Source organism: Mus musculus, chromosome 13, assembly GCF_000001635.26.
Source record: "Mus musculus strain C57BL/6J chromosome 13, GRCm38.p6 C57BL/6J".
Lineage (NCBI taxonomy): Eukaryota > Metazoa > Chordata > Mammalia > Rodentia > Muridae > Mus > Mus musculus.
In genome coordinates this window covers 33,466,383-33,610,561 of record NC_000079.6, presented here as the reverse complement: position 1 = coordinate 33,610,561, position 144,179 = coordinate 33,466,383, and the positions used below count along the sequence as shown (strand labels likewise).

Below are 144,179 nucleotides of genomic sequence, written 5' to 3'. Positions count from 1 at the left end.
CAGATGATATGATAGTATATATAAGTGACCCTAAAAATTCCACCAGAGAACTCCTAAGCCTGATAATCAGCTTCGGTGAAGAAGCTGGATATAAAATTAACTCAAACCAGTCAATGGCCTTTCTCTACACAAAGAATAAACGGGCTGAGAAAGAAATTAGGGAAACGACACCCTTCTCAAAAGTCACAAATAATATAAAATACCTTGGTGTAACTCTAACTAAGGAAGTAAAATATCTGTATGATAAGAACTTCAAGTCTCTGAAGAAAGAAATTAAAGAAGATCTCAGAAGATCGAAAGACCTCCCATGCTTTTGGATTGTCAGGATCAATATTTTAAAAATTACTATCTTGCCAAAAGCAATCCAAAGACTCAATGCAATCCTCATCAAAATTCCAACTCAATTCTTCAACAAATTAGATAGAGCAATCTGCAAATTCATCTGGAATATCAAAAAACCAAGGAGAGCAAAAACTCTTTTCAAAGATAAAAGAAGCCCTGGTGGAATCACCATACCTGACCTAAAGAATTACTACAGAGCAATTGTGATAAAACGGCAAGGTACTGGTATAGCCATAGAAAAGTAGACCAATGGAATAGAATTTAACACCCGGAAATGAATCCACACACCTATGGTCACTTGATCTTTGACAAGGGAGTTAAAACCATTCAGTGGAAAAAAGACAGCATTTTCTTTTTTTTAAATTTTATTTTATTTATTTATTTATTTATTTGTTTTCCATTTTTTATTAGGTATTTAGCTCATTTACATTTCCAATGCTATACCAAAAGTCCCCATACCCCCCCCCACTCCCCTACCCACCCACTCCCCCTTTTTGGCCCTGGCATTCCCCTGTACTGGGGCATAAAAAGTTTGCAAGTCCAATGTGCCTCTCTTTGCAGTGATGGCCGACTAGGCCATCTTTTGATAAATATGCAGCTAGAGACAAGAGCTCCGGGGTACTGCTTAGTTCATATTGTTGTTCCACCTATAGGGTTGCAGTTCCCTTTAGTTCCATGGGTGCTTTCTCTAGTTCCTCCATTGGGGACCCTGTGGTCCATTCAAGAGCTGACTGTGAGCATCCACTTATGTGTTTGCTAGGCCCTGGCATAGTCTCACAAGAGACAGCTATATCTGGGTCCTTTTAGCAAAATCTTGCTAGTGTATGCAATGGTGTCAGCGTTTGGAAGCTGATCATGGGATGGATCTCTGGATATGGCAATCACTAGATAGTCCATCTTTTCGTCACACTTCCAAATTTTGTCTCTGTAACTCCTTCCATGGGTGTTTTGTTTCCTATTTAAGAAGGGGCAAAGTGTCCACACTTTGGTCTTCGTTCTCTTGAGTTTAATGTTTTTAGCAAATTATATCTTATATCTTGGGTATCCTAAGTTTCTGGGCTAACATCCACTTATCAGTGAGTACATATTGTGAGAGTTCCTTTGTGATTGGGTTACCTCACTCAGGATGATGCCCTCCAGGTCCTTCCATTTGGCTAGGAATTTCATAAATTCATTCTTTTTAATAGCTGAGTAGTACTCCATTTTGTAAATGTACCACATTTTTTGTATCCATTCCTCTGTTGAGGGGCATCTGGGTTCTTTCCAGCTTCTGGCTATTATAAATAAGGCTGCTATGAACATAGTGGAGCATGTGTCCTTCTTATCGGTTGGGGCATCTTCTGGATATATGCCCAGAAGAGGTATTGCTGGATCTTCCGGTAGTACTATGTCCAATTTTCTGAGAAACCGCCAGACTGATTTCCAGAGTGGTTGTACAAGCTTGCAATCCCACCAACAATGGAGGAGTGTTCCTCTTTCTCCACATCCTTGTCACCATCTGCTGTCACCTGAATTTTTCATCTTAGCCATTCTGACTGGTGTGAGGTGGAATCTCAGGCTTGTTTTGATTTGCATTTCCCTGATGATTAAAGATGTTGAACATTTTTTCAGGTGCTTCTCTGCCATTCGGTATTCCTCGGGTGAGAAATCTTTGTTCAGTTCTGAGTCCCATTTTTTAATCTGGTTATTTGATTTTATGGAGTCTACCTTCTTCAGTTCTTTATATATATTGGATATTAGTCCCCTGTCCGATTTGGGATAGGTAAAGATCCTTTCCCAATCTGTTGGTGGCCTTTTTGTCTTATTGACGGTGTGTTTTGCCTTGCAGAAGCTTTGCAATTTTATGAGGTACCATTTATCGATTCTCGATCTTACAGCACAAGCCATTGCTGTTCTATTCAGGAATTTTTCCCCTGTACCCATATCTTTGACGCTTTTCCCTACTTTCTCCTCTATAAGTTTCAGTGTCTCTGGTTTTATGTGGAGATCCTTAATCCACTTAGATTTGACCTTAGTACAAGGAGATAGGAGTGGATCAATTCAAAATCTTCTACATGATAACAGCCAGTTGTGCCAGCACAATTTGTTGAAAATGCTGTCTTTTTTCCACTGCATGGTTTTAGCTCCCTTGTCAAAGATCAAGTTACCATAGGTGTGTGGGTTCATCTCTGGGTCTTCAATTCTGTTCCATTGGTCTACTTGTCTGTCACTATACCAGTACCATGCAGTTTTTATCACAATTGCTCTGTAGTACATCTTTAGGTCGGGCATGGTGATTCCACCAGAGGTTCTTTTATCCTTGAGAAGAGTTTTTGCTATCCTAGGTTTTTTGTTATTCCAGATGAATCTGCCAATTGCCCTTTCTAATTCGTTGAAGAATTGAGTTGGAATTTTGATGGGGATTGCATTGAATCTGTAGATTGCTTTTGGCAAGATAGCCATTTTTACTATATTGATCCTGCTGATCCATGAGCATGGGAGATCTTTCCATCTTCTGAGATCTTCTTTAATTTCTTTCTTCAGAGACTTGAAGTTCTTGTCATAGAGATCTTTCACTTCCTTAGTTAGAGTCACGCCTAGGTATTTTATATTATTTGTGGCTATTGAGAAGGGTGTTGTTTCCCTAATTTCTTTCTCAGCCTGTTTGTCCTTTGTGTAGAGAAAGGCCATTGACTTGTTTGAGATAATTTTATATCCAGCTACTTCACTGAAGCTGTTTATCAGGCTTAGGAGTTCTCTGGTGGAATTTTTAGGGTCACTTATATATACTATCATATCATCTGCAAAAAGTGATATTTTGACTTCTTCTTTTCCAATTTGTATCCCCTTGATCTCCTTTTGTTGTCTAATTGCTCTGGCTAGGACGTCAAGTACAATGTTGAATATGTAGGGAGAGAGTGGACAGCCTTGTCTAGTCCCTGATTTTAGTCGGATTGCTTTAAGCTTCTCACCATTTACTTTGATGCTGGCTACTGGTTTGCTGTGGATTGCTTTTATCATGTTTAGGTATGGGCCTTGAATTCCTGATCTTTCCAAGACTTTTATCATGCATGGGTGTTGGATTTTGTCAAATGCTTTCTCGGCATCTAACGAGATGATCATGTGGTTTTTGTCTTTGAGTTTGTTTATATACTGGATTACGTTGATGGATTTCCATATATTGAACCATCCCTGCATCCCTGGGATGAAACCTACTTGGTCAGGGTGGATGATTGTTTTGATGTGTTCTTGGATTCGGTTAACAAGAACTTTATTGAGGATTTTTTGCATCAATATTCATAAGGGAAATTGGTCTGAAGTTCTCTATCTTTGTTGGGTCTTTTTGTGGTTTAGGTATCAGAGTAAATGTGGCTTCATAGAATGAGTTGGGTAGAGTACCTTCTGTTTCTATTTTGTGGAATAGTTTGTGAAAAACTGGGATTAGATCTTCTTTGAAGGTCTGATAGAACTCTGCACTAAACCCATCTGGTCCTGGGCTTTTTTTGCTTGGGAGACTATTAATGACTGCTTCTATTTCTTTGGGGGATATCAGGTTGTTTAGATCATTAACCTGATCTTGATTCAACTTTGGTACCTGGTATCTGTCTAGAAACTTCTCCATTTCATCCAGGTTCTCCAGTTTTGTTGAGTATAGCTTTTTGTAGAAGGATCTGATGGTGTTTTGGATTTCTTCAGGATCTGTTGTTATGTCTCCTTTTCATTTCTGATTTTGTTAATTAGAATGCTTTCCCTGTGCCCTCTAGTGAGTCTGGCTAATGGTTTGTCTATCTTGTTGATTTTCTCAAAGAACCAGCTCCTCGATTGGTTGATTCTCTGAATAGTTCTTCTTGTTTCCACTTGGTTGATTTTGCCCCTGAGTTTGATTATTTCCTGCCTTCTACTCCTCTTGGGTGAATTTGCTTCCTTTTGTTCTAGAGCTTTAGGTGTGCTGTCAAGCTGCTAATGTATGCTCTCTCTAGTTTCTTTTTGGAGGCACTCTGAACTATGAGTTTTCGTCTTAGAAATGCTTTCGTTATATCCCATAAGTTTGGGTATGAAATGGCTTCATTTTCATTGAACTCTAAGAAGTCCTTAATTTCTTTCTTTATTCCTTCCTTGACCAAGTTATCATTGAAAAGAGTGTTGTTCAGTTTCCACGTGAATGTTGCCTTTCTATTATTTATTTTGTTATTGAAAATCAGCCTTAGTGCTTGGTGATCTGATAGGATGCATTGGACAATTTCAATATTTTTGAATATGTTGAGGCCTGTTTTGTGACCTATTATGTGGTCAATTTTGGAGAAGGTACCATGAGGTGCTGAGAAGAAGGTATATACTTTTGTTTTAGGATAAAATCTTCTGTAGATATCTGTCAGATACATTTGTTTCATAACTTTGTTAGTTTCACTGTGTCCCTGTTTAGTTTCTGTTTCCATGATCTGTCCATTGGTGAAAGTGGTGTGTTGAAGTCTCCCACTATTATTGTGTGAGGTGCAATGTGTGCTTTGAGCTTTACTAAAGTTTCTTTAATGAATGTGGCTGCCCTTGTATTTCGAGCATAGATATTCAGAATTGATAGTTCCTTTTGGAGAATTTTACCTTTGATGAGTATGAAGTGCCCCTCCTTGTCTTTTTTGATTATTTTGGGTTGGAAGTCAATCTTATCAGATATTAGGATGGCTACTCCAGCTTGTTTCTTCATACCATTTGCTTGGAAAATTGTTTTCCAGCCTTTCATTCTGAGGTAGTGTCTATCTTTTTCTCTGAGATGAGTTTCCTGTAAGCAGCAAAATGTTGGGTCTTGTTTGTGTAGCCAGTTTGCTAGTCTATGTCTTTTTATTTGGGAGTTGAGTCCATTGATATTAAGAGATATTAAGGAAAAGTAATTGTTGCTTCCTGTTATTTTTGTTGTTAAAGTTGGCATTCTGTTCTTGTGGCTGTCTTCTTTTAGGTTTGTTGAGGGATTACCTTCTTGTTTTTTCTAGGGCATTGTTCCTGTTCTTGTATTGGTTTTTTTCTGTTATTATCCTTTGAAGGGCTGGATTCGTGGAGAGATAATGTGTGAATTTGGTTTTGTTGTGGAATACTTTGGTTTCTCCATCTATGGTAATTGAGAGTTTGGCTGGGTATAGTAGCCTGGGCTGGAATTTGTGTTCTCTTAGTGTCTGTATAACATCTGTCCAGGATCTTCCTGCTTTCCTACTCTCTGGTGAAAAATCTGGTGTAATTCTGATAGGCTTGCCTTTATATGTTACTTGACCTTTTTCCCTTACTGCTTTTAATATTCTATCTTTATTTAGTGCAGTTGTTGTTCTGATTATTATGTGTCAGGAGGAATTTTTTTCTGGTCCAGTCTATTTGGAGTTCTGTAGGCTTCTTGTATGTTCATGGGCATGTCTTTCTTTAGGTTTGGGAAGTTTTATTCTATAATTTTGTTGAAGATATTTGCCAGTCATTTGAGTTGAAAATTCTTCATTCTCATCAACTTCTATTATCCGTAGGTTTGGTTTTCTCATTGTGTCCTGGATTTCCTGGATGTTTTGAGTTAGGATCTTTTTGCTTTTTCTATTTTCTTTGATTGTTGTGCTGATGTTCTCTATGGAGTCTTCTGCACCTGAGATTCTCTTTTCCATCTCTTGTATTCTGTTGCTGATACTTGCATCTATGGTTCTAGATTTCTTTCCTAGGTTTCTATCTTCAGCGTTGCCTCACTTTGGGTTTTCTTTCTTGTCTCTACTTCCCTTTTTAGGTCTAGTATGGTTTTATTCAATTCCATCACCTGTATTGTCGTGTTTTCCTGCAATTCTTTAAGGGATTTTTGTGCTTTCTCTTTAACATCTTCTACCTGTTTAGCAATATTCTCCTTTATTTCCTTAAGTGAGTTTAAAGTCCTTCTTGATGTCCTCTACCATCATTATGAGAGATGATTTTAAATCCGGGTCTAGCTTTTCGGGTGTGTTGGGTTGCCCTGGACCTGGCATAGAGGGTGTGCTGTGTTCTGATGATGGTCAGTGTTCTTGGTTTCTGTTAGTAAGATTCTTACCTTTATCTTTTGCCATCTGGTAATCTCTGGAGTTAGTTGTTATAGTTGTCTCTTTTTAGAGATTTTTCCTCTGGTGATTCTGTTACCCTCTATCAGCAGACCTGGGAGACTAGCTCTCTCCTCTGAGTTTCAGTGGTCAGAGCACTCTCTGCAGTGAAGCTCTCTTCCTACAGGGAAGGTGCACTGATATCTGGCGTTTGGACCTCCCTCCTGGTCGAAGATGAAGGCCCAAAACAGAACCTTTCCCAGAGGCTGTGTTGCTTTGGCCTGTCACAGAAGCTGTCAGCTTCTGTAGTCCACACTCTCACCTGTGCAGACTACTTTCGGTGGACTCTCGGAACCAAGACGTCTTCCGCTAATGCTGAGGCAAAACCTCCAGGACTTTGCGGACACCTATCCTCTCCCCGGGAAGGTGGCCATATATCTGGAGCCCGAAAAAGGGGCTGCCTCAGAAGCTCTGTGGCTCCCACCTGTCCCAGAAGCTGTTAGCTTCTGTAGTGCACACTCTCACCTGTGCATACTACTTTCGACGGAGTCCCAGATCCAAGATGGCTCCCGCCGATGCTGAGGCAAAGGCCTTTCGGGCTGGGCAGACTCCTGTCCTCTGGCCGGGAGGGTGGCCGGATGTCTCCAATTTCCTTTTTCAGGGATTTGAAATCCTTGTTTTACAATTTTTCATTTGTTTGGTAAGAGATACACCATGATACTTTATACTATTTGTGGCTATTGTGAAATATGTTGGTTCCCTAATCTCTTTCTCAGCTTGTTTATAATTTGTTTAAAGGATAACTACTGATTTGTTTGAGTTAATTTTATAACCAGCCACTTCCCTGAAGTTGTTTATCAGCTGCAGAAGTTATCTGTTAAGATTTTGGAGGTAAGTTTATATATACAATAATATCATTCACAAATAGTTATACCTTATCTTCTTCTTTTCCACTTTGTATAACCTTGATCTCCTATTCCTGTCTTATTGTTCTAATGAGTAGGTATACAGAGAGTAGGCAGCCTTGTCTTGTCCATGATTTTAGTGGAATTGCTTTAAGCTTCTCTCCATTTAATTTGGTGTTGGCTGATGGTTTTCTGTATATTGCTTTTATTATGCTTAGGTAAGGACCTTGAATTCCTGATCTCTCCAATACTTTTAACATGAAGAAGTGCAGTATTTTGGCAAATGCTTTTTCAGAACCTAATGAGATGATCATGTGATTTTTTTTTCTTAAGTGTGTTTATATAGTGGGTTAATGGGTTTTCATATATTGAACCATGTTTGCATCCCTGGGATGAAAACTACTTGATCATGGTGAATGATGGTTTTCATATAGTAAAATTATTAAAGTTACTGATCAAGTATCCAACTATTCAAAGAACAAGATTGTAATTGTTCTGAAAGTTTCTGCCTATGAAGTTACATAATTATCGCACAGTCTGGGAAGTACTTTTGGCCTTGTAAAGATCTTAATTGTTTTGAAACATGCTGATGGTCCTGGAAAACAAGAAGAAAAACAATGTGTATTTGAAGCAAAAGTTTGCTGCAGTGATAATTAGACAACAGAATCCTGTTATGCCCAATTGCTATCTTTTTGAGTAAAGCAATTAGATGCCTTCTAACTAGTGTTCTTGGGTTCTCTGGTTCAGGATAGGGTGGTGCTGTACTTTGAGTGTCCTTAGCAAATTCATGCTGAGTCCAATCTTTAATGTCACATATTAGGAGGTGGGGATCTGAATGAAGTGATTAGGCAATGAGTGCTTTTTTATAAGTGAAATAAGCATTTTGGACTAATAGATTGAATAGCAATGAACTCTCTTGAATGGGTCTTCTATGGAACCCAATTGCCTTTGTCACTTTTATGTACTCCTCTCATAGTGTCAAGACCTGCACCTCAAAGGAGTCTCCAGGCAATATCTACCAGCAAAAAGATTCTCATTAAAATGCAGCCCATCAGCCTTGGTCCTTTCAGTCTCTAAAATCACAAGTTAAATAAACTTCTGCTCTATATAAAATGTGGTCTGAAGTATTCAGTGATAGCCAAAGAAAATGAGCTAAGACAGAAAGGCATTGAGAAGGGAAGTTTTGCACCTTCATTGAAATACCCTGGCATATATTTCACACATGAACAGTGACATATTCATCTAATATCACCCCACTTCCAGTCTAAACTACCTAGGGTGACATTTTTAAATTTATTCCCTTTGTGTGGAATTCTAATAGGTCTTGGAGAAGATTCTTTCCAGATGACCATGAAGTATGGCCTGGGGGGAGGGGGGCTGTCTTCTAGGTTTCCAGAATTATTTTACTACAGTAGAAGCTCAAATTAACAAGTCTCCCAGAACAACCCCCAGACTCAGGGGCAGGAGAGTCTGGATGAGCATGTTGTTCTTAGGTACCAATCAAAGTCTGCCTGACATTAGTCTCATACCCCTTAAGCCCTGCACTCTAGGTGTCTCCATGGAGCACTGTCTTAGGACTCCTCATGCAGACTGCATAGCCTTTTCCAGCAGTGATCTGTGATTTCAGCATCAGGTTACTGGTCAGCTGCCCCATGTCCTAGCAAGATAGATAACTGTTCTCCTGCCTCCTCATTTGCACTCTGAAATAGAATATATATCCATGCTGGAGTAGATAAGAAGATGAGCTTCTTTTGCCAAGATAAAAAGACAGGCCAGCATGCCAAGTAACAAGGCTATTCAGGAAGTGGTTGCTGAGAAGAAGTTTGCAGTGCCAGTTTATTGCCAAGGTGGTTGAGTATGGATAGGGATTCGTACATCTGAATAGTGTCTCTTGAAGGATTGTAGTTTGGGATAACTTGGGGATCAAGAGGTAAATTGGCTTAAGTCAAAGGAAAATTAATGATGGAGAAAGTGACAGTTATCTGCTTCAGTCACTCAATGAAGGTGACTCCTCATGGAATAATGTTCAAAAAATAGTGATGTTCACGATTTACAGCACAGTTGTCAGCCTTCTGAGGCCAATTGTCACCCATCCAACACCAGAATAGTATCAAGCTTGGTGTCAGTGCTTTCAACAATAGGGTGGTGAATCCGGCTTATAATCCCAGTGCCTCAGGAGACAAGAATATACAAAGTTTAGGGCTATCTGAAACAAAGAAGGAGCCATGGGTCTGCTCGGGCATAGACAATCCCAGACTAAAGGGAGAAAGTAAAAAGCACTGTGAGTACAGTTTAGTGGTCCAGCACTTTGCCTGGCATGCTTAAGACTTCAGGTGCAATGCAAGTACAAAGTAGGGTTATGGGGGAAAAAGAAAAAGAAGGAAACAAATTTGGCCTTCAATTCCAGGAAAGTAATTTAGACAACTGTTATCGTGACACAAAATGTCACATTGTTGATTTCATTCTGGGATGGATGGTGTGTGTGCACTGAGCTGTCTGAGTTTCAGAACCAGGATACTTTTGTCTCATGGCATGTTTGTCTCACGGTAAGACTGCTGGTGCCTCTGGACAGGAAGGGAAAGGGTTAACTTTAGCTACTGACTTCAACCCCTTTTAAGCATTTCAAGAACACTCAAGAGTAGAGCCTCAGAAGATGAATACAAGTGACTCATGTAACCCTTCTTTTCTCTCACATTTCCTTTGAAAGTAAACCCTGGACTCAAAAGTGGTGGTGGTGGTGGTGGTGGTGGTGGTGGTGTGTGTGTGTGTGTGTGTGTGTGTGTGTGTGTGTTGGCATTACATTACAGACTGACCTGAAGTGGTCTGAAAATCTTACATACACAATATTAGTTTAAAACTTATGAGAATTCTCCTGCTCATGCATTGCTGGCATTATTGCATCTGTCACCATTTTAGATTTTCTTCCTTCTTTACAATTTAGGAGAATACCTTTGTTTTCTGTCTGTAGTCTTTATGACTGAACCTTAATCTACATATTTCAGGTTAGGGAAAAGTCTATATTCAAATTTAGTTGTATACAGTAGAGGCAATATTGACTTTGACAGAATTTATATATACAGACTTTCAATTCCACCCATATGTAGTCACACCTTAAATTCAGTTTTCTTATGACCCAGTACCATAAAGTTTGAGATTAGATACTTGGAAACACATTGCAGAATTGATTTTTTTCAACCCTAATGAGCTATTCTGAACTACTTGCCTGGTCCTGAGGCAAGGTTAGGTAAATGGTTTTTAGATAACCATGCACTTTCTAACACATTGGATTGGAGTTAAATAAACCCTGATCACTCTGTCTCTAAACTGTTTGGTTGTATAAAACATAGTAGAATCAAACCTTCATAATTATAGTCCATGTCTGCTATGAGCAAGATTTTTTTTTTAAATGGCCTAATAATTGACTTTCACTAGAGTAAAGAAAACATTTTGTACATGTTTATGGTCTTGTAATATTTTCTGCTCTATACCTGATCTATGTCTTTTAGAAGTAATGTATAATCCAGCCATGCTTCATAGATGAGTTTCTAGGAGTCACTGTTACTGGTAGTTCATTCTAAAACATGTTAGATCACTTGACAGGAAGAACTAGAAGGTGATGTGATATGGTGATGAAGGTTTGCCAGATGCCATTGGAACAACATTGTTCTGGGAAATATAATTGTACATATTGAAAACTACACAGGTATGATTTGAAGTATATGTGCAGGGAGTCTACCTCTGGACCAGTCTTTGTTTGCTTCTATAGTTATGTGGCCATTACATATTTAATCAAATTGGGTTATTGAAGAAGTTGACTATCATGGGTGGCTTAGTTCATTGGTGGGTTTCTAGTCTTCTAAAGTTCCATTTGTGAAGTTACTTAGTTTTCTATGGTTCCAAACACTTTGCTCTGGTTTTTAGAAAGTATTGCTAAATCAATACAAATTTGCTTCTACCACTGACCTCCAGGTGTAAGTGTTGTTCACATTCCATCAGTTAGCTAATCCATGAAACCCTGAATATTTCACAGGATCATTACCTATTGTTACAAAACATGTGTGTGTGTGTGTGGGGGGGGGGCAGAAGGACTGGAGAAATGTCTCAGAGGTTAAGAGCACTGACTGCTCTTTTAGAGGTCCTGAGTTCAATTCCCAGCAATCACGTGGTAGCTCACAACCATCTGTAATGGGATCTGATGACCTTTTCTGGTATGCCTGATGACAGCTACAGTGTACACATATAAATAAATAAACCTTTAAAATCTCATTTATTTTTTAACTATGTATCAGGGTGAAGCATGCAGAACTGCTAATAGGATGTTTGTCTTCTTTACTGAGGCTGCAGGAGGGGACATGTGCGTGCAGAATGTTTTCTTAGTTGCTGTTCTGGGATGTGTTCAGTGACCTGTACATATGTAACAGTATTCATTTTGCACATTTTTGTGTCAGTTTGTTTTATACAACACCTTAAAAGGAGTGTGTTTTTATAAGTAGATCACAGTACATGTTGAGGATACAGCTAAGTGACAAAGTGCATACTTAGCATGTGCAGAGCCAAGCCTATTGGTTCTACATTATAAGACAGTGAAAGACAGCCTGGTTTCTCGTTGAGCTAGGTTTAAAACCCCAGAGACCCTGCAAGGGATAATCCTTGAAGGGATGGTAGGTATTTTGACACTCTCCTGGACATCAAACCCCTGACACAGGGCCACAGCTCTCCATAGGTTTGTGGCTATCAGTCACATAAGGGTCACACCCCAAGCCCCTCCACAGGTAGAAAACATGACCACAGATCAGGTAGCCTCAAGACAGATCTCCATTTTAATGAGGAACCTAAAGGTCAGGAGGCTTAGCCAATAAACTTCCCTTCCCAGACACTCCTCCCTACAAAAGTTACTTAACCTCAGGCCCTCCCTGAGAAAGTAGGGGTACTGCTTGTTTTACTCATCACCACTCTCTGACATAACAATAAATTCCTTATAATCATGGATTGCCTCTTTTCATCAGGATCCTCTGTGAGGAGCAATAGATCAGGTCTTTGTCTAAAGAGTCCCATCTAATCTCCCGCAGGAGGCTTCTCAGTGCTCCCAGCCATGACCTCCACCAAACCAAGCTGCCCACTGAGCAAGCCAAGGACTCTCTCTTCCTCGAGGGACCCAGACAGAGCACTGCCTTCTTTTTCTCCTTGGCCCAGGCTAGATCCAACCCACGAGCACCTATTCTGTTCTCAGCTCTTCCAAGGCTTCCAGACATGCCTGAGTGACCTAAGACTGTGCTCCCCCTAACCCTACCACAGCAGGATCCAGCCAGTTCACATAGCCTGATGCCTACCCAGAGCTGGCATGGAGTAAACGTAATCAAAATTCCCATGTCCTGCCTCCACGAGTGGCCCGAGTCCCGAGCTGACACGGGGCAACCCATAGCCCCACACTCCATGTGGGTCCCAAGTATCTAAGTGTAGTCCTAGACAGCTGGAATAAAGACTTGCAATAGAGAAAAAACTGTGTCAAGTGTTTCTCTCAGGTGGGTTAACCTAAGGTTCACATCAGGTTTTTGAACACATATTTTCACTTACTGGAAATGTAGTCCCAGCACTCAGCAGCTTGCTTTTCTGTTGTGGGCTGTGTGAGAGGAACAGCAAACCAGCTTTAAAACTTATGGAGTGCAGCCCACAGATTAGCCTATGATGATCGTTGTGCCTATAAGACTATGTGTCCTGAAGACCTCATGCTGTTGAATAGTTTTACTCTTTGATGCCCTCATGATCATCAAAATGAAACCATCCCTTATAGCCTATGGGTTGTAATAAAACTCTAAGGGAGATTCCAGCCTCTCATTGGATAATCTCATTGACACTTACAGTAACAGTGATTGATCTTTCAAGCATTGCTCTTGAAGCACATTAATGATTCAACCACTAATCTCAGAAATAACCTAGAGATAAAAAATTTTAGTAAAGTTAGTTTAAGATATTTTTGTTAGTGGCTTTGATGTAGAAAAACTTAGAGAAAAATTTAAAGTTCAGAAATGCACACTTGATCATAGGAAGAGAGATTTTTTTGAGGTCAGGAAAAAAGAACAATGGCAACCCAATTAGTAGTAACTGACATGACTCTCTTGCTATAACTGGCCTGGTGATTAAGGTGATGACTTATTTCTTTCACTCACTGTTGCCCTCAGCTTCCTGATTTGATTTAAAAAAAAAAAACGTTAAGGAGTACGTGTGCATCTTGAGGATTTAAAATAGATTTAAAAATAGATTTAAAATAGAAACGACTCATTGCTTTTTACAGAAGAGTTTAGGTTTGTGATTGTTTTAAGATTTTATGAGATTATTTTTTAAGATATATAATAGGGCCGAGGGTAGGGGTAGGGAGATGGCAGCTGAAAGCTGGAGGCTGTGTGGGAGGTGAGCAGTTCTCACGGGGACCAATCTCTGCATCCCAGGTGGTAACCCTGCTCAAGCAGCACCCGGAGGAGAGGCTAGTTGGATGGACCACTGAGCAGGGACCATGTAGAGCTGTGATCAGGATGTTCTGCTTCATGAGAGACGTAGAGCCGGAGGATTCCATTTTCCTGATGGACCCCTTCGCAATTCACCATCAGTATTGAGCTGCATGCTGTCAGGTGGCTTTGGATATAGCCCCTTCCTGAACAGCACAGATGGTAACATGCCAACAATCAGGCCTGCCAGCTGCAGAATTCAGGCTGGGGCTGTCTCTCCTTTGGAATGTTGGTGATGTCCAGAGGCTTTGTGGATATGTTTGGGATGATGAACGACATGATTGGAAACATGGAGCACATGGCTGACAGAGGCAACTGCCAGACCTTCTCCTCCTCCACTGTCATCTCCTACCCCAACACTGGGGATGGTGCCCTCAAGGTTTACCAGGAGATATCTGAGAGGTGCTCAGCCCCAGGCGGGATCCGGGAGACACAGAGGACTGTCCGTGACTCAGACAGTGGTCTAAAGCAGAAGTCCACTGGACATTACATTTGAGATAGGGCTTACATCTTCCAGCACTCCGGAAACCACTGCACAGGGGACCTGGAAGAGCAGCAGAACTACATCAACCTGGATGAAACTAAAGCAGCAGCGTTTGATGATGAATGGAGAAGGGAGACATCCCGATTCAGACAGCAACATCCTCTGGAATTTCGATGGCATAAGGCATCTGTGGGTGGGTGGTGTAAGGCTGAAGGGCCTCCCTGCCTGGCTATCCAGGGACAGGAGGACTCCCATTCCTGAAAGTCAAGTCACTATGACTGGTGAAGGCCCCAGACTCTCAGCTTCTCATGTGCAGGCTGAGAGGCTGAGAAATCATCATTGAAATGAATACCCATTCCAACCTCCATCCCAAATTATATTAAATTAACAGGCAAGCTGGCCCTGCCTCTCCCTGGGGTCTCAAGGAGGAGCCTTCTACTGACCCCTTACCTACTACTTATGTTTTCATCTTCACCCCTCACCACATGCCCCACCCATCTTGTATCAACTAACTTGAGTTCTCATGTTGTTGCTCCATCTCCAAGCAACCTCATCTTCCCGAGCCCCTGCCACACATTGAGGGGGTTTGTGGTAATCTCTGGGTTTAGGTATCTCTTATCCTTCAGCTTCCCTGACCCTTGCAAACTTCTTCCTCTGAGCCCCACTGCAGATGCCATAGTCCTATCTATAATGGCTGTGGAGAAAGTGGACTAGTTCCCAATTCTTTGTTCCTTCCCCTACTCATCCAAAACACTTTCTAAAACCGTTCTCTGCCTTTATAAAAATAAATGATTTGTGCAACTTGTAAGTAAGTGATTCTGGAATAAAGGAGAACAGAAAAAAGAAGATAATTAATAATATGATTGGTCACTTCTCTGTAACTGCAAACTGTAACCTGTCAGTAAGAGAACCTGACTGAGAAAATTATGTTGCTTCTTTACAATTTGCTAATCTATTACAACTTTCTTAGACATGAATGTATGTGAGATTTTGAAACTAATTTTGTTTTTTTAACATGTAATATGTAAAAGATGTATTCATGTAAGATTATTAGGAATCTCATTGTAATCAATCTCTTAAAGTTAAAAAAAGAAATAACCGCCAGGTGGTGGTGGTGCATGCCTTTAATCCCAGCACTTGGGAGGCAGAGGCAGGTGAATTTCTGAGTTGGAGACCAGCCTTGTGTACAGAGTGAGTTCCAGGACAGCCAGGGCTATACAGAGAAACCCTGTCTTGAAAAAACCAAAAATACATACATACATACATACATACATACATACGTACATACATACATAATATAACCACATCAAAATTTTAGATTGCTTGAAAATTTTTGCTGGGATATATTAGCTGTGGGTGAAAAAATAAAATTGTGGAGTCTTAGTAAGCTTATAAAGGAAAAATATAAAATATATGGTTCAAGTATTAAAGCAGCACCAGTAAGATAAGTGGAACTGAATTCTATGTTCTAGGAGATAAGAGATTGAGGAATTTTAGAGCAATATCCCATTCAGAAAAGCTTAAATCCAAGCATGGTTGTACACACATTTAATCTCATTATTACAGGAGATAAAGCAATGCAGATCTCTGAGTTCAAGGTCAATCTACAGAGTAAGTTCCAGGAAAGTGAAACTTAGGCACCGGGAGAGATGGAAAACAGAAAGCTGGTGATAATGTCATAAAACAAAGGGACCATCTCCCAGCCCCAACAAGCAGTAGAACTCAGCAGTTTTGGCCAGGTGCCTTTGACTTTAGAGTCAAGAGTAGAAGAAATATTGGGATATGGGTTAAATGGTGGGGTCCCAAATTTGCTCGGGATTTGGGCTACTGGGATAGGCAGGATGCAAGCGTTTTGACTGTGCATTCTCCATGCTGTTGCCAGGTGGGCATTGGGCTGTGTGAAGCCACAGGACCCCACTATGGTATGTGAGGGAGGTGCAGTCTGAGGTCCATGGGGATTGCCAGAGCCATCAGGTTCTCTGACATTTGGGCACCACAGAGCTGCTGGATGCCACAGAAGAGCTGAAAACAGAGGGGGACTTGCAGGCTGGATCTAGCCTGGGAGCATAAGGGAAAAAGGGAGGAGGAGAGCTATGGCTGCATTCCTTGGAAATGAGAGTCTTTGGCTTACTTGGCGGGGTGCTTGGCTTGGTGGAGTCCAGGGTTGGGAACACAGAGAGGCCTCCTGTAGGAGATTAGACAAATCTCTTTAGAGGAAGACCTGCTCCATTGTTCGCCATGGTGGACCCCAATGAAGAGGCAGTCCATGATTTTAAAGAATTTATTGTCATGGCAGAGAGTTGTGATAAGTGAAACTGTACCATACCCCAATTTCTCAGGGTGGGCCTGAAGGTAAATACTATTTGCAGGAAGGAGAGCTTAATTGGCTAAGCCCTTCAGACCTTTATGTGCCTGGTTAAAATGGAGATCTGTCTTGAGGCTATGTGATCTGTGGTCACATCATCTGCCTGTGGAGGGGATTGGGGTGTTGCCCTTACATGACTGATGGTCACAGACCTACAGAGTGGAGAGCTGTGGCTCCATGTCAGGAACCTGTTGTCTAGGAGGGTGGTGAAATGCCTACTGTCCCTTGCTGGCTACAGTCACCTGCGGGGTCACTGGGGTTTTAAACCTAGCTCAACCAGAAACCAGGCTGCCTCTCACCATCTGTAGTGGCTATTCCTTGTTGTGAACTTGACTATATTTGGAATGAACTACAATCCAGAATTGGAAGGCTCACCAGTGACCATAATCTGGAAGCTGGGAGATAAAAGTTTCTGATTTGGATCCTGGTATGGAGATCTTGAGGCATAGTGGCTATGGATTCCAGAAGATTAAGACAGGGAGATCTCTGAGTTCAAGGTCATCTGGGATTAAAGGTGTGGTGGAATACACCTTTAATCTGGGCTACACTTTCTGCTGGAGACCATATAAGGGCATTGGAAGAAGGGAGTCTCGCTCTTGCTCCTTTGCCTGCTTGCTGTGTGGGACTGAGTTACTGCTAGATTCTTGGACTTCCATTCACAGCTACTACTGAACCATTGTTGGGAATTGGACTGCAGGCTGCAAGTCATTAATAAATTCCTTTACTATATAGACACTCTCCGTAAGTTCTGTGACTTTAGAGAAGCCCGACTAATACAGGAGTTGGTACCAGGAGTGGTTCTAGAGGAGCATAAGTATAAGGATGAATCTTTAAAAAAAAAAAAAAACTGGAATTGGCTTGTTGATCCACCAGCACTTTCAACTACTGAAACCACTCCAGATTCTCTCCATCCTGGGAGCTCAGAGAATTTTGAAGACCCATGGTTGAAACTATATTTCAAACTCAAAGTGTCTTCCATATACAAAGCTTTCTATGAGATGGGGGAAATAATCGAAAAATGATTTTACTGGCTGGCTGCTCTTAGCATCTTAGGGAAAAAAATGAATGAAAGGAAGGAGTTGTGTGATAAAATCGAAACACAAATGAACTAAAAGTTTCTAAGTGTGTCCTTGAAGAGAATCTTCTCTCCTGCAGCCATAGAGCTCAAGTTGCAGAAAATCAAACTGAAACCCTCATTGTAAGGTTGGCTGAACTACAGTGAAAATTCTGAAAGACTCCGAGAGGAGCCCCTCGCTCAGGCCTCAGGACAATAGTGGACACCCAATAACTCACGACAGACCGAGCTTGTTGCAAACCACATGAGGCTTTATTTGGGAAAAGCCAGAGCTCTGGGGATGACTCATATCCTACGCAGGGGTAGAGGAGTCGACCTCGAGGGGAAAGAGTTCCCAGTTTTTATAGGCCCTCAGGGGGGAAAGGAGAAGGGGGAGATTAGGGGATTTCCAGATCTAAACAATGTCTATTCTCAAGAAATGGGTATGGGAGGGGTACAAGGAAAGAGTCTAATGAAGGTGCAGCAATGGGCACACACCTGGTCAGAACATTGGCAGACACACAGGTTCAAGGAGTGGCCAGAGCATTGTGCACCTCTATTTTTCTAAATCAGTGAAGCTAGTTCTGCTAACACTGACTTCTATCTTGCCAATTTCAGGGCTTCTGTGACCTTTTACATTCTGTCAGGATCTTTCAATTCAAGTCTCAGCCTCAGAGTGTGTAGATAGTTAAAGTAAGGGCACAAATTGGCAAAGAATGGGATCCTATAACTTGGGATGGGGATGTGTGGGAAGACCATGTTGAAGCTGAGAATTTTGAATCTTCAGATTCTCAAGGGTTGGCCCCACCTGAGGAAATTAATTCTGCAGAGTCTGATAAACCAGCAGTGACTTTCACTGAAGAAAATGCCAGACAAAACAATACTGATGTTTCTCAAGGCCCACCAATAGTTTTTTCTAGACCTGTAACCAGACTCAAAGCAAAACAGGCTCCTAGAGGGGAGGTAGAAAGTGTTGTCCATGAGGAAATTCACTACACTACTAAGGAGCTTAATGAATTTGCTAATTCATTCAAGCAGAAATCTGGCGAATATGTGTGGGAATGGATTTTAAGGGTGTGGGATAAGGGTGGAAGGAACATAAAACTAGAGCAGGCTGAGTTTATTGACATGGGCCCTCTGAGTGGAGATTCTCGGTTTAATATAGAAGCTCTCACAGCTAAAAAAAAGGTGTCAAAAGTTTGTTTGAATGGATGGCTGAAGTGTTTATCAAAAGATGGCCTACTGGAAATTACTTGGAGATGCCTGATATTCTGTGGCTTAGTGTTGATGAAGGGATTTTAAGACTTAGGGAAATTGCAATGCTAGAATGGATACATTGTGTAAAACCTAATCTTCCACAATGGGAAGGTCCAGAAGATATGCCCTTTACCAGCTCTATAAGACACAAACTGGTGAGAGGGGCACCAGCACATTTGAAGGGTTTTGTTCTTGCCCTTTTACTTGTGCCAGACCTTAGCATTGGAGATGCTGCGGCTCAATTAGATGAATTAAATTCAATGGGTTTAATTGGATTCTGAGGTAACAGGGGTCAGATGGCAGCATTGAATTGCCAGAGACAAGGTGATCCTAGTTATTATAATGGACAGGGTAGACATAACAATGTTTATATTAACATAGCCAGTAATGGTCAGCACAGGAGAGGTGCCATTTATAATGGCATGACTCGCTTGGACCTTTGGTACTGGCTAATCAATCATGGTGTTTTCAGAAACAAAATACATAGGGAGCCTACTACATATCTGTTTGATCTCTATAAGCAGAAAAATTCTCAAATAAATGAAAGAAAGGCTACATCAGATCGTGGTAAACAACAATCTCGGCCAGTGAAACAATTTCCAGATTTGAGCCATTTTTCAGATCCCAGAACCCCTTGAATGAAGGGGTGGCCAGGTTCCCCTGAGGAAGGATCTTGATAAGACCCTAAAAGTTTTGCTGTTACCCTTTCTCCAGTTCTTCCCTCAGAGGGACCTACTGCCTTTTACAAGGGTAACAGTGCTCTGGGGGAAAGGAAGTAATCAGACTTTCCGGGGTCTATTGAATACTGGTTCTGAGTTGACACTGATCCCAGAAGATCCCAAGAAACATTGCAGCTCTCCAGTTAAAGTAAGGACTTATGGAGGACAGGTGAGTTTTGACTGATGTCTGACTCACAGTAGGTTCAGTAGATCCCTGAACACATCCTGTGGTCATTTCCCCAGTTCCAGAATGTATAATTGGGATAGATATACCCAGAAATTGGCAGAATTCTCATATTGCTTCCTTGAACTCTAGAATGAGGGCAATTATGGTTGGAAAGGCTAAATGGAAGCCTTTAGAGTTGCCTCTGCCAAAGAAAATAGTGAATCAAAAACAGTATTGTATTCCTGTAGGAACTGCAGAAATTACTGCCACTAACAAGGGCTTGAAAGATGCAGGGGTGGTGGTTCCCACCACATCTCCGTTTAACTCTCCTATCTGGCCAGTGCAGAGAACAGATGGATCATGGAGAATGACAGTTGATTATCGAAAAAACTAAATCAGGTAGTAACTCCAATTGCGGCAGCTGTACCAGATGTAGTTTTGTTACTTGAGCAAATTAACACATCTCCTGGCACCTGATATGCAGCTATTGATCTGGAAAATGCCTTCTTCTCAGTACCTGTCCATAAGGACCACGAGAAGCAATTTGCTTTCAGTTGGCAAGGCCAACAGTATACCTTCACAGTTTTGCCTCAAGGATATATTAACTCTCCTGCCCTGTGTAATAATTTAGTTATAAGGGATTTTGATCATTTGGCTCTTCCACAAAATATCACATTGGTGCACTATATTGATGACTTTATGCTGATTGGACCAAGTGAACAGGAAGTAGCAACCACTTTGAACTCATTGGTAACATATATGCGTATCAGAGGATGGGAAATAAACCCAACCAAAATTCAAGGACCATCTACCTGAGTGAAATTCTTAGGAGTTCAGTGGTGTGGGGTATGTAGAGATATTCCTTCTAAGGTGAAAGTTAAGTTATTGCACCTGGCCCCTCCTACAACCAAGAAAAAAGCACAACATTTAGTGTGTCTATTTGGATTCTGGAGTCAGCACATCCCTCACTTGGGTGTGTTACTTAGGCCTATTTACCAAGTGACTCAGAAAGCTGCTAGCTTTGTGTGGGGCCTGGAACAGGAGAAGGCTCTTCAACAGGTCCAGGATGCTGTGCAGGCTGCTCTACCACTTGGACCATATGACCCAGCAGACCCGATGGTACTTGAGGTGTCTGTGGCTGATAGACATGCTGTTTGGAGTCTCTGACAGGACCCTGTAGGTGAATCACAGAAGAGACCTTTGGGATTTTGGAGCAAAGCTCTACCATCATCTGCAAACAACTATTCACCCTTTGAAAAACAGCTGTTGGCCTGCTATTGGGCCTTAGTGGAAACTGAACGTTTGACAATAGGATACCAAGTTAGTATGCGACTTGAACTACGCATCATGAGCTGGGTACTATCAGACCCTGTAAGTCATGAAGTGGGACACATACAGCAGCAGTCTATTATCAAATGGAAGTGGTATATACATGATCTGTCCAGAGCAGGTCCTGAAAGCACAAGCAAGTTACATGAAGAAGTTTCTCATATGCCTATGACTTCTACTCCTGTTACAATGCCATCTGCTGCCAAGCATGCACCTATAGACTCATGGGGTATTCCCTATGATTGGCTGATCGAAGAGGAGAAGACTAATGATTTACTGATGGCTCTGCACGTTATTCAGGCACCACCCAGAAGTGGACAGCTGCAGCATTACAACCCCTTTCTGGGACAACCCTGAAAGACACAGGTGAAGGGAAATCTTCACAGTGGGCAGAAATTTGGGCAGTACACATGGTGTTACAGTTTGTTTGTAAGAAGAAATGGCCAGATGTACAATTATTCACTGACTGATGGGCCATAGCCAATGGGACTTGGAAAGATCACAATTGGAAATTTGGTGAGAAAGACATCTGGGGAAGAAATACATGGATAGATCTCTCCAAATGGGCAAAGGATTCGAAGATATTTGTGTCCCATGTAAATGCTCACCAAAAGGTGACTTCAGCCGAGGAGGCGTTCAATAATCAAGTGGATAAGATGATCCATTTTGTGGACAGTCAGCCTCTTTCCCCAGCCATCTCTGTCATTGCTCAATGGGCACATCAACAAAGTGGAGGTTATGCTTGGGCTCAGAAACATGGACTTCCACTCACCAAGGCTGACCTGGCTACAGCTGCTGCTGAATGCCAGATCTGCCAACAGCAGAAACCAACACTGAGCCTCAGATATGCCACCATTCCTCAAGGTGACCAGCCAGCAACCTGGTGGCAGGTTGACTACATTGGACCACTTCCTTCATGGAAAGGACAGCATTTTGTTCTTACTGAAGTAGATACTTAACTCTGATTATGGATTTGCCTTTCCTGCATGTAATGCCTCTCCTAAAACCACCATCCATGAACTGACAGAATGCCTTATCTATCGTCATGGTATTCCACACATTATTGCTTCTGACCAACTCATTTCACAGCCAGAGAAGTGTGACAGTAGACCCATGATCATGAAATTTAATGGTCTTACCATGTTCTCCATCATCCTGAAGCAGCTGGTCTGATATAAAGATGGAATGGCCTTTTGAAGATGCAGTTACAGTGTCAATTAGGTGGTAACAGCATGGAAGACTGGGGCAGAGTTCTTCAGAAGGCAGTATATGCTTTGAATCAGCGTTCAATATATGGTACAGTTTTCCCCATAGCCAGGATCCATGGGTCCAGGAATCAAGGAGTGGAAAAGGAATAGTTCCACTATCACTCCTAGTGACCCTCTAGGAAAATTTTTGTTTCCTGTCCCCATAACTCTAGGTTCTGCTGGCCCAGAAGTTTTGGCTCCAGAGGGGGGAGTGCTCCTACCAGGAGCCACAAACATTCCATTGAACTGGAAGCTCAGACTTCCCCCTGGTTATTTTGGGCTTCTAATGCCCATTAAACCAACAGGCTTAAAAAGGAATAACAGTGTTAGGAGTGGTGATAGATCCAGATTACCATGGGGAAATTGGATTACCTCTTCACAATTGTGGTAAGCAAGATTATGTCTGGAACATAGGAGATTCCTTAGGGCATCTCTTAGTACTACCATGTGCTGTGATTAAAGTCAATGGGAAACTACAACAGCCTAATCCAAGCAGGATGACAAAGGATGCAGACCCATCAGGAATGAAGGTATGGATCAATCCTCCAGGAAAAGAGCCAAGACATGCTGAGGTGCTTGCCGAAGGTAAAGGAATGGGTAGTAGCAGAAATTAGTTATAACTTTGTCCAGTTGGTTTCCCTTCTTGCTTTGAGGATTACAGTTAAGTGATTGGATGAATCTCAGAAGAGACCTTGAAGTTGGACTTCTCACATTGTTGATACTGCATTGTTGATACAACATCGTTGAGGCATTTCAGGCTTTGGGAATTGGACTAAATGTGTATTTTATGATGTTTTGTGTTGGTATGATCCCCATAGACTCATGTATTTTAACAAACCTATGGGATACAGTGAGAGGAATGTGAAGGTTTGTAAATACTTAGCCCACGGATTGGCAATATTGGAAGTTGTGGCCTTGTTGGAGTAGCTGTATCACTGTGGGTGTGGGATTTAAGACCCTCATCATAGCTGCCTGGAAGCCAGTATTCTGCTAGCAGCCTTCAGAGGAAGATGTAGAACTCTCAGCTTCCTATATCACGACTGCTTGGATGCTGCCATGTTTCTGCCTTGCTGATAATGGACTGAACCTTTGTACCTGTAAGTCAGCTCCAAGTAAATGTTGGCCTTATAAGAGTAAAAGAAAATTATGGAGCCTCATTTCATCCACCAATTGTGTGTGTGTGTGTGTGTGTGTGTGTACATAAGTGTGTGTGGGTGTATGTTTGTATATGTGTGTGTTTGTCTGTATGTGCATATGTGTGTGTATGTGTGTGCATGTGTATATTTGTATATGTATGTGTCTGTTTGTCTGTCTGTCTGTATATATGTGCGTGTAAGTGTGTATGTGTGTGTGTGTTCACCCAAAATTAAGAGAGAACCTGCTTGACCTAAATAGATTTCTGTGTCTGTGTGTTCTGACAATGTCATGCCTCCTAATTAAGATCCTAATATGTCAAAACTGGAGTTTGACACTGTTTCAATAACCATGTGCTGTATCATGGACTCTAACCCCCTGGAGCTATAAAACTAAATAAACTCTTCCTTCTATGTTGTATGGCTATGGTGTTTTATCACAGGAACTGAAAAAAGTAATGAAGGCATTCCTACTTAACTTACTCAAACAACCAATTCCTTTCAAACCCAATTGTAGGAATCTCTCAAACTAAGAGAGCTGCTTAGGTGATGATACTCCATCTAAATGAGCCAAGAATTATGGCAGGAGTGGATACAGGAGTTAAGTAAACTTTTGTTGGCTTTTAATGGCTGAATTTATCCTGGAACTAGACCATATCTCAGTGTTCCTTGACACAGTTCAGGAAATATTGCCTTAGTAGTACTCTCCAATCTCTGTGCCTTGTGTGTGTGTTGGGGTTCTTTTCTCACTCTGGGAGTAGAATGAGTCATCTGTGAATCAGGAACAGTACATGATGCAACTACATGACTAAAAGAACAAACATGACTTCATAGAGTCTGTTTCAGGGACCTGACTCCTAATGCCACAGGGACCAGATGTCCTAATTACTGTTTCTCTTGTGTCTGCTCATTGTCATAATTCATTCCAGATATTGCTTTTTAAACCATCAATTACAAAAGTGTCTCAAATACTACAGAACATTAAGCTTAATATGTGGTCCCAAGAATATCAGTTACTACCACTAACATCAATGTCTACCTTACATCTGTAACACTTCTAGTGGTCTTAGAGTGTAGTCTTTGATAGCCATTACAACCCTGTGACAGACCAACAATGCCACCCAGTTCCTTTTCTGCACTCATCTTAAATCTCCTCTTAGCTTAGAACAGAAGAAAGACTTTAATCTCTTGTCAGTGATTTCCTTCATGGTTCTGCCAGAGTAAATGCCAAAACAAAACAAAACAAAACAAAAAAACCCAAGAATAGATGTAAATTACCCAACATTTAACAATTACAACCCAACTCACATGGAGTCTGACTTAGTAACTTAGCATAATTTATACAAATATTTAGTGCACAAATCCTAATGATCATTTGGACCTCAAGTAGACGGGCTCTGAAAGGACAAACACAGTTGTCAATGTTTTACTTATCAGGATAATGAGATGTCCACTTCCTGTCTATCTAGATATGACAACATACAAATGGCCCATGAGATATGATCAAGTTTCCTTCACAACTGATATAAAAGGATCCCTTTCCATCTTGGGGGAATAGTAATCTCTGAGAATTTGTTTTCTTTCTTGTCACTCAGTCATACATGTTCTTTAAAACATTTTCATCTGGTCTGCTAGTACTTTTACATGAAAACATAATTTTATTATCCATCTGATTGTCATGAAGAATCTCACATCATAAAAGGCACCCAACTGGAATATTAAGAGACTCAGCTGTCAGACATCTTTCTCGGGATATCTCATCTTGGAAGTGAACTAGCATCAAACAGGGTGTTGACAGTATTGTTATCACCTGGTCCTGCTCCCTACCCTTCTCTTCCTTTCTGCTTGAGGATCAGAGGGCACTTGTTGGTATTTCTTCAGATACGCTGTTGATGAGTGTTTATCAGTACTCTGGACCTCCTTTGGTTTGGTCACTTGTCCCTTTATTTATTCTGCATTGGTTAGTTCAGAACCTTAATTTCTTCTTTTTTTCCACTGTTTTTTTAAAATATTTTTTATTATTACGTATTTTCCTCAATTACATTTAGAATGCTATCCCAAAAGTCCCCCATACCCTCCCCCCCCACTCCCCTACCCACCCACTCAAATTTTTTGGCCCTGGCATTCCCCACTGGGGTATATAAAGTTTGCGTGTCCAATGGGCCTCTCTTTCCAGTGATGACCGACTAGGCCATCTTTTGATACATATGTAGCAAGAGTCAAGAGCTCCAGGGTACTAGTTAGTTCATAATATTGTTGCACCTACAGGGTTGCAGATCTCTTTAGCTCCTTGGATACTTTCTCTAGCTCCTCTATTGGGGGCCCTGTGCTCCATCCAATAGCTGACTGTGAGCATCTACTTATGTGTTTGCTAGGCCCGGCCTAGTCTCACAAGAGACAGCTATATCAGGGTCCTTTCAGCCAACGCTTGCTAGTGTATGCAATGGTGTCATCGTTTGGAGGCTAATTATGGGATGAATCCCTGGATATGGCAGTCTCTAGATGGTCCATTCTTTTCTCTCAGATCCAAACTTTGTCTCTGTAACTCCTTCCATGGGTGATTGTTTCCAATTCTAAGAAGGGGCAAAGTGTCCACACTTTGGTCTTCATTCTTCTTCAGTTTCATGTGTTTTGCAAATTGTATTTTATATCTCGGGTATACTAAGTTTCTGGGCTAATATCCACTTATCAGTGAGTACATATCATTTAAGTTCTTTTGTGATTGTGTTACCTCACTCAGGATGATGCCCTCCAGGTCCATCCATTTGCCTAGGAATTTCATAAATTCATTCTTTTTAATAGCTGAGTAGTACTCCATTGTGTAAATGTACCACATTTTCTGTATCCATTCCTCTGTTGAGGGGCATCTGGGTTCTTTCCAGCTTCTGGCTATTATAAATAAGGCTGCTATGAACATAGTGGAGCATGTGTCCTTCTTATCGGTTGGGACAAATTCTGGATATATGCACAGAAGAGGTATTTCGGGATCCTCTGGTAGTACTATGTCCAATTTTCTGAGGAACTGCCAGGCTGATTTCCAGAGTGTTTGTACAAGCTTGAAATCCCACCAACAATGGAGGGGTGTTCCTCTTTCTCCACATCCTTGCTAGCATCTGCTGTCACCTGAATTTTTGATCTTAGCCATTCTGACTGGTGTGAGAAGGAATCTCAGGTTTGTTTTGATTTGCATTTCTCTGATGATTAAGGATGCTGAGCATTTTTTCAGGTGCTTCTCAGCCATTCGGTATTCCTCAGGTGAGAATTCTTTGTTTAGCTCTGAGCCCCATTTTTTAATGGGGCTATTTAATTTTCTGGAGTCCACCTTCTTGAGTTCTTTATATATATTAGATATTATTCCCCTATCGGATTTAGGATAGGTAAAGATCATTTCCCAATCTGTTGGTGTCCTTATTGTCTTATTGACAGTGTCTTTTGCCTTACAGAAGCTTTGCAGTTTCATGAGGTCCCATTTGTCAATTCTCGATCTTACAGCACAAGCCATTGCTGTTCTATTCAGGAATTTTTCCCCTGTGCCCATATTTTAGAGGCTTTTCCCCACTTTCTCCTCTATAAGTTTCAGTGTCTCTGGTTTTATGTGAAGTTCCTTGATCCACTTAGATTTGACCTTAGTACAAGGAGATAAGAATGGATCAATTCGCGTTCTTCTACATGTTAACAACCAGTTGTGCCAGCACAATTTGTTGAAAATGCTGTTTTTCTTCCACTTGATGGTTTTAGCTCCCTTGTCGAAGACCAAGTGACCATAGGTGTGTGGGTTCATTTCTGGGTCTTCAATTCTATTCCATTGGTCTACTTGTCTGTCACTCTACCAGTACCATGCAGTTTTTCTCATAATTGCTCTGCAGTACAGCTTTAGGTCAGGCATGGTGATTCCACCAGAGGTTCTTTTATCCTTGAGGAGAGTTTTTGCTATCCTAGGATTTTTTTTATTCCAGATGAATTTGCAGATTGCTCTTTCTAATTCGTTGAAGGATTGAGTTGGAATTTTGATGGGGATTGCATTGAATCTGTAGATTGCTTTTGGCAAGATAGCCATTTTTACAATGTTGATGCTGCCAATCCATGAGCATGGGAGATCTTTCCATCTTCTGAGATATTTTTTAATTTCTTTCTTAGGAGACTTGAAGTTCTTATCATACAGATCTTTCATTTCCTTAGTTAGAGTCACGCCAAGATATTTTATATTTTTTGTGACTATTGAGAAGGGTGTTGTTTCAATAATTTCTTTCTCAGCCTGTTTATTCTTTGTGTAGAGAAAGGCCTTTGACTTGTATGAGTTAATATTATATCTTGCTACTACACCGAAGCTGTTTATCAGGTTTAGGAGTTCTCTGCTGGAATTTTTAGGGTCACTTATATATACTATCATATCATCTGCAAAGAGTGATATTTTGACTTCACCTTTTCCACTTTGTATCCCCTTGATCTCCTTTTGTTCTCGAATTGCTCTGGATAGGACTTCAAGTACTATGTTGAATATGTAGGGAGAAAGTGGGCAGCCTTGTCTAGTTCCTGATTTTAGTGGGATTGCTTCCAGCTTCTCACCATTTACTTTGATGGTGGCTACTGGTTTGCTGTAGATTGCTTTTATCATGTTTAGGTATGGGCCTTGAATTCCTGATCTTTCTATGACTTTTATCATGAATGGGTGTTGGATCTTGTCAAATGCTTTTTCCGCTTCTAATGAGATGATCATGTGGGCTTTATCTTTGAGTTTGTTTATATAATGGATTACGTTGATGGATTTCCGTATATTGAACCAACCCTGCATCCCTGGAATAAAACCTACTTGGTCAGGATGGACGATTACTTTAATGTGTTCTTAGAATCGGTTAGCAAGAATTTTTTTGAGTATTTTTGCATCGATATTCCTAAGGGAAATTGGTCTGAAGTTCTCTATCTTTGTTGGATATTCCTGTGGTTTAAGTATCAGAGTAATTGTGGCTTCATAGAATGAGTTGGGTAGAGTACATTCTACTTCTATTTTGTGGAGTAGTTTGTGCAGAACTGGAATTAGATCTTCTTTGAAGGTCTGATAGAACTCTGCACTAAACCCATCTGGTCCTGGGCTTTTTTTGACTGGGAGACTGTTAATGACTGCTTCTATTTGTTTAGGGGATATGGGACTGTTTAGATCGTTAACTTCATCCTGATTTAACTTTGGTACCTGGTATCTGTCTAGAAATTTGTCCATTTCGTCCAGGTTTTCCAGTTTTGTTGAGTATAGCCTTTTGTAGAAGGATCTGATGGTGTTTTGGATTTCTTCAGGATCTGTTGTTATGTCTTTCTTTTCATTTCTGATTTTGTTAATTAGGATTCTGTCCCTGTGCCCTCTAGTGAGTCTAGCTAAGGGTTTATCTATCTTGCTGATTTTCTCAAAGAACCAACTCCATGTTTGATTAATTCTTTGAATAGTTCTTCTTTTTTCCACTTGGTTGATTTTGCCTTTGAGTATGATTTATTCCTGCTGTCCACTCCTCTTGGGTGAATTTGCTTCCTTTTTTTCTAGAGCATTTAGATGTGTTGTCAAGCTGCTAGTGTATGCTCTGTCTAGTTTCTTTTTGTAGGCACTCAGAGCTATGAGTTTCCCTCTTAAAAATGCTTTCATTGTGTCCCAAAGGTTTGGGTATGTTGTGCCTTCATTTTCATTATACTGTAAAAAGTCTTTAATTTCTTTCTTTATTCCTTCCTTGACCAAGGTATCATTGAGAAGAGTGTTGTTCATTTTCCACTTGAATGTTGGCTTTCCATTATTTATGTTGTTATTGAAGATCAGCCTTAGTCCATGGTGGTCTGATAGGATGCATGGGATAATTTCGATATTTTTGTATCTGTTGAGGCCTGTTTTGTGACCAATTATAAGGTCAATTTTGGAAAAGGTCCCGTGAGGTGCTGAGAAGAAGGTATATACTTTTGTTTTAGGATAAAATGTTCTGTAGATATCTGTTAGATCCATTTGTTTCATAACTTCTGTTAGTTTCACTGTGTCCCTGTTTAGTTTCTGTTTCCACGATTTCCATTGATGAAAGTGGTGTGTTGAAGTCTCCCACTATTATTGTGTGAGGGGCAATGTGTGCTTTGAGGTTTACTAAATTGTCTTTAATGAATGTGGCTGCCCTTGCATTTGGAGCGTAGATATTCAGAATTGACAGTTCCTCTTGGAGGATTTTACCTTTGATGCGTATGAAGTGTCCCTCCTTGTCTTTTTTGAAAACTTTGGGTTGGAAGTCGATTTTTTTCTGATATTAGAATGGTTACTCCAGCTTGTTTCTTCAGATCATTTGCTTGGAAAATTGTTTTCCAGCCTTTTACTCTGAGGTAGTGTCTGTCTTTTTCCCTGAGAATGGTTTTCTGTAAGCAGCAGAATGTTGGGTCCTGTTTGTGTAGTCAGTCTGTTAGTCTATGTCTTTTTATTGGGGAATTGAGTCCATTGATATTAAGAGATATTAAGGAAAAGTAATTGTTGCTTCCTTTAATTTTGTTGTTAGAGTTGGTATTCTGTTCTTGTGACTGTCTTCTTTTTGGTTTGTTGAGTATTACTTTCTTGCTTTTTCTAGGGTGTGATTTCAGTCCTTGTATTGGTTTTTTTCTGTTATTATCCTTTGAAGAGCTGGATTCGTGGAAAGATAATGTGTGAATTTGGTTTTGTCGTGGAAAACTTTGGTTTCTCCAGCTATCGTAATTGAGAGTTTTGCTGGCTATAGTAGCCTGGATTGGCATTTGTGTTCTCTTAGGGTCTGCATAACATCTGTCCAGGATCTTCTGGCTTTCATAGTCTCTGGTGAAAAATCTGGTGTAACTCTGATGGGCTTGCCTTTGTATGTTACTTGACCTTTTTCCCTTACTGCTTTTAATATTCTCTCTTTATTTAGTGCATTTGTTGTTCTGATTATTATGTGTTGGGAGGAATTTCTTTTCTAGTCCAGTCTCTTTGGAGTTCTGTCGGCTTCTTGTATGTTCATGGGCATGTCTTTCTTTAGGTTTGGGAAGTTTTCTTCTATAATTTTTTTGAAGATATTTGCTGGCCCTTTAAGTTGAAAATCTTCATTCTCATCAACTCCTATTATCCGTAGGTTTGGTCTTCTCATTGTGTCCTGTATTTCCTGGATGTTTTGAGTTAGGATCCTTTTGCATTTTGTATTTTCTTTGTTTGTTTTGCTGATGTTCTCTATAGAATCTTCTGCACCTGAGATTCTCTCTTCCATCTCTTGTATTCTGTTGCTAATGCTAGCATCTATGGTTCCAGATTTCTTTCCTAGGGTTTCTATCTCCAGCGTTGCCTCACTTTGGGTTTTCTTTATTGTGTCTACTTCCCTTTTTAGGTCTAGTATGGTTTTGTTCATTTCCATCACCTGTTTGGATGTGTTTTCTTGTTTTTCTTTAAGGACTTCTTCCTGTTTCGTTGTGTTTTCCTGTTTTTCTTTAAGGACTTGTAACTCTTTGGCAGTGTTCTCCTGTATTTCTTTAAGTGAGTTAATAAAGTCCTTCTTGATGTCCTCTACCATCATCATGAGATATGCTTTTAAATCCGGGTCTAGCTTTTCGGTTGTGTTGGGGTTCCCAGGACTAGGTGGGGTGGGAGTGTTGCATTCTGTTGATGGTGGGTGGTCTTGATTTCTGTCAGTAGGATTCTTACTTTTGCCTTTTGCCATCTGGTATTCTCAGGAGCTAGTTTTTATAGTTGTCTCTGGTTAGAGCTTGTTCCTCTTAGCCTCTATCAGCAGACCTGGGAGACTGGATCTATCCTTCTTTTCAGTGGTCAGCGTACTCTCTGTAGGCAAGCTCTTCTCTTGCAGGGAAGGTGCCCAGATATCTGGTGTTTGAATCTGCCTCCTGGCAGAAGTTGTGTTCTACTCACCAGAGGTCTTAAGATCCCATGGAGTGTCCTGTGAAGACCTTGGGGGTGTCCAGAAACTCCATGCACAAGGAACTCTGCTGCTGGATTGAACAGAAAGGGACTTGTGCCCCTGATCAGTCCAGGTTATCTGCTTCCTTAATTAATGCAGTCTCAGGTCCCGGGCAATTGGATTGGAGTAGACACCGTGTTCTACTCACCAGAGGTCTTAGGATCCCATGGGGAATCCTGTGTGGTTCCTTGAGGTTGTCCGGAGACTCCGCGGGCAAGGCACCCTGGTGCTGGAGTGGACCAGAAGGGACTTGTGCCCCTGCTCAGGCCAGGTTATCTGCTTCCCTAGTTAATGCAGTCTCAGGTCCCTCGAGATTCTATTGCAGCAGAGGCTCTGTTCCACTCACCAGAGGTCTTAGCATCCCTTGGGGAATCCTGTGTGGTTCCTTGCGGGTGTCCGGAGACTCTGCGGGCAAGGCACCCAGGTGCTGGAGTGGACCGAAAGGGGTGGGGGACCTTAATTTCATATATACCTTTTTTTGGTCTATTTCTGAAGTATCTTGTTTAAGGTATCTGGTTCATTTATTCACTTTGAAACCAGTTTAGTCCCGACATTCTAATTCCCTAGACATAATTTACTTGCTCTTGCATCTCTAAAGGCGTTTTGAGTCTTGGATTTTGTTCACTTTTGGAACTTCAATGGAATTTTAGTTTCAGGTTTTTCATCTTTGAAATACTTTGATTTATTATCATTGAGTTTTTATCTCCTAACATTCCTCCTCAAATTTCTACTTTTTTTTTTTTTTTTTTGGTTTTTCCAGACAGGGTTTCTCTCTATAGCTCTGGCTGTCCTTTGTAGACCTGGCTGGCCTCAAACTCAGAAATCCACCTGCCTCTGCCTCCCAAGTGCTGGAATTAAAGGCATGTGCCACCATGCCCAGCTCTCAAATTTCTAACTCTGCATTTTTCTGGTGCTTCTCCTGTGACCTAAGGTTTTCATGAGCACCTGATGATAAAGATGACAAAGATAAGAGGAACATGTTCCCTCCCACCCAAAAGAGAGGAGGTGTCATAGGGAATAACCCCTGGCATGTGTCAGTCTCATAGGGAAACCCAAGAAATATACTATGGTTTTGAGTCAGAAAGATGTCTGGTGACTTGTCCAGGAAGACACATTAGAAGAGATTAGTTTCAACAAAGAGGCCCTTCATGCTTGTGTAAACATGCTACATAACCCCATGACATCGTGAGAGAAAACAGTCCAGGGGTAAAAACTGAGAAAGTTATTCCCAAAGGCAGCACAAAGTGTTGGGGCTAAAAGCTCCTTGGCATCTCAATCTCCATCTTGTCCCTGGGCCATTACTTATTTTACAATTAATATGATGTCTTTAACCTGAAAGGTCCCATTAATGGCATTTTCTTTTTGGAATCTTATTAAAGAAGTTCTTTCTTTTAAACTATCTGACCCCTCAATTGCAGAAATTGTTGAAGACAGAAAAATGTCTTGCTTCTAAAAAGAATTCTATTACCATCACACCTAAAAAAGGCAACAATATGCTCAGTTCTCAATCAGTGGAACAGGTGGAGGAGGACCTAATGTGCTTTGATAGTGATGTTGAGGAAAAAGTCAGAGTTGCAAAACCTTAGACAAAGAATTCAAAAGCTGACTTTGGAAAAGATTTCAAACACTGACTCTATTCTCCTAAACAAAAATCTAAGGACCATAAAACTCAAGAGAAAAAAATCTGTGGGCGCTCATTCTAAAATTAAAAGAATTTATCCACTTTTAGAGAAATATAAGAAGAAGATGGCTCAGGCAAATGATCTCAGTGACACTGATTGGGAAGATTTGGACAAGACAACCATTCAATATCACAATCCTGATTGGCCTCCTTTCCAAAGACCACTACTACCTTATGCCCCTATTTTGTCAGCCCCACTGCCATCACAAGATTCAGTTTCCCTTCAAAAGGGGAACCAAAACCTTAGAGACCAAATTCATCTTGAAAGCAAGCATCAGGAGTTTCTTAAGCAACTCCAACAGCTCAGCTCACTATTCCTGGCCATCACTTCCCCACAGGCACCTCTATCACACCCTATGTTCCCAATTATTGAGACCCCTGGAGATGCAGAGGTAGGTCCTGTCTGCCATCATGTTGCTCTTGAGATGACCATGCTTAAGGAATTAAAAACAGCAGTTTCTCAATATGGGGCCACAGCTCAATATACTTTGGCTATTGTCAAGGTTGTTGCTGAAAGATGGCTTACACCCCAAGACTGGTGTACTCTTGCCAAATCTTCCCTTCGGTGAAATAAATGTTGCCATGATTGGTGCAGATGCTTCTCTGTGGACAGGTTGGCCACCTCAAAAGCAACTGTCCCAAAAAAACAAGATAGTGTTGCGTCTTCTCACCCTCCTGTTCCTAGCCTGTGCCCTCATTGCAGGCAGGACCACCACTGGGCTAATGAGTGTCAATCTAAGACAGACCACCAGGAACAGACACTCTTGCCTATTAAGGTGTTAGGAAATGGGTGGCAGGGCCAACCCCAGGCCCCAAAAAAGGACAATCCATTTGGGGCAGTGAGCTTTGTCCCAGCAAGCCACAATTCATTTCATAACTCTACTGAGCCACACCTGGCAGCCCAGGATTAGGCCTCTGTGCCTCCTCCTGTGTAACCTTGACTCCAGAAATGGGGGTTCACATCATTAATACTTGGATTTATGGTCCACTGCCCCTGGGTATGTTTAGCATTATTTTGGGCCAGTGCAACTCATTTTTGAAAGGCTTACGTGTTTTTCCAGGAGTTATTGATAATGACTTTCAAGGAGAGATTCTTATTCTTGCATCTTTTTCCAAGATGCCCTGTTTATTATTGACACTGGTCAAAGTCTTGCCCAATTGCTTCTTTTACCCTTTCAATCAGATTCATATAAGTCCCTAAAAAGAGTGAAACCCAAAGATGACCCTGGTTCTTCTGACACCTCTTGGATTCAGGCCATATCCAAAGATAAGCCCACTTTAATTTTAACATTAAATGGAAAAACATTCTCTGGCCTTGTAGACACAGGAGCTGATGTTACAATAATTAGAGCGGCTGAATGGCCAACAATTTGGCCAATTGAGGCCACCCTAACTCACCTTCAAGACCTGAGCCAAAGCCCCAATCCCATGAGAAACACGGTTCTGCTCGTTTGGAAAGATGACAAGGGACACTCTGGGATTATCCAACCATATATTATACCTGGCTTCCCTGTAAATCTTTTGGGTCAAGTTCTTCTTTCTCAGTTGGGAATGATAATGTGCAGCCCTAATAATATAGTTACTCTCCAGATGGAAAAAAAAAAAAGAAGAAGAAGATGTGCCTGGTAAGGGCTTAGGAAAAAATAAAAATTGTATCACTGAAACAAAAAATGAATGCCTAGGTCTTGAACATTTTTCCTAGGGGCTTTTGACTCTCCTGTGGCCAATGCTTATAAGATCACTTGGTTGTCAGATGATCCAATCTGCGTCTCTCAATTGTCTTTCCTTAAGAAAACCTTGATGCTGCCCAACAGCTGGTACAGAAGCTTGAGGCAAGCCATCTAATATCCAGCAGTTCTCCATGGAATACTCCTATATTTGAGTATTGATCTCTGAGAAGTTAATAAATCCATGATGATGATGGGGGGGGCCCTACAGCCTAGACTTCCCTCACCTTCAGCCATACTTTAAGGATATTATAAGATTGTAATTGATTTAAAAGTTTGTTTCTTTACAATTCCTTTACATCCTGATGATCAAAACCACTTTGCCTTTAGCCTCCTCTCATTTAGTTTTTGTGAGCCAATGCAACACTTTCAATCGTGGGTGCTTTCCCAGGCGATGGCCAATAGCCCTACTCTTTGTCAGTCCTTTGTTGCTTCTGCCATAAAAGAAGTTAGGCTTTCTTGGCTTGACATGTATATGATTCTTTATATGGATGATATATTTTTGGCAGGAAATTCAGATACAGAAGTTCTCTCTTGCTATAAAGAGCTTCAGAAGGCCCTTTTAAATAGTGGATTACAAATAGCTCCTGATAAAATTCAACTCCACGACCCTTATACTTATTTGGGTTTTAAATTACTGGGTGATAACATGTGGTCACAAGAAATTGCCAAAATACATGTGTCTTAGATTTACTTACTGCAGATAAGGAAGACATTTGCTTAGACTTACGTGAAAAATGCTGTTTCTGTGCCAATATGTCTGGGATTGTGTACAACAGAATTCAAAAGCATCAACAAGAATTAGAGAAGAGGCATCAAGAACTCTTCAACAACCCATGTGGAGTGCCTGGGATGGAATTCTGCCCTACCTTCTCCCCTTTCTTGGCCCAGTGCTTGGCTTATTAATTTTACTATCGCTAGACCTGTTCTCTTTAATAAATTTATGGCCTTTATTAAGGAACATATAGATGCAAATAAAGCTCAACCCTTACAAATTCACTACCACTAGCTAGAGATTGCAGATATGAAAGATGGTTATGTTGACATCTTGCCTAATGACACTTAAGTTGGCCACTTCCAGCTTGGCTGCACCTTCTCCAGTATAATGGACTGGCAGCTAGTGACAAGCAATGGAGAGAGGATGCCATCCTTATATAAATGACAACCTAAGACAGGGGGACCCTGAAAGGTGGTGGGATCTCTTATATTATGGGTAAGACCATTCTTGCATGGCTGTTCTTACAACCTAAGGCAGGCACAGGCCAGTTGGAATCTCAAGGATCTGGCTGATTTAGACATTGCCATCTCACATATGCCTTGTTTCTATAAACTAATAAAGGGGGTTCTGTTGGGGCCAAAAAGCCTTTGGCATCTAAATCTCCATCTTGTCCCTGGGCCATTACTTACTTTACAATTACCATTTCTAACTTCTCCCTTAAGAGATTTGTTTTTCTGTTCCCTGAGAATAGTTAACACATCTTGTAGTTGGAATCTTCCAGCCTTAAGACCTTGTGGTTAGAACCTTCCTTAAGACATCTTGTGGTTAGAACTTTCCTTTTACTCAACTGGTTGTTTAGCACTTTCTATTTACCCAGTCATGTACTTTAGCAATTGATTCCACTTTGTAATTGTGGTTTGCAGCTTTATAAGTTGAGTGTTTTTTTGGAAATAAATGAGGCTTAAACAGATCTCTGTTTTGTCTCCTTCCTTTGTGTCTCTTGTTCCATCCGTTCTCACTCCCTCTCTCAAGACACTTGTTGTTTACTCATGCAGGTTGGGACAACTAAGAAATGACCCAACAAACATTCCATAGTGTGGGACATTGGGCTATTCAAAGACAGGCTGGTCTCTAGTCGAGCTGAGTTGTGGAACCCTGGGTCCCGGTGGTAATAATTCACCTATATGGGATGGTAGGAGTTCCCTCATGTCTCCTGGAACTCTGGCTCCTGTCAAAGTTACCCACCCTCCACAGCCCCACAGGAGATGCATTGCTAGTAGTCATGTAGACAATGTCCCAAGCTTCTGACCTTCAAGCTAAACTCCTCCCCAGTTACCTAGCAACAGTAAAGATAACAGCACACCATAAGAGGTGTTGCTTGGCCCCACCTGGCTTTCTTACTCTCCTCTCCTCTCCTCTCCTCTCCTCTCCTCTCCTCTCCTCTCCTCTCCTCTCCTCCCCTCCCCTCCCCTGCCCTACCCCTCCTCTCCTCTGCCCTACCCCTCCCTTCCCCTCCCTTCCCCTCCCCTCCTCTCCTCATCCTCTTACTCTCTTACATTTCCTCCCTCTTACTCTCTCTTTCTTACTTTCTAACATTTCTTCTCTCTCTCCTTTTCCCCTTTCTCCTTTTGGCCATGGCTTGTCTCTCTCTTTTAGCTTTTCTCTTCTCCCCCAGTCTTTCTACAATAAAGCTCTAAAACCATAGACTGTCTCTGTTCATCAAAGCCCACTGTGCTTGGATGATTGGATAGGCTTTCCTCTAATGAGCCATTTCTAATCTCTTGATGGAAGGCCTTCCTGTGCTCCAGTCAAGGCCCTAACTAAGGACTCTTGCCTTCATGGGAACCTCTCTCCTTCTGCCCTCTCTTCCATAACCCCGGGACTACAGGGTGTCAACCCAGGGCCCCAGGTTGGGAGCTGCCCCTTGTCCAACCCCCCGTCAAGTGGGGTCAGTGGCTTAGGTTCCCACCTGCGGCTGAGTGGGAAGTGTCTGGCAGCCCTCCCTCATCTGCCTGCCCACAGCACAGGAGGAACTCTGGATGCACAGGGGCTATCCTCCCTCCCCTATCTTTCCCCTGCCCCACTTAGTGCTCACATTATAGCTAGCATAGACAGGCAATTCTTCCTTCCTTCCTTCCTTCCTTCCTTCCTTCCTTCCTCTTTCTTTCTTTCTTTCTTTCTTTCTTTCTTTCTTTCTTTCTTTCTTTCTTTCTTTCTCTCCTTTCTCTTTCTTTCTTTGCCTGCCTTTCTCTCTTTCTTTTTCTCTTCCTTCATTCCTCTCTCTCTCTCTCTCTCTCTCTCTCTCTCTCTCTCTCTTTCTGCCTCTGTCTGTCTCTTTCTTTTTTTCTTCCTTTCTCTAAAATGCAGGGAGTATTTGGTGATAATTACCATCAGGTATTCCAGGTAGCATTACATGTGTGATGAATACTACCTTATAAACATTTGGAAAAACGGGAGCTCTAACAAAAGATAACAACTAATTCTCTGACTTGTCAGAAAAATCAACTCCAATATTTTGGGCCAAATACAAAGAAAACCTTATTAAATAGTCAATACTGAGTAAAAGACAGACTTTGTTCAGAAAAGTTTTCCAGACTTTCCCACCTGAGAATGACCACCAGCCATGTGTTGCATGAGCTAAAAAGAACAAACATACAGGCCAATGTACTTTCCCCTGAGGTGTTGTCATTTCCCAAGAACTACAATTCCCATCATCCCATGAAGTTTCCTGGTTCCTTCACTGGTGGACTTACCAGTTAATTCCATTCTGTTGTTCAAGTTTATTGTGTTTTGGCTCCATGTTTAGGTGTCAAAAGCTGACCCCAAAATATCCTCTCTTATAGGGACAATGAGATAACCCACATTTCATGTCCCCAGGTTTATTTTTCTATTAGGAACATAATAAGCAGGACAGTGGTTGTGCATGCATTTAATCCCAACATTCATTAGGTAGGAAGACAGGGAAACATCTGATTTCAAGGCTAGCCTGGTCTACAAGTGGAGCTCCAGAATAGCCAAAGATGTACAGAAAAGTCCTGTCTCCAAAACCTAAAAAACAAACAAACAAAAAAGTATAAATCAAAGTATATTTTAAATATATTGATGGAAATATTAGGCTGTAGGTTAAAACAACCAGTAAAAGTTCTGTTATAGGATTCAGTTTCTATTTGGGATATTCTTTGTTTGGGGTTAAAAAATATCAAGTGAATTGTGGTAATAAATTTCCTGTGATAGACAGGTGACCAACCTCTCAGTAGTAGATCATTCATAATGTCAGGGTAAGGACTGGAGTCCCAATATTTGAGAATGTCTCTTATCATAAAGGCCTGAGTATAGCATATTCCATCTTCTACAGAAGGATTTAGCTGAATATTAATATTCCTGATGAGGTTGCCTCTTGGGAACTATCTCTTTTTAGGATCTTTTACTTATTTGTATTTGATGATTTCATACTTAGAAGTCACAACTTTTGACAAATCAGGTCTGGTCATCCTTCTTCAATAGATCAATTAAAAGAGCCAAATTAAAAGTGGAAAGCAAAACACGGAGATTTTTCAGTGTGGTCACATTGAGAAGAGGGACAAAGGGATCTGCCAATCCCTCCAATACATGTTTGGTGGTCCTGACAGGAGATAAAAGTCTGGGTCAAGGTGGGATCATGCACACCAGAGATGTTGTAAGAATCCAGGGAACCTTAGCTTACCAGGGACACCCTAAGTGAACTATGTGGAGCCAGAAACAATGCAAAAAGCAAGAGGAATTTATTGTTCCAGTGCACTGAGGTCATCTCAGCCCTGAAGGAGAGGCTGCGAACACCAGCACCAGTTCAGCAAGTTTTTTTTTGTATGGTTTCCAGGGGACAAACAGAGCATCAACAACTAGGCACAATATGATTGGCAGAACACTGCACCCTTTAAAATGATTGGTCTTTAGGGAATGAGGTGACAAGGACTTCCCTTGTCCGAAGGTAACAGTCAGTCCTGTGGAATGTTTCCCCACCCACAGGTTGGTTCCCACCCTGTGGTCTGAGAAATGCTAATGAGCCTCTCACTTCTGGAGGAGCAGGTGTTTTGTGAACTTCACAAAGTTCCTGAATTGACCTTTTCATTGTCACTGTTTTCTGGTCTTTAGTCTCTTCCTATAAGGTGGTCTGACAAGTTGTTAAGATTATGTGAAATCTTTCTCAGGGAGAAAATTTCCCCTTCTGGCTAGTGCTCTCTCATTCTATTATAGGTTTCTGGAGAAAATTCCCACACTGTTAGTGTCCCTTGTTTTAATTCTCTGATAGCCATATAGGTCAGACACATGGGACGTACTTGGTTCTATAATAATAGACACTCCCCGCTCATAAAATTATGTGTTTCTACATACAACTCACGAATCGAATGTAAGTTTGATATCACTAGTTTCTAATCTTCTCAAGGCAGTATTCAAAAAATAATTATTGTGTATGGTGGCACTCACCTTTAATCCCAGGTAGAGTCAGGAGACTCTCTGTGAGTTCAAGGCCAGCCTGGTATACACAGTGAGTTCCAGGTTAGCCATGGCTACACAGAGAAACCATGTATCTGGCAGGGGAAAAGGAAGGGGATTGGGGAGTGGAAGACTAGTGAAGCTAAGGGCACAGAGCTCAGGTTTAATTGAACTGATAATCCAAATGACAGACAGGGAGACTCATCAGCAATGCTTCATTCATTATATGCAGCTTTGTTGTTTGTTTTTAACATTCTGAGGACTTACCCCAAGCTGAGGAGGCCTTGATGCAGGTTAAGCTGAAATTTCTGGTTCAAAGACTAAAAAGGAATTTTCAGGCTGGGTTCTATAATAAACACATCTTAATGTAGGCATGACAGTTAAAAGAGAAAAGGCTACTCAAGGAAAATTCTAAGATAAAGAAAAAGATGCCAGATCAGAGGACAAGATGTGGAGAGAACTATTTTAGAATTCATCTTTACTTCTGTCCTAAACTCTAAAAATTGTAAATGTTTTAGCATTTAACTTAATTCAAATGTTGTTACAAAAACAAGCTTTTTATTATTCCTAGTTATCACTTTTACCAGGTTTTACAGAGTTTTTTACATTTTAACTAAAACAGGATACCTGTTTGTGAGTCTAAACCTTTTTATTGACTAGAACTTTATTTAGTGTGTAAGACAGGCAGGTATGGAGGGAGTAATTGTTTTGATGGCAGGTAACATCTGTATCCATATCTCCACTTTTCAGTCTTGCTTACCCAAGTGGATACTGGTGTTGTAGAATCCAAAACAAATTCAAGACAACCTACCACTTCCCCCTCTGAAGAAAATTTCAGAAATGTAGTAGTCAAAATGACTATGCAGCTGCCATAACAAGATAGCAGTTCCCAGAAAAATTCTCCTACCCTGTCCAACACTGAATTCTGAGAAAAACCACAAACATCCTGATCTTGCTAGAAATCCCTCTGATGTTAATAGCTGTGATGTTATAGCTGACCCATAAGTACAAAATGTACTGCTGCTTTGCTGATAACCCACCGTAAGGGTAGGCAGAGTGAGTCACCAGGCCAAAGATAGTCACTATGCAAACCAACCAATGCCTGAAAGGGTTACTTGCTATACAAATGAGAATAATCCAGCTAGCCCTGTTGCCTAAGTCTGCCCCCCCAAGGTATAAAATGTGTGTTCTTTCTGTTCAGGGTCTCTCCTCTTGCCTGTATGCTGAGAGGGTTCACCAAAGCATTGGATCAATAAAAATCCTCTTGCAGATTGAAGCAATGGCGTTCTCTGTGGTCTTTGTGAGTGAAGGTTTTTGATGGACTCCAACATTTGGTGCATTGGCCGGGAAGACCTTTCTCAAGGGGTCGCAGACACTGTATCAGAGGGATGCTCAAGCAAGGTAAAGTGGGATCTCTGTCTGTCTATCTTGTCAGTGTCTGCTGACTGTGTCTGTTAGGTCCTAGAAGGGGATGACTGCTTTCAGGTTCTGGTTTCAGGTCTGGTTTTGATTCCCAGGGTTGTGTGTGTATGTAGGGGGGGGGGCAACTGGTCTCAAGTTCCGGAGTTCTCATGAGAGACCCCATCTGGATGGGCATTGTGACACGCAGATGTGCCGAGATGTCACAGGCCATGAGGAACTGGAGGATGCTCCAGAATCCCACTGGGGGGTTGAATCAGAGGTGTTCTTTCTCAACTCAGCAGTAGCTGAGAGGCAGCTACTGCCTGGTTCAGGCTTCTGTGGGAATCAAGTCTAGGACGCCCTGTATTGGTTTTTGTTTGTCTTGTTTTCTGTGGTATTATTGTGAATGTCAGGCTGTGGTCCTGAATGTTGTCGATGCTGAAGGGGAGATGGGGGAGGCTGAAGTGGTGGCCCTGGCCCTGGGACCAGCTTTAGGGTTGGCTTTCAGGGGCTGCTGAGCTATGTTCTGCTCCTGGGAGTGTGACCAGCAGGTTGAGGTGGCGCAGGAGACCCTGGTGGAGGTGCTGGGCCCTTAGGAGCCTCTTTTGAGCTTGGTGTAGGCAGCCATGGTTGGAGTGGCTGGCCATGAGCACTCTGGTATCTGGGGCTGAATTCGGCGTTCTGGTGAGAGACCTGGATCCTCACTGACCCTACTAGGCAAGAATTAGTCAGGTTGATCTGGGAGTCTATCTCTCACCTTCTCTGACCTTCCCTGTCTTCTTTCGTCACCATGGCTGCTTTGCATACTTACCTAATGATGCTTCATGTTCCCCTGCATCCCACCTGCCTGCCTCCAGTCTTTGGCATGCCGGGTGGTCACAGGTCCTTTCTGGTCTTCCATGCTTTCCCCTATGCCCCCAAGACTCAACAGAAATTCTGGTACCATCCCATGTCGCTTGCAGTAAGCCAGAGTGCCTCTTGTTAGTGAGAGAAAGTGATTTCACTTTGAGACATCAGTGGCCCAGCATAGCCAGCTGTGAGTGCTGTGCTCACTCCCCTGCCCCATGTATGTTTTCGGGTGGCCCTGCCCCCATTCCTTTCCCCCTTGTGCTGCTGGCCATGAATCTGTTCCAAGCTCTGGTGAGGAAGGAATGCGCCCTCTCAGGGCTTCTCCTGCCCAATCAGCCCACTGGTAGAGCCCTGCTCTCTGGGAACTCACCTCCTGCCCATCACGGAAGGCTGCAAGCACTGCTGGTGCAGAGCCCCAGGCGGCAGTCTCCAAGTTCCTTATGCCAAGGGCAGAGCAGTCCTCACTGGAGATTACTGGCACATGGACTTGACTCCAAGGTACACCGTGCCCCTTAGAAAGGCAGCCCACGGGACAATTGTCAGCAATTGTTGCAAGTTCTCTTCATCACACAGGAAGAATGTCCTGGAAGCAGATGGGAGGCCCTCTCAGCTGCTTTGGTGACATAGACACTAGGTTCATGGAAGGTAAGGAGCATCTGAAAATCTTTTGCCAGGCTCTGATGGAAGTGCCCGACCAATATGACCAGGTACAGAAGTTAGAGAGAAAGCAGAGTAAGTCGGTAAGAAAGTTAGCACAAGTTGATAAAAAAAAAAAAAAAGTACAGAGGAGGAGACATAAAGAAAGGAAGGAAAGTGCTGCTAAGAAGTGAGCTAATAAAAGAAAAAGATTTAACCCATAGAGAATCTAGGCAAGATCACGAAGGTAAAAAAGAGCAAAGCTTCAGCAGATGCAGGAGAGATAATGACAGTGGCAAATAGAGAGATTAACAGTGAAGAAAGAAGGAAATAGAGGTGAAGGGGATTAGAGAGAGGTCTGAGATAGGAGAGACAGGCAAAAGGAAGGGTTGTTATATAGAAATAGAAAGCAAGATAGGCAGAAGGATAAAGCACAAGTGATGAGGCGCATGGACAAGCCGACAAAGACAGAGACATGAGTCAGAATCAGAGATGTGCAGTAAGAAAGAAAGATAAACCAGGGCAGAGGCAAACTATGAGGGAGGATAGGTGACAAGATGGAGACATGATAATTGGATAACATCCAAAATAGACAAGAGAAAAACTTGCATAAAATAATGACCACAGTTGTCAGGGAAGCTAGCAAGCCTTGAGAATATAGTAAGATAGTACCTGGCAACAAAAGAGAGCCTTTGGCTAAAGATCAATGAGTTTACTGTAAAGAAAAAGGACACTGGGGGAAAGACTGCCCCAAGAAGAAGAAGAGGGGCAATGGTGGCTCTCTAAAGCTATTAAAGAGACTGTGTTTTATATTCCCACACCAACCAATTCAAGACAAGTTAGAGTTTTCCTGGGCACTGCAGGCTTTTGCAGACTGTAGATTCTAGTTTTTGCTGAATTAACAGCCCTGTTTTATCCCCTCGTGAGAGATAAACAGCCCTTCATATGGAGGAACAAAGAACAACAAGCCTTTGATGCCATTAAGACTGCCCTAATGTCAGCTCCAGCTTTGAGCCTCCTGGATGTGACGAAGCCCTTCTACCTGTTCATGGCTGAGAGCAAAGATATTGCCAAAGGGGCTCTTACTCGGAGATTGGGGCCCTGCAAAAGACCTGTGGCATACTTGTGAGGCTGGTCTACAGTCGAGCTGATGTCAGAACCCCAAAGGGTGATAATTCACCTACATGAAACAGTAGGCGTTCCCTCATGCTCCTGGAACTCTGGCTCTTGCCTAAGTTACCCCCCCCCCCCCCAGTCTTCACAATAGAAGCATGCCTAAAAGTCTCATAGGCAATGGTCCAAGCTTCTGACCTTAAGGATACACTCCTCCCAGTTACCTAGCAACAGTAAAGACCATAAAAGGGCTGTTCAGCCCCACCTCGCTCTCTTTTCTCTCTCTGTTACTTCTTACCTGCGCTCTCATCCTCCTTTCTCCTCTCTCTTTGTCTTCTCTCCTCTCTCCTCTCTCTTTATCCTCTCCTCTCTCCCTCTTACTCTCTTTCTCTCTAGACTTCTCTCTCTCTCCACTCTCTCTCTCACTCTCTCTATCACTCTCTCTCCTCTTTCTCCTCTCTCTCTCTCTCTTCCTCTCTCTTCTACCTTCTCTCTTTCTTCCTGCATTTCTACAATAAAGCTCTAAAACCATAGAATGTCTCTGCTCATCAAGGCCCACTGAGCTTGGAGGATGAGATAGGCTTTCTCCTAATGAGCCATTTCTAATCTCTCAATAGAAGGCCTTCCTGTGCTCCAGTCAAGATCCACTGCACTCACTCTCGCTGGTGTTGGGAACCTTCTTCCCTCATTCCTCTCTCCCATAACCCCGGTGGCTTTAGCAAGGTAGCTCCAGGTCTCCCAGGTAGGGCTGCCCCTTTGCCACCCCCCCCAAGAGTGGGTCAGAGGCTTAAATGCCTACCCGGGGATAAGTGGAAAGTGTATGGCACCCCTTCCATACCTGACTGACAAGAGAATAGGTAAAATTCTGGCGGGGTGTGGGACTTCCCTTCCCCCTCTTCCCCAGGGCACACTTTTTGAGTTCCCAACAAGTGGTAGCAGAGGATAGTTACCCCATACACAGGAGACAGAACCAACTGAAGAACACGTCATACAGAGATACACATCGGATCTCCAAGTTTCCCAAGAGACCATGACTAATCTAGTTCAAAAACTAGGCTTTTTACTTTCTCTCTCTCTCTCCAGAGTGTTCCTGGCAAGCTTCCTCTCTCTCTCTCTCTCTCTCTCTCTCTCTCTCTCTCTCTCTTAGGTTTCAGCTATAAGAAGCTGGTTTTTCCCAGCTCTGTAGCCCCTCACCCCTAGCCATGGCAGTAATTGATCTGAGCTCTGTTTTTCTCAGCAGGCTGGCGTGAGGTTCCCTTCCAGGCATCTGTTACAGGTTTCAGCTGCAAGTAAGTTGGTTTTCCAACTCTATAGCCCCTCCCCACTTACTCTCGGCTTTGGTGTGTATGTACAGCCCAGCTAAACTCTATCTCCTCTGAACTCTGCTCCTCTGAATTCTGCCGCACCCTCCCCACCACAGCCCCACATGAGAGTGCGGCCCACGCTGAAATTTGGGCCCTTCCCTGCGCAGTGGAGTCCCAAAATGGGCCGTGGGCCTGCGGACAAAGGAACAAAGATTGGGTGGGCTTTGGGCTATGGACAGAAGTGGGCAATGGGTGAGTGGGGCAAAAGAGCCAAGGCAAGCCCTGTGTGGGATGGCAAAGGGATGAGCTGCCACTGCGGTGGCCAGACAGCAACTTTGGCTAAAAAGGCTTTCACTTAACCCTTTACTTTCTGCTTTCCTAGAAATAAAAAACTTAGGGGGATGTACCCCTCCCTCCATACAGATAAGCCCATGAAAACTGCATTGAAGCTGAGCCTCCAACACACAGCAATACCTGAATCATGCTTTTCAACCCCAATTTTTTTTTGCTTCTTTTTCTAAATGCTTTTTTTTTCTCTAGTATTCATGATATATGTCCAAAAATTCTCTCAACTTGTTTAAGATTTCCTTTAAGGTTCAAAAATCATCTGATCCTTATCTAATAACTGGTTTTCTTTTACAGAACTGTTAACTGTCTACCCCGGTCACACAATTTACATGATATTTTCTTCCTCAGCCATCCACAATGGACTGTGATGTGCTCCTAAGCAAACCATTGCAGGCATAACTTTTGCTGTCCACCCTATGTAGATATCCTCTGCTGGTGTTCTGCTCCTTTGTTATAATTACTTTACAGGTCTGTCTCCACATGGGACCTGCTGCCACAGATCCATCTGAGACAGCGCCATCTCCTGCGACCTACAGACAAAAAAGCTGCCTTCCTCCAAAAATCTCATCTGACTGAGGACTCCCAAGACAAGTGCTAAACCACAGAAGACAGACTTGGGACCTTCCAGCTAGAGATGGACTCATTTGCCAAAGCCAAATGGCTGCTGAACTTTGGGGAAAGTTACATGATAGTGAGGAAAACATAATGTCTATCTAGATTAATTAATTGATGTTCAAAATGGATGCTATCGCCCTCAATTTGTACTACCCATGGAACAAATAATTGGTTGTACAATCTCTTGCCTTCTCAACCCTCAACTCTCAACTCTTAACCCTTAACCCTTTTTACTACTCTGGCTTTGTTCTTACTTCTCCAGGCTATACATTTTTTTCTGATACTTCCATCCACTCTAAATTTTCACCACTGACACAGTCACATCAGTGACACCCACCCCTTTTTTTCTTATAAAAACAGAGGGGGAGTTGTGGGGAATTGGGGTATGCACAGACAGGCTGGTCTCCAGTCGAGCTGAGGTCAGAACCCCGAAGGGTAATAATTCACCTACATGACACGGTAGGCGTTCCCTCATGCTCCTGGAACTCTGGCTCCTGCCTAAGTTGGTGTGGCCCACAGCCCCCACAAGAGAAGCATGGCTAGAAGTCACATAGGCAACGTTCCAAGCTTCTGACCTTCAGGCTAAACTCCTCTCCAGTTACCTAGCAACAGTAAAGACCATAAAAGGGCTGTTCAGCACCACCTCACTCTCTTACTTCTCACTTTCTTACTTCTTACCCCTCACAATCACCCCCTTTCTCCTCTCTCTTTTGCTACACCCACTCCAAAGAACTCTGCTTGACAAGCAAAAAGGCCTGAAGGCAGTCATGAGGCAAACAGTTTCAAGGAAACTATGCCTCCTAGAACCTTGGCATTCCAATAGCCTGTATACACAAACCCTGTCCCCTTGTTAGTCTGGTGTATGGATACACATGCTCTCTTTCAGTATTGTTTTATTATAAGTGCCTTTAAGGATTGATTCTTGACATATAGCTAAGCCTCCACTAGTGTTCCAATGGTTCCTAGAAAATCCTTGAAGTCAAAGGTGAGCTTGAGGAGCAGTAAGAATGTTACCTATTCAGTAACATTCGAATTCACTTCTAGTAGAAACCCTGAAAATAATCAAGCATTACAAAGAACAGATCTAGAAAAGCTCAGGGCTAATCTGCATAGTGATTACTTAGGACAATAGCTGAGTTGCACCCAAACACAGGAATACACAATGTCCTAGCAAATAGGTGGTTTGTCCATGAAAGATTTAGTGGAAGGGCATTCCCCTGGTACAGGTTTCTTCACTAGGCCCAGTGGAATAGCATAATCAGGAATTTACTAAAGAACCCCTGATGGTGGGTTTAACAATAGACTAGCATTGCATCAGAGCATTCACCTGGCACCATTTTAAGTGGTAAATGTGGCCTGGTTCCCTCCATCTTTTGATGTATGCATTCCTTTTGTTTTGTGTCACTGTAACTTGGCAGATGTGTTCTCCTGGTTGTTTGTTTGTTTGTTTGTTTGTTTGTTTGTTTTTCTTCTGTATAAAAAAGCCTGGTGTTCGTTTGGACATTACATTCAGACCCAACACATTCTCTCCTGTCTGCCTCTGTCTGTACCCCATTCTCACCGACTCTATGCCCATCTGTCCAAGACACTGATTCCCATGGATTGAGGGGGGCTGACTGAGCCCGGTCCATGACACTCTTTGTCTTCTCTCCTCTCTCCTCTCTCTTTGTCCTCTCCTCCCTCCCTCTTACTCTCTTTCTCTCTAACCTTCCCCCTCTCTCTTCTACCTTCTCTCTTTCTCCCTGCCTTTCTATAATAAAGCTCTAAAACCATAGAATGTCTCTGCTCATCAAGACCCACTGAGCTTGGAGGATGAGATAGGCTTTCTCCTAATGAGCCGTTTCTAATCTCTTGATGGAAGGCCTTCCTGTGCTCCAGTCAAGATCCGCTGCACTCACTCTTGCTGGTGTTGGGAACCTTACTTCCCTCATTCCTCTTTCCCATAACCCCAGTGGCTTTAGCTAGGGCTCCCAGTAGGGCTGCCCTTTTGCCACCCCGAAGAGTGGGTCAGAGGCTTAAATGCTCACCCGGGGATGAGTGGTAAGTGTATAGCAGCCCTTCCATGCCTGACTGATGAGAGAATAGGTAAAACTCTGACGGGGTCCTTCCCCCTCTTCCCCAGGGCCCCCTATTTTAGTTCCCAGCACATACTTATCAAAATAAATTAGACCTTGTGGCTACAGATGGCCTGCTTGTCTGTGCATAGTAGCTGTTGTGATGTTACTGGTCAAGAACACAGATAAATTGACTCTAGGACAGAATTTGGTAATTCTGTGAGAATTCTAGAGAGCATGGTTCACTAGCCCCCTGACTGATGACTGACTAACGCTCACATGACTCATTACCAGACTCTATTGCTTAACTCTGAAAGAGTCACTTCTCCCTGACCCTCGCATGTCTAAATTCAGTTACCATGCTCACAGAACGAGACATAGAGTCTCCTGTACATGACTGTCAGCAAATTCTTGCTGAGGCACATAGGTGACATGAAGATCTACAGACAAGCCACTAGAGGGCACAGATGTTACCTGGTTAACAGATGTGAACAGCTATCTAGAAAAAGAAATGAGACATGCTGGAGCAGTTGTGGTAGACAGACACCAAGTTATCTGGACAAAGGTCCTGCTAGAGGACACATTAGCCCAAAAGGCAAAACTGATCGTCCACACTAAGGTCCTGGAAATAAGAAAAGAAAAAAGACTCAATGTCTACATGGATAGCAAGTATGCTTTGGCCACAGCCCATGTCCATAGGGCCATATATCAACAGAGGGGTCTACTGAGAACTGGAGGAAAAGAAATTAAGAACAATGAGAAAATACCAGCTCTCCTGAGGGACCTCCATGACCCTGCCAAGGTAAACATCATCCACTGTCCTAGTCACCATTAGACAGATACCATGAAAGCAAGGGACGACAACATGGCAGACCAAGAATTGTTGCAGCCATGACCCTGCTGGTGCTCCTGGCAACAGAGCCCAAGTTTGCCTATACAGCAGAGGATTTAACCCTCATTTCCAAAGATTATAGTTACCAGTTCAACAAAAATAAGAGACTGTGGTATACCTCCAGGGGAAAGAAAATTCTGCCATAAAGACAAGCAGAGTCTATGCTCAAAAAGATGCACTTAGGGATAAGCAAGCTCATCCAGACATTCTCCAAGACTAAGTACCATGTATGAGGTTTAAAACACCTTGTGGAGCAGGTGTTGCACAAGTGTGTGCCCTGCTAAAATGTCAATGTCTGCCACATTACAGTGGATCCAGGGAAAAGGTACCGGGGAGACAAACCTGGCATCTATGGCAAGTAGACTTTACCAACGAAAATATGGGTATAAATACCTTCTTGCCTTTGTGAATATGATCTCGAGATGCATAGAAGCTTTTCACTGTAAAAATGAGACTGCTCAGATAGTCGTCAAGAAAATTATTGAAAAAAATTTCCAAGTTTCAGAATGCCAAAAGCAATAGGGTCAGATAATGGCCTTGCCTTTGTTGCCCAAGTAAGTCAGGGGGTGGTCAAGTATTACAGGTCAAATGGGAATTACATTGTATGTACAGACCTCAGAATTCAGGTCAGGTAGAAAGGATGAATAGAACCCTAAAAGAGACCTTGACAAATTAACCATGGAGACTGGCACAGACTGGGTGGTGTTCCTCCCCCCTGCCCTATTTAGAACCAGAAATATTTCCTCTCAATTCAGTCTTACTCCTTTTGAGATCCTTTATGAAGCTCCCACACCCCTCACTGTCTTGATTGAACCCACATGTTGTTATAATAATGATCTGTATGCTAAGTTAAAAGGCTTACATGTAGTAAAGAAGAAAGTCTGGTCACAACTGGCTACAGCGAATGAGCCTGGTACCTCAAAAACATCTCACCAGTTCCAGCTCAGGGATCCAATCTATGTGCACCTGCATCATGCCCAGACCCTTGAGCATTGCTGGAAGGATCCCTGCCTAGTGCAGTTTACTACCCCATCTTATCCTGTTTCTGTTCTTAATCTTTGGCCCATGCATCCTTAATTTATTAAATACAATACAAGTTTTGATGCTTAGACAGCAATATCAGCAGCTCCAACAAAGTGAACAAAGTGATACATCATTTCAGGATTAAAATGTAATAGAGGAAAATGGGGGAATGTAGAATCCAAAATAAATTCAAGACCACCTAGCTCCTTCCCCTTCTGAAGGGACTTTCAGAAATGTAGAGGTCAAAGTGACTAAGTCTGCAGCTGCCATAACAAAATAGCAGTTCCCAGAAAAATTCCCCTACTCTGCCCCTTACTGAGTTCTGAGAAAAACCACAAACCACCCTGATCTTGCTAGAAATCCCTCTGATGTTAATAGCTGTGATGTTAATAGCTGACCCATAAGTTCAAAATGTGCTGCTGCTTTGCTGATAACCCACCATAAGGGCAGCCAGAATGAGTCACTAGGCCAAAGGTAGTCACTATGCAAACCAACCAATGCCTGAAAGGGTTACTTGCTATACCAATGAGAATAATCCAGCTAGCCCTGTTGCCTAATTCTGCCCCTTACAAGGTATAAAAAGTGTATTTTTTCTTTGTTCAGGGTTTCTCCACTTGCCTGCATGCTAAGGGGGTTCCCCAAAGCATTGGATCAATAAAAATCTTCTTGCGGATTGAAGCAATGGCGTTCTCTGTGGTCTTTGTGAGTGAAAGTATTTTGATGGACTCCAACAGTGTGTTCCTTTTGGTTCTTGTGACTGACTTGTTTTGATCAAAGGTTTGTGAGTTCAATACATTATGCTTATTTTTGCTTTCAAAATGTTTACTATTGTATTTTATCATGTCTTTTTCCTGCCATGTCTACAATGCCTTAATAAAATAAATAATACTTTAAAAGTTGCCACTTAGCATTCCATGTTATCTTATGTGATAAATATGTTAATTCACTTGGAAAAATTATCAATTGAAAGATATGCATAAAAGATCCTGAATAAAATTTTGTATACTATATAAAGACATAAAGCAATATAACAAAATTGAACCATAAAATCTGTAGTTACTTTGTAAGATTAATAGTTTTTGAATGGTGTTTAGTTACTTGTGATATTATGTACAAGTAAGTTCAAGTGCCTACAGAGAGCTCCCCCTATTGGTAGTTGTTAGCTGCCTGATGTTGGTGCTGGGAACCAAATTTATGTCCTCTACAGGAACACTATGTGATTTTAACCACTGAACTCTTGTCTCTGGGCACGGGCCATGCCAGACGCATATTGACTATCACTGTAGATGTTAGCAATCTTTCCTTTGCCAATATTTGGAATAGGGTCAAAGCAATTAGTTCAACTTTTTGAGCCAAGGTCCCACGTGACAGGGCTGAGATCTATGTTATAGTGTAAAAAGCTACCACAACTGTGCCTGCATACCTGATTTTGCCTGTCTCAGTTATGGTTTCCTTTGCTGTGAAGGGACAGGAGGACCAAATAAGCTCTTATAAAATTTAACATTTTGGGAGCTCACATACAGGTTCAGAAGTTCAGTCCATTGTCATCATGGCTGGAACGTTGTGGAATCTAGGTAGATGTTGGCCTGGAGGAGCTGAAAGTTCTCCATGTAGATCCAAAGGTAGACAAGAGAAAACTGGCTTCCAGGCAGCTAAGAAGAAGGTCTGTCAAAGCCCATCCTCATGGAGACATAATTCCTACAACAAGGCCACTCCTCCAAATAGTGCTACTTCCTGGACTTGTAGGGGAGGAGCTGATACTAAAATCTGATTCCTTAATTGGTGAATGATTATATCAATAAAAATGGCAGAAGCCAATTGCTGGGTGAAGGGAAAGGTGGGATGTCCAGGCCCCAGGAGGAGGAGAAGGGACACAGGGAAAGAGGCTAGGCTTTGGAAGGAGGGACATGAACATATAGAGTCTCAGGCCACTCAGGCAGGCTCTGATGAGGGTCGGGGCTGTAGAGGTTTTCAGGAGCCAGCTATTTGCTGATATGTTTAGTGTTGGAGATTTTTTTTTCCCATCAATGTGCTATCTGGCTAGTTTTAAAACATAAAACTGTTTAATGTCCATCCATGGAGTTAACTTAGGGAAGAGAAGAAAGAGATCAGCTGTGGAGATAGTTTGTAGCTTGGTGATCCTAGCTGAGAGGGGCAAGTAGAGTGTGGACAACAGCTCCCAGATTTTCCTGATTGGGGAACGGTTGTGATCAAGATGGAGCAAGGAGAACAGGGCATGGTCAAAGCATTGGCCTCAAAAAATAGGCAAGGTGATAGCATGTTTTTTAAATTACAAACTGCATAGACCAAGCATATTCAAACCACCAGACCATCCTTCATCAAGCCACTCCCATCCATAGAAATAGATCATATCTGTTTCTGGCTCAAAAATAGCTTTTGAATTTGACCTCAGGTTCTGGACATGGTTCAGCACTGGAGAAGAGAATTTCATGACATCTAAGTATGGATTTGGGAGTAGTGTAGATTTAAGGCAGAAGGGGAGCTGTACCTAATGTGCAGTGGGTTTAGGAAGAGGGAATGATAATGCACCATTCAGGCTTTAGATATCCAGCAGTCTTTTGCCAGGAACTGTCAAAGAGAAGCTGAAAACTAGCAAGTGATTTTCCTGAGGTCATTCTACTGTTGATGATAAATCTGACAGATTCACCTTTTTAGGGAAGGTCGAGGAGATTACATCTGAGAAAAGATTCCTACTATTAATATGCTTTTCCTCTTATTAATAAGTATATATAAAATCACTAGATATTCGCCCACCCTTTTGAGAAGATCTCTACAGAACAACAGAAATCCTGTACTGTTGCTATATAGATAGATGATTTCTTAATCAGTAATGATGGTTCTATAAGAATTCCTAAAGATCTTTTATAATAGGACTGCTATTAAGTCCTTTTTGATGTAAAAATTTCAATGAGAACTCTGCCAGTGTTCAAGTGACAGGAGTTAATTGCTTTTGAGATATCAAGCAGGCATCTAGAACTTAGAGCACATTCTAAGGTTGTAAAACAAGTAACCAAAAATTATAAAAAGGGAACTAACAATTTATTATAGGCATAAAAACAGAAGATAAAGTATTATCTATGTTTATCTATACAAAACTTCAATAATGACTTAGTTATGGTCTTTAACTCTCCATGAACTTGTAGAGATAGTGACAGATAATGAATGTTTAGGTGGATAATTACTCTTTATGGATATGCATGTAAACATTTTCAGTTGTGTAAATTTTATTTAATTTACAATCTGAATGTATGTTTGAGCTTCTAGTGAATATTTGTAGAAAATAATGGGGGGGTTGCTATTATAAACCATGTGATCTATTCTCCTAGAAAAGCTAAAAAAGACTAAGAAAGATTACACTGCATGGCATTGAGAGTATAGGCAAAGCAATTATTGGTGATTTGAGAAGTTCTTTCTGAGTCTGAAAAAAAGTGTCCCATTTCAAGATACTAATCTGTGATATTCTCCTTTCCCCCTAGTGGCTTCACGGAGAGGATTGACAATTTCTGGGAATCCTGGCACCCAGAGTATACAGAACAATGCTAAGCCCAAAATTTAGAGATACGATCCTGAGTCTTGGTCCAAGGGGTGTGAGGATAGTTTCTTTTCTATCATAGAACATCAAGCATTCCCATTCTGTTCCTCCCTCATCCCTGAGAATATACACAAGGTCTGTTACCTCTCTTTGATAGATCTGTACCTTCTTTGCAGAAACCTAATATTCCACCTGGTCTAGCTCTCTGAGCAAGGTAGTGATTGCCAAATGTCAAGTGTCTTCATCTGGGACAGCAATAAGTAGGTCATTAATATACTATAAAAAAGTTATTTTGGTGTGAGCCTGCGTATACATACTTTGATGTTAAGGCAGTACCTTATTAAATATAGTAGGGGAGGTTTTGAATCCTTGAGGTAGCCTTGTACATTGTTACCTGCCTGTTGAATCTGTACTCTGGATCTCTCCATTAGAAAGGTGAACAAAGGCTGACAAACAGGGGCTAGTAGCAGGGTAAAGAAAGCATCCTGGAAGTCCAATAGTATACAGATATCTCATTCGGGAGGAAGGCAGCTCAGCAAGGTGTAGGGGTGGGCACAGTAGAGTGAATATCTTCTACATTTTGTTTATTTTCTTCAAGTCTGGTATAGGCCAGTAATCATTGGAGTGGGATTCCCTTATTGGCAGAAGAAGTGTTTACCAAGGAGAACAGACACCCTGATCCCAGAGTCTTGTTATGTGTGTTGTGATGCCCAATCTTGACTCTCCGCCATGGGATATATGGCTAGGCTGGCATTGGCTGTTAGTTACATCAGGAATTAGGTAGTCCCATGGGATATTTCTCTGCCCACACTCCTTGAATTGTCCCATAACTTCTCCAGGTATGGGTCTTTGTCAAGGTTTAGGGAAGGAGTGGCATAAAGCTTATATTCTTCTATTAGCACAAGTGTTTGTATAGGGTCATATTTATATAAGAACTGTACCCCCCTCAGGATCAAATAAGATGTATGCCCTCATTTTTGTTAGGTTTCAGCTTAAGAGTTAGTATGGGCATTCAGGAATAAAAAATGTATAGGTTTTCTGTCCCATTCCCAAGTTCATCTTTCTTTGGGTAGTCTATGGATATTGATTGGTCCCAGTGGACCCATGTTCCTTCTTTTGGAAATGGACCTCATATAATGTTTTAGGATTGGATTCTATGCCCCTGTATCAACTATGAAGTTTATCAGTTTAGACTCCTACTTTAGAGTTACCCAGAGTTCATAGAGAGGATCTCAGCCATGATCCTTTCAGTCACTACATTCCTATATTTCTAGGCTTTAGATTCCCACCACATTTGTAGGTTTGCACAATCGCTTTCCTAGTCTCCCATCTTTTTACAATAAGCACATTGGTCCTTTTTAAGATGTACCTTTTCTTCCAGATAAAGCTGTCTTCCTTTTAGTGGGTTGGCCTCTCTTCCCTGTTTATTTCCATGGGGTACATTTCTTAGTTCCTAGGTATTTGATCTCTCTCTCTCAGTAACTGCCAAGAACACTTTGGCAAGCCCTTAGGTATGTGTACCCTCTGGAATCTCTCTATTATTATATACCTTTTCAGCTATTTTAAGGAACTTAGTCATTCACTTACCTTCCAGCCATTGATTCTTTGAATGTCTGGCACCACTTGGGTGATAAAAGACAGGCCTATAGCAGACTCAGTTCCTCTTGCTTGTGGATTGACAGATGTATAGGCGCAATAGCCCTCTAGTAATCTCTAAAGATATGTCCCTGCCATCCTCCTTACCCTGTATAACCTGTTCTAATTTAGATAATATGTGGACCTATAACCAGTTTCCAGGAGACACCTCATTAGAATCTGGCAGTAGGCCCTCAGCCTCTCCTCATCTGCAGGGATGTTCATATCCCAATCTGAGTAGATTAAGGAAAATGCTGCATCAATATGGGCTTTAATCATTGTGGGCTGATTGTTTTCTCCCAGAACCAATTTTTGAGTGGCAGACAACACTGGTTCTACTATCTAGTCAATCATAAGGAACATCTGTAAAAGCTGCTGAAAGCTGTCCCGAGTAGGATGGTAAGTAACCATTACAGAATCTACCAAATCTGACAGGGCAGAGGGTTTCTCCTAGAAGTTAGCATTCTGCATCTTTCAGTTATAGAGACCAATAGTGGAGAAGGGAATGTAAGTCCAGAATTGTATACTGTGCTTGTCAGTGGGCCAGTTTCCCAGAGGGACAAGACATTTGTGGTGGAATTGGACTGTAGTGGAGCTCGAGTCCATGTGTGGAGGTGGCTGTCTATATTTTCTTCTGTTCCTCTCTGACCTGGATTGATTACAGCTATCTGTGGTGGAGGCACTGGGGCAGGGTCATATGAAGATGGAGAGAATTGTTCCTCTGGGGCAAATAGATGCAGGACTGCAGGCTTTGATTGATCGGTACATGCACCTCCTTGACCTGCATATCAAATAATGTGTGGGGAAAAAAGGTCTCATCCATGAGTGGGTAGTAAGTTTCCACCATGTATAGCTAAACAGTTATACAGGACATGGTCTGGATGACTGGGATTCTGGTACACAATATTCTTTTTTTTAATTCATATTTTCTTTATTTACATTTCAAATGTTATCCACTTTTCTGGATTCCCCTCCAATAACCCCCTATCAACAGCCCCTTCTTTCTTCTCCCCAACCTACCCACTAGTGCTTCCTGGTACTGGCATTCCCCTACAGTGGGGCATCGAGCCTTCACAGGACCAAGGGCCACTTCTCCCATTAAAGACAGACAAAGCCATCCTCTGTTACATATGCAGTTGGAGCCATGGGTCCCTCCATGTGTACTCTTTGGTTGGGGCTTTAATCCCTGGGAGATCTGGGTGTACTGTTTGGTTTGTATTGTTATTCCTCCTAAGAGGATGCAAACTCCTTCAGCTCCTTGGGTTCTTTCTCTAGCTCCTTCATTGGGGACCCTGTGCTCAGTCCAATGGTTTGCTGTGAGCATCCACTTCTGTATTTGTCAGGTACTGGTAGAGTCTCTCAAGAGATAACTATATCAGAGTCCTCTCAGCAAGCACTTGTTTGCATCCACAATAGTGTCTGAGTTTGGTAACTGTATATGGGACAGATCCCCCAGTGGGGCAGTCACTGGATGGTCTTTCCTTTAGCCTTCTCCACAGCTTGTCTCTGTAACTTCCCCCTTCTTAGAAGGACCAAAGTATCCACACTTTGTTCTTCCTTCTTCTTGAGCTTCATGTGGTCTGTGAATTGTATCTTGGGTATTCTGATGACTGAGGATGTTCAACATTTCTTTAGGTGCATCTCAGCCATTCAGTATTCTTTAGTTGAGAATTCTATGTTTAAATATTTACCCCATTTTTTACTAAGGTTATTTGGTTCTCTGGAATCTAACTTTTTGAGTTCTTTGTATTTATTGGATATGAAGCCTCTATTTGGTGTAGGGTTAATAAAGATCTTTTCCAATCTGTTGGTTGCCATTTTGTCCTATTAACATTGTCTTTGCCTTACAGAAGCTTTGCACCAAACTGGCCCACCCACATCCTCAGTGTCCAGTGCCAAAGCCTGCCCTCAGAAGAACATACACCTATCCTAGGTTCACCAGCAGATAGCAAGCTGAGCAGATATCTGAAGACAGTAGCTGTGCAGGTGACTTAAACTACTGGCTGAGAAGAGATGCAGATAGAATCTAGAGTTCTGGTGCTTGCCCTTTTTGTGTTATGAAAGACAGAGGTCAGGCCTATGTGAACTGAGTCCAACAATGTAGCTCATCTTTGGCTGCAGGCTGTGTTAGTGCAAAATAAACTTAGGGGTTGACTGGCCAAACAAGAGAGGGTTAAGGAGAGAGGGAACTATTGGGGACTTTTTGTTATGATGGGGATTCTAAAGCACTTGCGTTTAGATTTATTTTAATAAAATAACCAATGTTGTCACTGCTCGGGCATGCATGATTGTAATTGTAAAAAAAAGATGGCTCGAGCTATTTGGGGTTACTTACTTGAAAGTCAACAAGGGTTCAACAGTTTCCTTTGCACTGATGTTCTTTCCCTATCTCAGGACTTGAACCTTTCATCTGAAGCTGGTCTCCAGAAGCATTTTCAGAGGGGGAAGAATATGCTTAACCAAAACCAAGAAAGAGTCCAGGCTGATAATCATTTTTCTGTGTTTGTACTCTTCAAACACTACATGTGTTGATACAAGGCATAGTCCTAGCCACAAAAGAAATAAGCAAACCTTCACTATGAAATAAACAGCAATAATTTCCTAGCAATACAGTTTCAGCTCTCCTAAATAGCATGTGCCAGTGTAGAAGAGATTCCATGAAGTTTTATAGTCATAGAAAAAAGAAACACATAAATTAATTCAATTTACAAATATTTTGATGGGACATGAAGTAGGTAGGCCATTGCAGCTAGTAGACTTTCTGTTTTGTGTGTATGCATGAGTTAAAGAAAAGTTAAAGGAATTATTCAACTTGGTTTTATCAAACAAAGACAACTATGGTTTGCAAAATTAACCTATATATAAAATTCCAAGTAACCAAGTCACTGTCCTTTTGTAGACTAGTGTGATAAAATCATTGTGTGATAAAATAATTGGGCTGTGTCCTGGGTTGAACTTATTGGAACCCAGGACATATAATTCCCTGAAGATATTATCAGAGTATGTCTCTGATTAGCCTTATCATTTCTGAGATCCTATGGTCCTGTATTACTCTATTTTTGGGCTTCCCCTGGTTTTTTAAAGTATAATTTTCTGATCATTAACATATTTACTGGTGTTATTTGATTTACACAATTGATTTATTTATGTGTGTGTGTATACACTATCATGCTCATGAGGTCAGGGAACAACTTGCTGGAGTCAGTTCTTTTTTTCACTGAATAGGTTCTAGAAATTAAACTCAAGTTGTCAGGAATTGAAGGAAGGACCTTCACCTACTGAGACTTCTCTGAGTTTCTTGAGTTAAACAAATTTTAATTTGTCCTTTCTAATTTTTTGTTGATTTCTGATGCATTTTTTTTCAGGCTTCAGATGATGTTCAACACGTGTAAATAAGTAACTCTACCTTATACCACTAATAAAACATTGTTTTTCTTTTCATTGATCATTAACACTTTTTTTTCAACTCAAAACCCAATACAAGTAATGGGACAAAGGGATATTCAAAAATAAAAGAATTGCATACATCTTCTACCTGATCAGAATGAAGGAAGTAATGTAGTTACAGGTGGTGTACCACTCAAGGTCATCCTTGTTCTTTTGTTACTTCTTATTTCTCTGTTTTGCATTGACTAAATCTTTTGTAGTCTCTGCCAAATGAACATGCCATATTGTGATTATTGATTGGGCGAGGGAACTTGCATCTATGAATCAATATAAATTATTTTTATGATAAGTTATTTATAACAGGCTTATATCAATGATTTAAAACTAACTTACACCCTAGAGAAGTGAAGTCACAGTTAAAGGTGTTGGATCAGAGAAGCCTGGGGAGCGTCTCTTCTTATAAAGACCCATTGGATCATCCCCATTACACTGCCCAAAATTGAGAGGATTGCTTACCCCTGTAGGGAATCATGCTGCAAGGATGACCAAGATGTGCTTTAATGTCCTGCTTGACAATGCCCTCCCCAGCTGTACTCATCCTGTTCCTCTTTGTTTGGTTACTGTGCAATATTTTTCTGTCTACACTGTGTTCTCAGTTATTAAAATAAAATACTGATAAATATCTTGACATAGGTTTTATTTACAGAGATTGACTATTTTCTAAGACGTCTGGTGGTTTTTTTCCCCGAGTTGTTCAGATTCCATCTTATCAGCGAGCCTTCGCCCATTCTAGTGATGAAATTATGTCTATGGCAAGGGCATAGGGCCCACAATTGGAGCCTTGGAAACATCTCCAGTGTCAAAGCACTGCAACAAAATGCAGCTCAAAGTTGGATCTTAAAGGCACCAGGATGAAAATTCTAATGTCTGTTCTAATAAGAAAAGATACCAGAGACACCGAATCCTTCTGGAAGTTTTTTAGGATGGTAAATGTTATAGACTCTCCTGGCTTAACTTACTGAGGTCCACACCATCATTTGGAAGCAGGACCGTAGAGTTCAGCTCCATGCCCTCATAGGGCATCACCAAGCAATTTTGCCTGGATTTTCTTCACATATGTGAGTTTAAATATGTTTGCCAGATACATCATCTGTACTGGGTATTTTCTCCCTCTGAACGGATGAATATATGGCATAAAAGATATCATTGAAGGTCTGATAGAACTCTGCACTAAACCCATCTGGTCCTGGGCTTTTTTTGGCTGGGAGACTATTAATGACTGCTTCTATTTCTTTAGGGGATATAGGACTGTTGAGATCATTAACCTGATCTTGATTTAGCTTTGGTACCTGGTATCTGTCTAGAAACTTGTCCATTTCATCCAGGTTTTCCAGTTTTGTTGAGTATAGCCTTTTGTAGAAGGATCTGATAGTGTTTTGGATTTCTTCAGGATCTGTTGTTATGTCTCCCTTTTCATTTCTGATTTTGTTAATTAGGATGCTTTCCCTGTGCCCTCTAGTGAGTCTGGCTAAGGGTTTATCTATCTTGTTGATTTTCTCAAAGAACCAGCTCCTTGATTGGTTGATTCTTTGAATAGTTATTCTTGTTTTCACTTGGTTGATTTCACCCCTAAGTTTGATTATTTCCTGCCTTCTACTCCTCTTGGGTGAATTTGCTTTCTTTTGTTCTAGAGCTTTTAGGTGTGTTGTCAAGCTGCTAATGTGTGCTCTCTCTAGTATCTTTTTGGAGGCACTCAGAGCTATGAGTTTTCCTCTTAGAAATGCTTTCATTGTGTCCCATAAGTTTGGATATGTTGTGGCTTCATTTTCATTAAACTCCAAAAAGTCCTTAATTTCTTTCTTTATTCCTTCCTTGACCAAGGAAGAGTGTTGAGAAGAGTGTTGTTCAGTTTCCACGTGAATGTTGCCTTTCTATTATTTATTTTGTTATTGAAGATCAGCCTTAGTCCATAGTGATCTGATAGGATGCATGGGACAATTTCAATATTTTTATATATGTTGAGGCTTGTTTTGTGACCAATTATGTGGTCAATTTTAGAGAAGGTACCATGAGGTGCTGAGAAGAAGGTATATCCTTTTGTTTTAGGATAAAATGTTCTGTAGATATCTGTTAAGTCCATTTGTTTCATCACTTCTGTTAGTTTCACTGTGTCCCTGTTTAGTTTCTGTTTCCATGATCTGTCCATTGGTGAAAGTGGTGTGTTGAAGTCTCCCACTATTATTGTGTGAGGAGCAATGTGTGCTTTGAGCTTTACTAAAGTTTCTTTAATGAATGTAGCTGCCCTTGTATTTGGAGCATAGATATTCAGAATTGAGAGTTCCTCTTGGAGGATTTTACCTTTGAGGAGTATGAAGTGCCCCTCCTTGTCTTTTTTGATTATTTTGGGTTGGAAGTAGATTTTGTTAGATATTAGAATGGCTACTCCAGCTTGTTTCTTCATGCCATTTGCTTAGAAAATTGTTTTCCAGCCTTTCATTCTGAGGTAGTGTCTATCTTTTTCTCTGAGATGAGTTTCCTGTAAGCAGCAAAATGTTGGGTCTTGTTTGTGTAGCCAGTTTGTTAGTCTATGTCTTTTTATTGGGGAGTTGAGTCCATTGATATTAAGAGATATTAAGAAAAAGTAATTGTTGCTTCCTGATATTTTTGTTGTTAAATTTGGCATTCTGTTCTTGTGGCTGTCTTGATTTGAATTTCCCTGATGATTAAGGATGTTGAACATTTTTTCAGGTGCTTCTCTGCCATTCGGTATTCCTCAGGTGAGAATTCTTTGTTCAGCTCTGAGCCCCATTTTTAATGGGGTTATTTGATTTTCTGGAGTCCACCTTCTTGAGTTCTTTATATATATTGGATATTAGTCCCCTGTCCGATTTGGGATAGGTAAAGATCCTTTCCCAATCTGTTGGTGGCCTTTTTGTCTTATTGACAGTGTCTTTTGCTTTGCAGAAGCTTTGCAATTTTATGAGGTCCCATTTATCGATTCTTGATTTTACAGCACAAGCCATTGCTGTTCTATTCAGGAATTTTTCCCCTGTATCCATATCTTTGAGGCTTTTCCCTACTTTCTCCTCTATAAGTTTAAGTGTCTCTGGTTTTATATGGAGTTCCTTAATCCATTCAGATTTGACCTTATACAAGGAGATAGAAATGGATCAATTCACATTCTTCTACATGATAACAACCAGTTGTGCCAGCACCATTTGTTGAAAATGCTGTCTTTTTTCCACTGGATGGTTTTAGCTCCCTTGTCAAAGATCAAGTGACCATAGGTGTATGGGTTCATCTCTGGATCTTCAGTTCTGTTCCATTGGTCTACTTTTCTGGCACTATACCGAATGGCAGAGAAGCACCAGAAAAAATGTTCAACATCCTTAATCACCAGGGAAATGCAAATCAAAAAACAACCCTAAGATTCCACTTCACTCCAGTCAAAATGGCTAAGATCAAAAACTCAGGTGACAGCAGATGCTGGCGAGGATGTGGAGAAAGGGGAACACTCCTCCATTGTTGGTGGGATTGCAAGCTTGTACAACCACTCTGGAAATCAGTCTGGCGGTTCCTCAGAAAATTGGACATAGTACTACTGGAGGATCCTGCAATACCTCTCCTGGGCATATATCCAGAAGATGTCCCAACCGGTAAGAAGAACACATGCTCCACTATGTTCATAGCAGCCTTGTTTATAATAGCCAGAAGCGGGAAAGAACCCAGATGCCCCTCAACAGAGGAATGGATACAGAAAATGTGGTACATTTACACAATGGAATACTACTCAGCTATTAAAAAATGAATTTATAAAATTCCTAGGCAAATGGATGGACCTGAAGGGTATCATCCTGAGTGAGGTAACCCAATCACAAAGGAACTCGCACAATATGTACTCACTGATAAGTGCATATTAGCCCAGAAACTTAGGATACCCAAGATATAAGAAACAACTTGCCAAATGCATGAAATTCAAGAAGAATGAAGACCAAAGTGTGGACACTTTACCCTTTCTTAGAAATGGGAACAAAACACCCATGGAAGGAGTTACAGAGACAAAATTTGGAGCTGTGACGAAAGGATGGACCATCTACTGATTGCCATATGCAGAGATCCATCCCATAATCCGCTTCCAAACGCTGACACCATTGCATACACTAGCAAGATTTCGCTGAAAGGACCCAGTTATAGCTCTCTCTTGTGAGACTATGCCGGGGCCTGGCAAACACAGAAGTGGATGATCACAGTCAGCTATTGGATGGGTCACACGGCCCCCAATGGAGGAGCTAGAGAAATTACCCAAGGAGCTAAAGGGAACTGCAACCCTATAGGTGGAACAACAATATGAACTAACCAGTACCCCGGAGCTCTTATCTCTAGCTGCATATGTATCAAAAGATGGCCTAGTCGGCCATCACTGCAAAGAGAGGTCCATTGGACTTGCAAACTTTATATGCCCCAGTGCAGGTGAACGCCAGGGCCAAAAAGGGGGATTGGGTGGGTAGGGGATTGGGGGGGTGGGTATGGGGGGCCTTTGGGATAGCATTGAAAATGTAAACGAGGAAAATACCTAATAAAAAAAAAGATATCATTGAAAAGTCAGAAGATTTCCAAAGGAAAGAAGAGATTTCTGTACTCACAGTGAAAACAAAATTCATGTTCCAGTGTATACATATGCAATGTTTATCTGCCTCTTCTTGCTTTCATTACACAATTGACTTTAAGCAGATATGGGCTTGTTTTGGTTTGTTTTCTACTACTGTGATAAATCACCACGAACAAAAACAACTTGGGGACGAAAAGGTTTATTTCATCTTATGACTCTGAGGTCACATTCCATCACTGAGGGAAAATCAGACCAGGAACATAGATTAGCCATGGAAAATGCTAATATTGATATGTCTCATATGGCTTTCTCAGCTTGCTTTCTTACATATCTCAGGAAGACCTGCTCAGGATTGGCACTACCAACAATGGGCTGGGCCAACACCAATCATTAATCAAAAATACCCAATAGTTTTGCCTCTAGGTCAATTTAGTAGAAGCAATTTCTCCATGTAAAGTCCTTCTCAAATCAATGTGGCTTGTGTCAAGTTGACAAAACAACAACCAAGATAGGAATTGATTAGGGAAACATTGATTTGAATTGAAAGATTAAAAATTGAAAGTTCTACTTGGGTCTAAATTGTTTTTACAAAGGCTAATGATTTGTTCACATTGTGTCAGTACTTGGGTCTCCAATATCTACACCATCATAGAGCAGAAATCACAAGAACACAGACATTCACAGGCTTAGAACAGAGCTATATCTAGGTAGCCCAATAGAGGGAAGGAAAATCTCGAGTTAGATAACCATAAGATATAGATGTTATCTTCAATTATATATGTATCTTTATGATGAAATTATACTCTGGTAACCCATCACAAAATTAAAAAAAATGTTTTCAACCTTTAATAAGTTGCAACACTATAAGTACTCCTTAATAATTATGAGGTGCCCAATAATTTTAAATGCTTATTTTAATGAAAAATAATTTAGTATAAGTGTTTATACATCCCTTTCGTTTCTAGTCTGCCTCATTCTGTACCCATGTTTTGTCCTACCTTAGCATGTAAGTTTGTGATTTCTTGAACTCACAGGAAAACATAGTTTTATTTTTTATATACATTTTATTAGGTATTTTCCTCATTTACATTTCCAATGCTATCCCAAAAGTCCCCCATGCCCCCCACCCACTCACCTACCGACCCACTCCCACTTTTTGGCCCTGGAGTTCCCCTGTACTGGGGAATATAAAGTTTGCAAGTCCAATGGGCCTCTCTTTGCAGTGATGGCTGACTAGGTCATCTTTTGATACATATGCAGCTAGAGATAAGAGCTCCGGGGTACTGGTTAGTTCATAATGTTGTTCTACCTATAGGATTGCAGATCCCTTTAGCTCCTTGGGTACTTTCTCTAGCTCCTCCATTGGGGGCCCTTTGATCCATCCAATAGCTGACTGTGAGCATCCACTTCTGTGTTTGCTAGACCCTGGCATAGTCTCACAAGACACAGCTATATCTGGGTCCTTTCAGCAAAATCTTGCTAGTATATGCAATGGTGTCAGCGTTTGGAAGCTGATTATGGGATGGAACCCTGGATATGGCAGGCTCTAGATGGTCCATCCTTTTGACACAGCTCCAAGCTTTGTCTCTGTAACTCCTTCCATGGGTGTTTTGTTCCCAATTCTAAGAAGGGCAAAGTGTCCACACTTTGGTCTTCGTTCTTCTTGAGTTTCATGCATTTAGCAAATTGTATCTTATATCTTGGGTATCCTAAGTTTCTGGGCTAATATCCACTTATCAGTGAGTACATATTATGTGAGTTCCTTTGTGATTGGGTTACCTCACTCAGGATGATACCCTCCAGGTCCATCCATTTGCCTAGGAATTTCATAAATTCATTTTTTTAATAGCTGAGTAGTACTCCATTGTGTAAATGTACCACATTTTTTGTATCCGTTCCTCTGTTGAGGGGCATCTGGGTTCTTTCCAGCTTCTGGCTATTATAAATAAGGCTGCTATGAACATAGTGGAGCATGTGTCCTTCATACCGGTTGGAATATCTTCTGGATATATGCCCAGGAGAGGTATTGCAGGATCCTCCAGTAGTACTATATCCAATTTTCTGAGGAACCACCAGACTGATTTCCAGAGTGGTTGTACAAGCTTGCAATCCCACCAACAATGGAGGATTGCTCCTCTTTCTCCACATCCTCACCAGCATCTGCTGTCACCTGAATTTTTTATCTTAGCCATTATGACTCGTATGAGGTGGAATCTCAAGATTGTTTTGATTTGCATTTCTCTGATGATTAAGGATGCTGAACATTTTTTCAGGTGCCTCTCAGCCATTCGGTATTCCTCAGGTGAGAATTCTTTGTTTAGCTCTGAGCCCCATATTTTAATGGGGTTATTTGATTTTCTGGAGTCCACCGTCTTGAGTTCTTTATATATATTGGATATTAGTCACCTATCTGATTTAGGATAGGTAAAGATCCTTTCCCAATCTTTTGCTGGCCTTTTTGTCTTATTGACTGTGTCTTTTGCCTTGCAGAAGCTTTGCAGTTTCATGAGGTCCCATTTTTCAATTATCGATCTTACAGCACAAGCCATTGCTGTTCTATTTAGTAATTTTTCCCCTTTGCCCACATCTTCGAGGGTTTTCCCTACTTTCTCCTCAATAAGTCAGTGTCTCTGGTTTTATGTGGAGTTCCTTAATCCACTTAGATTTGACCTTAGTACAAAGAGATAGGAATGGATCAATTCGCATTCTTCTACATGATAACCACCAGTTGTGCCAGCACCATTTGTTGAAAATGCTGTCTTTTTTCCACTGGATGGTTTTTGCTCCCTTGTCAAAGATCAAGTGACCATAGGTGTGTGGGTTCATTTCTGGGTCTTCAATTCTATTCCATTGGTCTACTTGTCTGTCGCTATACCAGGACCATGCAGTTTTTATCACAATTGCTCTGTAGTACAGCTTTAGGTCAGGCATGGTGATTCCACCAGAGGTTCTTTTATCCTTGAGAAGAGTTTTTGCTATCCTAGGGAAAACATAGTTTTAGAATGAGGTAGAAACAAAAGTACTTTTTAAATCTAATTTAATTTTTTATTTTTTTACACACTGTATTTCATCCCCCACCCCTATCCACCCTCTGACTGCTCCATACCCCACACCTCATCTGCACCCTTCCCTGCCTCCACGTGGATGCCCCCACTCCCCACCCCGAACCCCACCTGATCTCCAAACTCCTTGGGGTCTCCAGTCTCTAGAGGGTTAGGTGCATCATCTCTGAATGAACACAGATATCGAATTCCTCTACTATATGTATGTTAGGGGCCTCATATCAGTTGGTGTATGCTGCCTGTTTCATGGTCCAGTGTTTGAGAGGTCTCAGGGGTCTAGATTAATTGAGACTGCTGGTCCTCCTATAGGATTGCCCTTCTCCTCGGCTTTTTTCAGCCTTCCCTAATTCAACAACAGGGGTTAGCTGCTTCTGTCCATTGATTGGGTGCAAATATCTGCATCTGATTCTTTCAGCTGCTTGACAGTCACATTTACAGGGGTGGAAATGGTGAGGAGCCTGAGGAAAAGAAGGTTCAGCAACAGGTCCAAAGTGGGATCCAGCTCAAGGGATGTTCCCAAGCCCTGACACTATTACTGAGGCTATGGAGCAGTCACAAAAAGGGATCTATCATGGCTGCCCTCCTAAAGACTTAACAAGAGCTAAAACAAAGGTTTTATAAAAATGATCAGAAGCAGTATGAGCCAACAACAGAATGCAAAATCACACAGGCAGCAAATATTCCTTATTCCTATCATTCTTCTAGGGATTTTAACCTTTAAGTTTCAACTGGTCTTCTGTGCCTTATTAATTTCTTTATTTCTGGGCTCAGGATCAATCACAGTACCTCACAGAGGATATTCAGTCTCAAACACTTAGCTCTGAGCTACAAAGTATTGAAGTTTTCCATGCAACTTGTTCATCACACTGGCATGAACTTTAGATATTGTTCCTTACCCTGTTCACTTTAAAGGGCTTGTTAATGGCAAAGGTATTATCAAAGTGTTGATTCCATTTTCTTTTGAAATATAAGGCATTGACAAGAGCCAGTCTGGTATCTGAATCAATTGAGTCACTTGACAACAACTCTGAAATTTTGCCTTTTGAGAAAACAGAGATTACATTCTGATTCCTTTTGTACACATGTGAAATATAATCAGATAAGGCATGTCAGCAGATCCACATGTTCAAATTTGCTGAACATAGATAAACATATTACAGAATAAATACACAAAAACACCAACCAATGCATTTGACTTGAGGCCACACACACTCAAGGAACATCACCAAGGTGAGGATGGTGAAAGACTCATTGGTCCCTTGAGGATATCAAGTTAGGGAAAAGCAGAAAAGGAGCTATCAGGAGGGAGAACAGAACAAGCAGAATATGGGAGGAGGTTGGAGAATAACAGGGTTAATCCCTGAGGTAAGTAATGCTGCTTTCCATCTTGATTGGATGAGATAAGAAACAAGTCTTTTGTCAATGAAGCCATTTACCAGAAATACTAAGGAGTGGAGAGGAAGGTTCCCAGAATGGACAACACATTTTTATTCTGAAATACTTAATGTTCTAAGAGAGAAGCAGTACAGCTTTTGTCTACCTGCCTTGAGTCATTGCTGATAAAGGCACCTGGTCTTTTAGCAAACACCAGAATGCAATATCTTTGGCCTTAAATCTCTGTCATAAAATGTATTTGTTTTCTTCTTCTTGTGAACCATGATTAATGTACTAACATTAAACACCGTGTTCCATTCAGCACTCTTTGAGTATTCCCTGTTCTAATATACAGCATGATGTCAGAGACTCAGACAAAATTGTTTGTTGAAGAGATCTTACTATTCCCCAATTTCTATCACTGGAAGAGAGAACATGCAGTTAAGAAGATAGATTGTTCTCTTCTGTATTGAAGATTATCCTGTCAATGGTAGAGAGAATATATGTTAATTTATAATATCAAGAGTCAAGAGTGCACAAGGAAACACCAACATGAAATTTACAAGTAATTTCTGAGATTTTAGAAAAGATTCTCTCTCTCTCTCTCTCTCTCTCTCTCTCTCTCTCTCTCTCTCTCTCTCTCCTCTCTCTCTCTCTCTCTGTGTGTGTGTGTGTGTGTGTGTTAGCAGAACTAGGACTCCATATAGTGGTATATGGAAATATAAATGGTTCAAATAGAAGAATGTGATATGAATGATCCCAAAGACCAACGCTGGACGATGTCATCACTGCAATAAAAACTATTAAGGTTCAACCTCAAAAGGAAAGCTTTTTGGGTCAATGTAACTGAGCAGCCTTGACAGTGTCTTCAGTGGAAATCAAGTCTAGTGTCATCAAATGTCAACAAGTGATCCAATGCAAGAAATCTGGAAGCAGAAACAGGAGTCTTCTTCAGAGATAAAGGTGGGGTGAGCTGAGACAACACAGATTGTAGGAAGAAATAAACTTATAGCTAAGGTCTTCCCATGAATTTCTGTCATAGAGGTGGTAGAGTCACATGACCTGTGAACAATACAGAACATGCATGGTTAGACTATAAATAGGGCCCATGGTTTCTTATCAAATTTGTACCAGCTCTGATGTCAGAGTAATATAAAAATAATTCTGCTTTTAAAATCTAAGTGTCTGAGTAGAAACCTCATATAAATTCACTGAGCTCCAAATTTTATTCTGTGCTCATAATGAAAACAATATTCACATTCCAATGCACACTTAGACATCATTCGTTGGCATCTTTCTCATTTTATTACACAATTGACTTTGAGCAGATATGGAATTGTTTTAGGTAGGTTTCCATTGCTGTGATAAAACACATGAGCAAAGAAACCAGGTAGAAAGGGTTTTTGTTTTTCATCTTATAACTCTTAGGTCAAAGTAGATCATGGAGGGAAGTCAGGGTAGGAACAATGCAAAGCCATACAGATATGCTGTATTGGCATATCCACAGGGCTCACTCAGCCTGCTCTCTTACACAGCTTGTGACAACATACCTATTCTTGACATCATCCACAATTGTCTGGGCCCATATCAATCATTAATCAATAAAAGACCCAACAATCTTGCCTCTGTGCCTGTTTTATGTAGGCAATTTCTCCATGTACAGTCCTTCTCAAATGGCTGTAGCTTCTGTCAAGTTGACAAATACACAATCCAGGCTGGAAATAACTACAGAAACATGGAGTGTTATTCAGCAAAACAAATGTGCCATTCAAATATTAATATTTAGGTCCTAATTGTTTCCAATGTTCCACAAGTGCTATGCTGATAGTATTTTATCCACATTTTGGCAATATTGAGAGCTGGCCAAAGCTTTAAGCTGTAGCACCTAATTTGGAAACTTAAGTATTTGGAAAGGGGTGCCCATGAAGGAGACATTTGCACTGTAGACCCTTAATGTTTCTCTTTTTTGTTCTTGACTGCTCTGAGATGAACAGCCTTCTCCATGCCTTTCCACCAGGCTATGTACTGCACTACCACAACCTGTAGTGACTGGGACAACTAACCTAGATAGAAACTTCTGGAATCATCATCCAAAATAAACGTTTTGTCCTTTTAAGTTGATTATCTCAGATAGTTTGCTACACTAATGGATAAATGACTAACACCAGATGCAGGATTTTCACCATTTAATATAATCAACAAAAGTATCTAAGGAAACAGAATAATCAATTTTAAATAACAGAAAACTTACCATAAAGTAGACTGGAATATTTTCATAGTACTGTGAATGAAATTACAGTCAGATGAATCTTTTCAGAAAACAGTCTGGATACAGAAGTACAAATGCGCGCAGACAGCCGGCCACCGTCCGGACCAGAGGACAGGTGTCCGCCTGGCTTGGGAGGCGGCCTCAGCCTCAGCAGCAGGGGTCGCCATCTTGGTTCCAGGACTCAGCAGAATTTAGGAAATTAGTCTGAACAGGTTAGAGGGTGCGCCAGAGAACCGGACAGCTTCTGGGACAGGCAGAAGCACAGAGCCGCTGAGGCAGCACCATTGGCGGGCCGCAGACAGCCGGCCACCGTCCGGACCAGAGGACAGGTGTCCGCCTGGCTCCGGAGGTGGCCTCAGTCACAGGAGCAGCGGTCGCCATCTTTGTTCCAGGACTCCCTGGAACTTAGGAATTTAGTCTGCACAGGTGAGAGTTTGCACCAGAGAAGCTGACAGCTTCTGGGAACTGCCAAAGCAACACAGCTTCTGAGAAAGGCCCTGTTTTGGGCCTTCTTCTTCGACCAGGAGGAGGTCCAAAAACAAGATATCTGCGCACCTTCCCTGTAAGAGAGCTTGCCAGCAGAGAGTTCTCTGAGCACTGAAACTCAGAGGAGAGAATATGTCTCCCAGGTCTGCTGATAGATGGTAACAGAATCACCAGAAGAACAATCTCTAAACAGAGTCAACTATAACTACTAACTCCAGAGATTACCAGATGGCGAAAGGTAAACGTAGGAATCCTACTAACAGGAACCAAGACCACTCACCATCATCAGAACCCAGCACTCCCACTTCGCCTAGTCCAGGGCACCCCAACACACCCGAAAACCTAGACCTAGATTTAAAAGCATATCTCATGATGATGGTAGAGGACATCAAGAAGGACTTTAATAAATCACTTAAAGAAATACAGGAGAACACTGCTAAAGAGTTTCAAGTCCTTAAAGAAAAACAGGAAAACACAATCAAACAGGTAGAAGTCCTTACAGAAAAAGAGGAAAAAACATACAAACAGGTGATGGAAATGAACAAAACCATACTAGACCTAAAGAGGGAAGTAGACACAATAAAGAAAACTCAAAGTGAGGCAACACTGGAGATAGAAACCCTAGGAAAGAAATCTGGAACCATAGATTTGAGCATCAGCAACAGAATACAAGAGATGGAAGAGAGAATCTCAGGTGCAGAAGATTCCATAGAGAACATCGGCACAACAATCAAAGAAAATGGAAAATGCAAAAAGATCCTAACTCAAAATATCCAGGAAATACAGGACACAATGAGAAGACCAAACCTACGGATAATAGGAGTGGATGAGAATGAAGATTTTCAACTCAAAGGACCAGCAAACATCTTCAACAAAATTATTGAAGAAAACTTCCCAAATATAAAGAAAGAGATACCTATGAACATACAAGAAGCCTACAGAACTCCAAATAGACTGGACCAGAAAAGAAATTCCTCCCGACACATAATAATCAGAACAACAAATGCACTAAATAAAGATAGAATACTAAAAGCAGTAAGGGAAAAAGGTCAAGTAACATACAAAGGCAAGCCTATCAGAATTACACCAGATTTTTCACCAGAGACTATGAAAGCCAGAAGAGCCTGGACAGATGTTATACAGACACTAAGAGAACACAAATTCCAGCCCAGGCTACTATACCCAGCCAAACTCTCAATTACCATAGATGGAGAAAACAAAGTATTCCATGACAAAACCAAATTCACACATTATCTCTCCACGAATCCAGCCCTTCAAAGGATAATAACAGAAAAAAACCAATACAAGAATGGGAACAACGCCCTAGAAAAAACAAGAAGGTAATTCCTCAACAAACCTAAAAGAAGACAGCCACAAGAACAGAATGCCAACTTTAACAACAAAAATAACAGGAAGCAACAATTACTTTTCCTTAATATCTCTTAACATCAATGGTATCAACTCCCCAATAAAAAGACATAGACTAACAAACTGGCTACACAAACAAGACCCAACATTTTGCTGTTTACAGGAGACACATCTCAGAGAAAAAGATAGACACTACCTCAGAATAAAAGGCTGGAAAACAATTTTCCAAGCAAATGGTATGAAGAAACAAACTGGAGTAGCCATCCTAATATCTGATAAGATTGACTTCCAACCCAAACTCATCAAAAAAGACAAGGAGGGGCACTTCGTTCTCATCAAAGGTAAAATCCTCCAAGAGGAACTCTCAATTCTGAATATCTATGCTCCAAATACAAGGGCAGTCACATTCATTAAAGAAACTTTAGTAAAGCTCAAAGCACACATTGCACCTCACACAATAATAGTGGGAGACTTCAACACACCACTTTCACCAATGGACAGATCATGGAAACAGAAACTAAACAGGGACACACTGAAACTAACAGAAGTGATGAAACAAATGGATCTGACAGATATCTACAGAACATTTTATCCTAAAACAAAAGGATATACCTTCTTCTCAGCACCTCATGGTACCTTCTCCAAAATTGACCACATAATAGGTCACAAAACAGGCCTCAACAGATTCAAAAATATTGAAATTGTCCCATGTATCCTATCAGATCACCATGCACTAAGGCTGATCTTCAATAACAAAAAAAATAACAAAAAGCCAACACTCACATGGAAACTGAACAACACTCTTCTCAATGATACCTTGGTCAAGGAAGGAATAAAGAAAGAAATTAAAGACTTTTTAGAATTTAATGAAAATGAAGCCACAACGTACCCAAACCTTTGGGACACAATGAAAGCATTTCTAAGAGGGAAACTCATAGCTCTGAGTGCCTCCAAGAAGAAACGGGAGAGAGCACATACTAGCAGCTTGACAACACATCTCAAAGCTCTAGAAAAAAAGGAAGCAAACTCACCCAAGAGGAGTAGAAGGCAGGAAATAATCAAACTCAGGGGTGAAATCAACCAAGTGGAAACAAGAAGAACTATTCAAAGAATTAACCAAACGAGGAGTTGGTTCTTTGAGAAAATCAACAAGATAGATAAACCCTTAGCTAGACTCACTAGAGGGCACAGAGACAAAATCCTAATTAACAAAATCAGAACTGAAAAGGGAGACATAACAACAGATCCTGAAGAAATCCAAAACACCATCAGATCCTTCTACAAAAGGCTATACTCAACAAAACTGGAAAACCTGGACGAAATGGACAAATTTCTGGACAGATACCAGGTACCAAAGTTGAATCAGGATCAAGTTGACCTTCTAAACAGTCCCATATCCCCTAAAGAAATAGAAGCAGTTATAAATAGTCTCCCAGCCAAAAAAAGCCCAGGACCAGACGGGTTTAGTGCAGAGTTCTATCAGACCTTCAAAGAAGATCTAATTCCAGTTCTGCACTAACATTTTCACAAGATAGAAGTAGAAGGTACTCTACCCAACTCATTTTATGAAGCCACTATTACTCTGATACCTAAACCACAGAAAGATCCAACAAAGATAGAGAACTTCAGACCAATTTCTCTTATGAATATCGATGCAAAAATCCTCAATAAAATTCTCGCTAACCGAATCCAAGAACACATTAAAGCAATCATCCATCCTGACCAAGTAGGTTTTATTCCAGGGATGCAGGGATGGTTTAATATACGAAAATCCATCAATTTAATCCATTATATAAACAAACTCAAAGACAAAAACCACATGATCATCTCGTTAGATGCAGAAAAAGCATTTGACAAGATCCAACACCCATTCATGATAAAAGTTCTGGAAAGATCAGGAATTCAAGGCCCATACCTAAACATGATAAAAGCAATCTACAGCAAACCAGTAGCCAACATCAAAGTAAATGGAGAGAAGCTGGAAGCAATCCCACTAAAATCAGGGACTAGACAAGGCTGCCCACTTTCTCCCTACCTTTTCAACATAGTACTTGAAGTATTAGCCAGAGCAATTCGACAACAAAAGGAGATCAAGGGGATACAAATTGGAAAGGAGGATGTCAAAATATCACTTTTTGCAGATGATATGATAGTATATATAAGTGACCCTAAAAATTCCACCAGAGAACTTCTAAACCTGATAAACACCTTCGGTGAAGTAGCTGGATATAAAATTAACTCAAACAAGTCAAAGGCCTTTCTCTACACAAAGAATAAACAGGCTGAGAAAGAAATTAGGGAAACAACACCCTTCTCAATAGCCACAAATAATATAAAATATCTCGGCGTGACTCTAACTAAGGAAGTGAAAGATCTGTATGATAAAAACTTCAAGTCTCTGAAGAAAGAAATTAAAGAAGATCTCAGAAGATGGAAAGATCTCCCATGCTCATGGATTGGCAGGATCAACATTGTAAAAATGGCTATCCTGCCAAAAGCAATCTACAGATTCAATGCAATCCCCATCAAAATTCCAACTCAATTCTTCAACGAATTAGAAGGAGCAATTTGCAAATTCATCTGGAATAACAAAAAACCTAGGATAGCAAAAAGTCTTCTCAAGGATAAAAGAACCTCTGGTGGAATCACCATGCCTGACCTAAAGCTTTACTACAGAGCAATTGTGGTAAAAACTGCATGGTAGTGGTTTAGAGACAGACAAGTAGACCAATGGAATAGAATTGAAGACCCAGAAATGAACCCACACACCTATGGTCACTTGATCTTCGACAAGGGAGCTAAAACCATCCAGTGGAATAAAGACAGCATTTTCAACAATTGGTGCTGGCACAACTGGTTGTTATCATGTAGAAGAATGCTAATCGATCCATACTTATCTCCTTGTACTAAGGTCAAATCTAAATGGATCAAAGAACTTCACATAAAACCAGAGACACTGAAACTTATAGAGGAGAAAGTGGGGAAAAGCCTTGAAGATATGGGCACAGGGGAAAAATTCCTGAACAGAACAGCAATGGCTTGTGCTGTAAGATCGAGAATTGACAAATGGGACCTAATGAAACTCCAAAGTTTCTGCAAGGCAAAAGACACCGTCAATAAGACAAAAAGACCACCAACAGTTTGGGAAAGGATCTTTACCTATCCTAAATCAGATAGGGGACTAATATCCAACATATATAAAGAACTCAAGAAGGTGGACTTCAGAAAATCAAATAACCCCATTAAAAAATGGGGCTCAGAACTGAACAAAGAATTCTCACCTGAGGAATATCGAATGGCAGAGAAGCACCTGAAAAAATGTTCAACATCCTTAATCATCAGGGAAATGCAAATCAAAACAACCCTGAGATTCCACCTCACACCAGTCAGAATGGCTAAGATCAAAAATTCAGGTGACAGCAGATGCTGGGCGAGGATGTGGAGAAAGAGGAACACTCCTCCATTGTTGGTGGGATTGCAGGCTTGTATAACCACTCTGGAAATCCGTCTGGCGGTTCCTCAGAAAATTGGACATAGTACTACCGGAGGATCCTGCAATACCTCTCCTGGGTATCCAGAAGATGCCCCAACTGGTAAGAAGGACACATGCTCCACTATGTTCATAGCAGCCTTATTTATAATAGCCAGAAGCTGGAAAGAACCCAGATGCCCCTCAACAGAGGAATGGATACAGAAAATGTGGTACATCTACACAATGGAGTACTACTCAGCTATTAAAAAGAATGAATTTATGAAATTCCTAGCCAAATGGATGGACCTGGAGGGCATCATCCTGAGTGAGGTAACACATTCACAAAGGAACTCACACAATATGTACTCACTGATAAGTTAATATTAGCCCAAAACCTAGGATACCCAAGATATAAGATACAATTTCCTAAACAGATGAAACTCAAGAAAAATGAAGACTGAAGCGTGGACACTATGCCCCTCCTTAGAAGTGGGAACAAAACACCCTTGGACGGAGTTACAGAGACAAAGTTTGGAGCTGAGATGAAAGGATGGACCATGTAGAGACTGCCATATCCAGGAATCCACCCCATAATCAGCATCCAAACGCTGACACCATTGCATACACTAGCAAGATTTTATCGAAAGGACCCAGATGTAGCTGTCTCTTGTGAGACTATGCCGGGGCCTAGCAAACACAGAAGTGGACGCCCACAGTCAGCTAATGGATGGATCACAGGGCTCCCAATGGAGGAGCTAGAGAAAGTACCCAAGGAGCTAAAGGGATCTGCAACCCTATAGGTGGATCAACATTATTAACTAACCAGTACCCCGGAGCTCTTGGCTCTAGCTGCATATGTATCAAAAGATGGCCTAGTCGGTCATCACTGGAAAGAGAGGCCCAGTGGACATGCAAACTTTATATGCCCCAGAACAGGGGAACGCCAGGGCCAAAAAGGGGGAGTGGGCGGGTAGGGGCGTGGGGGTGGGTGGGTATGGGGGACTTTTTGTATAGCATTGGAAATGTAAATGAACTAAATACCTAATAAAAAATGAAAAAAAAAGAAGAAATACAAATGCTCAGATATTTAATGGGTCACAAACTTCTAGATCATCAGAAAGCAGAAAACTAAAGAATGCAGACACTCACAGTGTTAGGGCTGATAGCCCATTAAAGGGAAGGGAAATCCCAAGTTAAATTGCTACAACATGGGGGTAACATGTATATATCTTTATATATGTTTGTGATGAAATTACAGTCTGATAACCAATCACAAATGAGGAAATGTTCCACAATTCATTATAAGTTAGGGACTATCTCAATAGAACCTCGTGTACTTTCTTGTGATGCATTTAGTGTTTCACTTCTGATAGTCAAGTGACATATATTTAGATACAGAATTGGGACACACAGGAAGGTCTTAATTTTAACTGGGACATTAAATAATAAAATTTGCTACAAACCATCTAAAATAAAAATTAAATACTAAAATTAGAGAATATATTCCCTTACAAAGCTTGAAATACTGCCAATAATAAGAGAATGGGGAGACTAATATTTATAAAGTCATAAACTTCATTAAATCATATTTTATATAATAAATTATATTTATAGGGATTGGGCAAACTATTCTAAAACCTAATTTAATTCAAATCATATTCCCATTAAGACTGTGATTTAATTGTACATATTCAATATTAGATAGCTGGGACTACTACTTAATAATGATAAATTGACTAATAATTTAAAATGCTTTTTAATTAAAATTACTTTGTTACATAAATGCTTATGTCTTACTTTCTACACTGCATCATAACCCATACATATATTACACTATCTTAACAAACAAGTTTTGGTGCTGAGTTTAACACTTAGTGTTATGAAATACATTTTATTTCAAGCTATCCTTAATAAACTGTTCTGTTCTTTCCCAGTTAAAGTATTACTGTCTTTGAAGTCATGTGTTAACAAGATTTATCTTAGGACTTCCTTCCACTGCACTTCAAGCAACAGAAACCCTAGATGATGTAGTTGAACCCATGAATGTTTATCACCCACCAGGAGGACAGGAAATGGGTGGAGTCTGGAGCTGCCTGCATGACTTGAAGCTCTTGGGAACTAGCTCTCCTTTCCTGCTCTGCTACCCATAGCATGCATTCTTTCCCCTCATTCATAAAACCAGAGCTTATACCTATATTTGCCAGTCCATGGGGAAGGACATAGGACTGAGAGCAAGAAGCCTCCTTCTGAGCTCTTTCTCATATATTCCATAAATTCAAGTACTTATTTTGGCTCCTGCTAAGTGATTATCCATACACATGTTTTTTCCTTGTCTCTGTACTAGACACAAACTGCTTGTAGCTAGAGCTGGTGATGTCTTTATTCCTATATGTGGCCATACCTTCAAAGGCACACAATTTTATGTTCTATGGATTTGTATTTAAATTATGTGTTGTATTCTTGTTCATTACTTTGCCACTAATATACTCTTTAGATGTGCAGCAGGCACTAACTGGATGAGTGTAGTTACCCTCATGAAAATTTGTATCTGTGGAGGAAAGAAATTTGAGATAAACATAGGTAAGAATATAGTGGTTGTTGGAAAGGCTCCTGAGATACACAGAAGTGGTGACAGAATGCTGTGATTCGATGCAGTAATACCAGCAGGAGCTGCCAAGGAAATCCTCACTGAGAAGAATGCATGAGATCAGATACCAGATATAAGAAGCCTGTTCCAGGCTCTGAGGACAAGTTTGTTGGGAAGAAAGAAACTTAAACTAGTTATCCACAGCACTACATCAGCCCTGTGGGTATAGTGGATCAATAAAGATAGACTGAACTAGAATAGGAAGCAAGGAGAACTCTTTTCTATTCCAGTTTGTTTTAAGGATTAATCCTTATTTTTTCCTGCTAGAGTGGTCTGAGTTGCATTGTGCTGAGATCTTTGGCTTCTGTGCTAGAGTCAGTGACAATGAGGTCATTACAGTATTCCAGGGCTGTGCTGATGGCAGTGGAGGTTAAAAAGTTCTTCGGATGCAAGTTACTTGCAGATCACATTTCAACCTCACCAGGAAACTACTAATGTTCCTCTGGGATTAAATAGAATTTTATAAGCATATAATGAGTGGAGAGAAAAAAAAATCTATGGTGACTGTAAAGGCCCTGGTGCTATGTATGTGAAGTTAATATCTTCTGATAGTCATGGGTTTATTGTAAAAAGAGAACATGCATTAACATCAGGAACAATAGAGGCCATTTTGAGTGGTCCAGGCCCTTTGTCAAGAATGAAACCAAAGAGATCAATTTTAGAGAGATCCATTCACATGTGCTTTTGAAAGTGTGAATGTATTTTAGCTACAAGGTCCACTATACCAACAGCTCCACTAAAGTTCCTGAATTTCCAACTGCATCTAAAATTGCACTGGAACTGCTGATGGCCTCGAACTTCCTAGATTGCTAAATAAAATAAATTATAATAAACTGTTATTTTTTCAGTATTTAAAATATGTAAAGTCACATTTGGGTTATAATGTAAATGTACAAATAATACAATTTTGTCATGAGCCAATTCAAATGCACAAAATATTTTTAGCAACTGGGAGGATGACAATACTACTTGTAGATAGACCAGCTATAAAGTGCAAGAGTCAAATAGACTATAAAATACATTATTCCTGAGTCAAGGAAGATGTCCAGGCCACAACAGTGAATTTGAAAATTATGTTTATAGTCATGAGAATCAATGAATTCCCTCAATAGAAAAGAATTATTGGCATGATAAAACAGGAGTTTGGAGATTGGGCCAGTCAGTTTTCTGTCACTACAACTAATATGGTGGTAACCAAGTATAACCAGTTCATTATCCCTTTCAAGAGTACTTCACAATGATTTTTTCTAGGTTGAACCTCTTAAAGATTCCTTCTATTTCCAAAGCCCCTTCTTCAGGACCAAGTCTTGAAAAATGGGCCTTTGGGGACATGTAAAGTATGAGCTGTTTCAGAAGTTTAGACACTACATACTACTACTTGTTGTAGATCTGCAAAAATCTGCCCCAAAAGAGATCATATATGTATACAGAAAAGAGATATTAATAGGAGGAATCTCTCTTTGTCTTGTCTGCAAATAAACACCTAACTTGGATGGGGGCAAGACAGGGAAGAGGGTCTTCCATCTTATTTTGTTGATGAGACCATTTTAGATTTGAGTAGAATTTATCTCTTTGATGAAGATTCCTATGGAAAATTCCCTAACTCTATTTGAGAACTTGAAAGTAAGAGTCTAAGCTAACTTAACTTCTATTAAGCTGCTTGCTTCGACAACCCTCACTCTGTGGTTCCTGAGTGAGATACCAGGACATGTTTTTTGCCTTTAAATGCCTCTTGGTCTACATGATCAGGGCTACATATTGGTCTGAATACCAAAGTGTAGACCAGTAAGATGGAATAAAGACTTTCAATTGGCTAGAAACTAGGTCACGTGTTTGTCTCAAATAGATTCCTCATAACATTAGGTTTCTGCACCCATATTTTCATTGTTGGTGTGTGTGTGTGTGTGTGTGTGTGTGTGTGTGTGTGTGTGTGTGTGTGTTTTAGATACTAAATAACAGGATTAACAAGGAATAACCTGGTTTCATACCAGGTACCATCTGGGCCCTTGTGCCCAATTCTCCAGTCTTTGCCCAGGTTGATATTTCTATGTTCTTTCTAGTTCTTGGAGCTCACTTGTTTTGATAAATTGTTTTTGAGTTTAATATATTGTGCTTATTTTGTTTTCAACCTATTTAGTTTATAAGTGTATTTTGTCAGGGTTGGGTTTTTTTCCCTATTCTTACAATGACTTAAGGAAATAGACAATACTTTAAGACCAGCCAGTTAGCATTCCAGTTTGTCTTATGAGTGATAATTATGTTAATTCACTTGGAAATATCATGAATTGAAAAAATACAACTAAAAGATTCTAAATGATCTTTTGTACATTATATAAAGATATAAGTAATATCACAACACTAAACAACAAAATCTCTAGCTGCTTCATTAGATTAAGAGTTTTGTTTGTTCATAATATTGTTCCACCTATAGGGTTGCAGATCCTAACCAGTACCCCAGAGCTCTTGACTCTAGCTGCATATGTATCAAAAGATGGCCTAGTCAGCCATCACTGGAAAGAGAGGCCCATTGGACACGCAAACTGTATATGCCCCAGTTCAGGGGAACGCCAGGGCCAAAAAAAAAAAAAAATGGGAATGAGTGGGTAGGGAAGTGGGGGGGAGGGTATGGGGGACTTTTGGGATAGCATTGGAAATGTAATTGAGGAAAATATGTAATAAAAATAAATAAATAAATAAATAAAAAAGACAAAAAAAAAAGAGTTTTGTTTGTCAGAAGTGGATGCTCACAGTCAGCTATTGGATGGATCACAGGGCCCCCAATAGAGGAGCTAGAGAAAGTACCCAAGGAGCTAAAGGGATCTGCAACCCTATAGGTGGAACAATATGAATTAACCAGTACCCCAGAGCTCTTGTCTCTAGCTGCATATGTATCAGCAGATGGCCTAGTCAGCCATCACTGGAAAGAGAGGCCCATTGGTCATGCAAACTTTATATGCCCCAGTACAGGGGAATTCCAGGGTCAAAAAGTGGGAGTGGGTAGGTAGGGGAGTGGGGGGGGAGGGTATGGGGGACTTTGGGGATAGCATTGGAAATGTAAATGAGGAAAATACCTAATAAAAATATTAAAAAAGAAAAAAAAAGAATTTTGTTTATTAATTATATGTGTGAATATATACATTTCAGTTCAAGTGCTATGATATATCTCCTTTTATTGCAGTTGTTAGCTGCCTGATATGAGTACTGGGAACCAAATTTAGGTCTTCTACAGGAACACTAAGTGATTTTAACCATTGTACAAATATTCCAGGCAAAATTGCTAGTTATGGCATGCTTACTCAAGATCCAATAAATATCAGTGTGTGTATGTATGTGTGTTACTATATATGTGTGTATATATACACATTTATACATATATATTATGGATATGTGAATATATAAAAATCCATATGATTTTTGACTGCTAATGACTCCATTTTGAAGATACTTTCTTTTGATGCTCTAATCTTAAACAAGTCTAGCCAAAATACCACTCTAATGTTCATTTAAAAATCTGCTTAACCTACTTAAATGCATACAAAAGCACCATAAGTTTTACAGGTGGCCCTAATGTGTTTTATTATTTCATGATCATAATTCTTTTTTTAAAAAATATTTTGACATAATAACATTTCTGTGCTTTGTTTGTAAGGAGAAAAACAATCCTTTTAATTTTATAAATATAATTTTATAATTTTAATTATGTATGTGCATATATGCACATAAATGAGTGAAGTCCCCATGAGAGCCACAAGAAGGCACTAGATCCTCTGGAGCTGGAGACTCAGATAATTGTGAGCTTGTGTTAGGATTTTATTGCTGCAAAGAGACACTACTGTTGACTTTTTGCTATGTACATAATGCTAAGTGTGGGTCCACAAGACCTCTTTGCTCCAGAGATGAGTGAGTTTACATGTAGACCAAAGTGACACTATGTGACCTTGCCCCCAAGTTATTTCTGATTGTTAAAGAAAGATGGTAACAGCCAAAATCTGGGCAGAAGAGACATAGGTGGGTGTTAGGGTTTTTGGGCCTGGAAATACAGAGGAAAATGAGGAGAAGAGGAAGGTGAAAGAATAAAAGAGAGATGCCATGAGTTAGGAGTCGATAGAACATGAATCTAAGGGCTGGCCATTTGGAGTTAAGTGCAGCCCAGATGAATTGAAATATAGCAGATAATGACTCAGTGTTATCAATAGAAAAGTAGATGCTAATAGCATAAAAAATTGGTACCTGCCCATACTATCACTATTTAAGGCTTATTGTAAATAATAAAAGTTGTATGTATTTTATCCAGCAGCTGAATGGTTTAATCCACTGCCTTCATGGAGGGAAACATGACAGTATGCAGGCAGGTATGGTGCTGGAGAAATTGCTGATCTTCTCTACACATTTAAAGAAGTTCTACTACATCTTGATCCACAGGGAGCAGGGAGAAAACTGACTTGAGCTTCTGAGACCTCAAAACCAGCCCCCTAGTGACACACTTCCCCCAGAAAGGCCAAACTCCTAATAACACCACTCCTTATAGATAGGAATTCAAACACATGAGTCTATAGGGACATTCATATTCAAACTACCACAGAGCTGTCTGATATATGGGTGCTGATAATTGAATTTCAGTCCTTTGGAAGAGCAGCAAGCATTGTTAATTGCAAAGCCTTCTGTCTATCCCCTAAGAATGAATTTTATAAGGAGATTTTGTCCTAAGAAGAAAGTTTGTTAAAATAAATGAAAACAGAGCTAAAAGGTGCAAGTATATTGCAAAAGATTAAGAAAATTAAAGCATAAGTAAAGGTTAAATGGACATAACTAATTATGATTAAATGTTATTAAAATTCCTCAGATAAAAATACTGTGCTCTGTGATAATACTGATATCTGAATCTCTATTCACAACAAAGAAATTTCTTTAATTTGGTTTTATTCATAAGATTTACAGGAAACTGGCTTGAAGTAAAAAATTGTTTTATTATTTTACTAGATGAATCATCTAAAATTCTGTGGTTGGATTTTTTTTATTAAAATGTTTATGCTGTTTTTGAACTTTAGAAGAGCTTCCAGCAGCCTGGTAAACACTATCAGAACAACAGGAGAGATCCTTTCACAGAGAATCAGCAATTTACAGGCTTTACTCCCACATTACAAATATTTAAACTGTTTTGTAATAATTTCTCTTATTATACAAAACTTTCTTTGTTTCTGGGATATTTGGTTAACTAGATTATTGACCAAATTGATCAATCACATTACTTATCAAAAGTGGCTAAATCTTTCAGATCCTTATCCCAAGACACTTGCATTAGTTCTTCTAAATCTAAGTCCTACTGCTTCTCAAAAACCCTTATTAGTGTCTTAAAAAGTACTAAATATCCCATAAAAATCAAGTAAAATCTAAATGAAGCTACTCTTAGACAGAGGTGGGCCTTTTAACATGAAAACAATTCAGAAGTGGTTACAGATTCTTCCCACAGTGAGTTTCTGAGAAAGGAGAAACTAAAAAATTAAAACTTAAAACTAGATGACTTTACATACTAGAAAAAAAGAAGCCACATCAAATATTTCTTTCCACATGGAGGGAAAAAACTATAACTAGATATCCCTGACCAACTCCTACACTTTAGGGGGTATTCTTATAATTTTATATGTTTAAAAATTATTCATTTTATATTTTGAGATTATAGTACAATTACATCATTTTACCTTTTCCTTCAAGTCCTCCAAATCCACCCCTCCCTGCCCTCTTTCAAGTTCACGAGCCCTCTTTTGTTGTTACATTCATGTGTGGGTGCATGAGAATTTCTAAATACATGAATGCAACCTTCTCAGTCTATATAATATTGTATGTATATGTTTTCATGACTGACCTTTTGATATTTGAATAATCAATTGGTCTGTTAATCACATAACATGAAACACTCTGCGGTCTTATAACCTGGCAAAGGGCACAGATGAATGTCAGGACAGGGGGAACTGAATGTGGGCATCATAAGTGTAGGCTGACAGGAAGAAATTGCCTTCATCTTGGAACATGGTTTTCCATTTGCCCATCTTCGCAGAGCTGTGGGAGTGGTGGAGATGCTAAAGTGTGAACTCTCTTCACATAGTAAATGTGCCTTTATGGAGATGAGAATCTGCCAAAAAAACAAGAAGCTGTTGCTTTTGTTGTGCCTGATGAAGAAAAGGAAGGAGGGGTGGTCATCATAGAACACTGGGACCGATGGTATGAATGCACACTTTGAAAATAACATGGCTGATTCTGCTGCAGCCTCTGTGCCTTCCTCATTGACCTCCACAACATTCTTGGCAACAAACTTGGACAGACACAAGTTTCTCCCTGGAGACATTGCTGGTAAGTCAGCATTGCCCTCTTGGAAGACATCTACTGTTTGCAAGTACTGAAACACCTACTCCATGTCATAATCCACTTGCAGTTTAAATTTTGGAAGGAAAACTTTAATATCAGTTTTCTTCATAAAGTTTAGCTTGTCCATTCTGTTCACTTATCCCTGTTTTCCACCTGACAAAGGAGAGTTAGAGACTTTCAGATTCATAGTTGAGGTCTTCCCTAGAGGCACACAAGCCCTCCTGTTCACAGTCCCCTCTATCACCACATATGGACACTACATATTCACACAGCCAGGCAGAGTGAGAGTCCCATTGACCTGTTATCTTGTGTGTGGTTTCCCTGATGTGCATGGAGGCCATGTAGTCTAGGATATGAAGACCTGGTTGTCCTTTCCTAAATCACTTTTGAAATACCTTTTATTTTGAAATATTTCCATTTCCAAGTGGTTTATGATTTAGGTTGTGTTTGTTTTAGTTTTGTTGATCTAGCCTGACTTTTGATGGAATATAATTTGCTTCTAAAATATTAAAAATTGGAAAATAATGGACTCTTGCTGTGAATCTTACCAAGAGTTTGTTTCCTTTACTTTTTTTGGGGGGGGGGGTGTTTTGGCTTGAATATAAAATTATACCCAAAGTCTCCCATTCAGAATCATTGATTGAGAGGCATTAATTTGTTTTTGCATGATATGGGTCTAGCTGAATTAAGGAAGTTGTCACTGAAGGTATACCACTCAAGGTCATCCTATGTCCCTTCACATTTCTCTGCTTCCTTTTTCTAAAATGTCTGTTTTCTCTGCCATATAACCTGCCACCATGGAACTCAATGATAGGGTCAGATAACATGAAATGAATCATATGAAAGAGTGAGCCAATACAATTCTCCCCTCTGGGTAATTTATATTTGACATTTTGTCAGTGATAAAAAAAAAAAAAAACTGATTCAGGCTGGAGAGATGGTTCAGTAGTTAAGAGCAGTGACTGCCCTTCCAGAGGTTCTGAGTTCAATTACAGAAAAACACATGGTGGCTCACAACCATCTGTCTTGGGATCTGATGCACACTTCTGTTGTGTGTCTGAAGACAGCTACAGTGTAGTCATATAAATAATAATAAATAAATAATATTAAAAAGAAAAACTAACTCACCCTAGAGAAGAGATGTCACACTTAGGCAGTTGGATGCTTAGAGCCAAGAGGCTCTTCTGCTTATAACTACTCTTAAGGTTATGAGCAGTCCACTGCCAAACATTTAGAGGCTAGTTTACACACTGTGGAAAATCCAACTGCAAGGAAGACCAACATGCCTGACTCTGTCCTCCCTGTTGCACATAATTCATTCCTCTTTGTTAGGATAAAGGACAATTTTTTCTTTCAATTTTATGTTCTCAGATATTAAAAAAATTCTAACAAAGATAATGATATGGATTATATTTACAAAGGGGGATAGCTTCCAAGTACTGTGCTTGCCAGGGCACTCTGGTGGAGTCAGCTTGTGAGGCAGAAATGCCAAAAAGCTGCTCATGAGAAATGAATTTCTAGGACTCTCCTCCTGGATGTCTGGTGAAAGTCAGCTCTCCAGTTTGGGTCAGTTTGACAGGCGAAAAGCCTGGAAGCTGTTTCACGAGGATAAGAGTTCCATGGAAATTTCCCTCCCGGAGTTATGGCATTTTTTTCCCTAACCCATAATAATCAAATTTCCACCACGTTAGTCTAGTGTATAGATTTACGTGCACTCTATTAAGTATTACCTTATAGTAAATGCCTTTTAAGATTGTATTCTAACATAGCTAAAGCCTTTTCCCAGTGTTCTTAGATTCCAGATAGCAGCAAGGAGTTTAACCTATTCAGTAACTAATTAAGCACTACCATAAAACAATAAAGCACTAGCCATCAATTCAGTTGTCTGCAGAAAGAGTCTGGAATTCTCACTGAGATAGAAATTCATATTACAGACTACATCCCATGCCAAGAACAAATTAATATACTATACTGATAAATGAGGATCCTTCAGACTAGATAATTTAACTAGGCCTAGAGAATTTTGGGGTTAGTGACACTACATTATTCTTGAGGCATGTCAAGAGTTAACAAGCCCCTGGTACTAAGTGTGAAATTCCTGCCTGGCACTAAGCTGATCCTAGGCAGGGCTTGTTATCCCTAATGTAAACATTTATCTTGTCCCTACAAATTCCCTTTGAAGTCACTCCCCATGCATCTGTGGTAATCTCTAGTGTTAAACATTTATCTGGTTCCTTTTGAAGTTACTCCTTTTGCACCTGGAAAATTCAATGTGCCTTATTCTGTTATGATTTGCAAGTTCCTCTGTATTATAAAATGTCTGAGGCTCGACTGGAAAATTATATTCAGATTCAACACCTCCCTTGTGTGTTTGTCTGTCTGTCACTCCAACTCTTTGCCCATCTGCTTAAGAAATCCCATTCCACACAGACCAGGGACCCAGAGGGTCTGTGGCATGTGCTCACTTTGTACCTTAGTTGTCCTTAATTCATCCTACCAAGCAGTCCTCATACATTCTAGTGATAAAATTATGTCATGTGGCAAGTTCACACAGCCCACAATGGATATCTTGGACATTGCTTTGATTCCCAAAGTCCTGTTACTGTGCATAGCTCAAAACTGTGTCTGTATCATACCCAGATATGGAAGTTTCCAGGGTGAAAACATTGTGCTCTCATCTAATGAGAAAGGGCATAGGGGATATTAGATTCTTCTCAATGATATTTAGAGTGGTGAATCTACAGAATCTCCTGGCTCACCTTGCTGAGGTCCACAATATCAAACAGGAACAGGACTACCAAGCTCAGTTTCATGCCCTCAGAGAGCATTACCAGTAATTTTGCCTGGATTGCTTCACATAGGCAAGGTTAAATCTGTCTTTCTTCCACATCACCTATACTGGCTTTTTATCATTCTGAATAGATAAATACATGACATAAAATATATCACTGAGAGAGGTCAGGTTTCCTAATGAGATGCAGTTTATTCCAGCAGTGTTTTCTGCACTCACAATAAAAACAATATTCATGTTCCAATGTACACATATGCAAAGTCTGTCATCTTTGTGCTTTCATTAAATAATTGACTTTGAGTAGATATGGGCCTGTTTTATTTACGTTTCTACTTCTGTGATAAAACACCATGACCAAAAACAACTTGGGGAGGAAAGGTTTTATTTCATATTAAGCCTCTCACATTACATTCGATCATAATATGAAGTCAGAGTGGGAGATCAGTTAGAAACCATGGAGGAATGCCACTTATTAGCTAGGTCCTCTTGGCTTTCTCAGCCTGATTTTTATTCACACAACTTAGTATGACTGCCCAGTGTTGGCACATTCACGGTGTTGTTGGACCTACTCCATCAATGATTAATCAACAAAGTTCCCAACAGACTTGCCTCTAGGATAATGTTATAGAGACAATTACCCCACGTAGAGTTCTTTTCAAATGGTTGAAGCTTGTGTCAAGTTCAAAAGAGACAATTAGGGCAGGGATTAACTAGGAAAAATCATGTTATATACACAACAAGAGAAATGTGTCATTGAAATATTAATGTTTCAAAGTGCTCCTCATGTTTAAAATGATTCACAAAGACTCATGTTCCAAAGCATTTGTCCACAGGGTAGCACTACAGGGAGCTGGTCAAACCTTTAGGAAGTAAGAACTAATGGGAGAAAGTTTAGGAGTGAGTCAGTGTGCTCTGACTAGCAGACAGCAATGGCCCACATGTACACATGCACTTCTGCACTTACTAACCCTGGAACATGTCTGATACCAGCAAACAAACAAAGACAGAACTTGGGACCAGGGCAGCCAATTGGATGGTACCAGCTGCACAGGAGGAGCAGTTATGGACCACGGGGACATGGGCAGAGGGTATAAATACACTCCCCATTACTAAAACAAACAAGTCTGCTGCTTCTTCTAACCTGTCTCTTGGAGTCTATGTCATTGATTCTCTATCCTATTAGCCACTACCTGCAAGGACCATACTGAGGGGCTGAGCCCTGGGCAACATCTGTCACCAGAACAGGGAACCCTATAGACTCCCATTGGATTGAGTGCTCGTTTTGCTCGCATCTATTGCTTTCTGAGAGTTGATTTTCACCCTGAGTCCAAAGTCCTTGAATCAATCTTCATTTGTTCTCACAATTGTGGCCCTAAGGTCGTCCTTCCTTCATGGTCTCAGTACCCACTTTTTAGTTGATTCGTGGGAAGATAGACCCTTTTTAGTTTTTGGTATATGACTCTTTTAAGTAAATTAGAGGGCTCCTTTGGCATTCTTTATCCATCTGTATCTGTCCATTTGCATAGGGTATGTGCTTTTAGTTTCAATTTACCCTGTATCTCAACATAAGGCCTGAATCCCGAGGAGATGGAACCAGGAATTTCCACACCCCCCCCCCATGGCTCTTTCCTGCATGGAGACACTTTGTGGGCACAGGGCTATAGCCTAAGGAGCTGTGGAAGTTCCACAAGACATTTGGATCTGATCCATTTTCTCTCTTTTTGGTAATAGTTTTGTTTGTCTGTGGAAATTCATCTTGTTTTGCTGGCAAAGTATTGGGAAGTCTCCCCTCTCATTTTAAGAACCCCCAATCCAGGCATTAAAACCTCTTTTGGACTTGGGAGGCAGAGGCAGGCAGATTTCTGAATTCGAGGCCAGCCTGGTCTACAGTGAGTTCCAGGACAGCCAAGGCTACACAGAGAAATCCTGTCAAAACAAAAACAAAAAAACAAAAACAAAACCCCAAAACAAACAAACAAACAAAAAACAAAAACAAAAAAACCACTCTTTTGGTTACCTGAGGCCTAAAGGCTAAACTCTAGACCATTAGGGATTTTGAAATGAGAACACAATTCTGGTGCCTTGGTCTTACCTGAGAAATAGTGGGACCCCAATTTGTGGATGAGAGTACTCTTCTTTGTCCTCTCTCACTTGTCCCAATTTTCCTGGCCATCCTAGCAAATCCCAACTCCTCCTCTCCTGAGGAGGTAGGTATAGAACAAAATAATCTTTGTCAGTAAGAAACCAGTACTAATCTCTCCATGGCATCCTACTACCATCTCTAGGGAATGCAGGTGGTTCCCCACCCCTCTGAGGAGGAGGAGGATTCATCTCTACACTCCCTCAGACAAGATTCCTTGTGCTGACCCTACTATAGGGAGCCTCTTATGCTCTTTGCACCCTTCCCCAAGTACCAGTGGTGTGAGATGTAGGAAGCTGGAACTGAGGGAAATATACCCTGCCCATGCTATGCTATCATACTCATGACCTTTGCTGCTGCCCAAAGTGATCTTTGGAACTCTTCCCCACTTGCTCTCCCACTGTGTAGGCCCTGAGCTGAGATATACCTGTCAATCTCAGACCCAATGCAGGTATGCAACCATGGATACCCATCCCCCTTACTGATTAGAAAAACAGCAAATGAATTGGGACCCAATTCACTCTACTTTGAGCAGGTCCTGAAACAATGTCCTATGCAACTCCAAAAACAATATGACTTCTCAAGGCTTTTCTGGAACCATCAATATTTGTGAACTGGCAGTCTGCTTATGAGGACCACCCTGAGGCTCTAGCCTGTGATAACATTCAGGCAGCACCAATGTTTCCTTAGACATGATAGTGGGGCACGATAAATTTATTGATTTGGCTGCCCAGTATCTTGTAGGTCAATATGCTTATTTCCACTAGGTTTCTGAGCCAACATTCAGGGCCCATCTGTGTACTTCTGCAACTTCATTCAGCAAGTAGGGGAGCCCATCATGGACTTCCTGACCTGGGACTTGAAGGCTGTGGAGAGACAGGTGGACTCTGGTCCCATCTAAGATATGTTCATTAAGCAATTGACTTGGGAAGGTCTCAGTGCCTCTACCTTCAATATGATGGTTGCTGTCTGCAATGAGGACATCCATAAGTGAGTCTTGGCCACAGGCAATCTTGACCCCCACCTAGGTGCAACTGTAGCCTTGACTGCCTTGTACTTCTGGCTAACTGGCAGAGGCCCTCCAATCCCAAGACTTCACCTTACAGAGCAGCTGGGGGTGGTGTAAGACCAGGCACCTATGGGGGGGGGGGCTGTCCTAATTCCCCCCTGAGCATGCATTGCCTCAAGTGCAACAAAGGCTTCCACTGTGCTAAGGACTGCAGGTCTGCAGAAACCCAACTACCTCTTTTGTTAAATTCCAAGATGGGTAACCTTCAGCCCCACCAATAAAAAACCATGCTCCTCAAAAGTATTCTGAACCCTACCAGTATTTCCCTACTTCCCCATAATGAGCATCCACCTCAATGGGCAGACCGTCAAGGGAGTCAAGGATACCAGAGCTGATGCCACTGTATTGATGTAGAATGAGGCTTTAAGATTCCCTTACTAGAAGTTCAGTCTTGGTCCCACTATAAGAAGTGTGGGAGGCAAGCACTCAACCATAACTACTGTATGACTGGTATACTGGGAAAATCTTGATGGCAATCAGGGGTCAACTACCCCTATTACAGGTGATGTGCCTAATAACCTATGGGGCAGAGACTTTCTGGAGGATATGGGCACTGTAATAACAGCACATGATTGTGCCTTTTATGGTGATGTGATGCCTATTGGGACAACCTATACCCATTGTACACATATTGTTAAACCCCACAAAAGACCACCAGGAATCACAACACGATGTAATTGTATGAGGGTCTTTATTTAAGCTCGAGCTTGGGCCACCAACCTTCCTGATGGGATAGAAAGGAGAGTGAACCCCCAGGTCTATGTGAAGGGGGGGGGGGTTATAAGGAAAAAATGCAAGCAGGGGTTTCCAAATCTTGAAATTATGTGAGAGGGTAAAGAAATGTTGTCCTTCAAACCTGATATCATTTGTTCATACAGCATGTGCAGCTGGAAAGGGACTTTTTGACCTGGGAAAAGTAAATTGTGATATCAGAAGTTGGTTTATTTGTATAAACAGGTCACAGCTATCTGCGAACACTTATAGTCTTTTTTATAGTTTAAGAATGGGCTTTTGGGGGCTGGTGAGATGGCTCAGTGGGTAAGAGCACCCGACTGCTCTTCCGAAGGTCCGGAGTTCAGATCCCAGCAACCACATGGTGGCTCACAACCATCTGTAACAAGATCTGACGCCCTCTTCTGGAGTGTCTGAGGACAGCTACAGTGTACTTACATATAATAAATAAATAAATCTTTAAAGAATGGGCTTTTATCGTTTTAAGGATATTGACTCCTGTGTTTGTTTGTTTGTTTGTTTGTTTTGGCAGGAGCCACGTGCACCAGAGAAATGTTGGATCCTAATCAAAAGGGGGTGTGAGTTTCAGTGATGTGGAGGCTAGGGTATGCTGCTTTTTGTGTGTTTCATTTGCCAAGGCTTTCATTTGCCCATGGTGGGGTGTCATCATGGGGAGGGATTTCTAACTGCTCTGGTTCTGTGCAGGAAAGGAGAGTGCAGGATTTAATGTGAAGGTTTCCTGTATCTCTTCATCTTTAATGACTCATCCTAGTTCATCCTCAATTCTAGAGGCCATTGCCAAACCACAAGCCCACAGGGCTACAAATATGCACCCTGATAGCCCTTTCCTGGCTATTGGACAATTACACCTGGGTGGAGCAATGGTACCTACTGAAACCAAAGCTCTTGACTCTCAAGGAGCTGATCAAGGGACAACTTAACCTTGGCCATTTAAAATTCTCACCAGCTGATGTAATACACCCATCTTTGTTGTTCACATGAAATCAGGCCACTATACATGGCTGTGAAACTTTTGTGCCATTAATGAGCAAATGGAAAAGATGGGCACTTCACAGCCTGGCCTGCCTCACCCCAGTGCCACATCATAGTCCTAGACATAAAAAATTGTTCCTTCCAAATCCCTCTTGCCCCTGATGACAGGTACCACTTGGTCTTTACAGTGTGAGAACCTTATATGCATAAACCTGCCTCTAGGTATCAATGGACTATATTACCACAGGTGATGGAAAAGCCCCATTATTCGCCAACTATATGTGGCAGAGGCGCTCTGTAATATCCTCAAGGAAGTCCTCCTTATTTATTACATGGCTGATATCCTGGTAGCTCACCCTGACTCAAGACACCTACAGGATGCCTCTGTTATTATGCTAAGAGATTTAGCTAGGCACAATCTAAAGGTTGTGCCTAAAAAAATTGCAGTCTATTCCTTTTTATGTAATTCTCAATTACCAAAAAATTCGGACTCTGTCATTTGATGTCAAAACTAAGAAACTATACTCCATGGCAGAGCTGCAAAAGCTATGTGGGACTCATAATTTACTCAAACCTTTCCTGCCTATTCCCCCCAGGATATTCAAGGATTGTTTTCCCTCCTGGAAGGTCACTCTAGTGTCTCCTCACTAATCAGATGTATGACAGTGGCAAAGGTGTTCCTCAAGCAAATGGTCATACCCTGCTGGCATCTGCCTCTCTGGAGTTACATAGTCTCTCCAAACTTCTGTTGACTATAATCCTGTGGACTGTAAATGACATATTGGGGGTACTTTGGCAGGATTGTCCTCTGGTGTGGATATACCAAGCCTACTGTTCCCTGCACAAGATCAATTCCGAATTTGAATGGACCATCTGCCCTGCCCTTAAGACACAGGTGGTGGTCAGAAAAATCTACAATTGAGAGCTAGATAAAAATAATTTTGTGTTTCTGTCTAAGGTACTCACAGTCACTCTGGTTGGATTCAATTAGGTCTCAAGTGACGGTGACTGGGGTTCCCATGACATCAGACAACCACCTGCTCTAGGACAGGTGACTACTCCCCTTCATAATTGAGCCTCATAGCAACCCCTCCTCTTCCCCAGTAGTTTGACCCAACCACTTTGGAAATCAATTTGGTGGTTTCTAGAAAAATGGACATAATATTACCTGAGGACCCAGCTATACCACCCCTGGGCATATACCCAGAAGATGCTCCAGCATGTAATAAGTACACATGATCCATTATGTTCATAGCACCCTTATTTATAATAGCAAGAAGCTGAAAAGAACTCAGATGTCCCTCAACAGAGGAATGGATACAGAAAATTACTTAATTTACACAATTGAGTGCTACACAGCTATTAAAAACAATGAATTTATGAAATTTTTAGGGAAATGAATGGATCTGGAGGATATCATTCTGAGTAAAGTAACCCAATCACAAAAGAACACACATGATATGCACTCACTGATAAGTGGTTATTAGCCCAGAAGCTCAGAATACCCAATATTCAATTCGCAAACCACATGAAACTCAAGAAGGAAGATCAAAGTATGGATACTTTGATCCTTCTTAGAAGGAGAAACAAAATAACCATGTAAGGAGTTACAGAGGCAAAATGTAAGCAGAGTCTGAAGGAATGAGCATCCAGACATTGTCCCACCTGGGAATCCATCCCATATACAACTCCTAAAACCAGACACAATTGTGGAGGCCAACAGGATCTTGCTGACAGGAACCTGATATAACTGTCTCCTGAGAGGCTCTGCCAGTGCCTGACAAATACAGAAGTGGATGCCCAGAGCTATCCATTGGACAGAGCACAGGGTCCCCAATGGAGCAGCAAGAGAAAGTACCCAAGGAGCTGAAGGTGTTTGCAGCCCCCTAGGAGGAACAACAACATGAACTAACTAGTACCCCCAGAGCTCCCTGGGACTAAACCACCAATCAAAGAAAACACATGGTGGGACTCATGGCTCTAGCTGTATATGAAACAGAGGATGGCCTAGTTGTTCATCAGTGGTAGGAGAAGTCCTTGGTTCTCTGAAGGTTATATGCCCCAGTATAGGGGAATGCCAGGGCCAGGAAGCAGGAGTGGGTGGGTTGGTGAGCAGGGGGATGGGGGAGGGGATGGGGGTTTGGGGAGTGGAAACGAGGAAAAGAGATAACATTTGAAATGTAAATAAAGAAAACATCTAATAAAAAATAAATCCTAATAAATCCCCCCCCCCCCAAAAAAAACAAAAAACATTTTTTTTCTGATAGCCAGTATACAGTTTAGGTGGCCCATACACCCTCCTTCTCCAAGATTATAGAATGCTTGAACCTCCTCTATCTGACAATCATCACACTCCGGGAACTTCAATGACAATAGGCATATCTTTGGTATATTTCCCACATTAGGTTTCATTCAGGGTACCCAGGATCTTGGCTCAGGGGAATGGTCACAAGGACTGAATGATTATAATTGTGGATCTTGATCTCCTGGAACAGTCCTGGACACTGCACCAACAATGTTACCTATTCCCACAGAGCCTTCACCATATATACCAGGGATCTCAATGTCTCAATGCAAAGATCTGACTCATTTCTGTGCCACCTGTGTGTCTCTGAACCCTGAGATCTCTTAATAATGGGTGGGGGGAGTGAATTCCAGATGTTTATTACCCAACACCACATTGCTGATGGACATTACTCACTACCTTCCATTTGGGAACTTCCACTATGTAATAGTAGATACCTGTCTTCTTAATTCTATGTTCTGGCCCTTGCCAAAAAAAAGAAAAAAAAAAGCTTCCCATATAATTAAGTCCCTTAGTTAGCCATGCTACTAAAGTGCTTTGGGCCCTAAAAACTGATAACAGCTCTGCCTACTCTTCTATATAACTTCTGAAGTTCTGAATTCCTTGAAAATTGATCACACCTTTGGCGTTCTCTACAATCCACAAAGGAAGACCATTGGGGAGAGTACCAACAGATTTCTGAAAGCACTATTAGCAAAGGTCATATAATCTGAGGCTAAGCGTGCCCTACATCCTGCATTTGTGGAAGTGCTTTTCTACATGAATTTTCTTACCTTTGATGATAAGGGCCTTAACCTTACCATAAACACTGGGCCTCATTGTCCAGCAGCACTCCTCTCCTGGTTAGGTGGAGAGATACCTTGACCCTGACCTCACATTGGCAGCTTCCCTCTCTGCTTCTGACATGAGAGTGAGGCTATGTTTGTGTTTCTCCCCAAATTTCATAGTGCCAATATGGGTGGAGGTCAAGGGTGTGAGACCTGCCATGGAGGACCTCACAAGTCCCCCCATGCATGCTAGGGGAGTCTGACCCTTCTCCACATTCTACTCACTCATGGTATGAGTGAGGAGTTGTGAGTCATTGTGCCATTGCCACCCCTGTTATTGCCTACTGACTCAGGTTCCCTCACATACCATGTACATTTTATGAATAATGCCAAAATAGGCATTATTCATGGATCCTATAATGCAGCTCAGATGATTACTGGCACTTGGCTTATGACTAGGACTATCTGTTTTGTGATAGAAATCAAGGTGCTCCTATATATCTAATATATGAGTCTCACAGCAGGGGATTCTCATGGCAATAAAACTGCAGGGAAGGTCTGGGGAGGGAGATACTTTTCCTTGGCATTCATCTCTATGGCAGCAAAGCTTCATCTCTACATCAGCAGGGTATTTACCACCCTGCTTCCCCTCACTGTCCCCTTACAAATAGACTATCCATGACAGTCAAACTACCAAACCCATAGGAATATTGTCAACCCATTTCCCCCTCCCGCTGAGTCCAGGACTTTAGGGTACATGCTGCTAACTCCAAAGATTCCAATTGTGATCTCCTATACCTGAGGGCTATGGCACTTTGTACTGGATGAAGATCAGCCCTACAGCCATAAAACAGACTTGATATGATAACATTCCTGGAAACTGGAACCTTAGTGGTGTCCTTGGATATATTGAGCTGAGGCCCCTCTTCCTCGTTAGGGGTGGTAGTACTTTAATGGGACATTTACTCATTTGGCTGGTGATGGTATGAATGTAAAAATCTTTATGGCCTCTCAGATTAATTGGCCTTCTACCCCAGTGTGTGTTCATCCCATGTTCTTTCTTCTCATAAATGCATCAGACATCCAAGAAGTTTTGAACTGTTCTAAGACACAATGCCATCTAGTAGTGTGCTGTTTTTACCATGTCAAACTGGCTATCCTCTCATGTAAACCTGTTGATGATTGGATTCCTGTGACTAATGCAAATCATTTTCATGCTATCACATTGATGTCTTAAAATAACCTACAACTTTTATGGTGGATCAAATGTGATTTTGACATCTCTGTGGCCATCATCACCAACATCTTGCCAGCTGTAGCAGTGGCAACTCCAGTGGCAGGGGCCTTGACACAAACTGCAACAATGGCAGATACAGTAGATAGCATCTCAAGGCACAGAAAATGCTTAACCAACATCTTTACAAGGCCATCCATACTTTACAACAACAGGTTGACTGTTTTCAGAAGAACTTGAAATTGTATAGGCTATGTCTCTTCTTCCATGTGACCCTAGGTTTAGCTATTTCTGCCTGAAACCCTACCAAGTTCACAATTCCACCTCAAAGAAGCTGAAGTTGGCCCATTATATTAATGGGATGTGGTCCAGCAAGTTCCTCAATTATTCTATAATCTCTGGGGAACAAACAAATAACTTAGATTTCACCAGACCTCTGGCTATGTCTTTGAAGTAAGCTTTATCACTAAAGTATGGGGCAACATTAAAAGGCTCTTTGATCCTCTTTGATAGTCACTCACACAATCTTAGGGGGTATTCTATTGTTAGTAATCATTCTCTCTATTTGTCTTATGCAGCATGTATCATCAGCACTCAATCAATAAGACCACACTTCAAGTCTTGAGTGGCCTGGAATGCCCTGAACAGGGTCCTCCTTCCAAGGTTATAAAGGCATGGTCCTCAGAGATAGAAATAACTTCCCAATAGACTGATCTACTTCACCTGCACATGCTCTCCAGAGAGGCTGACCTTGTAGAGCTGGTAGTCAATGACGGGTAAGACCCCAATAGATGGGGCAAACTAAGAGAGGCACAGTTCCCTATCCTAATTACCCCTCAGGTAGAGTCAACAGGGTCAGAGCTCTGGCTCCCACTGAGCTGCCAACTTTCATTTAAAAATGAAAAAGTGTGGATATGTAGAAAAAGTTAGTCAGCATGCTCAGACTAGCAGGCTACAACGGCCCATACATGTGCATCAGGTGCTTCTATACTTACTAACCCTCAATCCTGCCTGATACCCAGAGATGAACAAAGTCAGAGCATTGATCAGTTATTTGACCAGCTGCTATTGACCAAGGGGGCATGGACAGAGGATGTAAATGCACTCATTATTATTGCAATAAATGAGTCTGCTTCTGCCTCTTATCTGGTTCCTGGAGTCTATGCTATTGATTCTGTGCTTTCCTACTCCCTACCTCCAAGCCTCTGAGGGGCTGAACATCTAGGCAACAGTGAAGTGATGCCCCTGAAAGATACATTGGCACTGTAGCCACTTCCTGTTTCTCTCTTTTGTTTCCTGACTGACGTGAGGTGAACAAGTCTTATTTCCATCGAGATGTACTGCATCACCACAACCTGGAGTAATGAGCCCAAATAATCATTTCCTCATTTTATGTTGACCATCTTGGGCAGTTTTTTTTTATATTAATGGAAAACTGACAAACATACTATAAGTGGGATTTTCCCCATTTAACATGATCAAAAATTATACCTAAGGATACAGCATAATAAATTATAAACAACTAAAGAAGTTACCATAAAGTAGATTGGAATATTTACATAGTGCCGTGAAAGGGACTATGCACAGGCGCATCCTTTCAAAAAACAGCCTGGACATAGGCACACACATGCTCAAAGATCTATGATAGGTCATTATCTTCTAGTCCATCATATATTTCTGTACTCTCAAGAGCACAGGAACACAGGCTGAGCTATATCCTTACAGGTCATCGGAGGCAAGGAAAGTCCCAAGTTAAAATACTACAAGTTGAAGACTATATGGATGGATTTCCATGTATCTCTGTGCTGCAATAATAGTATGATAATCTATCACAAAGCATGAAATTCTTGTTAACTCATTACAATCTGGGTAATGTCTGTACAGAATTTTGTATAACTATTTATGATTTAATTCTCTTGTTTTGGTCCTGAAAATCCTGGGTTAGATTTTAAAAACAGAAATGTGTTGGCCATCTGGGAAGATTTTTTTTTATTTGAAGTTTTACATTAACATAAAATTTTGCTATAGATGACCCATATTGAAGCAAATGTCCTAATGAATTCATTTTTTAAAATTGAAAGTAGGGTTAAGGAGGAATTTAGCAATGGTGAGGCTCCAAAATGCATTAAATTACATTTTTACAGAGACTGGGTGCTAGAGACAAGCTCAGGCTGGGGAGTAGGTTGAGGTAGGACAGAGAGATGGATAAAGGTCAAAAGCCTGATGACCTTTGACTATGGCGCCTACTGTATTCGAAGCTATAAGCTCTGAAATTTTAATACTCTTGCTTATTGGCTAAAAATTGTTGGATTCTTTTCTCTTTAACTCTCTGTGCTTTATTAAGTGCTGGAAACTTAACTCTTACTGTTCTGTGCTTCAATGAGCACTGAAAATTTAATGCCTACTTGTGTTATAATTCTCTGTGCATATATAAGTACTGTGTTCTGGCAATTAACACATGTGGTTTAGTAGCAGAGGATTAAGTAAAGGATTTATTGCTAGGGTTCCTTTCTCTGTTACACCAGCCAGGAGCACCTCACTGGCAAGATGAGAGACTTGGAGCCTGTGAACTCTTTGTGAACCAGAGAGAAAAGAAAAGAAAAAAAGTGAGAGTTCAAGCACGCACATAGATACATACATTCTGGTCAACTCCACAAATATACATGCATACTTAGCCCCCACATATATACATACATATGGATGTGTGTCTGTGTGTGTGTGTGTGTGTGTGTGTGTGTGTGTGTGCGTGTGTGTGTGTGTGTGTGTAGGAAAATCTCCCACAAACAAGTTTCATTAATAAGCAATTACATAGGAAAAAACCTCAGTCAGTCTGGGTGAAATATAAGCTCCAATTTTTATTGCTCAAATAAGGTTCTACATTTTTATTGTTGAATGAAAGTAGCCCCAATGCATAAGAAAAAAACCTCTCCCTTACTGTTGTTCTTAATACTTATACCTTTTTAGGAGAATAGATCATATGGTTTTCCAAGCATCTTCAAATTCCAAAGGTTCATCTTAAGTAAAAAAGTGAGTTTTGGCAGGAATTTGTACATGAGTTTTCCATTAAGACTAGTACCTAATTAAACATTCACTTTCTGTTATTAGCTCCACAATTTGATTCCAATTGTATAAATTTAGGAATTCTGTAGAGTCAATATGAGGAATTATGGTATCATACATTTGTCTACACAGCATTGCTACAACAGAGTACATCTTCATCGATAAGCAGAAAAATCTATCCAATGGGGTGTGCTAGTGCCTGAGAATCATTACATTATGTAATATTTTTAGGAAAGGCATATCAGTAGCAAGAAGCAATTCTGGGATAAAAAAAAAATCTCTGATGTGCCTGTAATTCAGAGTGTATCCATTACAAGCCATGCAAGATGATGGATCATTTCCAAAAAGCTTACTTGTATGCCTCTAGTCCTTCCTAGATGGCTTCTGACAATTGGGCAAACTATTCTAAAATATATGCTAGTTCAAAGTACATTTTAATTAAAACTGAGATTTTTCTCACTCAGCTTTAGTATTAGAAAGCTATAAATACTGCATAATAATCATAATTTGGCCAATAAGTTAAAATGCTTATATTAACTCTTCCTCATGTACCAGAAATATATCATATTTTCTTAGCACCTAGGTTTTGGAACTATTGAACTTAAAGGATAATTCAGTTTCTATATGAGTTAGAAATAATGGATTTATGAAAAGTTTCCCAAGGGGTATGAGCTACAAACAGAATGCAAAATCACATGGGCACCAAATATTCTATTATTTTTCTATGCAGTTTCACCTTTTATTTAGAAATATGAACAGTTTTCTGTGTTTCTCTTTTAAATGGTTTTCTGCATTTTTCTGTTGTATTTGTTTCTGGGCTGAGGATCCATCCTAGCATCCCGAACAGGTTATGCAGTCTCTATGACTGAGCCCTGAAAAACTCACTCTTGATTAAAGATTTCTATCCAAGTTCTTCAACACATAGGCATGAGCTTTGGATATTGTTCCTCACCTTGTTTATTTTAAAGTGTGTTTTCCTGGTGGGTTTTGTTGTAAAACTGGTGATGCCAATATCCTTGAAAATATAAGGCATTGACAAGAACAACCTTGGTCTGTAAATTAATCTACTCATTTGACAAGAAGTCTGGAAATTTGACCTCTTGAGAAAGCATCAATTTCATTCAGGTTCCTTTTATACAGATGTAAGACACAAACTGATACATGGGCAGACCTAATCATCACATGCTCTAATTTGCTGGATTTTGATTAGACATTATTAAGAAATAAATCAAATCAAAACAACAACAGCCATGTTTGACTTAAGATCACGCAAACTGGAAGAACATCATCAAACTGAGGATGGTGAAAGACTTGTAAGTCCCAAAAGGAAAGCAGGGTTGTGAAAAGAAAAAGACAGACTCAAAGATGAAGAACAAAACAGGCAGAAAATGTGAGGAAGTGGGAGGAAACCATGATTACTGCCCAGTGCGGCTAATGTTTTTTGACATCTTAATTGGGTCTGGAATCAGATAATAATCATATCTTTGTAGGGGTCTATGAGGACATTTCCCAGAAAGAGTAAGTAATAAAAAGGAAACATCCCAGTGTGGATATCACAATGCTGTCCTGCCAGATACAAAGGTCTGAGAGAGAGGTAGCAATTTATTTGTCTACCTGTCTTCAGTCCTTGCTGGTGACTGCATCTGGTCTGTTGACACCACTGTATGTGCCATTTTTAGCTGACACTGTGAACCCAGTAGTCTTGGCCATCATGATGACAAAGGATTCTATTCTACCAGAGCATGTTAGAGACCCAACTATAAAAAGTTAATTATGAAAGGCTATTGCTATTCTATACTTCTGAGTGCGATCCTACCTTCAAAGAGATAATGCAGTTAAGAGGACAGATTTCCGTTTTCTCTATTAAGGAATATGATTTTAGTAATCAAAATAATTTTTGCTAGTGTCTGAACTCAAGAGCACATAATCCATTAAATTTCAAGAAGAAATGGACAAATAATTGATAAAATGCATGAAATTATTTTCATTCTTTATACTCTGTATTTTAGAAGAAATAACAATGTACCTAGTGATACATAGGCATCTGAATGGTTCAAATAGCAAACAATGATCACAATGATCTCAAAGGCAAATGCTGGGACCTGTCATACATGATAGCAGAATATACAAGGTTCAATCCCAAATGTGAGATTCTTTTAGTGTAATGTAACTAAGCAGTCCTGACAGAGTGTCTTAATTGGAAAACAAGTCTAATGTCATCAAGTATAAGTAAAGGAACTGAAGCAGGACATGTAGAAACAGAAAGGTGTCCTCTTCAGAGGTAAAGGTGGTAAGAATTGAGACAACAGTAACTGGAGGAAGATGCAACCAAAGAGCTGCTTATGGGAAAGGCCTATCCATCAATCTTCATCTGAGCAATAGTGGAGTCAATTAACCTATGAACATTGCAAACCACATATGTCTTCAAAGGTAAAGTGTTAGACAGAAAATCAGGTAGATGTGTTCTCATGACATTTATATCAGCCTCTCTGTCCTACAGAAACAAACAAGCTCTAATATTAAAATCTAAGTGTCTGAGTAGAATATCCATGAATTCCCTGAGCTCTAAATCATATCTAATGACCTAGATATTCTGCCTCAATTTGACTTTGAAATAACAAGCCTAAGGGGGAGGGGTCTAAGGGAAAGAAGGAAGAAACAATTAAGGAAGAAGAGAGAATGGTGAATGGAAAGGCCAAGAATAGAGGCTGTTAAGTAACTTGAACATTTTACTTTCAGTCTATTTGGAGACCCATGTGTTTAAGTGTTTCCTGGACTCCTCTGGGTCTTTGTCCGTCATCTCTGACTTATAAAAATGAAGACAGGACTCCTTAAAAGTTGCCAGAGAGAAAATATTCATGGAGCTAACAGGATTTCCAACCTTAAAAAATCAAGACAAGCAAAAGTCCCTTCTGGTCGGTGCCAGCACCATGTCACCTTGGGCGTGGAGTCAGCAGACACCCTCCCCCAAGGTCCTTAGAGGACTCTCCACATGATCTTAGGACCACCAGTGAGTGGAATACCACTTCTGTTCCATTCCAATTGCCCAGGACCTGAGACAACATTAGGAAAGCACCTTGGACACGGAGTCGGTGGACACCCCCCACCCCCAAGGTCCCTAGAGGACTCTTCATGCGATCTTAGGATCACCAGTGAGTGGAACTCAACTTTTGTTCCATTCCAATCACGCGGGACCAGCATTAGAGAACTAGAAAACCCGGCCTGATCAGGGTCACAAGTCCCTTCCAGTCTTCTCCACCACCAAGTCACCTGGGTGAGGAATCAGAGGACACCCCCAAGGTCCCGAGAAGACAGCTTCTGAGGCAGACCCTGTTTCTGGCTCCAGACATCTGGGCTCCTTTCCTGCCAGAGGAGAGGTGTCCTCCACACCCAGGTGGGCTTTGCCAGAGCACCTGGGGAAGCCATCTTGGTTCCCGGATATCTCCAAGACTAATCTGCACAGATGAGAGTGTGGACTACAGAAGCTAACAGCTTCTGGGACAGGCCCTGTTTCAGGCCTTCATCTTCTGCCATGAGGCAGGTCCGAATGCCAGATATCTGTGCACCTTCCCTGTAAAAGGAGAGCTTGCCTGCAGAGAGTGCTCAGACCACTGAAACTCAGGAGAGAGCTACGCTCCCAGATCTGCTGATAGAGACTAAAAGAATCACTGGAGGAACACGCTTTAACCAGAAACAACTACAACAACTAACTCCAGAGATTACCAGATGGTGAAAGGCAAATGTAAGAATCTTACTAACAGAAACCAAGACTGCTCACCATCATCAGAACGCAGCACTCCCACTCCACCCAGTCCTGGGCACCCCAACACAACCAAAAAGCTAGACCCAGATTTAAAAGCATATCTCATGATGATGGTAGAGGACATCAAGAAGAACTTTAATAACTCACTTAAAGAAATACAGGAGAACACTGCTAGACAGGTAGAAGACCTTAAAGAGGAAGCACAAAAATCCCTTCAAGAATTGCAGGAAAACATGACCAAACAGGTGATAGAATTGAAAAAATTCATCCAAGACCTAAAAACAAAAGTAGACACAATAAAGAAAACCCAAAGTGAGGCAACACTGGAGATATAAAACCTAGGAAAGAAATCTGGAAACATAGATGCAAGCATTAGCAACAGAATACACAAGATGGAAGAGAGAATCTCAGGTGCAGAAGATTCCATAGAGAACTTTGGCACAACAATCAAAGAAAATACGAAATGCAAAAAGATCCTAACTCAAAACATCCAGGAAATCCAGGACACAATGAGAAGACCTAACTTACGAATAATAGGAGTAGATGAGAATGAAGATTTTCAACTTAAAGGACCAGCAAGTATCTTCAACAAAATTATAGAAGAAAACTTCCCAAACCTAAAGAAAGACATGCCCATGAACATACAAGAAGCCTACAGAACTCCAAATAGACTGGACCAGAAAAGAAATTCCTCCCGACACATAATAATCAGAACAACAAATGCACTAAATAAAGATAGAATATTAAAAGCAGTAAGGGAAAAAGGTCAAGTAACATAAAAAGGCAGGCCTATCAGAATTATACCAGACTTTTCACCAGAGTCTATGAAAGCCAGAAGATCCTGGACAGATGTTATACAGACCCTAAAGAGAATACAAATACCAATCCAGGCTACTATACCCAGCCAAATTCCAATTTACCATTGATGGAGAAACCAAAGTTTTCCATGACAAAACCAAATTCACACATTATCTTTCCACGAATCCAACCCTTCAAAGGATAATAACAGAAAAAGACCAATATAAGGACAGAAACCATGCCCTAGAAAAAGCAAGAAAGTAATCCTTAAACAAACCAAAAAGAAGACAACCACAAGAGCAGAATGCCAACTCTAAAAACAAAAATAATATGAAACAACAATTACTTTTCCTTAATATGTCTTAATATCAATGGACTCAATTCCCCAATAAAAAGACATAGACTAACAGACTGGCTACACAAACAGGACCCAACATTCTGCTGCTTACAGGAAATACATCTCAGGGAAAAAGACAGACACTACCTCAGAATGAAAGGCTGGAAAACAATTTTCCAAGTAAATGATCTGAAGAAACAAGCTGGAATAGCCATTCTAATATCGAATAAATTCAACTTCCAACCCAAAGTTATCAAAAAAGACAAGGAGGGATACTTCATACTCATCAAAGGTAAAATCCTCCAAGAGGAACTCTCAATTCTGAATATCTATGCTCCAAATGCAAGAGCGGCCACATTCATTAAAGAAACTTTAGTAAAGCTCAAAGCACACAATGCAGCACACACAATAATAATGGGAGACTTCAACACACCACTTTCATCAATGGACAGATCATGGAAACAGAAGTTAAACAGGGACAGAGTGAAACTAACAGAATTGATGAAACAAATGGACTTAACAAATATCTACAGAACATTTTATCCTAAAACAAAAGGATATACCTTCTTCTCAGCACCTCATGGTACCTTCTCCAAAATTGACCATATAATTTGTCACAAAACAGGCCTCAACAGAAACAAAAATATTGAAATCGTCTGATGCATCCTGTCAGACCACCATGGACTAAGGCTGATCTTCAATAACAACATAAATACTGGAAAGCCAACATTCACGTGGAAAATGAACAACACTCTTCTCAATGATAACTTGGTCAAGGAAGGAATAAAGAAAGAAATTAAAGACTTTGTAGAGTTTAATGAAAATGAAGCCACAACATACTCAAACTTATGGGACACTATAAAAGCATTTCTAAGAGGGAAACTCATAGCTCTGAGTGCCTCCAAAAGGAAACTAGAGAGAGCACACACTAGGAGCTTGACAACACACCTAAAAGCTCTTGAATAAAAGGAAGCAAATTAGACCAAGAGGAGTAGACTGCAGGAAATAATCAAACTCAGGGGTGAAATCAACCAAGTGGAAACAAGAAGAACTATTCAAAGAATCAACCAAACGAGGAGCTGGTTCGTTGAGAAAACCAACAAGATAGATAAACCCTTAGCAAGACTCACTAGAGGGCAAAAGGAAAGCATCCTAATTAACAAAATCAAAAATGAAAAGGGAGACATAACAACAGATCCTGACGAAATCCAAAACACCATCATATCCTTTTACAAAAAGCTATACTCAACAAAACTGGAAAACCTGGACAAAATTGATAAATTTCTAGACAGATACCAGGTACAAAAGTTAAACCAGGATCAAGTTAATCATCTAAACAGTCCCATATCCCCTACAGAAATAGAAGCAGTCATTAAAAGTCTCCCAATCAAAAAAAGCACAGAACCAGATAGGTTTAGTGCAGAGTTCCATCAGACCTACAAAGAAGATCTAATTCCACTTCTGCACAAAGTATTCCACAAATTAGAAGTAGAAGGTACTCTACCCAACTTATTCTATTAATCCACAATTACTCTGATACCTAAACCACAGAAAGATCCAACTAAGATAGAGAACTTCAGACCAAACTCCCTTATGAATATTGATGCAAAAATACTCAATAAAATCTGCTAACCGAATCCAAGAACACATTAAAACAAGCATCCATCCTGACCAAGTAGGTGTTATTCCAGGGGTGCAAGGATGGTTTAATATATGGAAATCCATCAACGTAATCCATTATATATACTAACTCAAAGACAAAAACCACATGGTCACCTCGTTAGATGGGGTAAAAGCATTTGACAAAATCCAACACTCATTCATGATAAAAGGCTTGGAAAGATCAGGAATTCAAGGCCCATACCTAAACATGATAAAAGCAATCTACAGCAAACCAGTAACCAACATCAAAGTAAATGGTGAGAAGCTGGAAGCAATCCCACTAAAATCAGGGACTAGAACAAGGCTGCCCACTCTCTCCCTACCTATTCCACATTGTACTTGAACTCCTAGCCAGAGCAATTTGACAACAAAAGGAGATGAAGGGGATACAAATTGGAAAGGAAGAAGTCAAAATATCACTTTTTGCAGATGATATGATAGTACATATAAGTGACCCTAAAATTCCACCAGAGAAGTCCTAAGCCTGATAATCAGCTTCGGTGAAGTAGCTGGATATAAAATTAACTCAAACAAGTCAATGACCATTCTCTACACAAAGAATAAACAGGCTGACAAAGATATTAGGGAAACAACACCCTTCTCAATAGTCACAAATATTATAAAATACCTTGGTGTGACTCTAACTAAAGAAGTGAAAGATCTGTATGATAGAACTTCACGTCTCTGAAGAAAGAAATTAAAGAAGATCTCAGAAGATGGAAAGATCTTCCATGCTCATGGATTGGCAGGATCAACATTGTAAAAATGGGTATCTTGCCAAAAGCAATCTACAGATTCAATGCAATCCCCATCAAAATTCCAACTCAATTCTTCAACGAATTAGAAAGAGCAATCGGCAAATTCATCTGGAATAACAAAAATCTTAGGATAGCAAAAACTCTACTCAAGGATAAAAGAACCTCTGGTGGAATCACCATGCCTGACCTAAAGCTTTACTACAGAACAATTGTGATAAAAACGGCATGTTCCTGGTATAGCGAAAGAAAAGTAGACCAATGGAATAGAATTGAAGACCCAGAAATGAACCCACACACCTATGGTCACTTGATCTTCAACAAGGGAGCTAAAACCACCTAGTGGAAAAAAGATAATATTTTCAACAAATACTGCTGGCATAACTGGTGGTTATCATGTAGAAGAATGCAAATTGATCCATTCCTATATCCTTGCACTAAGGTCAATTCTAATGGATCAAGGAGCTCCACATAACACCAGAGACAGTGACAATTATAGAGGAGAAAGTGGGGAAATCCTCATAGATATTGCCAGAGGGGAAAACAGCAAGGGCTTGTTCTGTAAAATCAAGAATTGACAAATTGGACCTCATGAAACTGCAAAGCTTATGTAGGGCAAAAGACACCATCAGTAAGACAAAAAGGCCACCAACAGATTGGGAAAGGATCTTTACCTATCCTAAATCAGATAGAGGACTAATATCCAATATATATAAAGAACTCAAGAAGGTGGACTGTAGAATATCAAATAACCCCATTAAAAATGGGGCTCAGAGCTAAACAAAGAATTCTCACCTGAGGAATATCGAATGGCTGAGAAACACATGATAAAATGTTCAGCATCCTTAGTAATCAGGGAAATGCAAACCAAAACAACCCTGAGATTCCATCTCATACCTCTCAGAATGGCTAAGATAAAAAATTCAGGTGACAGCAGATGCTGGCGAGGATGTGGAGAAAGAGGAATACTCCTCCATTGTTGGTGGGATTGCAAGCTTGTACAACCACTCTGGAAAATAGTCTGGAGGTTTCTCAGAAAATTAGACATGGTACAACCGGAGGATCCTGCAATACCTCTCCTGGGCATATATCCAGGAGATGTTCCAACTAGTAAGAAAGAATCATGCTCCATTATGTTCATAGTAGCCTTATTTATAAGAGCCAGAAGCTGGAAAGAATCCAGATGCCCTTCAACAGAGGAATGGATACAAAAAATGTGGAACATTTACACAACGGAGTACTACTAAGCTATTAAAAAGAACGAATTTATGAAATTCCTAGGCAAATGGTTGGACCGGGAGGGCATTATCCTGAGTGAGGTAACCAAATCACAAAAGAACTCAAATGATATGTACTCACTGATAAGTGGATATTAGCCCAGAAACTTAGAATACCCAAGATATAAGTTACAATTTGCAAAACACATGTAACTCAAGAAGAACGAAGACCAAAGTGTGGACACTTTGCCCCTTCATAGAATTGGGAACAAAACACCCATGGAAGTAGTTACAGAGACAGAGTTTGGAGCTGAGACAAAAGGATGGACCATCTAGAGACTGCCATATCCAGGGTTCCATCCCATAATCTGCCTCCAATCGCTGACACCATTACATACACTAGCAAGATTTTGCTGAAAGGATTCTGTTATAGCTGTCTCTTGTGAGACTATGCCGGGGGGCCTAGCAAACACATAAGTGGATGCTCACAGTCAGGTATTGGATGGATCACAGGGCCCCCAATGGAGGAGCTAGAGAAAATACACAAGGAGCTAAAGGGATCTGCAACCCTATAGGTGGAACAAAATTATGAACTAACAAGCACCCCGGAGCTCTTGACTCTAGCTGCATATGTATTAAAATATGGCCTAGGTGGCCATCACTGGAAAGAGAGGCCCATTGGACTTGCAAACTTTATATGCCCCAGGACAGTGTAACGTCAGGGCCAAAAGTGGGAGTGGGTGGGGAGGGGAGTGGGGAGAATGTATGGGTGACTTTTGGGATAGTATTAGAAATGTAAATGAGGAAAATAAGTAATTCCAAAAAAAAGAAGTTCAAGTCTCTGAAGAAAGAAATTAAAGAAGATCTCAGAAGATAGAAAGATCTCCCATGCTCATGGATTGGCAGGATCAACATTGTAAAAATGGCTATCCTCCCAAAAGCAATCTACAGATTCAATGCAATCCCCATCAAAATTCCAACTCATTTCTTCAACGAATTAGAAAGAGCAATCTGCAAATTCATCTGGAATAACAAAAAACCTAGGATAGCAAAAACATTTCTTAAGGATAAAAGAACCTCTGGTGGAATCACCATGCCTGACTTAAAGCTGTACTACAGAGTAATTGTGATAAAAACTGCATGGTCCTGGTATAGTGACAGACAAGTAGACCAATGGAATATAATTGATGACCCAGAAATGGACCCACACACCTATGATCACTTGAACTTTGACAAGGGAGCTAAAACCATCCAGTGGAAAAAAGACATTTTCAACAAATGGCAAAACTGGTGGTTATCATGTAGAAGAATGTGAATTAATCCATTCCTATCTCCTTGTACTAAGGTCAAATCTAAGTGGATCAAGGAACTCCATATAAAACCAGAGACACTGAAACTTATAGAGGAGAGAGTAGGTAAAAGCCTCGAAGATATGTGCACAGGGGAAAAATTCCTGAATAGAACAGAAAGGACTTGTGCTGTAAGATTGAGAATTGACAAATGGGACTTCATGAAACTCCAAAGTTTCTGTAAGGCAAAAGACACCTCAATAAGACAAAAAGTCTACCAACAGATTGGGAAAGAATCTTTACCTATCCTAAATCAGATAGGGGACTAATATCCAATATATATAAAGAACTCAAGAGGGTGGACTCCAGAAAATCAAATAACCCCATTAAAAATGGGGCTCAGAGCTAAACAAAGAATTCTCACCTGAGGAATACCGGATGGCTGAGAAACACATGATAAAATGTTCAGCATCCTTAGTAATCAGGGAAATGCAAACCAAAACAACCCTGAGATTCCATCTCACACCTCTCAGAATGGCTAAGATAAAAAATTCGGGTGACAGCAGATGCTGGCAAGGATGTGGAGAAAGAGGAACTTTCCTCCATTGCTGGTGGGATTGCAAGCTTATACAACCACTCTGGAAATCAGTCTGGCGGTTCCTCAGAAAATTGAACACACAACTACCGGATTATCCCTCCAAACCTCTCCTGGGCATATATCCAGAAGATGTTCCAATTAGTAAGAAAGACACATGCTCCACTATGTTCACAGCAGCCTTATTTATAGTAGCCAGAAGGTGGAAAGAATCCAGATGCCCCTCAACAGAAGAATGGATATAAAAAAATGTGGAACATTTACACAACGGAGTACTACTAAGCTATTAAAAAGAATGAATTTATGAAATTCCTAGGCAAATGGTTGGTCCTGGAGGGCATCATCCTGAGCGATGCAACCCAATCACAAAAGAACTCAAATGATATGTACTCACTGATAAGTGGATATTAGCCCAGAAACTTAGAATATCCAAGATATAAGATACAATTTTCGAAACATATGAAACTCAAGAAGAACGAAGACCAAAGTGTGGACACTTTGCACCTTCTTAGAATTGGGAACAAAACAACCATGGAAGGAGTTACAGTGACAACGTTTTGAGCTGAGACAAAAAGATGGACCATCTAGAGACTACCATATCCAGGGATCCATCCCATAATCAGCCTCCAAACGCTGACACCATTACATACACTAGCAAGATTTTGCTGAAAGGATCCTGACCTAGCAAACACATAAGTGGATGCTCACATTCAGCTATTGGATGGATCACAGGGCCCCCAATGGAGGAGCTAGAGAAAGTACCCAAGGAGCTAAAGGGAACTGCAACCCTATAGGTGGAACAACAATATGAACTAACCAGTACCTGGGAGCTCTTGTCTCTAGCTGCATATGTATCAAAAATGGCCTAGTCTACTATCACTGAAAAAGAGGCCCATTGGATATGCAAACTTTATATGCCCCAGTACAGGGGAATGCCAGGGCCAAAAAGTGGGAGTGGGTGGGTAGGGGAGTAGGGGGGAGGGTATGGGGGACTTTTGGGATATTTACTTCTGGAAATGTAAATAAGGAAAATACCTAATAAAAAAAAAGACTTGAAATTAGTTTTGAAAAAATTAGTTCTCATTCAAGTCCTACCAATTTTATGGTTGTGAGCTAAGTATTGTCATGGAAGCAACCCAAACTAGTTTCTATATAATCTGCATAGATAGAAGGAAAATATATCAGAAAAAAAAAAACACAGGACACAGCTGAGTGAGGCACGCTATACTCTCCTTCCATAATGACAAGTTCTTCTCTTCTCAAGATGGTGGAATTGAGAATAGGCAGACAGAGGAAGAGAAGAAAGGAAGAAATAAACAACCATGATATCCAGGTTTGCATTAGACAGTCCTACATATTTGACAGATACTACAGGAAAAGATACTGACACACTAAACAGATCCAAAGACATGCTTGTGTTATTTACTCTGCTGTGCAGCAGGGTTCATTGCCATGCAGTAAATACTCAGGGGACCTTGCATCTACTGTAGGCATCCAGACTGCTTTTCTCTTGGTCATGCATCACCAGCCAGATAAATGTACTTTCTGATAACACCAAGTCCAGACTAAGTGTCTACTTCTGAGGCCTTAACCCAATTCTGATTCACTGTGTAAACTATAGCTGTGGTCTCATTGTCATATGAATTTTTAACCTTGGAAGTGTGTTCCTGAGTGCTTCCTACTGTGTTAAAATGCATATCAAAAAGTCTAGGGAGCCTCAGAACACTAAAGCTCACACTTTATCCCACAACTAAGACAGAACACAGTATCCAGAGGGTATGCCTAACCACTTCTTGGCCTTTTGGCTAAGATCAAGTGCAGGGGGTATACCTAGATCCGCTAGCTCTCCCCTTTCAACTTTCAGGGCTCTCAAGAAAATGTAGTGTTGCTTTATTCTAGTGTCTTACACTCGGTTTGGTACTCTCACTTGATCCAGCTTCCATCCCCATATTCCTGCCCATTCTTCCTCATGTCACTTTAAAGTTGCTTCAGAATACTTGAAGCGCTGTTTATTCCACCTAGAAAATCACCTACCCCATGCCTGTCACTGAGTTCAAATTATTTCCCCTTTCCAAGTTCATTGGGACAGGACAACATCAGTATCCCTGTTGTTCTACCATAGTGCAGCTACTCCAACCCAGGTTTGAGGCTCCCACATCCCTGGTTGAGGCAGGCAACATCACCTGCCACTTCTGTATCTTTTTAGTGCAGTGTTCAGGGCTTGATACGCATAGAGTGCAGTTTAATGCTTGTCCTGTTCAACCAAGCTCTATATTAAGTACAAGGCAGACACCATCCTCAATACCCCAGGATAAGAGTGCAGAAGACTGACCTAACCTCATCCAGCTCCTTGGAAAAGGGCAGAAACAAACACTGAAACAAATTATTACAGGGCATTATGTCCTCCATACATGGACTGGGTAGACTGCATTTGCATGCCCCAAAGATACAAAACTTGCTCACAATGAGCACCTTGTTTCACCTTTTTAATTTTTTAAATTTAAATAGTATATTGTTTGTGTGTGGGGGTGGTGTTTTGTATGTATGTATGTCTGTGTATCATATGCATGTTTGATGCTCTCAGAGGTAAGAAGATTGTATGCTATTTTCTGAACAGGAGTGTTTCTCACAACCTGAGGCTATTTTTCTACAATGCTCATGGTAGCTTGGAAATAATGTCCTAGGAGAGATGTACATTAGTATCAGAAAACCTTGATCATAACTTATTGATTTGTCTTTCAAATTGCACATTTGTGGGCTGTGACAATACTTATAAAGTTATATGACAGTCATCATCTAATTTCTGAACTTTATACTGTAGGCCCATTTTTAATATCCAGCTTTCACACCCACCTGCTTTGCTTAAAAAACACTAACCCATTTTTCTCCTGTTTTTCCAAGCCATGAGCAGCGCTTGTGAATGAAATATGTAGTCATATATTTGGCCTTCTGTTACTAACCTAACGTTTCCAGTGCTCATACTGATTCTAGATGACAGAGACATGGGCATGGACCACAGTCTTGCTGTCCAATGCCACCTGCCTTAGGTTGACTTCTTCCCAGAGAATTTAAGTATGGACATTTCACAATTTTTGAGTTTGCCACAGAAAGAATTTCCAGGAGGAGCCAATATGAAGTAGAGTTGGATTTATAAAGAAACAAACACACATATATTTAAACACAATATACAAAGGGAAATCCAGTAGGAAATGTGAGGACAAGATCCATTTAAGCATGCTGGTGTCTCAAGGGAGAGCATGAACTCAGTGTCTTAATAGTACATACACTACTCATGGTAACACATGCAGATTTGGTGGTTCTCTTAACTGTTCCAATGTTGCTGAGAAAACCGAATTCTCATTTCTTACTTGAACTTAAATGTTTTTTGTTTATTTTTAAGTTCAAGTTTTTAAAGGTAAAATGCATGAAGATATATGAGTACCAGACACATGAACATGACTTTATCATATACAGAAGCCTTGTTGGGAAACAGGAGAATCCAAAAGGCTTCACAGACACACAAAATGCTCACACTGACTGACTACAGGATCATATATCTACTCACTGAGAAGGTTAAGGTTTCATTTTCCTGAGCCTGAGAGCTTACTCAATATCAAACTTGTGTGGTGCACTCTGTCTAGAAAAACTTCACATTCCATGGGTTCTTCGTTGTGGATTACGGCTAGCTAGCTTTTCACCAGTCCCCTCCTAGAAGAAGATTGTGGCATACTACCAAGAGGGGAAATATATACATAATGTTTTCTTTACTCTTATTGAGCTTCTTATGGTCTATGAGTTGTATTGTGGATATTCTGAGCTTTTTGCCTAATATCCACTTATTAGTGAATACATACTATGTGTGTTCTTTTGTGACTGGGTTATCTCAGGATGATATTTTCTAGTTCTATCCATTTGCCTGTGCATTTCACAGAGTCATAGTTTTAATAGCTGAGTAGTACTACATTGTGTAAGTGTATCACATTTTCTTTATTCACTCCTCTCTTGAGGAACTTCTGGGTTGTTTCCAGCTTTTGACTATTATAAATAAGGTTTCTATGAACATAGTGGAGCCGGTGTTCTTGTTATATGTTGGAGCATTTTTGGGTATATGCTCAGGAGTGGTACAGCTTGATCCTCAGGTAGAACTACTTCTAGTTTTCTGAGAAACCACATGCATGATTTCACTTAGAACTTTTTTTTAAGTTTAAATGTGTTCGTGTGTGAGAGGTTATGAGCAATATTTCATGTACTATGTACATTTAGGATCTGTTGAAGCTTAAAGAAGACATCAGCATCCCTGAAACTCGTGTTAGAGGCAGTGTTAAGCAGCCATGTGGGTGGTAAACAGTTTTCCAGGGACCTCTGGAAAAGAGGCAATTCTGAACCATGTCTCTATAATGGCACTCTAACACACTGAAAATACATATGCCTCCTGTATGTGGCATAGTGTGGGCCATATGGACATAGCTATAGTTATAAGAAAACCTAAGATGGAGAAAGTTAACAGAAAAACCCCCTCTAAGTGCATTAATTAAAATTTAAAGTACACAATGTTTTGTGATAAAAAAATTTATTTTTAAATGCATTTGGAGACTTGAGAGAATTTAACTATTATGTTTAGTTTTAGAGAATCATGTTAGTTTGTAGAAGCATGAGTTTTGCATGGAGGGCATCTGGTAGTCCAAACTATTTGTTATGACACTTATACATATTGAAAACAGATAGAAATGGCCATTTGTTAGAGGACTCTCTGTACCTGTTCCCAAACTAACATAGTATAGGGAACATACCTGGTGAGTAGTAGGCAGAAAGGAAAATGAATTTCAAATGTGCATACAGAACAGATACCAGGAAATAAAAGTGGCAGTCCTCACCCAGAGAAGCATTTGTTAGGATAAAATCAGAATAAGGCAAGTAAGGGCAAGTGTTGTGGTTCCAGGAAAGACAATGTATTTTGATGTCATTGTTTGTCTGTGGATTGACTGGAGTTTTATTTAGGGTTACTTTAGAGATCATTGTAGGTTATCTTGAGGACTACCTTTGCCTTCTAATCTATAAAGGAATCCAAAACACTCTGTGGTCATCTGACCTGACAAAGGACAAAAATTAATATCAGGGTAGGGAGAGCTGAATGTGGGCATCACTAGATCAGAATGAAATGGTGAAAGTTCCTTCATCTTGGAACATGTTTTCCACCCACTTGTCCATCCTCACAGAGCAATAAGGCTGGTAGAGATGCCAAGAGAGAACTCTACCCCCATAAAAAATATGGCTTATGGAGATGAGAATCTGCCACAGAACAGGATGCTGTTAGTTGTTCTGTGCATGATGAAGAAAAGGAAGGGGTGGTCAGCACAGAAAGTTTCAGGATCAGGACCTGAACATAAAAATATAAATTTTACAGCAGAGGCTGCAGCAGCCTCTGTTCCTTCTTCATTGACCTCTACTACACACTTGTGAGCAAACTCGGACAGACACAGGTTTTCCTTAGTAGACATTCCTGATAAGTCAGCCTTGCTTCCATCGAAGACATTCAAAATTCCCAAATGCTGTAACAGGGAATTCATATCATAATCCTCTTGTAGTTGAAATTTTGGAAGATAAACATGAAACTCAGTGCGATTCATAAACTCTGGTTTGGTCCAGGCTGTTAACTTCTCAAAAGTGAGATTGTTTTCCACCTTAAAAAAAAAAAAAAACCAGAATTAGAAACATTTAGATTCAAAGGTGAAGTTTTACCCAGAGCCACACAGGTAATCCCTGCTCATAGTACTGTCTGTCATCATATACAAGAATTGCCTACTCAAATGGCCAGGAAGTATGGGTAACCCACTGTCCTGGTAGCTTGTTTGTGATTTTCATGATGGAAACGGTGGACAAGCATTACAGGGCAGGGCTATCTGGCTGTCTTCTTCTTGGGAGAGATCTATTATCCTGACAAGTGTCACTATCCAGGTGATTATTGTTTAATTTCTATTTTATTTTGTTTTCTTGTTTCAAAGATATTAAATTATTGGTACTTAAATAGAAATTAAGTATTGGGAAGGAAAATAGTTGATGAAAATTTAACTCATTCTCTATTGAAGTGAAGCCACAATTAGAAAGCTGGATAGTGAGAGGCAGGGAGCTCTTTTGCTTTGAAAGACACCTTATGTCATGCACATTTTACTACCAACAATTCAGAGGATGGCTCATAGACTGTGGGGTTTCCTTATGCAAGGAAGTCCACCATTTGTTACAATGACATGTCTGACTTTGCCCTCCTTAGTTTTCAAAGTTTATGTTTCTTATAGTTAGGATATATAGTTAGGCATTGTTTCAGGCTATTTTCCATTCTCAGATATTAAAACAAAATACCAACAGTAAATGATATGGGTTATATTTATGGAGGAGGATTATGTTGAAAGAAATGTGGTAACTTTTTAACCTGAGTGGCCCTCATTTCCTAATTGGTAGTCTGTGGGGCCATGGGTGTAGGGGCAGTTGGGTAAGGAAGAGAGCCTGCATCCAGCCAGAGTTCCAGTGTTCTTGGTGGGAAGACTTGGGAGGACTGCCAGACCCTTTCCATGTGGCCCCAGGTGGGCGACTGTTTGTGTGAAGGAACTGACCCCACATGGTGAGGTGTGGACAAGGGGCAGCTTCCAGTACCAAATCTAAGTTTCCAGCATCCCATGCTGGATGCAGAGGAGGAGATGAGAAGAGAATAGGGGCCTTGGGGTGACACTCTCATCCCTGGACAGGAAAGGAAGAGAGGTCAGTGGGAGAGGGGGCTCTGGGTGGTTCCCACACAGGTGAGTGTCTTTAGCCCTGGCCTTTATGTACAGTTTCTGGTTTTAGAGCTTTATTGTAGAAAGGCAGGGGGAAAGACAGAAGATAAAGGAAAGAGAGAGACTGACCATGGCCAAGAGAAGAGAAGGGGGACCAGAAAGAGAGAAAAGGAGCTATAGAGTAAGAAAGGTGAAGGCTTGAAGAGAGAGAGCTAAAATCTTAGAGAGAGAGTAAGGAAAGTAAAAGCTTAAGAGAGAGAAGAGGGGTCAAGCAGCCTCTCTTGTAGTGGGATGTTATCTTGCTGTTGTTAAGTAACTGTGAGAAGCAATATAACCAGAAGACCATACGCTTGGGATGTCGTCTATGTGGCTGTTAGCCACACGCTTCTCCTGTTGGTGCTGTGGGGGCTATGGGGGCAGTAACTTTGACAAGAGACAGGGGTTTAGGAGAAATGAGGGAACACCTTCCATCCCATGTACACAAAAATTACCACCTCCGGATTCTACCAGGGTTTAGAGACCGCAGCCTGGAGACCAGGCTGTCCATGCATAACCCATTGAGCCACAGTAGTCATTGCCCATTCTAGTGATGAAGTTATGGCATGAACAAGGGCACATGGACAATGATGGACATCTTAGACACAGCTATGATCCTAAAGACCTATGCCTGCCTACAGCTTGAAGTTCTGTCTGTGAACACTATTCCCTCAAATGGCAGTTGCCAGGGTGAAGATGTTAAGGTCTGTTCTAATAAGGACACAAATGAACACTGGATTCTTCTCAAAGACATTTGGAGTGGTGAATGCTACAGAATATTCAGGCTTACCTTGCTGATGTCCACACCCTCATCTGGGAGTAGGACCACGAAATTCAAATCTATGCCCTCATAGGGCATCACTAGCACTTGTGCCTGGATTTCCTTCACATAGGCATGGAATAATGTGTCTTCCCGCCACATCATCTGCACTGGTCTTGTTTCCTTCTGAACAGATGAAAACATCACATCAAATATATAATTGAGAGAAGTCAGATGGTTTCCACATCAGCTGTGGATAATTCCAGTGTTTTCTACACTCACAGTGAAATCAATATTCATGTTCCAGGTACAATTCCACAAATTCTTTCAGCCTCTTCATGTTTTCACTAACATAATTGAGTATAAGCAGATATAGGCCTGTCTCTGTTAGAACTTTTACTGCTGTAATAAAAAACCATGACCAAACATGGGAAGATGATTAATATTAGGACTCTCAGATCACATTTGGTCCTAAAGTGAAGTCAGAGCAGGAGCTCAAGGAACAGCCATGGACGAAAGTATTTATTGGTTTGTTCTTTGGGATTTTTCAGTCTGCTTTTTTACTCAACTCAGGACCACCTGCCACAGTTGGCATCACTACAGTGAGTTGGTACATACTCCATTTATCATTAATCAAGAAAGTTACCAACAGATTTGCCTCTGGGCCAATTTGTGGAGACAATTTCTCCATGTAGAGTTCTTCTTTTCAATTTGGTTATAGCATGTGTCATATTGCCAAAGCAACAACTAGTACAGGAACGAAAGATAGATGATCCTATACAGTAAGAAAAATGTGTATCAAATGTTAATATTCTAAAGCCCTTCTTGGGTTTAAAAATAATCCACAAAGGCTCTTGTTTCAAAGCTTTTTACCACATGGGGGCAGTACTAGGAGCAGGCCAAATCTTTAGGAGATAGGTTCTAATTAGTCAAAGTTAGTATTGGTGAGCAGGTGCCTCTGAAGAGGAGATTGGCACTGCAGACCCTTCCTATTTCTCTCTTTTGGTCTCTGACTGGTGTAAGGTTAACAAGCCTCTACCATACAATTTTTAACATGTTATACTGTACTTGTACAACCTGGAGTGTTTGGGCTAATTGACCTGGGCTGAAACTTCTGAATCATGAGCCATAATAAATATTTCCTATTTTTAATTTAATTATCTAGGAAAGTTAGCTACACTATCGATCAGAAGTAGGATTTTCAACATTTAATATGGTCATCTATTACACCTAATGAAACAGCATAATCAATTATAAAAACAAAAATATTAGAGTGCAATATTTTCATAGTGTTGTGAATTGGACAACAGACAAATGTATTCGCTCAGAAAACAGCCTGGACACAGAGGTACACAAACTCACAGGTTCACAATGGGTCACTATTTTACAGAATAACAAATTGAAAAACAGGGACACTTACCGGTTTAGGTTAGAACTATATTCTGATAACCAATCACAGGGAAGAATAATCCCAAGATAAATTATTACAAGATGGAAAACATATCAACATATATCTAGGCTTCTTTGTGATAAAGTAACAGTGTGATAATCCATCAAAATGTGAAAAAAAATTATTTTTAACTGATTACAAGTTGTGGTCCATTTTGACAGAATTTTGTGTATCTCCTTGTGATGTAATCAAGGTGTTATATTTCTTATACTCCAGTGGTATATTTTAAATACAGAAGTAGGACACAAGAAGATTTAAATTAGAGTGTACATTTAACATAAAAATTTGTTTGGTTATTCCTAGTAAAGATTACATTTCTAAATTTCAAAAATCTCATTCCTTTAAAATTTCTCTTAAATCATTTCTAATAAAAATTTAATGAGGAGTTTAACATTTATGAGGCTGAAAACTACATTTAGTTATATTTATAGTGATAGGGCAAAATAATTTAATATCAATGCAAATAGATATTATACTCTAATAAGAACTGATATTTAACCATTCCTGTTCGGTATTTAAAAGCGATAAATACTGGTTAATAGTGATAATTTGATTAATAATTTAAAATGAGCATTTTTATTAAAAATACTCTACTGTATAAATGTTTGTATATTTCTCGTACTCTTACTATCTACTCTTACTAGTGCTCCATATATGTATTACATTACCATAGCAGCACAGTTTTGGCATCCTTGAACTTAAATGAATATCAATTTCTACTATGGTTTTATTAATTTTTTATTATATATTTTCAGTATTTACATTTCAAATGTTATCTTCTTTCCTTGTTTCCCCTCCAAAAAAAACCCTACCCTCTCCCCTCTCCCTGCTCACCAACCCATCCACTCTTGCTTCCTTGCCTTGGCATGGTTTTATGAGAAATGATCAGAAGTTGTATGAGCCATCAATATAATGCACAATCATAAAGACAGGAAATACTTTTTGTTCATATAATTTCTTTTAAGGAAGTTTAATGGTGCTTTTAGAAAGACAAATCTCAATGGTTTTTCTGTGCTTGCCTGACTTTCTTTCTTTCTTTCTTTCTTTCTTTCTTTCTTTCTTTCTTTCTTTCTTTCTTTCTTTCTTTCTTTCTTTCTTCCTTCCTTCCTTCCTTCCTTCCTTCCTTCCTTCCTTCCTTCCTTCCTTTCTTTCTTTCTTTCTTTCTTTCTTCCTTTCTTTCTTTCGGCTAGAGATAAAGACCAGCACCCTACAAATGGAATGCAGTATCTACCAAGGCTCTGAGGACTACACATTCACAATTAAAGTTTTCCATGCAATTTCTTCATCACTTGGCAAGAAGTTTAGGATACTGTTCCTTACCTTGTTTATCTTAAAGGGCATTTCCTTGGTCCTATTTTTTTCAAAACGTTTACACCATGTTCCATGGAAATATAAGGCATTGGCGAGAATCAGCCTGGTCTGTGAATTAACTGAGTCTTTTGACAATAAGTCTGGAATTTTACCTTTGGAGAAAACAGACTTCATTCAGGTACCATATACATAATGTGTGTGTGTGTGTGTGTGTGTGTGTGTGTGTGTGTGTGTATGTGTGTGTGTTTCATGAACATATATGACTTCTGAGCAGATCAAAGTATCATTTATTCAAATGTGCTTAATTTGTTAATTGTATTAAAAAATAAACCAAAACTAAACACTAAACACTAGCAGCCATGTTTGACTTGAGGTCATACACACTGGAAAAACATTATTTGTAAGTCCCTCAAGGAAATCAGATTTGGGAAAGGCCGAAAAGGAGACTCTAAGATCCAGAACAAAACAAGGATAAAAATGATGGCAGGATAGGGAGGGAACCATGGTAACACTCTCCTGTGGCTCATGATAGTTTCCAAATTGATTGAGTGTAGAATCTGCTAAAAGGCAGATCTCTGTATGGGTCTATGAAGATGTTTTCCAGAAAGAACATCATCTTTCTTGTGCTGCCATATATGAAGATCTGAGAAAGAAGCAGCACTGCTTTTGTCTGCCTGACTTCACTCCTTGCTGGTGATATAACCTGGTTTGTTCACATCACTTCACCTTCCACTCTTAGCTGACATGGGAATCCAATAGTTTTGGCCATCATCTGATCTCAAGAGGGCCAAAATCCAATATGAAGTAGCAAATAATTGATGAATGCAAGAACAATTCTAATTTTAATCTGAGTTTTAGAAGAAATATGAATGTACCAGGTGATGCAGAGGCATTTCTAAGGTTCAAAGAACAGTGATCTCAATAATCTCAAATACAAATTTTGGAACCTGTCACATCTGACACCAAAACATATAAGGTTCAAACCCAAATTGGAGGCTCTTTTAGTTTAATGAAACTGAGCTATTCTGACAGAGTGCCATTCATGGAAACCAAACCTAGTATCATCAAATATAAGTAAGGGACTAGATCTAGGAACTGTGGAAGCAGAAACAGGAGTCCTCTGCAGAGGTAAAGTTGGTGAGAGCTGAGAGAACACAGAATCTAGTAAGAAGCAGCCCCAGGGCATGATTATGGTGAAGGTCTACCCATGAATCACAGTCTCCGGAATGTTAGAATCACATGTCAAAACACTGCAGATCACCCATGCCTTCAAAGGTAAAATGTTATACTGATAATTAGGCACATGACTTCTCATGACATTTACATCATTCCCTCTGTAGTACTTGACATACACAAACAATCTCTGGTTTTAAAATGAAAGGGTCTGAGGTGAAGCTCCATGAATTCCTTCATCTCTAAACTGAACCATGTGGTCTGGCTAGTTTGCATCAATTTGATTGTGAAAAATAGTGAGATCAGACCATGGTGGGGAGAAGGGAAAGTAAAGAGGAGGGAAGGAGGAAGACAGAAGGACGCATAGAAAGGACAAGAATGTGCAATGTGAAGGAACTTGATCTTCTTACCATTAGTCTGTTTGGAGACCCACATGTTTATGTGTTGCCTGGACTCCTCGGCAGCTTCGGCAAAAGAGAGCTGCTCCATCTCAGAGTGGTAGAATTTAAGACAGGACTCCTTAAATGTCTTTGGAGAGAAAATATTCAGGGAGGTAACTTTGCAAAATAAAATGTCAGCAAGCTTCTCCACCTTCTGATTAGTATGGAATTAATAAAATTGAATGAGTATAGATATCACTTTATATAACAAAATCATCAAATGGGAAGTGTAAGACATAAGTAAATAAAACTACAAGTTGTCAAGTTTGAAAAATTTAAAGACATTTTAACAGAATTACTTACTTTGATGAACTTTATTTTGTCAAGACTTACTATGTAGCCTAAGTTGTCTTAGAACTCATGACTCTCTCATGTCCCAGCCTTGGAAATGCAGGTTTTTAGATGTGTACATACACAGTGGCTGGTACTTAATCCTACTTGTATCAGTTTCTATAGGGTCCTTTCCCTTGAATCTAAAGCAGCAAGCACTTGGGATATAAGTTATCTTTCTACTGGTACAACTTACTGGAAGTAATTCACAAGTATTTTCTACAAAGAGCCTGTTGGCCATAGTAAGGCAGTACTTTTGGTTGTTTTGCTTGTTCAGGTTATGGAGAAGCAACTGGAAGCCCTGATGGACATCTTCATCTGGGTTTAAATGAAGTGCCTGAGAAGGAAAAGATGAAACATTTTTCAGACCAGAGATGAAACTTTTAGTTGCAAAAGGAATTTTCAAGATCGCTCAGATTGCCATGTAACTATGGTTCTCATGAAAGACAGGTTGGTGTTGAAATAATTAAAAGTAGGAATTGACCTTCCTTCCCAGTGAATAAATACAAATTCATTAAACGAAAAACAGAAAAGATTACAGTAACCAATTTTTAAATGATTTCAACACCCTTTTTGTCCATTGCAGTTCTTGTGACAGACCAACATTCTCAAACATTTTAGGAAAGAGCTCTGCCACTCAGCTATGATCACAACCTCTTTTCTCCATCATTAAAACAAAATAAAACAATAAAAGACCTAAAGATCTTTCTATTTAAACCTAAGTTGCCCAGACTAGCCTTGGACTTGGCATCTTTCTAACTCAGAATCCTTAATAGTTGGCTTTAAATCTCTTTGCTACCAGACCCAGCATAAACTATTTAGGCAATTTTTTTTTGTTTTGTTTCATTTTTCAAGACAGGGTTTCTCTGTATAGTTCTGGCTCTCCTGGAACTCACTTTGTAGTCCAGGCTGGCCTCGAACTGAAAAATATGCCTACCTCTGCACACTGAGTGCTGGCATTAAAGGCGCAGGCAAATTTTTTTAAGTGAATTCTGGGTGAAATATTTAGAGTTTCCTTCAAGTTATTACTTAGGAAAAATCATTGCCTTTGAAACAATGTTACTTCAGTCTTCCTTCCTCTTTATCCCAGGCTCCATCAAATAGTATGTGGATATTCCTATGCTAGGGTTCAGGATCAGTTACACAAACAACTCAGACAACAATCTCAGTTGGATCTTGCTTGTTTATTGAACACACATTCCAATACCTATTAATTATGGATGCAGGAGACAGGATCCAAGCTGCAATCCTAGGCAGTTACCAGGACCAGTATTTTCATGGGAAAAACCACAAACAGTAGCATAGCCTATCTAGATAAACAGTGCTGCCTAACTTGTAATGTGATTGGCTGAGTCTAGGAGCAAGTAGCCTAGGGATTTTCCAGCTTCAAAGAGGCTTTTGGACAAAGAAAAACATGAAGTTATAATCAGAGTAAGGAATAAGTCAAGTTAAATTCATGAGCTTCAAAATGAAAGTTGAATCAAAATAGCACAACCAGGGTCAATTTTACCATTTAAAATTTAACATCTACTGATCTTTCTCAGCAGCTCTTGTGCATGTGACAAGGGTATGGTTTTACAGGGAACGTACCTGACATATCTGGACTGCAGTGTCTCCCTTAGCACCCAAGAGAACCATGGCTAGAGCAGAGGAGATGCTCATAGGAGAATAACACACATTTTTTGAAGGGTTGTCTTGACAGAGCACCTTCAAAAGATGGATGGCAAAGGTGCCATTGGCTTGAGATAGAGTATCCATGATGCAGTGTCTGGAGGTAAAGAAGAAAAGGAACTGAACACAGAAGTTTCATTTTTCTGATGAAGGGAAATACGGAACTCTACTTCTGATTTTCATTACAAAAGCTCATAAATGCTTTAAGTAGGTTTTCAAAAATTCACTCTATGTTATTGTCCTTTGAATGTTAAGGTTATTAGGTAAGTTGATCATAGCAGGAACACAAACTAGCTTCTATGTCATCTGCATAGATAGACGGAAAGGTCATCAGGAATGCATACACAGGAGCTACAAAGTAGGCTCTAGTTTCAGTCCAAAAATATTAGCTTCTTTCTTCTGAAAAAGATTGCTTTGAGAATAAAGAGAAAAAGAAAAGAGAGAGAGAGACACAGAGAGAGAGACAGAGACAGAGAGAGACAGAGAAAAACACACACACACACACACAGAGAGAGAGAGAGAGAGAGGGAGAGAGAGAGAGAGAGAGAGAGAGACTGAGATAATGGAACAGTCATGAGCATCTAGCCCCTCTAGCCTGATTTCCACAATTCTGTATCTTGGTTGGTCTGTGAAGAATCCTTCTGAGATATCCACGCAATAGACAGTATCCTCCACAACTGCCAGTTGCTACAGGATGCTGAAAGAGACCCAAAGTTAAGCTGGTCTTATCTGCTCTGTTTTACAGCAGGCCCCTTGCTCTTGCACTACAGTGGCTGCTCAGGGACCTTGCATCAGCCAAATTTATCAATGCTGTTTTTCTCTGAAGCTCTCCTCACCTCCCAGAGGAAAGGACAGTTGGTCTCAGACTAAGTGACTGCTCCTGACACCTTAACCCAATTCTGAGTCATGTGCATTCCATGGATGTGCTGTCACTGTCACATGAAGATTAAACTCTGGAAGTGTGTTCCACTGTTTTTCCTACTTTGCTAAAATAGAGACCAAAAGCCTAGGGAGCCTCAGAAAACCCCAACACATACTTCTTTCCATTCTTCAGACAGAAAGATAAAAGATCCTCAGTGTATAGCTAGATTCTTGGAGTTTTCTCATTGAGTCTCTCCCAAGGCTTTGAGAAGAATGTTCTGGCTGCTTTATTTCAGTGACTTACCCTGTGGTTGGGCATCTTATGTGATATCACCTTACCACACTGATTGTTGTCTCTGCCATCCTCAAGAGTTCTGCCATGGAATGGAAGGTGTCTGGTATACCACTTAAAATCCTGAGAAATCATTATCAGGATAAAAGTGGAGATTCGTCTCTCAGACGACATTGGGTGAGTAATTTTAAAATGAGGTTGAAGAGGTGGAGCAGGTCTCAGATGGGCTAGAGCTTGCTCACATATAAAGAATACAAAAGCAAGAGATTTTTCAGATCCTTGAGCAGAGGGTAGAGGTAGTGAAATGGGTTCAGTGGTAGGACGAGAGGAACTACAGATGACATTAGGAGAAGACCACTGAGATATTTCAGCACCTAATCCTACATAGATGGGTCAATAATGCTTCTGGACTCCAACCCTAAGACAAGCCTCATTGTCAGTCCTTACTGGAGTGTGTAGTACACACACTTCTGTGAACAACCTCCAGGTCAACTTCCATACTATCTCTTTTCCTAATGTTCAGATCCATGGTTCCACTTCCTGGAATCAGCCGAAATCTTCTAAATCTGTCCTTTTGGGGTCCCATTGTCCTGAGTTTCGTAAGGTTACCTTACCTCCAATGTTTGTGATCTCACGGTGCAGTGTTCAATGGTCTCTGACCCGGGAGTGCTCTGTGGCTGCTTACCCTGTTCAGTTCCTCCCTTTATTCCCTGCATGGTGAGGACGTCATGCTTAGGGCTGCAGGCTAGTGGTAGAGGGGAGTGGCCTAGCCTCATGAAGCTATGGCCTCTGCAGGGTAGGGATGACTGGGGGTTGTGTAATACTTCAGCCCTGAAGGAGGAAAGACTAGTAGAATCCTTGGTTCTCTGGCTGACTAGGAATCAAGGTAGAAGGTCAACAGGATGCCAGAATACCTGTGGGTCCATCCATGTAAGGCAATCAGGTGTTATAATGTTTGCTCCAGGTGTCCTTTCATGTGAACACTAGCCCAAACCCATGGGCAGAATCCTGCTATTAATATCCAAAAGAATTTTCCAATCACTGGTTATAGACTGCTTAGAGGACTATTCCTTGCATTAGGCCAGTAAGAGACACTGAGGTAGATTAGTACAGGACATTGTAACCTCTATCCCTGGATAGAATATACAGTACTTGCATGTGTCAATGTGGAAAACCTCCTAGAATTCTGCATCATATGTGCCTCCCATTTTTTAATTGTTTTGAAATTAAAATAATGTAGTTCATGTGTGGAAGTGTTTTGCCTGCCTTGTATGTCTGTGTACTATGTGCATCCCTGATACACTCAGAGGCCACAATCCAACATGAGATTTCCTGGTCTGCCACACACACCCCAGTGAAGTCTGCTTGGCAGGACAAGGGGCCTGGAAGTGCTCACAAGGCAAAGAGTTTCATGGAAACTCACCTCCTGGAGCTTTGGTATTCTCATTAACCCATATACTCATACCCTATTCCCACGTTAGTCTGGTGTATGGATCCACGTGCTCTCTTTTAGAATTATCTTATTATAAGTGCCTTTTAAGATTGAATTCTGACATAGATAAGCCTTCGCCAGTGTTCCAACATCCTAGATAGTCCTTGAGCTGACCATGGGTTTGGAATTCAGTAAGAATGTTGCCTACTCAATGACATTCAGAATTGTTTCTGGTATTACACTATCCCTTAGAATAAAAGTCAAGTTGCTGCCATATACAGGAATTTACAATGGTTTAGGAAGTAGATCGGGCTGTGGTTTTAGAGTATTGCATCATACATGAGATGGTTAGCTAGAAAGGAACTCCCTAATTAGAACCATGACTTGGGCGTAATAGCCCTTGCCCTAGGAGTGTAAAGACCTCACACCTGGCTTCTAAGACTCCAGCTGATCTTAGATAGAGCTGACTTTGTCTCAGTTGTTTTATTGCCCAGTTCCTGCCAGTCTTTGTGTTTACATTCCTCTGTTTTGTGTAAGAGTCATTAAGCATCTGGTAACCTCATTTTTACCTTGCTGATGTGTCACCTAACTTCACTATTTTCTTCTGTATAAAAAGATTGATGCTCAATTTGACATTACATTCAGATTCTGCACAATCTCACGTTATCTCATTATTCATTATTTTTAACAGAGATCCATTATTTTTATTTAGTTACTTAAAGACAAGCCTTTAAAACTACAATGGATGAAGTTGTATGAATCTAAGACAGAAAGCAACACTTCAACAATGAAAGATTCCTTATTGGGCGTCAGGAACATTATGAAATTCTTTACAGAAACAGGAAAGTTCTCCCTGTATATAGGATCACTCATCTCATTGTATCTGAAAATATCAAGGTTTCAGTTTGCTGGTCCTGACAGGTCACTCAATTTCAGGCTATCTGTGGTGCATGCATGCATAAAGAAAAGCTTTCCACTACACATGCAATCTTTGGAACTCATGGGTGGCAAGCTTTCCCCCCATGTTTTCATTCCTGAAGTTTTGCTTTGAGCTTCTGCAGGGTGCTCATCTTCTGCTGCTTGACTGTAAGTTTACACAAGAAACTACTTACACCACTTGTCCTCCAACTCCCAACCCAGCAGTGATAAGAGAAATAGAAATTTGCTTGTAACTTTCTTGCTCGTCTTGTTTGAGGAAAGGTTTGGCTTCCTTACACATAGCATCTGCTTTCACAGTCACCCTCCATTATCCACTAAGAGAAGGGGATTTCAACTTCCTGTCCCTTTATGTTTCTCTGTTTCCTCTGCTTTGCCTACAAACCCATCTGATCATCTCCCATCTTAACATGTGTTTTGGGGGACAATTTTTACTTTGGTCCCACATCACTATAGAAGCTGGGACATAGTTATTTCCTCTTTGTCCTTGTGTCCTCTGACATCTTATCTACTTTCTGCATTGCTTCTACTTCTCCCTCACCTCTCTTCCATCCGAAGTCTTCCATGTCATTCTTTACTTCTACTGAGCAGAGTCCATGTTTTACTCTTCTCAACTTGTGCTGGGAGCCATGGACTCGGCCATGGCCTTGTGGATATTTTCTAGCTTACATAAACAATCCTGAGAGAGCATTCATTGTCATAAGAATAAGAATAAGAATGTTTGTGGGTAAAGAGGACACTATGACCATTGGTTCCAAGAGCTGAAGATTGCCATATCACCTTCAGAGAGCCCCTGGACTCGCCCCCTTCCCTTGGAGCCTCCTCTTTTCTTTCTTATATTGTCACTCCTGAATAAAGTTTTTCAGAGCTTGATCAGGAAATTGACTTGCTTTCTTTCTTCATGTTTCTTGACCCTCCCACTCTGTCACTCCTTTGCCCTGGATCCCCAATGATTATCCCTGCAGGTTGGGGCAAACTGGCGCCTAGCATGTGTCTCTGAGTTTGGGGTCTGAGAGAAACCACTCTTCACATTGGGTCACTGCTTCATCAAGAGGTGAATGAAGCACCGAATTACTCCTTCATTAGGAAGTGCGTGAACACCTGCAAAGAGATCACTGCAGTATCACCAGCACTGTGAGATTGACCTGAGAAAGTTAGGAAGAGTGGCTAAACTATGGGACAAGAATTAATAAACATGAATTGTTTTAAAGGGATCTCAAGGAATTTCTCGAGGCATGAGGAATACAGGTTAAGAAAATTTGTTTACAGCCAAAAGCTTCTCCAGGCGAGAGGAATAGGGTTTAAAATAAATAAAATAAAATAAAAAGAGTAAAAAACAAAACAATAAAAACAAAAAAAAAAACCACAGATGTTAGAAAAATTCTTAGCTCAAATACATTTATGTTGTCCTTAATTATCAGAAGTAGGAATGGTAAATATATAAATGAAAGAATTAGACAAGTTGAGGAGTAATTGCAAAAGTTAGAAAAGCAGGGCTCTGGGAAGTAAATATCAGTGTGCCTCCTCTCCCTTCTCTGGCAGAATTCCCAGAAGAAGGAATAAAGAGACTTTGAACATGAGAGAGAGAAAGAGAGAGAGAAAAGGTTTCTGAAAAGCAGGTCCCTGTTTGGGACCTTTTAGCTAAAGAGAAGAAAAATGGAAATAAGCCATTCCAGAGCTCTCCTAGAGACAGGAGGAAATTGGGATGAGAGACATACTGTACTGCTTCTTCTCTGGCTCACAAAGAGATATACTTAGTTCTGGTTAGGATATCTTGGTCCCTTTGAGACATCAAGTTCTCTTCTCTCTCTGTCTATTGTCTGTCCTTGGTGCACAAATCTGTCCATATGTCTGTCAATTTATGTTTATTTTTGTTTTGTTGTTTGAATGATTGTTCTGTGTTTTTTATTGAAAAAGAAAGGTCAAATCTTTACCTGCTGGCTGTCCACCCTTTGATTTAGTTTAACTTCTTTAACAGGCAGTCTCAATATGCACAGAAGATACTAATACTGCACACTGCACTGTGGCTGGGAGTCAAGCACAGCTGGAAAAGCCCTGCTAGAGGTTGATTATCAACACAAGCAGCTCTTAAAGGAGCGAACAGCTTTTTGCTTGTAACATTGGTAACAGAAAATCAGCTTAAAATTGGTAACTGAGGATTGGAGTCATTCTAAACAACATGTGGCATGAGCCAACCCAGAAAAACAGGTCTTTAAAGATGCTTCTAAATTGGGATAATATTTGGTGTAATTCTTATTTTAGAAATTACATTTATAAAGGATAGAATTTAAAACAATGTCTCTGTGATGATGTATTAAAAGCTGCACTGTCATGCATTCATATATGAAGTTGGGAGCCAAACTTCATAACAGGTAAATGATGATTGTGGATTTGATTTTAAAGAGAATGAATCATTTAAAATTGTGTTTCATTTTCCAAAAGTTATGGATATATTCTAATATTGCAAAAGAAACATAAAGATTATGGTTAAATTGCCAGTTTTCCATTAACTGCAATTTGCACTTTGATCGCAAACTCAGGATTTTTAACTCACCCAAATATTGTAATTAGGATGATTGCAAGAGTTTATCTTATGAGAACACTGATGCAATTCCTGCAGACATCAGGCCATACGAAGCAAAGAGAGACTTATCTGGATCTATTCATCTTTGTGCAGAAATTGGACCTTCATACAATCAGTATGGCTATGTTTGCTGCCTTGCAGGGGACTACATACAGTACAAGCAATACTTCGAAAGCACTAAAGTGATAAGGAATGTTTTAAGTATAAATCATCTTTTAAAAGAGTGCTCAAACATTAGAGGCATTGAAAAACAGTTGAATTGTTTCTCTGGAATTTGTCCTTACTGCAGAAAGGATAATCTTTGGGCCAGGACTCTGACAGTATGCTCAGATAAAAAAGATTTACATTTGTGTTAATGCAAAGCTCAAGGCAGCCCCAGGGAGGCTTGTGTGGCATTTCTTTTGTTTTCCAAACCCTGCTTAGGGAAGTTTTGGGACCTCACCTCCACTTGCCTCCATGGAATTATTTTTAAACCAAAACAACATCATTACAGATATATCCAGGTGTTACCAAAATAAAATTTAAACTTAAGATATATGAAATGTCCATTAGGCTGTGGAACTTCTATAGGCATTGCAATCTTGCCTGCCTACTCCATATAGGGTAGAGGAAGTTTCTGTAATCGATTGTTTTATTTTTTAAAAAAAAAACAAAAATCTTTTTTAATTCCATTATCCAAGGGAAATTTGTATTAACATTAATATTTCTTTTCATATTTATTTATGTATTTATTTTAATTTTTTATTATATATTTTCTTCATTTATATTTCATATGCTATCCCAAAAGTCCCCTATACCTGCCCCCTGCCCTGCTCCTCTCCCCACTCACTCCAATTTCTTGGCCCTGGTCTTCCCCTGTATTGGGGCATATAAAGTTTGCAAGTACAAGGGGCCTCTCTTCCCAATGATGGTGAACCTGGACATGTTCTGCTACATATGCAGCTAGAGACAGGAGCTCTGGGGTTACTGATTAGTTCATATTGTTGTTCCACCTATAGGGTTACAGACCCCTTCAAATCCTTGGGTATTTTTTCTAGCTCCTCCATTTGGGACCCTGTGTTCTATCCTATAGATGACTGTGAGCATCCACTTCTGTGTTCGCCAGGCACTGGTATAGCCTCACAAGAGACAGGTATATCAGGATCCTTTCAATAAATCCTTGCTGGCATATGCAATAGTTTCTGGGTTTGGTGGCTAATTATGTGAAGGACCCCTGGGTGGGGCAGTCTCTGGATGATCCATTCTTTCGTTTTAGCTCCAAACTTTGTCTATGTAACTCCTTCCATGGGTATTTTATTCCCTATTCTAGGGAGGAATGAAGTATCCACGCGTTGGTCTTCCTTCTTCTTGATTTTCCTGTGTTTTTGAAATTGTATTTTGGGTATTCTAGGTTTCTGGGCTAATATCCACTTATCAGTGACTGAATATCAATAGACTTCTTTTGTAATTGGGTTACATCACTCAGGATGATATCCTCCATATACATCCATTTGTCCAGAATTTTCATAAATTCGTTGTTTTTAATAGCTGAGTAGTACTCTTTTTTTTTCTTTCCATTTTTTATTAGGTATTTAGCTCATTTACATTTCCAATGCTATACCAAAAGTCCCCCATACACACCCACCCCCACTCCCCTACCCGCCCACTCCCCCTTTTTGGCCCTGGCGTTCCCCTGTTCTGGGGCATATAAAGTTTGTGTGTCCAATGGGCCTCTCTTTCCAGTGATGGCCGACTAGGCCATCTTTTGATACATATGCAGCTAGAGTCAAGAGCTCCGGGGTACTGGTTAGTTCATAATGTTGATCCACCCATAGGATTGCAGATCCCTTTAGCTCCTTGGGTACTTTCTCTAGCTCCTCCATTGGGAGCCCTGTAATCCATCCATTAGCTGACTGTGGGCATCCACTTCTGTGTTTGTTAGGCCCCGGCATAGTCTCACAAGAGACAGCTACATCTGGGTCCTTTCGATAAAATCTTGCTAGTGTATGCAATGGTGTCAGCGTTTGGATGCTGATTATGGGGTGGATCCCTGGATAAGGCAGTCTCTACATGGTCCACCCTTTAATCTCAGCTCCAAACTTTGTCTCTGTAACTCCTTCCAAGGGTGTTTTGTTCCCACTTCTAAGGAGGGGCATAGTGTCCACACTTCAGTCTTCATTTTTCTTGAGTTTCATGTGTTTAGGAAATTGTATCTTATATCTTGGGTATCCTAGGTTTTGGGCTAATATCCACTTATCAGTGAGTACATATTGTGTGAGTTCCTTTGTGAATGTGTTACCTCACTCAGGATGATGCCCTCCAGGTCCATCCATTTGGCTAGGAATTTCATAAATTCATTCTTTTTAATAGCTGAGTAGTACTCCATTGTGTAGATGTACCACATTTTCTGTATCCATTCCTCTGTTGAGGGGCATCTGGGTTCTTTCCAGCTTCTGGCTATTATAAATAAGGCTGCTATGAACATAGTGGAGCATGTGTCCTTCTTACCAGTTGGGGCATCTTCTGGATATATGCCCAGGAGAGGTATTGCTGGATCCTCCGGTAGTACTATGTCCAATTTTCTGAGGAACCGCCAGACGGATTTCCAGAGTGGTTGTACAAGCCTGCAATCCCACCAAAAATGGAGGAGTGTTCCTCTTTCTTTACATCCTCGCCAGCATCTGCTGTCACCTGAATTTTTGATCTTAGACATTCTGACTGGTGTGAGGTGGAATCTCAGGGTTGTTTTGATTTGCATTTCCCTGATGATTAAGGATGTTGAACATTTTTTCAGGTGCTTCTCTGCCATTCGGTATTCCTCAGGTGAGAATTCTTTGTTCAGTTCTGAGCCCCATTTTTTAATGGGGTTGTTTGATTTTCTGAAGTCCACCTTCTTGAGTTCTTTATATATGTTGGATATTAGTCCCCTATCTGATTTAGGATAGGTAAAGATCCTTTCCCAATCTGTTGGTGGTCTCTTTGTCTTATTGACGGTGTCTTTTGCCTTGCAGAAACTTTGGAGTTTCATTAGGTCCCATTTGTCAATTCTCGATCTTACAGCACAAGCCATTGCTGTTCTGTTCAGGAATTTTCCCCCTGTGCCCATATCTTCAAGGCTTTTCCCCACTTTCTCCTCTATAAGTTTCAGTGTCTCTGGTTTTATGTGAAGTTCTTTGATCCATTTAGATTTGACCTTAGTACAAGGAGATAAGTATGGATCGATTCGCATTCTTCTACATGATAACAACCAGTTGTGCCAGCACCATTTGTTGAAAATGCTGTCTTTCTTCCACTGGATGGTTTTAACTCCCTTGTCGAAGATCAAGTGACCATAGGTGTGTGGGTTCATTTCGGGGTCTTCAATTCTATTCCATTGGTCTACTTGTCTGTCTCTAAACCAGTACCATGCAGTTTTTACCACAATTGCTCTGTAGTAAAGCTTTAGGTCAGGCATGGTGATTCCACCAGAGGTTCTTTTATCCTTGAGAAGAGTTTTTGCTATCCTAGGTTTTTTGTTATTCCAGATGAATTTGCAAATTGCTCCTTCTAATTCGTTGAAGAATTGAGTTGGAATTTTGATGGGGATTGCATTGAATCTGTAGATTGCTTTTGGCAAGATAGCCATTTTTACAATATTGATGCTGCCAATCCATGAGCATGGGAGATCTTTCCATCTTCTGAGATCTTCTTTAATTTCTTTCTTCAGAGACTTGAAGTTTTTATCATACAGATCTTTCACTTCCTTAGTTAGAGTCACGCCGAGATATTTTATATTATTTGTGACTATTGAGAAGGGTGTTGTTTCCCTAATTTCTTTCTCAGCCTGTTTATTCTTTGTGTAGAGAAAGGCCATTGACTTGTTTGAGTTAATTTTATATCCAGCTACTTCACCGAAGCTGTTTATCAGGTTTAGGAGTTCTCTGGTGGAATTTTTAGGGTCACTTATATATACTATCATATCATCTGCAAAAAGTGATATTTTGACTTCCTCCTTTCCAATTTGTATCCCCTTGATCTCCTTTTGTTGTCGAATTGCTCTGGCTAATACTTCAAGTACTATGTTGAAAAGGTAGGGAGAAAGTGGGCAGCCTTGTCTAGTCCCTGATTTTAGTGGGATTGCTTCCAGCTTCTCTCCATTTACTTTGATGTTGGCTACTGGTTTGCTGTAGATTGCTTTTATCATGTTTAGGTATGGGCCTTGAATTCCTGATCTTTCCAGAACTTTTATCATGAATGGGTGTTGGATCTTGTCAAATGCTTTTTCTGCATCCAACGAGATGATCATGTGGTTTTTGTCTTTGAGTTTGTTTATATAGTGGATTACATTGATGGATTTTCGTATATTAAACCATCCCTGCATTCCTGGAATAAAACCTACTTGGTCAGGATGGATGATTGCTTTAATGTGTTCTTGGATTCGGTTAGCGAGAATTTTATTGAGGATTTTTGCATCGATATTCATAAGAGAAATTGGTCTGAAGTTCTCTATTTTTGTTGGATCTTTCTGTGGTTTAGGTATCAGAGTAATAGTGGCTTCATAAAATGAGTTGGGTAGAGTACTTTCTACTTCTATCTTGTGAAAAAGTTTGTGCAGAACTGGAATTAGATCTTCTTTGAAGGTCTGATAGAACTCTGCACTAAACCCGTCTGGTCCTGGGCTTTTTTTGGCTGGGAGACTATTTATAACTGCTTCTATTTCTTTAGGGGATATGGGACTGTTTAGAAGGTCAACTTGATCCTGATTCAACTTTGGTACCTGGTATCTGTCCAGAAATTTGTCCATTTCATCCAGGTTTTCCAGTTTTGTTGAGTATAGCCTTTTGTAGAGGGATCTGATGGTGTTTTGGATTTCTTCAGGATCTGTTGTTATGTCTCCCTTTTCAGTTCTGATTTTGTTAATTAGGATTTTGTCTCTGTGCCCTCTAGTGAGTCTAGCTAAGGGTTTATCTATCTTGTTGATTTTCTCAAAGAACCAACTCCTCGTTTGGTTAATTCTTTGAATAGTTCTTCTTGTTTCCACTTGGTTGATTTCACCCCTGAGTTTGATTATTTCCTGCCGTCTACTCCTCTTGGGTGAATTTGCTTCCTTTTTTTCTAGAGCTTTTAGATGTGTTGTCAAGCTGCTAGTATGTGCTCTCTCCCGTTTTTTCATGGAGGCACTCAGAGCTATGAGTTTCCCTCTTAGAAATGCTTTCATTGTGTCCCAAAGGTTTGGGTACGTTGTGGCTTCATTTTCATTAAACTCTAAAAAGTCTTTAATTTCTTTCTTTATTCCTTCCTTGACCAAGGTATCATTGAGAAGAGTGTTGTTCAGTTTCCACGTGAGTGTTGGCTTTCTGTTATTTTTTTTGTTATTGAAGATCAGCCTTAGTGCATGGTGATCTGATAGGATACATGGGACAATTTCAATATTTTTGAATCTGCTGAGGCCTGTTTTGTGACCTATTATGTGGTCAATTTTGGAGAAGGTACCATGAGGTGCTGAGAAGAAGGTATATCCTTTTGTTTTAGGATAAAATGTTCTGTAGATATCTGTCAGATCCATTTGTTTCATCACTTCTGTTAGTTTCAGTATGTCCCTGTTTAGTTTCTGTTTCCATGATCTGTCCATTGGTGAAAGTGGTGTGTTGAAGTCTCCCACTATTATTGTGTGAGGTGCAATGTGTGCTTTGAGCTTTACTAAAGTTTCTTTAATGAATGTGGCTGCCCTTGTATTTAGCGCATAGATATTCAGAATTGAGAGTTCCTCTTGGAGGATTTTACCTTTGATGAGAACAAAGTGCCCCTCCTTGTCTTTTTTGATGACTTTGGGTTGGAAGTCAATCTTATCAGATATTAGGATGGCTACTCCAGCTTGTTTCTTCATACCATTTGCTTGGAAAATTGTTTTCCAGCCTTTTATTCTGAGGTAGTGTCTATCTTTTTCTCTGAGATGTGTCTCCTGTAAACAGCAAAATGTTGGGTCTTGTTTGTGTAGCCAGTTTGTTAGTCTATGTCTTTTTATTGGGGAGTTGAGACCATTGATGTTAAGAGATATTAAGGAAAAGTAATTGTTGCTTCCTGTTATTTTTGTTGTTAAAGTTGGCATTCTGTTCTTGTGGCTGTCTTCTTTTAGGTTTGTTGAGGGATTACCTTCTTGTTTTTTCTAGGGCATTGTTCCCGTTCTTGTATTGGTTTTTTTCTGTTATTAACCTTTGAAGGGCTGGATTCGTGGAGAGATAATGTGAGAATTTGGTTTTGTCGTGGAATACTTTGGTTTCTCCATCTATGGTAATTGAGAGTTTGGCTGGGTATAGTAGCCTGGGCTGGAATTTGTGTTCTCTTAGTGTCTGTATAACATCTGTCCAGGCTCTTCTGGCTTTCATAGTCTCTGGTGAAAAATCTGGTGTAATTCTGATAGGCTTGCCTTTGTATGTTACTTGACCTTTTTCCCTTACTGCTTTTAGTATTCTATCTTTATTTAGTGCATTTGTTGTTCTGATTATTATGTGTCGGGAGGAATTTCTTTTCTGGTCCAGTCTATTTGGAGTTCTGTAGGCTTCTTGTATGTTCATAGGTATCTCTTTCTTTATATTTGGGAAGTTTTCTTCAATAATTTTGTTGAAGATGTTTGCTGGTCCTTTGAGTTGAAAATCTTCATTCTCATCCACTCCTATTATCCGTAGGTTTGGTCTTCTCATTGTGTCCTGGATTTCCTGGATATTTTGAGTTAGGATCTTTTTGCATTTTCCATTTTCTTTGATTGTTGTGCCGATGTTCTCTATGGAATCTTCTGCACCTGAGATTCTCTCTTCCATCTCTTGTATTCTGTTGCTGATGCTCAAATCTATGGTTCCAGATTTCTTTCCTAGGGTTTCTATCTCCAGTGTTGCCTCACTTTGAGTTTTCTTTATTGTTTCTACTTCCCTTTTTAGGTCTAGTATGGTTTTGTTCATTTCCATCACCTGTTTGTATGTTTTTTCCTCTTTTTCTGTAAGGACTTCTACCTGTTTGATTGTGTTTTCCTGTTTTTCTTTAAGGACTTGTAACTCTTTAGCAGTGTTCTCCTGTATTTCTTTAAGTGATTTATTAAAGTCCTTCTTGATGTCCTCTACCATCATCATGAGATATGCTTTTAAATCTAGGTCTAGGTTTTCGGGTGTGTTGGGGTGCCCTGGACTGGGCGAAGTGGGAGTGCTGGGTTCTGATGATGGTGAGTGGTCTTGGTTCCTGTTAGTAGGATTCCTACGTTTACCTTTCGCCATCTGGTAATCTCTGGAGTTAGTAGTTATAGTTGACTCTGTTTAGAGATTGTTCTTCTGGTGATTCTGTTACCGTCTCTCAGCAGACCTGGGAGACAGATTCTCTCCTCTGAGTTTCAGTGCTCAGAGCTCTCTCTGCTGGCAAGCTCTCTTACAGGGAAGGTGCGCAGATATCTTGTTTTTGGACCTTCTCCTGGTCGAAGAAGAAGGCCCAAAACAGGGCCTCTCTCAGAAGCTGTGTTGCTTTGGCAGTTCCCAGAAGCTGTCAGCTTCTGTGGTGCAGACTCTCACCTGTGCAGACTAAAATCCTAAGTTCCAGGGAGTCCTGGAACCAAGATGGTGACCGCTGCTCCTGAGCCAGGCGGATACCTGTCCTCTGGTCCGGATGGTGGCCGGTTGTCTGCGGCCCGCCCAGGCTGCTGCCTCAGCGGCTCTGTGCTTCTGCCCGTCCCAAAAGCTGTCCGGTTCTCTGGCGCACCCTCTAACCTGTTCAGACTAATTTCCTAAGTACTGCTGAGTCCCGGAACCAAGATGGCGACCCGAGTAGTACTCAACTGTGTAAATCTACCACATTTTCTGTATCCATTCTTTGTTGAGGGACATCTGGGTTCTTTTCAACTTCTGGCTATTATAAATAGGGCTGCTATGAACATAGTGGAACATGTGTCCTTCTTACCAGTTGGAAAATCTGGGTATATGCCCAGAAGACGTATTGCTGGATCTTCTGGTAGTACTATGTCCAGTTTTCTCAGGAACCACCAGACTGATTTCCAGAGTGGTTGTACAAGCTCTCAATGTGACCAGAAAGGGAGGAGTGTTCCTCTTTTTCCACATCCTTGCCAGCATCTGCTGTCACCTGAATTTTTGATTCTAGCCATTCTGACTGGTGTGAGGTAAAATCTCAGGGATTTTTTGATTTGCATTTCCATGATGATTAAGGATGTTGAACATTTTTTCAAGTGCTTCTCAACCATTTGGTATTCCTCAGTTGAGAATTCTTTGTTTAACTCTGTGTCCCAATTTTTAATGGGGCTATATGTATTTCTGGAGTTCAGCTTCTTGAATTGTTTGTATATATTGGACATTACTTCCCTATCAGGTTTATGATTGGTAAAAATTTTTTCCCAATTTTTGGTGGCCTTTTTGTCTTATTGAGAGAATCTTTTGCCCTACAGAAGCTTTGCAATTTTATGAGGTCCCATTTGCCTATACTTTATCTTATAGCACAAACCATTGCTGATCTCTTTATGAATTTTTCCCCTGTGCTCATATCTTCAAGGATTTTCCCTGCTTTCTCTTATATAAATTTCAGTGACTATGGTTTTTTGTAGAGTTCTTTGATCCACTTAGACATGATATTTGTACAAGGAGATAAGAATGGGTCATTTTTCATTCTTCTATATGATAACCACCAGTTGTGCCAGCATCATTTGTTGAAAACGCTGTCTTTTTGTCACTGGATGGTTTTAGCTCCCTTGTAAAAGATCAAGTAACCATAGGTGTGTGGGTTCATTTCTGAGTCTTCAGTTCTATTTCATTGATCTACCTGTCTGTCGCTGTACCAGTACCATGAAGTTTTTACCACAATTGCTCTGTAGAACAGCTTGAGGTCAGGCACGGTCATTCTACCAGAGGTTCTTTTATTGCTTAGAATAGTTTTTGCTATCCTAGGTTTTTTGTTATTCCAGATGAATTTGCAAATTTCTCTATAACTCAGTGAAGAATTGACTTGGAATTTTGATGTGGATTGCATTGAATCTGTAGATTGCTTTTGGCAGGATAGTCATTTTTACTATATTGATCCTGCGAATCCATGAGCATGGGAGATCTTTCAATCTTCTGAGATCTTCTTAGATTTCTTTCTTCAGAGACTTGAAGTTCTCATCATTCAGATCTTTCACTTCTTTAGAGTTACACCAAGGTATTTTATATTATTTGTGACTATTGTGAAGGGTGGTGTTTCCTTAAATTCTTTCTCATCCTCTTAATCCTTTGTGTAGAGAAAGGTCACAGATTTTTTTGAGTTAATTTTATATCCAGCTACTGCACTGAAGCTGTTTGTCAGGTTTAGGAGTTCTCTGGTGGAATTTTTAGGGTCACTTATATACACTATCATATCATCGGCAAATAGTGATATTTTGAATTCTACCTTTCTAATTTGTATCCACTTGATCTCCTTTTGTTGTAGAAATGTTCTGGCTAGGACTTCAAGTACTATAATGAATAGGTATGGAGAAAGTGGGCAGCCTTGTCTAGGCCCTGATTTTAGTGGGATTGCTTCCAGCTTCTCTCCATTTACTTTGATGTTGGCTACTGGTTTGTTGTAGATTGCTTTCATAATGTTTAGGTATGGGCCTTGAATTCCTGATCTTTTCAGACTTGTTCCATGAAGGGGTTTTGGATTTTATCAAATTCTTTCTCAGTATCTAATGAAATGATCATGGGATTTTTGTATTTGAGTTTGTTTATATAGTGGATTACGTTTATGCATTTTCGTTGATTAAACCATCCCTGCATCCCAGGGATGAAGCTTACTTAGTGATGATGGATGATCATTTTGATGTGTTCTTGAATTCGGTTTGTGGGGATTTTATTGAGCATTTTTGCATCAGTATTTATAAGGGAAATTGGTCTGAAGTTCTCTTTCTTTGTTGGATCTTTGTGTGGTTTAGTTATCAGAGTAATTGGGGCTCCATAGAATGAATTGGGTAGAGTACCTTCTGTTTCTATTTTGAGGAATAGTTTGAGGAGAGTTTGAATTAGGTCTTATTTGAAGGTCTGATAGAAATCTACACTAAAACCATCTGGTCCTGGGCTTTTTTTGGTTGGGAGATTGTTAATGACTGCTTCTATTTCTTTCGGGGAAATGGGACTGTTAAGATTGTTAATCTGATCCTGATTTAGCTCTGGTACCTGGTATCTGTCTAGGAAATTGTCCATTTCATCCAGGTTTTCTCGTTTTGTTGAGTATAGCCTTTTGTAGTAGGATCTGATGATATTTTGGGTTTCGTCAGGTTCTGTTGTTATGTCTTCTTTTTCATTTCTGATTTTGTTGATTAGGATACTGTCCCTGTGCCCTCTAGTTAATTTGGCTATGGGTTTATCTATCTTGTTGATTTTCTCAAAGAAGCAGTTCCTGGATAGGTTGATTCTTTGAATAGTTCTTTTTGTTTCCACTTCATTAATTTCAGCCCTAAGTGTGATTATTTCCTGCTGTCTACTCTTGAGTGAATTTGCTTCCTTTCATTCTAGAGCTTCTAAGAGTGCTGTCAGACTGCAAGTGTAAGCTCTTTCTACTTTCTTTTTGGAAGCATTCAGGGCTATGAGTTTTCCTCTTAGGACTGCTTTCATTGTGTCACATAAGTTTGGGTATGTTGTGGCTTCATTTTCATTAAACTCTAAAAAGTCTTTAATTTCTTTCTTTATTCCTTCCTTGACCAAGTTATCCTCGAGTAGAGTGTTGTTCAGTTTCCACGTGAATGTTGGCTTTCTATTATTTATGCTGTTATTGAAGATCAGCTTTAGTCCATGGTGATCTGATAGGATATATGGGATAATTTCAATATTTTTGTATCTTTCAAGGCCCGTTTGTGACCAATTATATGGTCAATTTTGAAGGAGGTACCATGAGGGGCTGAGAAGAAGGTATATCCCTTTGTTTTAGGATAAAATGTTCTGTAGATATCTGTTAAATCCATTTGTTTCATAACTTCTGTTAATTTCCATGTGTCTTTGTTTAGTTTCTGTTTCCAGGATCTGTCCATTGGTGAGAGTGGGATGTTGAAGTCTCCCACTATTATTGTGTGAGTTGTAATGTGTGCTTTGAGCTTTACTAAAGTTTCTTTGATGTATGTGGCTGCCCTTGCATTTGGAGCATAGATATTTAGAATTGAGAGATCATCTTGGTAGATTTTACCTTTGATGTTTATGAAGTGCCACTCCACCCAACCAGAGGCTGTGGTCCATTCAAGTCTGGGCCAGCCCTGCCATCTTCTTCGTGAAACCAGCCGAGAGTATCTAGGGCCCCATAGGACTCTCCATGCCACAGCACCCCTAACACACCCAGGACCTGGTGATCGCATGAGTGCACATGGGCATGGGCAGTAGAAGCTACAGAGCTTCTTGGACAGGGTCCCCTTGGACCTTCATCCTCAGTCAGGAGACAGAGCTGAGACCCAGTCCCCTGGGCACCTTCCTTGCCAGAGGAGAGTCGGCCTGCAGGGAGGGCTTTGACCCAGCATTCAGGAGGTGGATCAGAGCTCCAGGCTACGGACACCTGTCCTGCAAGAGGAGAGCTTGCCTGCAGAGAGTGCTCTGACCACTGGAACTCAGGTGAGAGTTAGATTCCCAGGAGTGCTGACAGAGGCTAACAGGAGGATCAAGCTCCAGCCAGAGACAGCTTGAACTTTAACACCAGAGATTACCAGATGGCAAAAGGCAAGTGTAAGCATCTTACTAACAGAAACCAAGAAAATTGGGCATCATCAGAACCTTGTATGCACACCACAGCAGGTCCTGGATACCCCAACACACCTGAAAAGCAAGATGCGGATTTAAAATCATATCTCATGATTGTGATAGAAGATTTTAAGAAGAGCATTAATAGCTCACTTAAAGAAATACAGGAGAACACTGCTAAACAGGTAGAAGCCCTTAAAGAGGAAGCATAAAAATCCTCAAGAAATTACAGGATAACACTGCTAAACAGGTAGAAGTCCTTAAAGAACTACAGGAAAACACTGCTAAACAGGTAGAAGTCCTTAAAGAAGAAACACAAAAATCCCTTAAAGAATTACAGGAAACCACAACCAAACAGGTGATGGAATTGAAAAAAACCATCCAAGATCTAAAAATGGAAGTAGAAACAATGAAGAAAACCCAAAGGGAAACAACTCTGGAGATAGAAATACTGGGAAAGAAATCAGTAACCATAGATACAAGCATCAGCAACAGAATACAAGAGATGGAAGAGAGAATCTCAGGTGCAGAAGATTCCATAGGGAACATGGACAAAACAATCAAAGAAAATGCAAAACGCAAAAAGATCCTAACTCAGAACATCCAGGAAATCCAAGACACAATGAGAAGGCCAAAACTACAGATAATAGGAGTAAATGAGAATGAAGATTTTCAACTTAAAGGGCCAGCAAATATCTTCAACAAAATTAAAAAAAAAAAAAAAAAAAAAAAAAAACTTCTGATACCTAAAGAAAGAGATCCCCATGAACATACAATAAGCCTACAGAACTCCAAATAGACTGGACCAGAAAAGTATTTTTTCCCGACACATAATAATCAGAACAAGAAACGCACTAAATAAAGACAGATTATTATAAGCAGTATGGGAAAAAGGTCAAGTTACATATAAAGGCAGTCCTACTATAATTACTACAAACTAATCACCATAGATTATGAAAGCCAGAAGATCCTGGACAAATGTTATGCAGACACTAAGAGAACACAAATGCCAGCCCAGGCTACTATACCCAGCCAAACTCTCAATTACCATAGATGGAGAAACCAAAGTATTCCATGACAAAACCTAATTCACACAATATCTTTCCACCAATTTAGCCCTTCAAAGGATAAGAAAGGGAAAATACCAACACAAAGATGGAAAGTAAAGCCTAGTAAAAGCAAGAAAATAATCTTTCAGCAAACCTAAAAGAAGACAGCCACAAGAACAGAATCTCAACTTTAACAACAAAAATGACAGGAAGCAACAATTACTCATATTTGATTTCTCTTAACATCAATGGACTCAATTCCCCCAATAAAAAGACATAGACTGGCTACACAAACAGGACCCAACATTTTGCTGCTTACAGGAAACCCACCTCAGGGACAAAGACAGACACTACCTCAGAGTGAAAGGCAGGAAAACAATTTTCCAAGCAAATGGTCTGAAGAAGCAAGCTGGAGTAGTCATCGAATAAAATTGACTTCCAACCCAAAATTATCAAAAGAGACAAGAAGGGGCACTTCATAATCAATTGTTAATTGTTATCAATGGTAATCAAATATTAGCTGCTTATTTTAGATATTTTTACTTAATGTGCCCACAGCAAATCTTTGGCAAAAAAGAACCTTAATGTGAAATCATCTTTCTTCATCTCCAAGCAAAGTTTTAACATCCTATTATGAAACTGTTGTGGTGTTAATACAGAATTGTAAGATAAGATTAAGAAGATATTTTAGAAAAAAAGTCTTAAAAACCTGATGAGACATGTATTCCTTGTCTCAAACAGCATTTAAATTGGTTATTGCAAAATATTGATATTTGGTCTATTGCATTGCAAACTTTTTAAGTAAAATTGATAATCATTATCAACATGATAAGTTGCTAGAAATTACCTGTATGCATGCTTTTGTATTTCCTGTAAATTTATGCATGCATCCCATAAAAAATACATCTACTATATTTATAAACAGCCTCTCTATGGGAGAGAAATATATGTGATTGAATCACAAGTTTATTCTTTCAAGTTTCCTCCTGCTTCAGTACAGCTAACTAAATTGTGTGCTGTAGCTAGTGTTTTGAAATGTTGAAAAATCAAGCAGGTGGAGACATTCATAAAGCATATTCTAAAATAGTAGGAGCTTTGAAAGACTGTTTCTTTACTATTGCTTTGCAATTATGTGTAAGATTTGCTTTCAGTGTTCTTTCTATTAATTTTATAGAGCCAATGAAAAGGTATCAATGGATAGTTCTTCCACAATGCATGGTTAACAATCCTACATTATGTCAAAAATTTGTGGCACAAGCCATTCAGCCTACAAGACAATAATAACCAATAAATATATTATATATTACATGGATGATATCATATTAGCAGAGAAAGTGCCTCAGGACTTGCTTCTATGTTATACAGACTTACAAGGGGCAATATCTGATAAAGGATTACAAGTA

At 40.4% G+C, this 144,179-nt stretch overlaps 1 protein-coding gene, 1 long non-coding RNA gene and 3 pseudogenes across 3 annotated transcripts; 3 read left to right on the top strand and 2 right to left on the bottom strand.

Moving 5' to 3' along the window:
- On the top strand, positions 13,609-15,086 carry Gm5194 (predicted gene 5194; annotated as a pseudogene).
- Gm6093 (predicted gene 6093) lies at positions 41,245-48,076 on the top strand. Of its 2 annotated transcripts, none has more exons than NR_131141.1 (3): positions 41,245-41,440; positions 45,279-45,327; positions 46,159-48,076. It is a non-coding gene; the product is annotated as a predicted gene 6093 (long non-coding RNA). The 2 variants fall into 2 exon arrangements; NR_131140.1 differs by lacking the exon at positions 41,245-41,440 and adding an exon at positions 41,693-42,934 and having other exon boundaries at positions 45,276-45,327.
- Positions 48,077-78,602: 30,526 nt separating this feature from the next.
- Positions 78,603-78,949, top strand: Gm11386 (annotated as a pseudogene).
- Positions 78,950-84,250: 5,301 nt separating this feature from the next.
- Gm11387 lies at positions 84,251-102,390 on the bottom strand (annotated as a pseudogene).
- Positions 102,391-114,559: 12,169 nt separating this feature from the next.
- Positions 114,560-125,772, bottom strand: Serpinb9g (serine (or cysteine) peptidase inhibitor, clade B, member 9g). Its single transcript, NM_011455.3, has 7 exons — positions 125,712-125,772; positions 123,864-124,041; positions 122,470-122,610; positions 121,914-122,031; positions 120,340-120,482; positions 117,600-117,755; positions 114,560-115,687 (listed from the first exon to the last, which is right to left on the bottom strand). Exons 2-7 carry the CDS (start codon positions 124,029-124,031, stop codon positions 115,280-115,282), a joined length of 1,134 nt encoding a protein of 377 aa, NP_035585.2. The 5' UTR covers positions 124,032-124,041; positions 125,712-125,772; the 3' UTR covers positions 114,560-115,279.
- Between the last annotated feature and the right edge of the window lie 18,407 nt (positions 125,773-144,179).

Bases quoted from the DNA above. Each gene is read 5' to 3' on its own strand.
- Serpinb9g (NM_011455.3), bottom strand. From the start codon at position 124,031: ATGGATACTCTATCTCAAGCCAATGGCACCTTTGCCATCCATCTTTTG. The intron at 122,611-123,863 runs GTACGTTCCCTG...TTTCCTTCTCAG, and splicing joins CTGCAGTCCAGATATGTCAG to GCACTTCATTTAAACCCAGA. The intron at 115,688-117,599 runs GTAAGCCTGAAT...TTTTTTTTTAAG, and splicing joins AGGGTGTGGACATCAGCAAG to GTGGAAAACAATCTCACTTT.